The sequence below is a fragment of the Salmo salar genome, chromosome 19 (genome assembly GCF_965601325.2).
Source record: "Salmo salar chromosome 19, fSalSal1, whole genome shotgun sequence".
Taxonomy (NCBI): Eukaryota; Metazoa; Chordata; class Actinopteri; order Salmoniformes; family Salmonidae; genus Salmo; species Salmo salar.
The window spans coordinates 46,189,655-46,317,799 of NC_138309.1; the positions used below are offsets into that span (position 1 = coordinate 46,189,655).

At 42.5% G+C, this 128,145-nt stretch overlaps 1 protein-coding gene and 1 pseudogene across 1 annotated transcript; one reads left to right on the forward strand and one right to left on the reverse strand.

The window, feature by feature from the left end:
• Positions 1 to 2,766: 2,766 nt before the first annotated feature.
• LOC106578854 (growth arrest-specific protein 7) lies at positions 2,767 to 114,573 on the reverse strand. The gene is made up of 14 exons (XM_014158079.3): positions 114,155 to 114,573; positions 93,798 to 93,915; positions 59,294 to 59,371; positions 53,729 to 53,817; positions 51,131 to 51,184; positions 43,075 to 43,164; positions 37,304 to 37,419; positions 37,029 to 37,103; positions 27,015 to 27,093; positions 14,002 to 14,130; positions 11,528 to 11,651; positions 5,534 to 5,613; positions 5,224 to 5,322; positions 2,767 to 5,007 (listed from the first exon to the last, which is right to left on the reverse strand). Exons 1-14 carry the CDS (start codon positions 114,332 to 114,334, stop codon positions 4,894 to 4,896), a joined length of 1,425 nt encoding a protein of 474 aa, XP_014013554.1. The 5' UTR covers positions 114,335 to 114,573; the 3' UTR covers positions 2,767 to 4,893.
• Positions 114,574 to 120,528: 5,955 nt separating this feature from the next.
• On the forward strand, positions 120,529 to 121,185 carry LOC123728967 (manganese-dependent ADP-ribose/CDP-alcohol diphosphatase pseudogene; annotated as a pseudogene).
• Positions 121,186 to 128,145: the final 6,960 nt, after the last annotated feature.

Here is a 128,145-nt window from a genome sequence, read left to right on the forward strand (position 1 = left end):
ATATCCTATTGGCGCATTCTAAAATATATCTGCGTATTTCCTTTACGGAATGCCTACTCTGTGAAGTGTGCGTGTGCAATAACTCAATTCGCCTTTGCACTCCTAAACAGCGCAATTTTTTCAAACTTTTGAAAAGATTAAAGTCTACAAAACTTTGTCCACTCTGTTCACAATTTATTCTAGTTTTGGGAACAGTAAACTGTATTAAGATCAAATGTTGAATCAATTAGAAAATGTGCAGGAATGTTGGCCAAAATCCATCTTGTTCCATCTTCTCCCACTGCCCGCCAGTGGGCTTCCTCTCACTACCAGTGAGAGGAAACATCAACCGTACGCTTCACATTTATAAATCCAGTGAGATATCTGTTTCATTGTTCTGTCTGTGATTATAAGGTCGTCACTAGTTACCACAGACACTCAACCAATCAGATGAGGGAGTGTGATGACGCGTATTCCGGCTCAGAAGGCCCACCTACCCGACCAATCAGAAGAGGGAGAGTGATGACGGTATTCCGGTTTGCGGGAAATGCCTCATATTTGAAATGGCATATTTTGAGTTCAAGTTTGACGTCCAAATAACTAATGGTGCTTTCAAGATACCCGTGAGCTCTAGAAAGTTTACGACTTGGAATTCAGAGTTGGATGACTGTTCAAAACGTTTTTCCCCTGTCGGTGCTAGTTTTTTCTCAGAGGTCTCAATTGTCTTGAATGCACTGATGTCTAGAAAAGTGCCATGTAAGTCCAATCAATTATTATTATTATTAAATGCTTTGCCATCTTCCAAAGCTTGAAGACCATGCCTTTGTACAGAGACGGAAACTGGTACAAAATACCAAAAAGGTGGACTGCGAGGCTATGTTAAGTTAAATAAATCAATGACTATAGTAAGTGCCTAGGTGCCTAATAAAATAACAGCGTTGAAGTTTTTATCTTAAATCAGCCAAATTATCTGCCCAATTTCTTTTATATCTGTGAACATTTCTGTGAAGTTGTGTACGGTTTTACTTGTGGATTTTGAAAAAAACTAAATCTGAATTCAAGATGTGGCACTTTATTTATCTACATGCCATTTTAAAAACAACGCAGATATTGGAGTAAACCACTTTTTAAAACATGTAACTATGAGTAAGGGGGGAAAAAATCATGATTAGCTTGCAAGCTGAGTTTGAATAAGACATCCGATTAACACTTTGCATTTAGAACGGTTGAATAAAACACCAGATTAACACTTTGTATTTAGAACGGTTGAATAAGACACCAGATTAACACTTTGTATTTAGAACGGTTGAATAAAACACCAGATTAACACTTTGTATTTAGAACGGTTGAATAAGACACCAGATTAACACTTTGCATTTAGAACGGTTGAATAAGACACCAGATTAACACTTTGTATTTAGAACGGTTGAATAAGACACCAGATTAACACTTTGTATTTAGAACGGTTGAATAAGACACCAGATTAACACTTAGCACATAGAACAGTTGGTTATTGACTAATCAATATATAAAAGAAATGCAAGCCGGTCAGCATACATGTCATCACACTCCCTCATCTGATTGGTCGAGTAGGCGGGCCTTCTGACTTTGTGGCTGTAGTAAATAGTGATGACCCAATTATTTTGCGGAAGAGGAAAAAAACACATGCAGCCTCAGAGACAGGGGCTTGTACTGTAGCCCATACAGTCCATACAGGTGAAAACATGCATGCCGTTTGTTATGTTGGTAAAACATTCTTCTCACCTCAGTGTTCCCCAACTAATGAACACTGTCTGTCTACCATATAGAATCCTCTAGGTCATAATGAACACTGTCTGTCTACCATATAGAATCCTCTAGGTCATAATGAACACTGTCTGTCTACCATATAGAACCCTCTAGGTCATAATGAACACTGTCTGTCTACCATATAGAATCCTCTAGGTCATAATGAACACGTCTGTCTACCATATAGAATCCTCTAGGTCATAATGAACACGTCTGTCTACCATATAGAATCCTCTAGGTCTAAAAAACACTGTCTGTCTACCATATAGAATCCTCTAGGTCTAATGAACACTGTCTGTCTACCAAATAGAATCCTCTAGGTCTTAATGAACACTGTCTGTCTACCATATAGAATCCTCTAGGTCATAATGAACACTGTCTGTCTACCATATAGAACCCTCTAGGTCAAAATGAACACTGTCTGTCTACCATATAGAACCCTCTAGGTCATAATGAACACTGTCTGTCTACCATATAGAATCCTCTAGGTCATAATGAACACTGTCTGTCTACCATATAGAATCCTCTAGGTCTAATGAACACTGTCTGTCTACCATATAGAATCCTCTAGGTCTAATGAACACTGTCTGTCTACCATATAGAATCCTCTAGGTCATAATGAACACTGTCTGTCTACCATATAGAATCCTATAGGTCATAATGAACACTGTCTATCTACCATATAGAATCCTCTAGGTCATAATGAACAGTCTGTCTACCATATAGAATCCTCTAGGTCATAATGAACACTGTCTGTCTACCATATAGAATCCTCTAGGTCATAATGAACACGACTGTCTACCATATAGAATCCTCTAGGTCTAATGAACACTGTCTGTCTACCATATAGAATCCTCTAGGTCTAATGAACACTGTCTGTCTACCATATAGAATCCTCTAGGTCATAATGAACACTGTCTGTCTACCATATAGAATCCTCTAGGTCATAATGAACACTGTCTGTCTACCATATAGAATCCTCTAGGTCATAATGAACACTGTCTGTCTACCATATAGAATCCTCTAGGTCATAATGAACACTGTCTGTCTACCATATAGAATCCTCTAGGTCATAATGAACACTGTCTGTCTACCATATAGAATCCTCTAGGTCATAATGAACACTGTCTGTCTACCATATAGAATCCTCTAGGTCATAATGAACAGTCTGTTTACCATATAGAATCCTCTAGGTCATAATGAACAGACTGTCTACCATATAGAATCCTCTAGGTCTAATGAACACTGTCTGTCTACCATATAGAATCCTCTAGGTCATAATGAATACTGTCTGTCTACCATATAGAATCCTCTAGGTCATAATGAACACTGTCTGTCTACCATATAGAATCCTCTAGGTCATAATGAACAGTCTGTCTACCATATAGAATCCTCTAGGTCATAATGAACACTGTCTGTCTACCAAATAGAATCCTCTAGGTCATAATGAACACTGTCTGTCTACCATATAGAATCCTCTAGGTCATAATGAACACAGTCTGTCTACCATATAGAATCCTCTAGGTCATAATGAACACTGTCTGTCTACCAAGTAGAATCCTCTAGGTCATAATGAACACTGTCTGTCTACCATATAGAATCCTCTAGGTCATAATGAACACTGTCTGTCTACCATATAGAATCCTCTAGGTCATAATGAACACTGTCTGTCTACCATATAGAACCCTCTAGGTCATAATGAACACTGTCTGTCAACCATATAGAATCCTCTAGGTCATAATGAACACTGTCTGTCTACCATATAGAATCCTCTAGGTCATAATGAACACTGTCTGTCTACCATATAGAATCCTCTAGGTCATAATGAACACTGTCTGTCTACCATATAGAACCCTCTAGGTCATAATGAACACTGTCTGTCTACCATATAGAATCCTCTAGGTCTAATGAACACTGTCTGTCTACCATATAGAATCCTCTAGGTCATAATGAACACTGTCTGTCTACCATATAGAATCCTCTAGGTCTAATGAACACTGTCTGTCTACCATATAGAATCCTCTAGGTCATAATGAACACTGTCTGTCTACCATACAGAATCCTCTAGGTCATAATGAACACTGTCTGTCTACCAAATAGAATCCTCTAGGTCATAATGAACACTGTCTGTCTACCAAATAGAATCCTCTAGGTCATAATGAACACTGTCTGTCTACCATATAGAATCCTCTAGGTCATAATGAACACAGTCTGTCTACCATATAGAATCCTCTAGGTCATAATGAACACTGTCTGTCTACCAAGTAGAATCCTCTAGGTCATAATGAACACTGTCTGTCTACCATATAGAATCCTCTAGGTCATAATGAACACTGTCTGTCTACCATATAGAATCCTCTAGGTCATAATGAACACTGTCTGTCTACCATATAGAACCCTCTAGGTCATAATGAACACTGTCTGTCAACCATATAGAATCCTCTAGGTCATAATGAACACTGTCTGTCTACCATATAGAATCCTCTAGGTCATAATGAACACTGTCTGTCTACCATATAGAATCCTCTAGGTCATAATGAACACTGTCTGTCTACCATATAGAACCCTCTAGGTCATAATGAACACTGTCTGTCTACCATATAGAATCCTCTAGGTCTAATGAACACTGTCTGTCTACCATATAGAATCCTCTAGGTCATAATGAACACTGTCTGTCTACCATATAGAATCCTCTAGGTCTAATGAACACTGTCTGTCTACCAAATAGAATCCTCTAGGTCATAATGAACACTGTCTGTCTACCATACAGAATCCTCTAGGTCATAATGAACACTGTCTGTCTACCAAATAGAATCCTCTAGGTCATAATGAACACTGTCTGTCTACCATATAGAATCCTCTAGGTCATAATGAACACTGTCTGTCTACCATATAGAATCCTCTAGGTCATAATGAACACTGTCTGTCTACCATATAGAATCCTCTAGGTCATAATGAACACTGTCTGGTGGTGGTGCTCGCTCTCTCAAGAGCAGACAGGTGTCTGTGGAGCGAGTCATCCCGATTTCTCAGGATGTCCATAATATCTCAAAGTTGGCATTGAAGCCCCCGTAAAGATCCAGGCTTGTGGATCCACATGTCTGTGACCCCTGGGAAGCAGGTGTGTTATATCTCAATGTCCACAGGCCTGATGTCTCCTGTCTTCTGCTCCTGGACCCAGAGCTCTCTGTCTCTAGCTGGGTCCACACTCTGTAACAGCTGGTCCACTGGCTCCATCGTCTGCAAGGACACGTGGAAAAACAGTCAATACCCTGTGTGTGTGCGCGCGTGTGTGTGTGTGTGTGTGTGGTGTGTGTGTGTGTGTGTGTGTGTGTGTGTGTGTGTGTGTGTGCGTGCGTGCACGTGCGTGTGTGTGTAAGTGCAGATCTGAAAATGTACAGAAAAACAAGGCATTGAGTGCTCTCTACTGGTAATACAAGGTGGTGCTTGACTTACACTCTGGTTAAACATGTCCGTCTCGTGCCGTAAGGTGGTGTACTGACACAGATGCTGTCGTATCATCTCCACCCTCTCTACCTCCAGCCTCTCCAGCTCCTGAAGGACAGAAAGGATTGAAGGGATTATGGTTTTTGGATTACGTGATTCAGACGAATCCTTTCTGTAGTTTGCCAGACTCACCGATAGCCAGCCTCACTGTTCCTGAAGATGGCTGAAGTAGAAACAGACTAGCACCCAGGCTACCAAAGCAATACGCTACATACAGATTCACCATCAGTGAAAAGGAGGAAATACAAAGGAGTCTTACCAGGCTTGTGGTCACCATCTCCTCAAACCATTTGGACTGCGACTGGTTGTAAAGGTCGACACAGCGCATCAGGTCGTCTCCTGGTAGACAGAAAATACTGTTTTTGCCAAGCTTATCTCTGCTTAGGACACTGGCTGCACCTTTCTTTCCTCCGGGTTTATGAAGCTTGAAATGGTTGTTATATAACTTCTCCAGCAGGGGGAGTCAAAGTCCAAATATTAATTTACAAAAGCAACAACATTTGACATTTTACCAGTACATTTAAAGTCAATTAGCAGACGCTGATATTCAGAGCAACTTACAATTATTGCATTCATCTTAAGATATCTAGGTGAGATACATCACAATCGTATCAAGTACATTTACCAAAAACAAAGTACACTACAGGACTAAAAGTATGTGGACATCTGCTCGTCGAACATCTCATTCCAAAATCATGGACATTATTATGGAGTTGGTCCCCTCTTTGCTGCTATAACTGCCTCCACTCTTCTGGGAAGGCTTTCCACTAGATGTTGGAACATTGCTGCGGGGACTTGCTTACATTCAGCAACAACAGCATTAGTGAGGTCAGGCACTGATATTGGGCGATTCGGCTTGGCTCACAGTCAGTGTTCCAATTCATCCCAAAGGTGTTTGATGGGGTTGAGGCCAGGGCTCTGTGTAGGCCTGTCAAGTTCTTCCACACCGATCTCGACAAACCATTTCTGTATGGGCCTTGCTTTATGCACGGGGGCATTGTCATGCTGAAACAGGAAAGGGCCTTCCACAAACTGTTGCCACAAAGTTGGAAGCACAGAATGGTCTAGAATGTTATTGTATGCTGTAGTGTTAAGATTTCCCTTCAATGGAACTAAGGGACCTAGCCCGAACCATGAAAAACAGCCCCAGACCATTATTCCTCTACCAGATTTTACAGGGCACTTTGCATTCGGGCAGGTATTGTTCTCTTGGCATCTGCCAAACCCAGATTAGTCTGTCAGCCTGCCAGATGGTGAAGTGTGATTCATCACTCCAGAGAATGCATTTCCAGTGGTCCAGAGACCAATGGTGGCGATCTTTACACCACTCCAGCTAACGCTTGGCATTGCATATGGTGATCTTAGGCTTGTGAGTGGCTGCTCGGCCATGGCTCGGCCACGGCCATTGTGTGTGGCTGCTCGGCAAATTGTGCTGACGTTGCTTCCAGAGGCAGTTTGGAAGTGGGTAGTCAGTGTTGCAACCGAGGACAGATGATTTTTATGCGCTACGCGCCTCAGCACTCGGCGCTCCCATTCTGTGAGCTTGTGTGGCATACCACTTTGCGGCTAAGCCGTTGTTGCTCATAAACGTTTCCACCTCACAATAACAGCACTTACAGTTGACCGGGACAGCTCTAGCAGGGCAGACATTTTATAAATAACTAAATGGATAACTAAGTGGATAACTAAGTGGATGACTAAGTGGATAACTAAGTGGATAACTAAGTGGATAACTAAGTGGATAACTAAATGGATAACTAAGTGGATAACTAAATAGATAACTAAATAGATAACTAAATGGATAACTAAGTGGATAACTAAATGGATAACTAAATGGATAACTAAGTGGATAACTAAATAGATAACTAAGTGGATAACTAAGTGGATAACTAAATAGATAACTAAGTGGATAACTAAGTGGATAACTAAATGGATAACTAAGTGGATAACTAAATGGATAACTAAGCGGATAACTAAGTGGATAACTAAATGTATAACTAAATGGATAACTAAATGGATAACTAAGTGGATAACTAAGTGGATAACTAAATAGATAACTAAGTGGATAACTAAATGGATAACTAAGTGGATAACTAAATAGATAACTAAATAGATAACTAAATGGATAACTAAGTGGATAACTAAATTGATAACTAAGTGGATAACTAAATAGATAACTAAGTGGATAACTAAGTGGATAACTAAATAGATAACTAAGTGGATAACTAAGTGGATAACTAAATAGATAACTAAATGGATAACTAAGTGGATAACTAAGGCTCACACAACAACTTACTATAAGTTGCTCTATATCTGATTTAAGTAGGATGTTTTAGTCTTATAGATGATCAGATATCAGAAGTCTTAATCAGATAGTTAAATATTGATAATCTAATACACATTTCAGTCTGATACATTCCAATTAGCTTACATGGTAATACATACTGACAAAAACATGTTTGTAGTCTAACCTATCCTACTCATACAATAACATCAGATAGATACTTCTAAAATGACACAGATATGACACTAAAATGCCCAACTCCTCTGTTTCATAATGTTTTGCCTGAGACACAGACGGCGTAAGCAAGAAGAAGGTGTGAGTGTGTGCGTTTGTGTGTGTATGAGTGTGAGTGTGTGCGTGTGTGTACATGTATGTGTGCGAGTGTGTGCGTGCACTGTTAGCTGTTTTTGTCATTTTATCACTAACTTCCTCTATTAATCAACAGTATGCTACTGTATACACTGAATACAGTGGATTACTGTAGAATGCACAGTAAAATACTGTAAATACTGTAAATTAATTATGGTGCATTGTGGGAACATGTTTGAGGATGGGGAAAGAGTCTCTAGCTCATGAACATATTTTAAGGCATGCATTTTAAGAGGCAATATTTGTCGCACCCGTGAGTGAGAATACTGTACCCCAGCAGAATATGGTAATATACTGTATTTCAGGAATTTGACAAATGTCAGGCTGTGGGTAACTGGTGCATGGAATCAGGCGCAGGAGAGCAGAGATGAGTGGACAAGGTAATTTATTCGACGAACAGCACCAGTATAAAACAAATACTAAAGGTGCGTGAAATTACCGGTCACTCGTAAATAACTGGCGTAATAACGAACCCGGCAAACAATACCAGCCAACAAGTAACGACCTGAACATTATAAACAAACACACACACAAACATGGGGGAAACAGAGGGTTAAATAAAGAACATGTAATTGGGGAATAGAAACCAGGTGGGTAGAAAACAAAGACAAAACAAATGGAAAATGAAAAATGGATCGGCGATGGCTAGAAAGCCAGTGACGTCGACCGCCAAACGCCGCCCGAACAAGGAGAGGGACCGACTTCGGCGGAAGTCATGACAACAAAACTTACTGGCCAATTGCTGTAATTCAGAATACAGTACCATGCATTTTTGGAGCGCAAAAAAAATGTGAACACTTGTGGGTGCATGGTATTGTTGTTTCTCACTCATTAACATATTTGAGGCGTGCCTTGTAAGTGGCTATATTTCTATCACCCATTAGTGAGAGCTCTGTACTAATTTAAGTGATATATGGTAGTGGTTCCCTAACAATTACATTTATTTAGGGAACAGATCAGAGTGGATGCAAGTTTCAAACCTTTAATGGTTGAGTGTTTAGCCATGTCCTTTTGATCTGTTCTGCCCAGTAGTCATTGTCAGTCACTGTCAGGCTTTGTTAAGGCCTAAAGTGCAAGTGATATGAAGCACCTAATATCAGTTGGTATAGTTAATATACAGTATAATACTATTAGCAATTGCTGATGTTATTTTCAATACAGTTCAACAATAAAGTACTGTATTGCTGTTTGCTATATATTCACTGCAGCATACTGTAAATTCTGGTGCATTGTGGATAAAAATTGTGGGAGGAGAAAGAATCGGTGGCTCAATAACATATTTTATTGCATGCCTTGTAAATGGCTATACAGTGCACCTGTTAGTAATATTCCGGTACCAATTTAAGGGATATATGGTAGTAGTTCCCTAACAATTAAATGTATATAGGGAACAGATCAGAGTCGTAGCGGGTCTTAGACCGGTGGGAGTGAGATTTTTGGAAAGAGTGGATTCCTGCTTTTTTGCAGACCCATATGTTGTGTCAGGCTGGGTAAAGGACAAACTGGGAATGGTTACATCTGAGAAAGTTTTGAGAAGTGGAATCATTTAGATTTTTTGTGCATCCTCCACCCAGAGGAAGTGGGCGCTTCGCATCACACAGCTTGGAGCTCAACATGTGGCATGCTTTCCTCTCTGAAACAGGGCGCCGCTTAAATCCTGTGATCTGTGAGGAAGCGTTGAGTATAGAGATGGATCAAATGAAAAATAATATTCCTGGTGTTTGCGATAGAGAAAGCACTGTGTGTCAACTGTGGGGGGTGGCCATGCAACGTGGGATCTGAAGTGCCCTATGAGAGAGAGACAGGTTGAGATTGCCACAGTTCGAGTTGGGGCAGAAGGTTTCCTATGCTGAGGCAGTGAAGAGAGTAGAGGATAGCCCAAGGGTGAGTTATTTGACTGGGAGACCCCCCAAAGAGTAGGCCTGAAGAGAGAGAGCTCCAGAGAGGATGAGCTTTAGTAAGGTTGTATTTCTTGCGTTTTATAGCCATGGTGATCAACTGCACTGCACTGATGGAGCGGAATTCACAGAAGATAGATGTGGTAGTTGCAGCAGCAGAGAAATATTCTGGGGAGATTTTAGTACAGAATATCTACAGGAAGTATTGAGAGAAAAAGGGTTCCATCCTCCCAGGCCGACGGCCTGGTGTAGGATCTTTTAGGGCCAAAGTAGTGGGATGGGGTGGCTGGATTTTGGGGCATAGTGTATAGGTGCAGGGTTAGATAGTGGTGCAATTCTCCCATTCCCCTTTACCCAGTTTTTTTGTTTGTGACCAAAATGTGCAATTTACACTCCGACCTGCGAAAGGCAGCAACACAGCGTCTATTCTGCCAGAAAGCTACACGAAGAAGAATAAGTAGTAGTAGTAGTAGTAGTAGTAGTAGTAGTAGTAGTGGTAGTAGTAGTAGTAGTAGTAGTAGTAGTAGTGGTAGTGGTAGTGGTAGTGGTAGTAGTAGTAGTAGTGGTAGTAGTAGTGGTAGTAGTGGTAATAGTAGTGGTAATGGTAGTGGTAGTAGTAGTAGTAGTAGTAGTAGTAGTAGTAGCAGCAGCAGCAGCGGGTCTTAAACCTTTTAATGGTTGAATATTTACCCACGTAAATATTCTGTTCTGCTCTGCACTGCTAGTTTGGAAGGCTTTGTTTTGGCCTCTAGAAGTGCAAGTGATATAAAACACCTAAGTATTGATTAATATGCTGTAATATGTAAATGCCTACAGCCAACCTGCTTGAATTGATCCCATAAAATAATGTAAAATACCAACATGATTACAGTAGCATTTACTTTATTCAGCATTGTACTTTGTCACTGCTCTGCAGTTTACAGTAACTTATAGGAAGCAGATTGCAAGTTACTGTGAATATTACAGGAACGTACTTTGCACTTGCCAGAGATGGAAAAGGTATTTTGTTATAAATACAAGATATTTTGAAGACCAATGTAGCCTTAACTTACAAAAACGTTCCCAGTAACGGTTACATAAACATTTTACTTGCTATGACTGTGATGTGTGTTTTGTTTTTTTAATCAACTTTAGATCAATGCACTGACTGTAAGATGCCTTGTTTGGGGGCATTAGAATAACACCCAGCAGTGTGCTTTGCAAGTCTTTGAGACCACAAAATCTACCAAAATAGCACTGCTAATAGCTCTACATTCAAAATGCTGTGATAAAAATTATAATAAAAGAGATTAAATTATAAAATAAATAAAAATATTTCTACACACTTTCTGCCTGGTTTAAGTCGTTTAAATTCAGAGTATACATTTATTTTTTAAATATATTTATTTATTATTTACTCATACACAGATAGCAAAACCTCCTGCGACCCACCATTTGAGAATCGTTGGTTTAGAGTGTCTGTTTATCATGTCATAAACAACTTTTTGTTTGAAGTTAGCTAGCTATACCCTAGTCTCGCTTGGTCAGATTTGTGCTAGAATAACCTGTAATCTGCACAGATAAAACACTCAAGACTCCCAGATGGGGACGAAACAAGTAACACCAATATCAGTTATAACAAACATGTGAGTCTTTGACCCCACTGGCTAACCCCACAGTGACCTTTGATAACCTTTGGTTTGACCTTTGACCCGGCTCTAACCTGCTTGTGTGGATTTTCGCTGAGCCTTCTTGATGTCTTCCTCGATCTTGTTGCTTAGTTTGATCTCCAACTGCTGGGTTTTCACCTCCAAGTCCTTCTGTCTGTCCGCTAGAGCCTTACGGGCCTACAGAGATACATGCAGATCTTCAAATCAAATCAAATTTTATTGGTCACATACACATGGTTAGCAGATGTTAATGCGAGTGTAGCGAAATGCTTGTGCTTCTAGTTCCGACAGTGCAGTAATATCTAACAAGTAATCTAACAATTCCCCAACAACTACCTAATACACACAAATCTAAAGGGATGGAATAAGAATATGTACATATAAATATATAGATGAGCGATGGCCGAGAGGTAAAGGCAAGATGCAAACGATGGTATAAGATACAGTATATACATAGGAGATGAGTAATGTACAATATGTAAACATTATTAAAGTGGCATTTTTTTAAATGACTAGTTATCCATTTATTAAAGTGGCCAGTGATTTCAGTCTCTATGTAGGCAGCAGCCTCTGCGAGTTAGTGATTGCTGTTTAGCAGTCTGATGGCCTTGAGATAGAAGCTGTTTTTCAGTCTCTCGGTCCCAGCTTTGATGCACCTGTACTGACCTCGCCTTCTAGATGATAGCGGAGTGAACAGGCAGTGGCTCGGGTGGTTTTTGTTCTTGATGATCTTTTGGCCTTCCTGTGACATCGGGTGCTGTAGGTGTCCTGGAGGGCAGGTAGTTTGCCCCCGGTGATGCTTTGTGCAGACCGCACAACCCTCTGGAGAGCCTTGTGGTTGAGGGCGGTGCAGTTGCCGTACCAGGCGGTGATGCAGCCCGACAGGATGCTCTCAATTGTGCATCTGTAAAAGTTTGTCAGGGTTTTAGATGACAAGCCACACTGTCGGTGTGGGTGGACCATTTCAGTTTGTCTGTGATGTGTACGCTGAGGAACTTAAAACTTTCCACCTTCTTCACTACTGTCCTGTCGATGTGGATGGGGGTTGCTCCCTCTGCTGTTTCCTGCAGTCCACAATCATCTCCTTTGTTTTGTTGCCGTTGAGTGAGAGGTTGTTTTCCTGACACCACACTCCGGCTGTCTCGTCGTTGTTGGTAATCAAGCCCACTACTGTTGTGTCGTCTGCAAACTTGATGATTGAGTTGGAGGCGCGCATGGCCACTCAGTCATGGGTGAACAAGGAGTACAGGAGGGGACTGAGCATGCACCCTTGTGGGGCCCCAGTGTTGAGGGTTAGCGAAGTGGAGATTGTTTCCTACCTTCACCACCTCGGGGCGGCCCTTCAGAAAGTCCAGGACCCAATTGCACAGGGCGGGGTTGAGACCCAGGGCCTCCAGCTTGATGATGAGCTTGGAGGGCACTATGGTGTTGAATGCTGAGCTGTAGTTGATGAACAGCATTCTTACATGGTTATTCCTCTTGTCCAGATGGGGTAGGGCAGTGTGCAGGGTGATGGCGACTGCATCGTCTGTGGACCGGTTCGGGCAGTATGCAAACAGAAGTAGGTCTAGGGTGGCAGGTAAGGTGGAGGTGATATGATCCTTGACTAGTCTTTCAAAGCACTTCTTTGGCTGTTATAAGGTGTTATGAAGGCTTATAGCTGCTGAGTCTCCTCCTCCAGGTCCTTCTGTCTGTCTGCTAGAGCCTTACGAGCCTACAGATGTATTCCGATGTTATACAGGCTGGCATAAGGTTGTTATAAGCTGTTATGAATGCTTATAGGAAAGTAAATGGGGACATACTTCAGGGTATTGCACTAGGCTATTACTTTCTATTAGCCACTTGTGTGAATGCGTGATGAATGTCTAGATGACTAACCATAACCCTAGATGACTGACGGTGAGGAGATGACAGGTCTGTGATGAATGTCTAGATGACTAACCATAACCCTAGATGACTGACGGTGAGGGGATGACAGGTCTGTGATGAATGTCTAGATGACTAACCATAACCCTAGATGACTGACGGTGAGGAGATGACAGGTCTGTGATGAATGTCTAGATGACTAACCATAACCCTAGATGACTGACGGTGAGGAGATGACAGGTCTGTGATGAATGTCTAGATGACTAACCATAACCCTAGATGATTGACGGTGAGGAGATGACAGTAGAAGCTGAAGCGATCGGTCCAATCTTTATTTATAGAACAAGGAAGTGGTAGTGTGTGTGGGTGTGTGTGTGTTGATAGGAAACGGTCCTATACTTAGTGGGGAGTTGTGGAATTTTAATAACGTCTGAGAAGATTCCTGAAATTCTACAGCTGCAAAGTAAGTGCAAGAACAGTTAATATTACTTTGAGTTCTGTATGTTTTATGAGTGTGTATTTGTGCCTCTGTGTGCATGTCTCTGTGTGTGTGTGTTTGTGTGTGTGTGCCTGTGTGTTTTTGTGTGTGTGTGTTTTTTTTTTTGTGTGTGTGTGTGTGTGTGTGTGTGTTTGTTGCGTCTCACTGCGTCAGGATGCGTACCTTCTCCACAGCTGAGTGTCGTCCAACCAGCTGTTTCCGTAGTTCTGAGATGTGATGATTGAACCTCTTCATGTCCTTCTTAAAGTTATCTCTGAACGTCAACAGAGGCTTCTCCACCTCACTCTGGAGCTGAAAGAGTTAAATAACAGAAGTTTAAAGGCAGACCTGTTTGGAAGGCCTATCCGTGAAGTTTTTTCCTGGTCAAGTCACATGGTTAGCAAAAACAGCTGGCCTTTCCTACAAATAGATAATACAAATAGATTATCTACAAATAGATAATAAATAATGATACAGTTGTTTTGTTTTTGTCTTGTTTTTTTATGCCTGTATCTCATATCCTCACACAGCAAATGGGTCAGTGTTCCCTACAATGTAAAACCCAATGTGTTGTCATTACTCAAAACTGTCATTACTACTGCACTTAAGATACACCAATGGCCAGTTTATTAGGTACACTCATCTAGTACCGGGTCGGACCCTCCTTTGCCTCCAGAACAGCCTGAACTCCTCGGGGCATTGAAACATTGCTCAATTGGTATCAAGGGACCTAACATATGCCAGGAAAACATTCCCCACACCATTACACCACTGCCACCAGCTTGTACCGTTGACACCAGGCAGGATAGGGCCATGGACTCTTGGCCCCATCCACTACTCAACTGTCCAGTGTTGGTGATCGTGTTGCCACTGGAGCCGCTTCTTCTTGTTTTTAGTTGATAGGAGTGGAACCCAGTCGTCTGCTGCAATAGCCCATCCATGACAAGGACCGACGAGTTGTGCGTTACGAGATGTCGCTCTGCACACCACTGTTGTACAGCGCCATTATTTGCCTGTTTGTGGCCCACCTCTTAGCTTACATGATTCTTGCCATTCTCCTTCGACCTCTCATCAACGAGCTGTTTTCGCTCACAGGACCGCAGCTGACTGGATGTTTTTTGTTTGTCGCACCATTCTTGGTAAACCCTAGACACTGTTGTGCGCTAAAAGCCCAGGAGACTGGCCATTTCTGAGGTACTGGAACCGGTGCGTCTGGCACTGACGATCATACCACGCTCAAAGTTGCTTAGGTCACTTGTTTTCCCCATTCTAACATTCAATGTAACGGTAACTGAATGCCTCGATGCTTGTCTGCCTGCTTTATATAGCAAGCCACGTGACTCACTGTCTGTAGGAGTGGGTGGTGTACCTAATAAACTGAGTACAGTTACTTAAAGTGATTTTGTAGTCATAATTCAAACCAATAGTGTCACTGTGATCCTGTAGGAGGTTCAAATTTGAGTTCCATCAGCTTGATGTTTTTGTATTTGTTAGTGACAAAGACATGGTTGTTAAATTCATTCAATTTCAGTCCTGTGGCCTTCATCAAGTTGAGTTCAACCAGGAGCTTCAGGCCACTTTGTTGAGGTAAAACTAGACCCTCAAAATAAGGCCTTATGATATATGTAATATATTGTCATATATAGCTAGGCACACTGGGAAATATGCAAATTAGGCTTTGTGTTAAAACAACACCCCAAAGGGAGTTACCGTAAAACTACAGGTATAATTTCCTTACACTGAGGTTTAAACGCGTCAGCACTAAGCAAAGGATTAATTTAACACTGAAAAGTGTGGACCCGTATAGACACTGGAACAGTGTTAAATGTAACACTCCATGTTGATTCAATACTGTAGAATTTGCTGTGTAAGGATAGCTATTGCAACAAAAAAATGAAATTCCCATTAGATGTGTATACAAGAGATGTCAATGATTTCCAGTAACAAAGTTGTCTCCTCTCTAAAATATAAAAGTAGGTCAATGTAGAGTTTGATTAGTGAACTTCTTAGATTCAACTGTAGAGTGTCGGCTGAGGACCAGGAGATTATTAACGGGAGGGTGAAAAACAATCTATATGTGTCACAACGTCCACAGAAGGTGGCGCCACTCCCCGGTCGGGCGGCGCCACTCCCCGGTCGGGCGGCGCTCGGCGGTCGTCGTCGCTGGCCTACTAGCTGCCACCGATCCATGTTTCATGTGTCTGTTGGTTGTGTCTGTTCAGTACGCACCTGTTCCTTGTTTGTAATTAGTGGGAGAGTATTTAGTTTGTCTGTTTCTTGTTTGGGATTTGTGCTGGATTGTTCTGTGTTACGTTAAGGTTAAGGGCTGGATGATTTTTCCTATGTGTTTTATTTACACAACATTTTTGATAGGCTATAGGGTTGCCGGGCTGCGCCCGGTGTATTTTTTGAGTTTGGAGCTGTTCTCCCTCTTGGTTGTGGTTTGCACCCTGCCTAGTCGCTGTATTCACTCTGGACATTATTAAATATATATTCTACGGACATTTCGTCTCCTGCGCCTGACTCACCCGTTTCCTGCTTCTTGAGATACGTGACAATATGAATGATATGGGCAAATCAATCAATTAAGACAGTATGAAATGAATTAATGTACATTCTTGCAGTTGCAAGAGGAAATATTACTAAATTACTCCAGAAACCTGATTGAATAGGACACTAGGTATTTTAGGTTAAAAAAAGGTCTATGGAAGGGATAGAGGTCAATGAAGAATGTGTTCAAATCATTTCATCTCACCTAGATATTATCAAATTTCAATCAAATTTATAAAGCCCTTCTTATATCAGCTGATGTCACAAAGTGCTGTACAGAAACCCAGCCTAAATATTAGACTCTTGTGCTGTCACTCATCTCTTCCACACCTCAAAAATTGTACTAAATAAACCACATCTGTGTGTCTGTCTGTCTCCAGAGAATAGAAACACGTTGTTTCCTCCACTCAGTCCATCTGGGTTCCTGGCTGGAACCTCTCTCTTCTTTATGACAGTACATTACATATATCATAAGCAGTGGCAACCTGTCATTCAGGGCAGGTGGGGCAGAGCATGTTATTTTGGCTTTAATACGTGTCACATATCAGTTTGCAAACAATGAAATAAAAAATATAGATATCATTGAGTTAATAAAGCCGCATACAACCAGGCAGCTCCTAAATGCAGGTGTTTCAGCCTAGCTCAGTGCTTTCTGTGGTGGTGGGGCAGGCCAGCAGAAAATAGGAGCATTGCACTGTGATTGGCTCAGCATTCCACCGTGATTGGCTCAGTGTTCTGTCACTCATAGGGCCACTACGTCACCTGCCTTTAGTAAGGGTAGACATCAATAATGTGAGCCCTTTGGGTCCTGCCATAGACTTACATTAGAAGTACCCTTCCAAGAAGGCTCAAGGTCATTGGCCACAGATAAAATGACGTCAAATCACTTTGATTGGACTGATCATATCAACATCTTACTTTGAAAATCTTAGCTAGCAGTCATCATCATAAATCAAGTAGACAATCTACTGGCAAATCCTTTTAATCATTGTCATATGAAGAGAAATAGTGAAGAGAAACTTTAGATAAAACGTATCGGTGCTCATCGGCCATAAACATTACACAACAAGTTGGAAGTCCGTACAAATTTTGAGCAACCGCGGAATTCAAACGAGGCTGCGATGAAAACTAATGGGACTGTAGCGACAGTGTTGGTATCAACATCCAGGGTGTAAGGCACAACAGAACATTGTACTGTCTACACTCAGTTTGTTGTTTATATTAAAACCTTTTCATTTAATCGATTTTAATCCAAACTAAAGTTTTGTTACTCAGGATTCCACAACGTGGTTAGCCTTTACGGCTGGGACTGCAAGTTTGTGTTCCTTTTTTGTGTGGATTCCGCGAGTGCTAGCTGGCTGTACTACAGATACCTATCGTCGTTGTGGGAAAGACTCATTGTTATCTTTTCGTAAAACAACTGGTTGCAGTAAAGAGCCAATCTGGATACTAAGGAGATCCTGATGGAAATCGACGAGTACCAACAGCTTTACGCTATGGAGGAACAACATACACCATCATGGAAAGATCTGACCACCTCACAAAATAACTTTAATCTGACAAAAAAAGAAAAACAAATTAATCTACAGACATGGACGATTTACTTACCATTGAGGTAGAGGCTAGTGCTCTGGCTGGAATCCATGCAACACTGGAAAAGTTGTGTGAGGAGGTAGCAGGGCTAAGGGGGAGTTTGGAGTTCAGCCAGAGTGAAATTCTCATGCTCCAAGGAGAAAACAAGACACTCACAGCCAAGGTAAAAATCCACGATTCCAACATGGATTGTCTACTCAAGGAAAACAGGGTGATGAAGGAGTCGCTATTAGACATACAAAGTCGTAGCATGCGTGAAAATCAATTTTCTTCTGGGATTCCTGAGGACGCATCCAATAATCCAGAGGGCGCGATCAGAGAATTCATGCAATCCGCCTTGAAACAAACGGAGCGACAAGACCAAGGGTCCGCAGCCAATCATCGCAAAATTTGAACACTACCAACAAAAGGAGCTGAACAATAGCAGTGGAAGGGAGCTTAAAGGGACCAAATTCGCTCTCAATGACCAATTTCCAAGGGAGATAAACAAACGTCGTAAGAGACTGTATCCGGTACAAAGACAACAAAGGGAAGATGATAGGCGTGCCTTTATCATTGTGGACAAACTCTTTATAGATGGACAGCTATTCCGAGACATCTCATAACACTGTGGCTGTACTAGATTCTACAGGGACTTCAAGTTACGAAAAAAAAACAAGTTTATATATATGTTTACAACAAGCAAGGGGAAGATATCAGAATAGGGGCATTGGGGAATAATAACATATTGTACGGAATACATTCCGTACTGTAGTGAAGCCGTCTCTAGAGTAATGCCAGGTCTCTTTCATGATCATGTAAAACGTCAATTGCTATGGAAATGCTGGGATGTGTTTTTCAATTATGTTAAAGGTAATTATGATGCAACTATGATGGTGATACAATATGGATTACAATTATCATCATGAATATTAAGGCTATAAGCACTACATGTTACACACATAGACACTCAACCATGCAAATTGGCAGAGTTATTATTTATTTGGACATCACACATTATATTCTTACTCTTGTACAGACATCATACACACTCTCACTATATCACATCCAATATCATACACATCAACCTACTCAGATTTGCGACACACATAATATCTTGTCTCAATTTTCTAACATTTGTGGCATTGGCTCACAGGCAAACAGGAAAGGGAATAAAACAAATATTGCTAGAACCTATTTTATTGAATTCTAAATATCAGATATTTGAAAGCTCTAGTCTTGACCTTCACAATACCTCTGATAGCAGTAACTTTACAAGCACTAATTATGGTCAATTTAGACTGAGAATAGTATCTAGTTATGGTAAGGGGTGAAATAAGTATAGCCAGTTATAATTGTAATGGTTTAGCAGATTATAAAAAAAGAAGCCCAGTCTTTACGTGGCTAAAAGAAAAGGAATATAACATATACTGTTTACAGGAAATTCACTCTACATCCTTAGATGAAGTTGTGTGGAAAAAGGAATGGAGTGGTGAAATAATTTTCTGTCATGGACAAAGGAACTCAAAGGGTGTGATGATATTAATTAACAAAAATGTCAATCTGAATGTCCAAATAGTCAGGAATGATTCGCAAGGAAGGTGGATCCTTTTGAATATGAAAGTGGACGAAAAAGAGATTTGGCTCATTAATCTATATGGTCCAAATCAGGATGATCCACACTTCTTCGAAAACATTTATACCAATTTATTGAATTTACAGGCAACAAATGATCTAATCATTATGGTGTTAAGTACCTCAATGGACCGTAAAGGTAATCACTCTACAAACTATCATCACCGTGCCCTTAAGGAAATCACAAATATTATGGACACATTAGAAATAGTGGATATTTGGAGACTGAAAAACCCTGACCTAGTGAGATATACATGGAGGAGACTTAATCAGGCGAGTTGTCTTGACTACTTTCTTGTCTCTTTCTCTCTTGCATCAAAGGTTAAAAAAGCTTTAATAGGAGACAGAATGCGATCGGATCATCATCTAATTGGCATTCACATAACTCTTATGGATTTTCCACGTGGGCGGGGATATTGGAAATTTAATAAAAGTTTACTGGAGGACAACTTGTTTTTAACTAAGACAAAATAATTTATAACTGAAATTTTCCAGTATAATATAGGTTCAGTAAATCCCCTTACTGTTTGGAATACCTTTAAATGTGCCTTCAGGGGTCATTCAATTCAATATTCATCAATAATAAAAAAGCAGTTTCTGGCTAAAGAGACAAGACTAAGAAGGGAAATCCATGAACTGATAGTACAGGTAGATAGCAATAAAAACAATACTACAGAGATACAAAATAAGTTAGAGGAAAAACAAAATAATTTGAGAAACTTATTCAAGAACGATCTAATGTAATCTATTACAAAAATAAAGCAAACTGGATGGAATATGGAGAAAACTGCACAAAATTCTTCCTGAATCTCCAATACAGGAACGCTAACAAAAAGAATTTGCAGAAACTCGTTACTGAAGACGGAGTCCTCTATGATTCTCCGAATTAAATTTTAAAAGAGGAAGCTAATTATTTTAGGCAGATATTCTCTTTTCCGTCTCATCCTTTCCCACTGAATGAAGATTATGGTAAGGAATTCTTTCCAAATAATATAAAAAATGGAAAATTAACAAATGTACAGAAAGATCAGTGCGAAGGCCAAATTACAGAGGAAGAACTGTTTGAGGCTATTATTTCCTTTCAGTCTGGAAAAACCCCAAGGCTTGATGGCCTACCGGTAGAGGTATATCAAGTATTATTTGATTTACTAAAAGCTCCATTGTTAGATTGTTTCAACTACTCCTATAGAAATGATAGTCTGTCAGGTACTCAGCAGGAAGGTCTGATTTCTCTATTATTAAAACAAGACCAGATGACAAATATAAAGACCCAGTCTATCTAAAAAACTGGAGGCCCCTTATACTTCAATGTTGTGATGCAAAAATACTAGCAAAATGCATAGCACTCAGAATTAAAAGGGTTTTACCAGGTATTGTTCATCCTGATCTACTAGAAATAATAGAACATCATGAAACATATAAGAAGCCAGGAATGGTATTTATAGCAGATTTTGAAAAGGCATTTGATAAAGTAAGACTGGAATTTATTTACAAATGCCTGGATTTTTCAATTACGGTAATTCTCTTATAAAATGGGTAAAAATAATGTATAGCAACCCCAGGTGTAAAATAGTAAATAACGGCTGCTTCTCAGAGAGTTTTGAATTGTCAAGAGGAGTTAAACAAGGGTGTCCGCTGTCACCATATCTATCCATTATGGCCATCGAAATGCTAGCTATTAAAATCAGATCCAATAACAACATTAGAGGATTAGAAATCCAAGGCTTAAAAACAAAGGTGTCCATGTATGCCGATGACTCAAGTTTTATATTAAGTCGGCAAGCTAGATCCCTGCAATGTCTCATTGAAGATCTAGATAACTTTTCTGTACTCTCTGGACTAAAACCTAATTATGATAAGTGTACAATATTACGTATTGGATCCTTAAAAAAATACAACTTTTACATTACCCTGCAGTTTACCTATAAAATGGGCTGATGGTGAAGTAGACATAATTGGTATTCATTTCACAAAATATATAAATAAGCTCTGCACAATGAATTTCAATAGAAAACTAGACAAGATCCTGCAACCACGGAGAGGTAAATACCTGTCTATTTATGGAAAAATTGCCCTGATTAACTCCTTAGTCATATCTCAGTTTACTCACTTACTTATGGTGCTGATTATTAGTTTTTCAAATCATATGAGAAAAAAATATTTCACTTTATCTGGGATGCTAAACCAGACAAAATAAAATGTGCCTATCTATATAATGAATATGAATTGGGTGGGTTGAGATTATTAAATATAAAAGCACTAAACCTCTCTCTAAAAGCTTCACTAATTCAAAAGTTTTATTTGAACCCTAAATGGTTCTCAAGTAGATTACTAAGAATAGCTCATCCATTGTTTAAAAATGGCCTTTTTCCTTTGTGCAGATTGCCATGTCTCATTTTCGATGAATTGAAAATTATACTTTTTTCAAAGTATCTCTCTTTTTCAAACAAGCATTGCAGAGCTGGCTACAATTTCAATTTCATCCCCCTGAAAAGATAGAACAAATATTACAACAAATATTATGGCTGAACTCAAATGTGCTGGTTGATAAAATACCTGTATTTATGGAAAAGATGTTTGAAAAGGGTATTTTGTTCTTAAATGATATTGTAAATTGGAATGGTAGAGTTATGTCCTTCATGGAGTTATCAGAATTGTACGGAAAGGTCTGCTCAATCCAAGAGTATAACCAATTGATTACAGAATTACCACAAAAATGGAGGAGGCGGGTGGCAGCGGGAGGAGGTAGGGAACTGGTCTGTCTGCCCAATATAGAGGATCAAAACTGGTGGAGGAATAAAAATAGAATAAATAGGAAAGTATACCAGTTTCATTTGAGGACAGGATATTGACAACTGTGCCATACAGATTGCAAAATAGTTGGGAAGAGATTTTTTTGTACCAATTCCATGGTACAGGGTGTATGAGTTGATATATAAAACAGTGCAAGACTTCATGCTTTTCAGCAAAAATTATTATATAGAATTCTTGCCACTAACAAAATGTTGAATATTTGGGGCATAAAATCATCGAAGCTCTGCAGATTTTGTTGTGAGGATACAGAATCAATAGACCATTTATTTTGGTATTGTCCTCAGGTAGCGTGTTTCTGGTCTCAGGTTCAGGAATGTCTGAAAATGCATAGCATTGATCTAAAATTGGCCCTAGAAATAGTACTGTTAGGAGATCTGGAGAGACCAGGTCAGTCAATTACTAATATACTAATACTCTTAGTAAAAGTATGTATCTTCAACTCGCAATCTGTGGATTCTATTCGAGTAGTTAGATTGAAATTGTACGTTAAACATCACAGCATAGTTGAAAGATATGTGTTGCGTAGAAACCCAGAGTCGGTGGCCAGCAGAGATAGATGGGATGGCCTGAGGGAAACTGATGGTTGGTATGTGGAATTGGAGACAAGTGGGAGCTGTGTGAGAGATAGAATGATAGAGTTTTTAAAAAATTTAAAAAGTCAAAATAAAACATAATAAAAAGTACATTTGAATGACACTAAGTGGCAGTGTTTTTACAACTAATGCCGGTTTGCCTGAGGCTGATGCCGTGCAGGTGTTTGTACACGCATATACACACACTCTCATTCAAATAAACACATTCAAGAACACACACATACATGTAATAGTGCCAGACATGCACACAAACATAGAGTTGGCATTGCTGTTATTATTTTAGTTGTCCTTGATGTCCTTTGTTTTACATTTATTTTTTACATTTGCATTGTTGTTTGCTGTTTTCTTCTGTCATTTCCTTTTTTCTCTTTAGTTCATTCTCTTGGTTGTTGGTGCATTGGGGGGTTCTTGGGGGGTGGGGAATGGAATTAATTGTATTTTTTTTTTTCTTCCTGGGGGGCTGTGGGAGGGTTCTCGAATGGTTGAGGGACAGCTATTGGGGAACTGTGGGGGGGATCTTGGAGGGTTCGGTTCACGTTTTTTGCCATGGTGGTAGATCGGTCAACATGCCCTTGAGCAGGGCATTGACCCTGGATGCTTCTGTGTGTTGTTCTGAATGGGAATCTGTTGGATGACTGGTATGATGTAGTTGTTGAGCGGCTTCACTGCAAGTATATTGTATGTTTCGAATATTCAATAAATAAATAAAAACACATATTTTTTTAAGTTGGAAATCGCAAATTCAACAATGAGTTGTTTGGAAGGAATCGGTGACAGTTGCTAACCACAAGCATTGGAACTGGGAAGTCAGACTGGGAAAATATGTTTTGAACGGTCATCCAACTCAGAATTGTAAATCTATCTCTTTCTTTGATGACAAAATTTGCCAAAGAAGGACCGCCGCGCACAACAAAGTGAGTCCAAAAATGTCTTATATGCTGCTGCATAAATTATACAATATGCCAGGTAGATATGGTCAGCCATATCAGCTATGTTTTTTAAAAAGGCAGTAAACGAGGCTGAATGAATTATTTCGCTGTCAGACAAGGCTCTGCTGATAGCCAGGTGTAGCAGTGGTAAAGATTCACTACATGGTCCTGAAAGGAAAGCTCTGTTGTTGGGACAGCTTTGTGTAGGCCCTAACTGTTTGTGGGCACAGCTTGTCGTTATTATAGTGCAATTAATGTATTGTTTAGTGTTGTGTTGTGTAGTGGCTTTGCTGGCATGTATAAAAAATGTTTTTGCCCCACCAAGATTTACATGCTAAAATCACCACTGATCATAAGGCTTTTCTTTGCGGGCCTAGTTATACCCTAACGTGATGTTATGTTTGATACTGGCGCTCCAAGGTATGCGCCGAAATCGCCAAGCAGCTAACTTCGAAGCAGTGTGCCGATGCGTGTATCACTCCATCAGATGCACGTCGTTTGATCACGTGCTTTTTCAAACCGTCTGTTGCAAAATGCCCAGATCCCAATGAGTTCGCTGTGGGTGCTTTCTTCGATGAAGCTGCTTTCAAACATCGACCTCTAATGGATACCGTAGATACCGTGGATAGATTTAGTTAGGGTTTTGTAATTACACCTGACCGGTAGCTTAGCAGGTAGAGTAGGAAACTTTGGAACATGAGGGTGTGAGGTTGAATCCTGCTCAAGGTGCACTATTTTGAAAATAGTTTTATGTGAATCCACACTATCTGCACTGTTGTTCAAATGATACATTTTATTTAGTATAGTATAAACGTCTGTCTTAAGCATCCTAAATAATGCCAAAATAGTTAACTTGAAGACAAAAGGGAAAGCATGATGTAAGATGCAAACTTGATATTCCAACTGATTGTACGCTGCTAAAGCCAACAACTTAGCGCTGTGCCACAAATATTTGATTAGGAAGACACATTTCAGTTGAATACATTCAGTTGGACAACTGACTAGGTATCCCCCTTTCCCTTTCCCTTTCCCTAAATCAGTAGAGGAAAAAAAAGAGTATATCTGATAATTACACATTGCTATCTATTACTGACCAGCAGATGTCACTAATGTATATTGTGAACGAATAAAGAAGCTCAGAGTAATTAACCTATTTTCAAGACAATTGATTGGAAAGCCTCAATGCTTCCGGAAGCTTAGTTTCCCCATCACTACCGGTTTACAGGCCATGTCAGGCCTGCAAATCACATTATGCTGGCTTGCAACGTGATGTGTAATTCCTATTGGAATCCAGCCGGAGTTAGGATATCCAACAAGTGGAATTGTTGATCACCTGCAACATGCATTCAGAATGAGTGCCAGGGCAGGGAAGACTGAATACTGAGACAACCTCAATCATCTAAACTGGAACAATCATCTCAGTAACGGGTGCAATACATCCAATAACTAACAGATTGGATTAGTTTATTAAGAAAACTGAATGTTATTTATCTTGTTTAGCATCAAATGTATCAACCAATCAATGTACATGCAAAAACACAGATACTGTATTACAGTAAAAGCACTGGTGGAAAAAGTACCCAATTGTCATACTTGAGTAAAAGAAAAGATACCTTAATAGAAAATGACTCAAGTAAAAGTGAAAGTCACCCAGTAAAATACAACTTGAGTAAAAGTCTAAAAGCATGTGGTTTTAAATATACTTAAGTATCAAAAGTAAATGTAATTGCTAAAATGTACTTAAGTACTGAAAATAAAAGTGAAAGTATAAATAATTTCAAATTCCATATATTAAACATCATTTTTTTTGTTTTTTTATTTACGGATAACCAGGGGCACACTCCAACACAGACAAAATGTACAAACAAAGCATGTGTGTTTAGTGAGTCTGCCAGATCAGAGGCAGTAGGGATGACCAGGGATGTTTGTATGATACGTGCGTGAATTGGACCATTTTCCTGGAATGCTAGCCATTCAAAATGTAACAAATATTTTTGAGTGTCAGGGAAGATGTATGGATTAAAAAGTACAAAAGTGTATTTAGGAATGTAGTGAAGTAAAAGTTGTCAAAAATATAAATAGTCAAATTAAGTACAGATACCCCCAAAAACAACTTATATAGTACTTTCAAGTATTTTTACTTAAGTACTTTACACCACTTGTCACGTTCGTGATGAGAGACGGACCAAGGCGCAGCGTGATTAGAGTTCCACATCTTTTAATAAACAGTGAAACTTCTACAAAACAATAAACCAACAACGAAACGTGAAAGTAGTGGTGCTACATGCACATACACAAAACAATATCCCACAAAGTAGGTGGGAACAGGGACTCCTTAATTATGATCCCCAATTAGAGACAACGAACATCAGCTGCCTCTAATTGGGAACCATACCAAGGGCACCAACATAGAGATGAAAAGACTAGAACACCCCCTAACAAGCTCCCTCACGACGCCAGGACAGCGGAGTCAATCACCACCTTCCGGAGACACCTGAAACCCCACCTCTTCAAGGAATACCTGGGATAGGATAAAGTAATCCTTCTAACCCCCCCCTTAAAAGATTTAGATGCACTATTGGAAAGTGGTTGTTCCACTGGATATTATAAGGTGAATGCACCAATTTGTAAGTCGCTCTGGATAAGAGCGTCTGCTAAATGACTTAAATGTAAATGTAAATGTCATGCCCTGACCTACAACACCATAGAGAACCAAGGGCTCTCTATGGTCAGGGCGTGACACCACTGAATAAAATAAACAATTCGGAAAATCTCCCTGCAATAGAGCATGCCGGGAAATATTATATGTGGTTCTATGTAGAACTCTTCCTGCCTTCCAAAGAATCCTTGTTGCCTTCCAAAGAATCATCAAAGAACCCTTTCTTCTTAAAACGATTCTTAGAATGTTAAAGGTTCTAGGTAGAACCCTTTGCCTTACAAACTGATCAAAACAGTTCTTGGTAGAACCCAATCCCTCTGCAAATAACCATTAACCAGATTAAATGGAATATAATTGCATTCTGAAGTGTAAAGTGTTTTCCTTTGAGAAAGAATACAGTCCAGTGTGTTACATTTGAGTAAAGTGTAACATAATGTGTTCTACCTTAGAGGAGAACTTGAGGTGAACCTCGGCCTCGTCAGCCAGACTCTTCTTTAGCTGAGCCCAGGCCTCCCCAAGAGTACTGAGGAGAGAGATAAGAAACGACAATATCACTATATGACACCACAGAGTACTGAGGACAGAGACAACACACCACATTAGACCAGAGAGACAACACACCACGTTAGACCAGAGAGACAACACACCACGTTAGACCAGAGAGACAACACACCACGTTAGACCAGAGACAACACACCATGTTAGACCAGAGACAACACACCATGTTAGACCAGAGACAACACACCATGTTAGACCAGAGAGACAACACACCATCTTAGACCAGAGAGACAACACACCATGTTAGACCAGAGACAACACACCATGTTAGACCAGAGAGACAACACACCATGTTAGACCAGAGACAACACACCATGTTAGACCAGAGACAACACACCATGTTAGACAAAAGATACAACACACCATGTTAGACCAGAGAGACAACACACCATGTTAGATCAGAGAGACAACACACCACGTTAGACCAGAGACAACACACCATGTTAGACCAGAGACAACACACCATGTTAGACCAGAGACAACACACCACGTTAGACCAGAGACAACACACCATGTTAGACCAGAGACAACACACCATGTTAGACCAGAGACAACACACCATGTTAGACCAGAGACATCACACCATGTTAGACCAGAGACAACACACCGTGTTAGACCAGAGACAACACACCATGTTAGACCAGAGACAACACACCGTGTTAGACCAGAAACAACACACCATATTAGACCAGAGACAACACACCATGTTAGACCAGAGACAACACACCATGTTAGACCAGAGAGACAACACACAATGTTAGACCAGAGAGACAACACACCATGTTAGACCAGAGACAACACACCGTGTTAGACCAGAGACAACACACCATGTTAGACCAGAGAGACAACACACCATGTTAGACCAGAGACAACACACAATGTTAGACCAGAGAGACAACACACCATCTTAGACCAGAGAGACAACACACCATGTTAGACCAGAGACAACACACCATGTTAGACCAGAGAGACAACACACCATGTTAGACCAGAGACAACACACCATGTTAGACCAGAGACAACACACCATGTTAGACCAGAGAGACAACACACCATGTTAGATCAGAGAGACAACACACCACGTTAGACCAGAGACAACACACCATGTTAGACCAGAGACAACACACCATGTTAGACCAGAGACAACACACCACGTTAGACCAGAGACAACACACCATGTTAGACCAGAGACAACACACCATGTTAGACCAGAGACAACACACCATGTTAGACCAGAGACATCACACCATGTTAGACCAGAGACAACACACCGTGTTAGACCAGAGACAACACACCATGTTAGACCAGAGACAACACACCGTGTTAGATCAGAGACAACACACCATTGTAGACCAGAGACAACACACCATGTTACATCAGAGACAACACACCATGTTAGACCAGAGAGACAACACACCGTGTTAGACCAGAAACAACACACCATATTAGACCAGAGACAACACACCATGTTACATCAGAGACAACACACCATGTTAGACCAGAGACAACACACCATGTTAGACCAGAGAGACAACACACAATGTTAGAACAGAGAGACAACACCATGTTAGATCAGAGACAACACACCATTTTAGACCAGAGACAACACACCATGTTACATCAGAGACAACACACAATGTTAGACCAGAGAGACAACACACCATGTTAGACCAGAGATAACACACCATGTTAGACCAGAGACAACACACCATGTTAGACCAGAGACAACACACCACGTTAGACCAGAGAGACAACACACCACGTTAGACCAGAGATAACACACCATGTTAGATCAGAGATAACACACCATGTTAGACCAGAGACAACACACCACGTTAGACCAGAGAGACAACACACCATGTTAGACCAGAGATAACACACCATGTTAGACCAGAGACAACACACCATGTTAGACCAGAGACAACACACCACGTTAGACAAGTCAGGGTGGATCCTGCCAAACAGAGAGAAAGAGATGAGGTTCTGCTTTACAGAGTGATTGACATTTAAAGGCAATGTTCCCACTTTAGCGGAGATTGCATTCACGGTAAACGGTGCATATGTCGGCTCAATGGGAAATGACCTTTACATTTCTATGGCGGAATCTGTAACGCTTCAGCTTTACAGACTAAATAGAGCCTTAAAAGTTCATAGACAGTTTATAACCCAGAAGGCAGCCCATCTCACAGCGGTGCCTGGTCCTCGGCAAGTTCACTGGCTGGTTAGGAGGATGTAGACATTGAGGATATGAGATAAAGCCGAACCGTTTAATGGTTTCCCATTACTTTAGAAAATTCTGCAAGTCAACTGTTTTCATAGCCAAGTTCTGTGACATAATGCAGTGTTGGAAAATGATATCTTTAATTAACTTTTACAAATGAATGTTGTGACAACTTATATCCAATCAATCATATCTACAGAATATAATGACTAAGGTGAGTGGACACCAACATTAACAATGATCATAGCAGAAGGTAAAAATACATTGTTAAAAACTCTATATCCTAGCAGAAATTAAAAGCAAATTGGAAGCCATGGTACGCCAGTGAATGAGACGCCAGGCTAGCCTTGACTACTAGGTAACCTCTTCTCCTCTACTCAGGCAAAAATAAAGTTTAGCTTAAAAAACATATTGTATCACAGCGCCTCTCCTCTTTCGAAATATCTAATTTAACTGTATATAAGAATATAAATATGTACAGTATCTATGAATAGTGTGTAAATAGTATTTTTGTTGTCTCTTGGTGTCTTTCCTATATACAGTATAACTCTTTTATTGTATTTTAATGTTTAATTTAATGTAATATCTTATGTTGTTCTTGTTTATAACTGTTCTATACTTTGTCATGTATTTGTATGTTTCATGTGGACCCCAGGAAAAGTAAAGGGAAAGGGGGATAAGCTGCTGCATGTGCAGTAGCTAATGGGGATCCTAATAAACTAAACTCCTCTGAACACACATCTTAAGTCCTTCATTCCAAACATGAGCAGAATATTTATCCAAGGGCCATGAAAGTAGGCAGCAGCAGACCCATACAGCCATGAGGCACTACAGGCTGTGGGTCTGGAACTGAGGAGAGGGGCTGAGGGTCTTTAACCAGTTCACATCAAAGCACCACTCTGAATGGAAGATGTGTGCACATTCCTACAGCATCAGGGTGCTGCTCTCTGCTCGGCCCCCTGCCACTTTGAGAGGCATCGGAGAAGAGACAGAAGATATATCAAGAAGAGATAAAAGATGGATCAGGAAGAGATAGAAGATCAAGAAGAAATAGTGGATCAAAAAGCGATAGAAGATGGATCAAGAGGAGATAGAAGATGGATCATGAAGAGATATTCAGGGTAGCGGGCAGGGCAGCCAGCAGGGCAGCAAGCAGGGCAGCAGGCAGGGCAGCAGGCAGGGCAGCAAGCAGGGCAGCAAGCAGGGCAGCAGGCAGGGTAGCAGGCAGGGCAGCTGGTAGGGTGGCAGGTAGAGTAGAGAACAGGGTGGCAGGCAGGGCAGCAGGCAGGGCAGCAGGCAGGGTAGGAGGCAGGGTAGCATGCAGGGCAGTAGGCAGAATAGAAACAGGGTAGAAGACAGGATAGCAGGCAGGGTAGGAGGCAGGGTAGAAGAAAGGGCAGCAGGCAGGGCAGCAGGTAGGGTAGAAAGCAGGGTAAAAAGCAGGGTAGCGGGCAGGGCAGACAGCAGGGTAGCAGGCAGGGCAGCAGGCAGGGCAGCAGGCAGGATAGCAGGCAGGGCAGAATGCAGGGCAGTAGGCAGGGTAGTAGGCGGGGTAGCAGGAAGGGTAGTAGGTAGAGTAGAGAGCAGGGTAGAAGAGGGAAAGCAGGTAGGGCCGCAGTTAGAGTAGAAAGCAGGTTAGCAGGCAAGGTAGCAGGTAGGGTTGCAGGTAGGGCAGCAGGCAGGCAGCAGGCAGGGCAGTAGGCAGGATAGTAGGCGGTGTAGAAGGAAGGGTAGAAGGTAGAGTAGAGAGCAGGGTAGCAGGTAGGGTAGCAGGTAGGGCCGCAGGTAGAGTAGAAAGCAGGTTTGCAGGCAAGGTAGCAGGTAGGGTAGAAGACGGATTACCAGGACATGAACTCAGAGCATGCGCTAACCAACTGGCAAGTGTCTTCAATGACATTTTCAACCTGTCCCTGACTGTGTCTGTAATACCAACATGTTTCAAGCAGACCACCATAGTGCCTGTGCCCAAGAACACTAAGGTAACTTGCCTACGGACCCGTAGCACTCACTCACCATTATCCCAGAAACCCTAAACCCATTTCAATTTGCATTCTGCCCCAACAGATCCACAAATGAAGCAATCTCTATTGCACTCCACACTGCCCTCTCACACCTGGACAAAAGGAACACCTATGTTGGAATGCTATTCATTGACTACAGCTCAGCGTTCAACACCACTAAGCTAAGGACCCTGGGACTGAAAACCTCCCTCTACAACTGGATCCTGGACTTCCTGCCGGGCTGCCCCCAGGTGGTAAGGGTAGGTAACATCACAGCCGCCACACTAATCCTCAACACGGGGCCCCTCAGGGGTGCGTGCTCAGTCCCCTCCTGTACTCCCTGTTCACTCATGACTGCATGGTCAGGCACGACTCCAAGACCATCATTAAATTTGCTGATGACACAACAGTGGTAGGCCTGATCACCGACAACGATGAGAGCCTATAGGGAGGAGGTCAGAGACCTGGCCGTGTGGTGCCAGAACAACAACCTCTCCCTCAACGTGATCAAGACAGAGGAGATGATTGTGGGCGACAGGAAAAAGAGGATCGAGCACGCCCCCATTATCATCGACGGGGCTGTAGTGGAGCAGGTTGAGAGCTTCAAGTTCCTTGGTGTCCACATCACCAACAAACTAACATGGTCCAAGCACACCAAGACAGTCGTGAAGAGGGCACGACTATGCCTATTCCCCCTCAGAAAAGATTTGGCATGGGTTCTCAGATCCTCAAAAAGTTCTACAGCTGCACCATCGAGGGCATCCTGACTGGTTGCATCACTGCCTGGTACGGCAACTGCTCAGCTTCCGACCGCAAGGCACTACAGAGGGTAGTGTGTACGGCCCAGTACATCACTGGGGCCAAGCTTCCTGCCATCCAGGACCTCTATACCAGGCGGTGTCAGAGGAAGGCCCTAAAAATTGTCAAGGACTCCAGCTGCCCTAGTCATAGACTGTTCTCTCTGCTAATGCAAGGCAAGACTTCTTAACAGCTTCTACCTCCAGGCCATAAGACTTCTGGACAGCTAATCAAATGGCTACCCAGGCTATTTGCATTGCCCCCCCCCCCCTCTTTTACGTTGCTGCTACTCTCTGTTTATTATCTATGCATAGTCACTTTACTCTACCTACATGTACATATTACCTCGAAATACCGGTGCCCTCGCACATTGACACTGTGCTGGTACCCCCTGTATATAGCCTCGCTACTGTTATTTTACTGCTGCTCTTTAATTATTTGTTACTTTTATTTGTTATTTTTACCTATCTACTTTTTACTTAACACTTATTTTTTCTTAAAACTGCATTGTTGGTTAAGGGCTTGTAAGTAAGCATTTCACTGTAAGGTCTACACCTGTTGTATTCGGCGCATGTGACAAATACAATTTGATCTGATTTGGTTTGATAATAACATTATCGTGCTGTGTTGCTCTCTCTATATGAAACAATTCCACCCCACTCTGCCATTCTATCACAACAAAACTGGTGTAGTAGTGCAGTAGATGAGAGAGGTCAGATGATACAGATTGTTATAAAACTCAGAGAAGGGGTTTTACTAGTCCAGCATCATATTGCAGGAGAGTGCTGTACCGTCTTTGTTTCAGTGTTAACTGTAGGGCAGTATCATATCTCTAATGCAGGACAGTGCTGTACCGTCTTTGTTTCAGTGTTAACTGTAGGGCAGTATCATATCTCTAATGCAGGACAGTGCTGTACTGTCTTTGTTTCAGTGTTAACTGTAGGGCAGTATCATATCTCTAATACAGGACAGTGCTGTACTGTCTTTGTTTCAGTGTTAACTGTAGGGCAGTATCATATCTCTAATGCAGGACAGTGCTGTACTGTCTTTGTTTCAGTGTTAACTGTAGGGCAGTATCATATCTCTAATGCAGGACAGTGCTGTACTGTCTTTGTTTCAGTGTTAACTGTAGGGCAGTATCATATCTCTAATGCAGGACAGTGCTGTACTGTCTTTGTTTCAGTGTTAACTGTAGGGCAGTATCATATCTCTAATGCAGGACAGTGCTGTACTGTCTTTGTTTCAGTGTTAACTGTAGGGCAGTATCATATCTCTAATGCAGGACAGTGCTGTACTGTCTTTGTTTCAGTGTTAACTGTAGGGCAGTATCATATCTCTAATGCAGGACAGTGCTGTACTGTCTTTGTTTCAGTGTTAACTGTAGGGCAGTATCATATCTCTAATGCAGGACAGTGCTGTACTGTCTTTGTTTCAGTGTTAACTGTAGGGCAGTATCATATTACAGTATTCCTCTCTCTTCTCTCTTCTCTCTTCTCCATTCTCACCCCCTTAGAAACCTACACTGAAGAAAAATATGAAGGGAACATGCAACAATTTCATATAAAGTTAATGTAAAGAAATCAGTCAATTGAAATAAATTCATTATACCCTAATCTATGGATTTCACATGACTGGGAAAACAGAGATGCATCTGTTGGTCACAGATACCTGTTGGGGCTCGGGGGCAGTATTGAGACATTTTGAAAAAAATATGTGCCCATTTTTAACTGCCTCCTACACCAACTCAGAAGCTAGGATATGCATATTATTAACACATTCGGATAGAAAACACTCTGAATTTTCTAAAACAGTTTGAATGGTGTCTGTAAGTATAACAAAACTCATATTGCAGGCAAAAACCTGTGAAAAATAGATCCAAAAAAATGTGAATTTTGTGACTGTACTATTTAGTGTCATTGTTTTATAGATACCATAGTGAGAAAGGATTCATTTCGCAACACCTACGGCTTCCACTAGATGTCAACGATCTTTATAAAGTTGTTTGAAGCGTCTATGATAAACAGAGAGCAAATTAGAATCCAAGGAAGTTGACATGTCATCACTTCATTTTTTTGCGCCTGCGCATAAATCTGAGAAAGGTGAGTTTGTCATCATTTTTTATCTAGACATAGGATAGGTTGTGTGAAAATATTACTGATGTTTAACGTTAAAAATGGACCAAAAAGATTAATGCTAAACAACATTTGACATGTTTGAACGAACATAAATAGATTATTTACTAGGTTTTTTTAGCTTTTCGGCGTGATTTTACCAGCCCCCCACCACGTTTTGTGGGAGCATAATGAACGCTAAGTACTTGGTGTTATTTGGACATAAATTATGAACTTTGTCAAAAGAAACCACATTTGTTCCGGACCTGGAATGCCTTCCGGACCTGGTATCCTGCCTTCTGATGGAGATAATCAAAGGTAAGGGGGTATTTACAATGTTATTATCGATTTTAGATGATGCTAACTGTATAGCATAGCCTGTTGTTCTTAGCATAGCACCCCGTTTATTGCAAAATGTGATTTCCCAGTAAAGTTATTTTGAGATCTGGCCATTCGGTAGCAATTACGAGATGATAATATATTATTCTTTGAATGACAATATTATAATTTACCAATGTTTTCGAATAGTAAATTTGTTATGTTCACCGGAAGCATTTCAGAGAAGAAAAAAATCTGAATTTCACGCTACTGTAAAATGCTGTTTTTGGATATAAATATGAACTTGATGGAACAAAAAATGCATGTATTGTATAACATAATGTCCTAGGAGTGTCATCTGATGGAGATTGACAAAAGTTAGTGCATAATTCAAGCTGGTTTCTGCTTTTGGTGACGCCTGACCTTGAATTGAAAATGGATGTTTGTACTTTTGTGGCTATGTACTGTCCTAACATAATCTAACTTTATGCTTTTGCCGTAAAGCCTCTTTGAAAATCGAACAATGTGGTTAGATTAAGGAGATGTTTATCATTTAAATTGTGTAAAATAGTTGATTGTTTGAGAAATTTAAATTATTAGATTTTTGATGTTTTGAATTTCCAGCCTTGTTAGCAATCCCGGCTCGGGGTTCATTTCTAACCTGTAGCCCCAACAGGTTAAAGAAAAGCAGTCAGTATCTGGTGTGACCACCTGTTGCCTCATGCATCACCCTCTCATACAGTTGATCAGGCTGTTGATTGTGGGCTGTGGAATGTTGTTCCACTCCTCTTCAATGGCTATTCAAAGTTGCTGGATATAGGCAGGAGAGCACACTTCTCCAGCGTGTCGTTGGCCATCGAAGGTGAGTATTTGCCCACTGAAGTCAGTTACCACGCCGAACTGCAGTCAAGATCCTTTTGAGGACGCCGAGCACACAGATGAGCTTCCCTGAGACGGTTTCTGACAGTTTGTGCAGAAATTCTTTGGTTGTGCAAACCCACGGTTTCATCAGCTGTCCAGGTGGCTGGTGTCAGACGATCCCGCAGGTGAAGAAGCCGGATGTGGAGGTCCTGGGCTGGCATGGTTACACATGGTCTGTGGTTGGACGTACTGCCAAATTCCCTAAAACAATGTTGGAGGTGGCTTATGGTAGAGAAATTATCATTCAATTCTCTGGCAACAGCTTTGGTGGACATTTCTGAAGTCTGCATGGCAATTGCATGCTCCCTCAACACTTGAGACATCTGTGGCATTGTGTTGTGTGACAAAACTGCACATTTTAGAGTTGCCTTTTATTGTCCCCAACACAAGGTGCAGCTGTGTAACGATCATACTGTTTAATAAGCTTCTTGATATGCCACACCTGTCAGGTGGGTGGATCATCTTGGCAAAGGAGAAATGCTCACCAACAGGGATGAAAAACAAATGTGTGCACAAAATTTGAGAGAAATAAGCTTTTTGTGCATATGGAAGTTTTCTCATGTACTTTAGGTCAGTCTGGTACAGTGACTCATTATGACTGTGTAGTAAATGTGGAATGCAGACATCTTATTACAGCCATCCTTCCCTCTCAGCCTGTCCCCTAGCAGCCTCACCATACAGCCTGCCTGTCCCCCAGCAGCCTCACCACACAGCCTGCCTGTCCCCCAGCAGCCTCACCACACAGCCTGCCTGTCTCCTAGCAGCCTCACCATACAGCCAGCCTGTCCCGTAGAAACCCCTCCATACAGCCTGCCTGTCCCCTAGCAACCTCATCATACAGCCTGCCTGTCCGCCACAGGATCCAATTTACCAGACAAAGAGCTGCTCACAGCGTGTGATTCCCTATAATGCCGGAATGAAGAGGGGTCCCCCCCTTCTCTCTCGCTTTCTTTTTCCCAGTGAGTCTGGGCTGATATGATGCCATAACATCCTTATAGTACCCTTCTGTCCAGCCCAGCAATCCACATAGTGCCCATACTTCTAGACATGATTTGTTCTATCAGCATGGTATGTCTATACCGTACACCCACCAACTCCTTTCAGATCTACAAGAATTGCCTAGGAGTTGGCTAGGAATAAGCTTGGAGTTGGCTAGGAATCAACTAGGAGTTGGCTAGGAATAAGATAGGAGTTGGCTAGGAATAAGCTAGGAGTTGGCTAGGAATAAACTAGGAGTTGGCTAGGAATAAGCTAGGAGTTGGCTAGGAATAAGCTAGGAGTTGGCTAGGAATCAACTAGGAGTTGGCTAGGAATCAACTAGGAGTTGGCTAGGAATAAGCTAGGAGTTGGCTAGGAATCAACTAGGAGTTGGCTAGGAATCAACTAGGAGTTGGCTAGGAATAAGCTAGGAGTTGGCTAGGAATTGGCATAATCTGTGCAATGACTTTTGACATGGAATCTTTGAGTTGACGCGGAGAGGTTACTTTTTTTTAAGGCACCACGGCAGGAATTGATGTCACTACCCACTCACCCTTCTTCCTGTCCCGCGAGGGGAATCTGTGACAGCTTGGCGAGGTTCTTGGCATATTCCTCTTCAATCTTTATCCTGAAAGAGGGAAGGAGAAAGGGAAGTTATTTACCATCAAATTTCAACACTTAGCGAGTCATTTTTCCTGTTTTGAACAAAAAAAGAAAAGGAAATTGACACATGAAATTGCTCAAGATAAAAAAGGAGTTGTGAAACATTGGTCTGACCAGGATTGTTGACAGATTGGCTCAGATAATGAAAGGGGATTTAGAAGTTACCTTTCTCCTATAAATTCAGCCATCTCTTTCTGCATTTGCTTCCCCTTCAGCTGTTTCTGCAGTAAGACCTCAAACCCTGAGATACTGCTTGTCCCCTGAGGGTCCTTCTTATCCATCTACACAACAACAATAATAACACAGAAATATACACTACAACAATATTTAGTGTACATAAATCATAAAAACAAATAATACGACCAGATAACATTCAGTGTTGTGATGTGATACTGCATTCTATGTACTTAATGGTATGCATTCAATCATACAGTTACTGTATGTATTGTATTGTGGGGAAATACCAGGCCATCATTACTGCACCACCATACTCCATTCTACAGCACCACAGCCAATGATATAGAAAATCAACATTTCACACAGTAGGGTGCATGAAATACTTGTCAACCTGTTTAAATCTGATCCTCAATGAAAACTGTAAGTCTAAGTGTACGGTATCCACTGTTTCTTTAAGAACGTCTCCCGGTGTCGTCACCTCAGAGAGAGTGTAACGTTAGCCCGGTATCCACTGTTTCTTTAGGAACGTCTCCCGGTGTCGTCACCTCAGAGAGAGTGTAACGTTAGCCCGGTATCCACTGTTTCTTTAGGAACGTCTCCCGGTGTTGTCACCTCAGAGAGAGTGTAGCGTTAGCCCGGTATCCACTGTTTCTTTAGGAACGTCTCCCGGTGTTGTCACCTCAGAGAGTGTGTAACGTTAGCCCGGTATCTACTGTTTCTTCAGGAACGTCTCCCGGTGTTGTCACCTCAGAGAGTGTGTAGCGTTAGCCCGGTATCTACTGTTTCTTCAGGAACGTCTCCCGGTGTTGTCACCTCAGAGAGAGTGTAGCGTTAGCCCGGTATCCACTGTTTCTTTAGGAACGTCTCCCGGTGTTGTCACCTCAGAGACTGTGTAACGTTAGCCCGGTATCCACTGTTTCTTTAGGAACGTCTCCCGGTGTCGTCACCTCAGAGAGAGTGTAACGTTAGCCCGGTATCCACTGTTTCTTTAAGAACGTCTCCCGGTGTCGTCACCTCAGAGAGAGTGTAACGTTAGCCCGGTATCTACTGTTTCTTCAGGAACGTCTCCCGGTGTTGTCACCTCAGAGAGAGTGTAACGTTAGCCCTGTATCCACTGTTTCTTTAGGAACGTCTCCCGGTGTCGTCACCTCAGAGAGAGTGTAACGTTAGCCCGGTATCCACTGTTTCTTTAGGAACGTCTCCCGGTGTTGTCACCTCAGAGAGAGTGTAACGTTATCCCGGTATCCACTGTTTCTTTAGGAACGTCTCCCGGTGTCGTCGCCTCAGAGAGTGTGTAACGTTAGCCCGGTATCTACTGTTTCTTCAGGAACGTCTCCCGGTGTTGTCACCTCAGAGAGAGTGTAACGTTAGCCCGGTATCTACTGTTTCTTCAGGAACGTCTCCCAGTGTCGTCACCTCAGAGAGAGTGTAACGTTAGCCCTGTATCCACTGTTTCTTTAGGAACGTCTCCCGGTGTCATCACCTCAGAGAGAGTGTAACGTTAGCCCGGTATCCACTGTTTCTTTAGGAACGTCTCCCGGTGTTGTCACCTCAGAGAGAGTGTAGCGCGGTCTGACAGTAACGTGAGCCGAGTGTTAAAACCTCAGCGCACACCTTGTGGTGATTAAGTTTCAGCCGTGGGAGGAATGAAAACAGAACCAAACAGATGTTTGGAGCAAGGTCTCTCTCACTACATCATGTGCTATTCTACTACAGCTCTACAGCCTTAGTGTCATGTAGTGTCGTGTAGAGAAGTGTAGAGAAGTGTAGTGTAGTGTCATGTAGAGAAGTGGAGTGTTGTGTAGAGTAGAGTAGAGTTGTGTAGAGTAGAATAGAGGAGTGTAGTGTAGTGTAGTGTAGAGTAGTGCAGAGTAGAGTAGCGTAGAATAGAGTAGTGTAGCGTAGTGGAGTAGTATAGAGTAGAGTAGTGTAGTGTAGTGTAGAGTAGTGTAGAGTAGAGTAGTGTAGAATAGAGTAGTGTAGAGTAGAGTAGAGTAGAGTAGTGTAGTGTAGAGTAGAGTACTGTAGTGTAGTGTAGAGTAGAATAGAGAAGCATAGTGTAGTGTTGAGTAGTGTAGAGTAGAGTAGTGTAGAGCAGTGTAGAGTAGTGTACTGTAGAGTAGCGTAGTGTAGAGTAGTGAAGTGTAGAGTAGTGTAGAGTAATGTAGAGTAGTGTACAGTAATGTAGAGTAGTGTAGTGTAGTGTAGCATAGTGTAGAGAAGTGTAGTGTAGTGTAGAGAAGTATAGTGTAGAGTAGAGTACAGTAGAGAAGTGTAGTGTAGAGTCGTGTAGAGTAGAGTAGTGTAGAGTAGTGTAGCGTAGAGTTGAGTAGAGTAGAGTACAGTAGTGTAGAGTAGTGTAGAGAAGTGTAGTGTAGAGCAGTGTAAAGTAGAGTAGTGTAGAGTAGAGTAGGGTAGCTGATGTAGAGTACAGTAGGGTAGTGTACAGTAATGTAGTGTAGAGAAGAGTAGAGTAGTGTAGAGAAGTGTAGAGTAGAGTACAGTAGTGTAGAGTAGTGTAGTGTAGAGTAGTGTAGAGTAGTGTTGTGTTGTGTAGTGTAGTGTAGTGTAGAGTAGGGTAGTTAGTGTAGTGTAGTGAAGAGTAGTGTAGAGTAGTGTAGAGTAGTGTAGAGTAGTTAGTGTAGAGTAGAGTAGATTAGAGAAGCGCAGTGTAGAGTAGTGTACAGAAGTGTAGTGCAGAGTAGTGTAGAGAAGTGTAGTGTATAAAAGTGTAGAGTAGGGCTAGAGTAGAGTAGTGTAGAGTAGAGTAGTGTAGAGTACAGTAGTGTAGAGTAGAGTAGAGTAGAGTAGTGTAGATTAGAGTAGTGTAGAGTAGTGTAGTGTAGAGTAGAGTACAGTAGTGTAGAGTAGAGTAGAGTAGAGTCGAGTAGAGTAGTGTAGTGTAGAGTAGAGTAGGGTAGTGTAGAGAAGTGTAGTGTAGGGCAGAGTAGAGTGGTGTAACATAGTGTGTAGTGTAGTGTAGGGTAGGGTATTGTAGAGTAGTGTAGTGTAGAGTAGTGTAGAGCGGTGTAACGTAGTGTGTAGTGTAGGGTTCTGTAGTGTAGTGTAGTTTAGTGTAGTGCAGCGTAGTGTAGTGTAGATTAGAGTCGAGTAGTGTAGTATACTGTAGTGTAGGGTAGAGTAGTGTAGGGTAGAGTAGTGTAGAGTAGTGTAGAGTAGAGTAGTGTAGAGTAGAGTAGAGTAGTGTAGTGTAGAGTAGAGTAGAGTAGTGTAGAGTAGTGTAGTGTATTGTAGAGTAGTGTAGTGTAGAGTAGTGTAGAGCGGTGTAACGTAGTGTGTAGTGTAGTGTAGGGTTCTGTAGTGTAGTGTAGTTTAGTGTAGTGCAGCGTAGTGTAGTGTAGATTAGAGTCGAGTAGTGTAGTATACTCTAGTGTAGGGTAGAGTAGTGTAGGGTAGAGTAGTGTAGAGTAGTGTAGAGTAGTGTAGTGTAGAGTAGAGAAGTGTAATGTAGTTTAGTGTAGAGTAGTGTAGAGTAGGCTAGCGAAAGATTAGGGTAGTGTAGAGTAGAGTAGAGTAGAGTAGAGTAGAGTAGAGTAGAGTAGAGTGGTGTAGGGTAGAGTAGAGTAGATTAGTGTAGTGTAGTGTAGAGTAGTGTAGTGTAGAGTAGAGTAGGGTAGCTGGTGTAGAGTACAGTAGGGTAGTGTACAGTAGTGTAGTGTAGAGTAGAGTAGTGTAGAGAAGTGTAGAGTAGAGTACAGTAGTGTAGAGTAGTGTAGTGTAGAGTAGTGTAGAGTAGTGTTGTGTAGTGTAGTGTAGTGTAGTGTAGAGTAGGGTAGTTAGTGTAGAGTAGTGTAGTGTAGTGAAGAGTAGTGTAGAGTAGTGTAGAGTAGTGTAGAGTAGTTAGTGTAGAGTAGAGTAGATTAGAGAAGCGTAGTGTAGAGTAGTGTACAGAAGTGTAGTGCAGTGTAGAGTAGAGCAGAGTACAGTAGTGTAGAGTAGTGTAGAGAAGTGTAGTGTAGAGTAGTGTAGAGAAGTGTAGTGTATAAAAGTGTAGAGTAGGGTAGAGTAGAGTAGAGTAGTGTAGAGTAGAGTAGTGTAGAGTACAGTAGTGTAGAGTAGAGTAGTGTAGATTAGAGTAGTGTAGAGTAGTGTAGTGTAGAGTAGAGTACAGTAGTGTAGAGTAGAGTAGAGTAGAGTAGAGTAGTGTAGTGTAGAGAAGTGTAGTGTAGGGTAGAGTAGAGTGGTGTAACATAGTGTGTAGTGTAGTGTAGTGTAGTGTAGTGTAGGGTAGGGTATTGTAGAGTAGTGTAGTGTAGAGTAGTGTAGAGCGGTGTAACGTAGTGTGTAGTGTAGTGTAGGGTTCTGTAGTGTAGTGTAGTTTAGTGTAGTGCAGCGTAGTGTAGTGTAGATTAGAGTCGAGTAGTGTAGTATACTGTAGTGTAGGGTAGAGTAGTGTAGGGTAGAGTAGTGTAGACTAGAGTAGTGTAGAGTAGTGTAGTGTAGAGTAGAGAAGTGTAATGTAGTTTAGTGTAGAGTAGTGTAGAGTAGGCTAGCGAAAGATTAGGGTAGTGTAGAGTAGAGTAGAGTAGAGTAGAGTGGTGTAGGGTAGAGTAGAGTAGTGTAGTGTAGAGTAGAGTAGAGTAGTTTAGAGTAGTGTAGTGTATTGTAGAGTAGTGTAGTGTAGAGTAGTGTAGAGCGGTGTAACGTAGTGTGTAGTGTAGTGTAGGGTTCTGTAGTGTAGTGTAGTTTAGTGTAGTGCAGCGTAGTGTAGTGTAGATTAGAGTCGAGTAGTGTAGTATACTGTAGTGTAGGGTAGAGTAGTGTAGGGTAGAGTAGTGTAGAGTAGTGTAGAGTAGAGTAGTGTAGAGTAGTGTAGTGTAGAGTAGAGAAGTGTAATGTAGTTTAGTGTAGAGTAGTGTAGAGTAGGCTAGAGAAAGATTAGGGTAGTGTAGAGTAGAGTAGAGTAGAGTAGAGTAGAGTAGAGTGGTGTAGGGTAGAGTAGAGTAGATTAGTGTAGTGTAGTGTAGAGTAGTGTACAGTAGGGTAGAGTAGAGTAGAGTAGTGTAGTGTAGAGTAGAGTAGAGTAGTGTAGAGTAGAGTAGTGTAGTGTAGTGTAGAGTAGAGCAGAGCATTGTAGAGTAGGGTAGAGTAGTGTAGTGTAGAGTAGTGTAGTGTAGTGTAGAGTAGAGCAGAGCATTGTAGAGTAGTGTAGTGTAGTGTAGTGTAGTGTAGAGTAGAGTAGTGTAGAGTAGAGTAGGGTAGAGTAGAGTAGAGTAGTGTAGTGTAGAGTAGAGTAGAGTAGTGTAGTGTAGAGTAGTGTAGTGTAGTGTAGAGTAGAGCAGAGCATTGTAGAGTAGAGTAGAGTATAGTAGTGTAGTGTAGAGTAGTGTAGTGTAGTGTAGAGTAGAGCATTGTAGAGTAGGGTAGAGTAGAGTAGAGTAGAGTAGAGTAGAGTAGAGTAGAGTAGAGTACAGTAGAGTACAGTAGTGTAGTGTAGAGTAGAGTACAGTTGTGTAGTGTAGTGTAGTGTAGGGTAGGGTAGAGTAGTGTAGTGTAGGGTAGGGTAGGGTAGAGTAGTGTAGTGTAGGGTAGTGTAGGGTAGGGTAGAGTAGAGTAGTGTAGAGTAGTGTAGAGTAGTGTAGAGTAGGCTAGCGAAAGATTAGGGTAGTGTAGAGTAGAGTAGTGTAGAGTAGTGTAGAGTAGAGTAGAGTAGAGTAGTGTAGTGTATAGAGTAGAGTAGAGTAGAGTAGTGTGTAGTGTAATATGACTCTGTGGTGTGACCAGTCTTCATATCTTACCCAGAAGTAATCACAGTAGCTCCACTCATCTGGCTTCAACAGCTGCTGTTCAGGTGTACTCATAGGGAGGGGGAACGTTACACAGTTAATCTGAGAGAGCGAGAGAGAGAGAGAGAGAGAGAGAGAGCGAAAGAGCGAAAGAGAAAGAGAGAGAGAGAGAGAGAGAGAGAAAGAGATACTAGGATACACTTTTCAATGGTTCTAATTCTGCCAGAAGCATCGCAGGTGATGGCAGTGAACGTTTGATCTTCCCAATCACCTCGGTTTATTAAACTTAAACATAGGATGAAAAAATAGGTAAAGTGAGACCTAAATGCCACCAGGGAGAGCTTGAATGAGGCAGGGGAAAGATTGGCCCGGTGTGAGGAGAGAGATCCTGCTGTATGAGACAGTTAAACAACAGGGAAGAAAATTGAAAGGTATGTCCATCAAAACTGAATATCTGGAAAATAAATCAAGACAAAATAACATTTATTTAACTAGGCAAGTCAGTTAAGAACAAATTCTTATTTTCAATGACGGCCTAGGAACAGTGGGTTAACTTCCTTGTTCAGGGGCAGAACGACAGATTTTTACCTTGTCAGCTCTGGGATTCGATCTTGCAACCTTCCGGTTACTAGTCCAACGCTCTAGTGAAAGAGGGGGCGGGAAAAGACGACATGGGCAAATTTGTGGAAGAACTGTTAGCGGATAAAGTTGGACTACAACGAGTTCAACTGCAGATAATCCGTGCGGACCACCCACACAAGGTAAATATCTGTCATTCTGCCCATGAGCAAGGCAGTTAACCCGCTGTTCACGGGCGCCGATGACGTGGATGTCAATTAAGGCAGACCCACGCACCAACCCTGCCAGGCAGGCACAGATTCGTGAGGGTGCAGTGCTGCCTTAGCTGGTCTCTGACCGCGTTTATCTTCCTATCTTGGTTACATAGGCCTATTTTTCAGCATCAAACGAGTGAGGGTGTATCTTTAATGTGGGGGCACTCAGGTGACTGTCTAGGGTGGGTAGGGTTAGGCACCGTTCCATCATGATAGGGCAAAGTGATATTTTCAACGTTTTAACGCTTTAGTTTTGTACAAATAAATGTCCATCTCTGCGAAAGAGAGGCTCTCTCTCTATGGCATGTCCTCGCAGACACATTCACACACACTTTCCTTCGATACTGTCACCTCCTCAGACTCATTCAAACACATGGACACCTCCATCTTTATAATTTCTATAGCGTTCTTATGTGGAGATGGGAGAACCTTCCAGAAGAACAACCATCTCTGCAGCACTCCACCAATCAGGCCTTTATGGTAGAGTGGCCAGACAGAAGCCACTCCTCAGTAAAAGGCATATGACAGCCCGGTTGGAGTTTGCCAAAAGGCACCAAAAGGACTCGGACCATGAGAAACAAGATCCTCTGGTCTGATGAAACCAATATTGAACTTTGGCCTGAATGCCAAGGGTCAAGTTTGGAGGAAACCTGACACCATCCCTATGGTGATGCATGGTGGTGGCAGCATCATGCTGTAGGGATATTTTTCAGGGGCAAGAACTGGGAGACTAGTCAGATTGAGGGAAAGATGAACAGAGAGATCCTTGATGAAAACCTGCTCCAGACCGCTCAGGACCTCAGACTGGGGCGAAGGTTCAACTTGCAACAGGACAATGAACCTCAGCACACAGCCAAGACAAACGCAGGAGTGGCTTCGGGACAAGTCTCTGAATGTCCTTGAGTGGCCAAGCCAGAGCCCGGACTTGAACCCGATCAAACATCTCTGGAGAGACTTGAAAATAGCTGTGCAGCAACACTCTCCATCCAACCTAACAGAGCTTGAGAGGAGATCCTCTCAAGAGAAGAATGGGAGAAACTCCCCAAATACAGGTGTGCCAAGCTTGTAGCATCATACCCAAGAAGACTCGAGACTATAATCGCTGCCACAGGTGCTTCAACAAAGTACTGAGGTCTGAATACTTATGTAAATGTGATATTTAGGTTGTCTTATTATTTTAAAAACCTGCTTTTGCATTTATGGGGTATTGTGTTTAGATTGATGAGGGGAAAAAAAATTATTTAATCAATTTTGAATAAGGCTGTAACAGAACCAAATGTGTAAAAAGTCAAGGGGTCTGAATACTAACAAGGTAAATGCCAAGAATGTGCTGCGGAACCAGAATTATTCAAGAAGAAACAAAATATGAGAATATTATAGCGGTAACTAACTGGGAAGACGAGCTGCACATAGAAATAACCTAAGAGGACTGGGAGGACACATCTAGAAACACGTCCAAGAAAACCACCTCTCTACTCTGGAGGGATACTTTAGGTAAATTTAGTCACGATTGTTCATAACTCTTATAATACAACCAAAGTAGAATGGTGACATCACACCAAGTTGCTGGGTAAGAGTGGGGAGAGCGGGGCTAACCACACCCACATACTATAGTCCTGCCCGGTCCTAAATCATTTCTGGACTGAAATATACAAAGTATTGGATGATATGCTTGAATGCTCGCTTTCTCTAAATCCAGAACACATACTCCTAGGGAGAACCCCCCACGCATTGGTCCTCCAATCTGAATTCTGAGAACAGCCCTTAAACAAATAACTAGAAACTGGCTTATACCGCTGACACCACAGATAAGCAATTGGAAAGAAAGAATTAATTAAATCTTTAGTATGGAAATGATAACTCATAGAATAAGAAACAAAATTACTATTTGAGATACAGTACATCCTGTACATCCTGAAAAAAAACTGACACGATATTAAATATTTATTGGCCATAACAGGAGATAAAATGTACATGTATTAAACAGATGGGTGTGGGTGGACACGTGTGTGTGCGTGACAGTCTGTGTGTGTGTGTGTGTGTGTGTTTGTGTGTGTGTGTGTGTGTGTGATTTATAAGATTTAACAAAGCAATACATGAACATAGCATAATAACATGTCAGTGTAACAAGTCGCCAACAGAGAGGGCTGCCGTGCTTCTAGCTCTTAGGAAACTTTGCAGTATTTTTTTTTCATGTATTATTTCTTACATTATTAGCCCAGAAATGTTTTGGTTTTATTACATACAGCCAGGAAGAACTATTGGATGTCAGAGCAGTGGTAACTCACCAGCACTGCCAGCATTACGACCAGGAATACGACTTTCCCGAATCGGATCGTTTGTTCGCACCCCACAGGGCAATTGAACTGATTCCAGAGGCTGACCCAAAACACAGCCGGCAGAAGAGAGGTACTCAGAGCGGTCTTCTAGTCCGACTTAGGAGGCGTGCACACCACCCACCGCTTACGAGTATATTACTCGCTAATTTTCAGTCTCTGGATAATAAAGTTGATGAGCTCAGGGGGAGGATTTCTTTCCAGGGAGACATCAGGGATTGTAACATACTCTGTTTCATGGAAACATGGCTCTTTCGGGATATACTGTCTGAGTCGGTCCAGCCAGTTGGGTTCTCAGTTCATCGCACAGACAGGAATAAATATCTCTCCAGGAAGAAGAAGGGCAGGGGTGTATGATGCATGATCAACAACTCATGGTGTGATTGTGATAACATACAGGAACTCAAGACCTTTTGTTCACCCGACCTAGAATACCTCACAATCAAATGCAGACCGTATTATCTCGCAAGACAATTCTCTTCAGTTATAGTCACAGCCGTGTATATCCACCCTCGAGTCGATACACGACGGCCCTCAACGATCTTCACTGGACTTTATGCAAACTGGAAACCCCAAATCCTGAGGCCGCATTTATTGTAGCTGAGAAGTTTAACAAAGCAAATTTGAGAAAAAGGCTGCCGAAGTTCTATCAACATATTGACTGTAGTACTCGCGCTGCTAAAACACTCGACCACTGCTACTCCAACTTGCCTACAAGGCCCTCCCCCGCACGCCTTTCGGCAAATCTGACCACGACTCCATTTTGCTCCTCCTTTCCTAAAGGCAGAAACTCAAACAGGAAGTACCAATGCTAAGGACTATTCAACGCTGGTCTGACCAATCGGAATCCACGCTTCAAGATTGTTTTGACCACATGGACTGGGATATGTTCCGGGTAGCTTCCGAGAATAACATTGACAAATATACTGATATGGTGACTGAATTTATCAGAAAGTGTATAGGAGATGTTGTACCCAATGTGATTATTAAAACCTAGCCTAACCAGAAACCGTGGATAGATGGCAGCATTCGCGCAAAACTGAAAGCGCAAACCACTGCATTTAACCATGGCAAAGTGACTGGGAATATGGCAGATTACGGTGTAGTTATTCCCTCCGCAAGGCAATCAAATAGGCAAAATGCCAGTATAGAGACAAAGTGGAGTCGCAATTCAACTGCTCAGACACGAGACATATGTGACAGGGTCTACAGACAATCACGGACTACAAAAGGAAAAACAGCCACGTCGCGGACACCGACTAACAAGCTAAACACCTTCTTCACCCGCTTTGAGGATAACACAGTGCCACCGACACGCCCGCTACCAAGGACAGTAGGCTCTCCTTCTCTGTGGCCAACGTGAGTAAGACATTTAAGCGTGTTAACCCTCGCAAGGCTGCCGGCCCAGAAGGCATCCCTAGGCGCATCCTCAAAGCCTGCGCAGACCAGCTGGCTGGAGTGTTTACGGACATATTCAATCTCTCCCCATCCCAGTCTGCTGTCCCCACATGCTTTAAGATGGCCACCAGCATTCCTGTACCCAAGAAAGCTAAGGTAACTGAACTAAATGACTATCGCCACGTACCACTCACTTCTGTCATCATCAAGTGCTTTGAGAGACTAGGAACATATCATCTCTACATTACCTGTCACCCTAGACCCACTTCAATTTGCTTACCGCCCCAATAGATCCACAGACGATGCAATCACCATTGCACTGCACACTGCCCTATCCTATCTGTACAAGAGGAATACCTATGTAAGAATGCTGATTATTGACTATAGCTCAGCATTCAACACCATAGTACCCTCGAAGCTCATCATTAAGCTTGAGGCACTTGGTCTGAACAACTTGCCTTGTGCAACTGGGTCCTGTACTTCCTGACGAGCCACCCCCAGGTGATGAAGGTAGGAAACAACACCTCCGCTTCGCTGATCCTCAACACTGGGGCCCCACAAGTGTGCATGCTCAGCCCCCTATTGTACTCCTTGTTCACCCATGACTGCGAGGCCACGCACACCTCCAACTCAATCATCAAGATTGCAGACGGCACAACAGTAGTAGGCATGATTACCAACAATGATGAGACAGCCTACAGGGAGGAGATGAGTGCTCTGGGAGAGTGGTGCCAGGAAAATAACTTCTCACTCAACATTAACAAAACAAAGGAGATGATTGTGGACTTCAGGAAACAGCAGAGGGAGCACCCCCCTATCCACATCGATGGGACCGCAGTGGAGACGGTGGAAAGATTCAAGGTCCTCGGCGTACACATCACTGACAAACTGAAATGGTCCACCCACATCGACTATGTGGAGAAGAAGGCGCAACAGCGCCTCTTCAACCTCAGGAGACTGAAACATTTTTGCTTGTCACCTAAAACCCTGACAAACTTTTACAGATGCACAATTGATAGCATTCTGTCGGGCTGTATCACCGCCTGGTATGGCAACTGCATCGCCCGCAACCGCAGTGCTCTCCAGAGGGTGGTGCGGTCTGCCCAGCACATGCACCTACTGCACCCGATGTCACAGGAAGGCCAAAAAGATCATCAAGGACAACAACCACCCAAGCCACTGCCTGTTCACCCCGCTATCATCCAGAAGGCGAAGTCAGTACAGGTGCCTCAAAGCTGGAACCGAGAGACTGAAAAACAGATTCTATCTCAAGGCCATCAGACTGTTAAATAGCCCTCACTAGCACATTAGAGGCTGCTGCCTACATATATAGATTTGAAATCACTGGCCACTTTAATAAATGTAACACTAGTCACTTTAACAATGTTAACATATTTTGCATTACTCCTCTCATATGTATATACTGTATTCTATACTATTCTACTGTATCTTAGTCTATGCCACTCTGACATTGCTCGTCCATATATTTATATATTCTTCATTCCTTTCCTTTACTTAGATTTGTGTGTATTGGGTATATGTTGTGAAATTGTTAGATATTACTGCACTGTCGAAGCTAGAAACACAAGCATTTCACTACACCCACAATAACATTTGATTTGATTTGGACACATGTCCAGAAAGGATACCTTACTTTTACCTTTTTTAACATATATTTTTTGGTAATTAATATTATTATTTTATTATTATTATTTATTAGGGTCAACAATGTCTTGTACCATAGTACCAATGATATTGTTTTATGAAATGCTGATTGTTGACTGTTTAGGTTAATTGTTTTATACTCTATAGTTATTTTAAACCATTAAATAAAGAGTATATAAGAAAAAAAAATGTATGTTTTGCATTGTATTTTATTTCAATAAATGAGTCTTGGTATGGGCCTGAGGAGTTTAAGTTATGAAGGGCCACACTGAGATTAGCAATACGAAGTGCAAGATGTGGAGCTGCACACACACACACACACACACACACACACACACACACACACACACACACACACACACACACACACACACACACACACACACACACACACACACACACACACACACACACACTGTGTAAACATTGACTGTCCACCTCTGCTGATCTATTCAAGGTGCTCTGCCACTGTTGCTCTGGCAACACTTCTCTTCAGTTCCAAGAATAAAAGACTAAGTAACATCCTGACAGCACAGCGCTCCTTGAATCTGTCAACTCTTTTCTATTTCCAGACTTTATGATTAATGCCACTCAATACACAGTAACAACAACTGTCAAACCCCAGCATTTATCCTTCATCAGTCCTGACAGTCTGTTGTAATTCTCTCTCTCCAGTAGATGTTCAATATGTTGGCTGAGCGATTATCTCCCTGCTCGGCCCATCTCTATCTATTCTCTATCTGCTGCACAGGGCCTGAGGGTTGGGTATCTCTCTCTCCTCTCCCTCACTGTGTGGCTGTCAGTTGTAACTGTTAGCACCCAGGCAAGACTGAGAAAGGGCTGACAATAGGACTGTTATTATTTCCCAAATTCATTCTCATTACCTCCAGCAGCAAAACAATTCTGGCCGAGGAGGGTGGACCTACTGCTGAGGCTACCTCCTCACAGGGCAGTTTACTGCTGTTAAATTGCAAGTGGAAAGGTATGATAATGAAGATAAAGATGGCAATCCCTTTTCCACTCTTCCTGCCTCCAGATTAAATACCAACATCTGGCTTCCATCACTTTTTAATGAGCCTTTAAGTGACCTTAGCTGACCTCCACCAATGACCCCCTTAATCCCTGACATTGGTAATTAGCTGAGGGTTAACTAAGGACTGGATCAGTCAACTTTACTCTCTCTCTCTCTCTCTCTCTCTCTCTCTCTCTCTCTCTCTCTCTCTCTCTCTCTCTCTCTCTCTCTCTCTCTCTCTCTCTCTCTCTCTCTCTCTCTCTCTCTCTCTCTCTCTCCTCTCTCTCTCTCTCTCTCTCTCTCTCTCTCTCCTCTCTCTCTCTCTCTTCCCAATTTTTCTAAACACCTGATTATCAATAGCATTGCCCTGGTTGCTGTCGTTTCTTCCCCTGCACCCCATGTGCACTCCCTCACCTCTGCCCAGGTCGTGTATGGATAAAAACACTTTCTGACAGAAAAACTGAATTTCTGCAACTTCAGAACTCAGCTATTTGTTACACATTCTAATTGTCAACATTCAAATCTGTTCAGCACTGACATCCCACATTTAGAATAAACTCAATGTTTATTATCAAAGCAATTCCAGGCTATAAATCATGTACTCATCACAGATTGGATTTTGCAACATTGTATTGTCCATGCATGTTGGGGTTAGGATTTGTGTTAGGGTTACAGAGGCTAGATTAGGGTTAGGATCTGTGTTTGGGTTAGGGTCTGGGTAAGGGTTAGGGTCTGGTTTAGGGTTAAGGTATGGGTTAGGGCCTGGGTAAGGGTTAGGGTCTGGGTTAGGGTTAAGGTATGGGGAAGTTAGGAGTGGTACTTACTGTGATGGTAGTCTCTTTGCTCTGCCACTTGGTGGGTGATGGAGGACATGGACTCTGATGAGAGAGACAGGATGCTCCGTCAAAACCTTCCTCCGTGACTGACGTCTCTGACTGACACACACACAATGGAACTGTTCTACTGGAACTGTTCTACTGGAGCTGTTCTACTGGAACTGTTCTACTTGAGCTGTTCTAGAACTGTTCTACTGGAGCTGTTCTACTGGAACTGTTCTACTGGAACTGTTCTACTGGAGCTGTTCTACTGGAACTGTTCTAGAACTGTTCTACTGGAGCTGTTCTACTGGAACTGTTCTACTGGAACTGTTCTACTGGAGCTGTTCTACTGGAACTGTTCTACTGGAGCTGTTCTACTGGAACTGTTCTACTGGAGCTGTTCTACTGGAGCTGTTCTACTGGAACTGTTCTACTGGAACTGTTCTACTGGAGCTGTTCTACTGGAACTGTTCTACTGGAGCTGTTCTACTGGAGCTGTTCTACTGGAACTGTTCTACTGGAGCTGTTCTACTGGAGCTGTTCTACTGGAGCTGTTCTACTGGAACTGTTCTACTTGAGCTGTTCTACTGGAACTGTTCTACTGGAGCTGTTCTACTGGAACTGTTCTACTGGAACTGTTCTACTGGAGCTGTTCTACTGGAACTGTTCTACTGGAGCTGTTCTACTGGAGCTGTTCTACTGGAACTGTTCTACTGGAGCTGTTCTACTGGAGCTGTTCTACTGGAGCTGTTCTACTGGAACTGTTCTACTGGAACTGTTCTACTGGAGCTGTTCTACTGGAACTGTTCTACTGGAGCTGTTCTACTGGAGCTGTTCTACTGGAGCTGTTCTACTGGAACTGTTCTACTGGAACTGTTCTACTGGAACTGTTCTACTGGAGCTGTTCTACTGGAACTGTTCTAGAACTGTTCTACTGGAGCTGTTCTACTGGAACTGTTCTAGAACTGTTGTACTGGGGCTGTTCTACTGGAACTGTTCTAGAACTGTTGTACTGGAACTGTTCTACTGGAGCTGTTCTAGAACTGTTCTACTGGAGCTGTTCTACTGGAACTGTTCTACTGGAACTGTTCTACTGGAGCTGTTCTACTGGAACTGTTCTACTGGAGCTGTTCTACTGGAACTGTTCTAGAACTGTTGTACTGGGGCTGTTCTACTGGAGCTGTTCTAGAACTGTTGTACTGGGGCTGTTCTACTGGAACTGTTCTAGAACTGTTGTACTGGGGCTGTTCTACTGGAACTGTTCTAGAACTGTTGTACTGGAACTGTTCTACTGGAACTGTTCTAGAACTGTTGTACTGGGGCTGTTCTACTGGAACTGTTCTAGAACTGTTGTACTGGGGCTGTTCTACTGGAACTGTTCTAGAACTGTTGTACTGGGGCTGTTCTACTGGAACTGTTCTAGAACTGTTGTACTGGGGCTGTTCTACTGGAACTGTTCTAGAACTGTTGTACTGGGGCTGTTCTACTGGAACTGTTCTAGAACTGTTGTACTGGAACTGTTCTACTGGAGCTGTTCTAGAACTGTTCTACTGGAGCTGTTCTACTGGAACTGTTCTACTGGAACTGTTCTACTGGAGCTGTTCTACTGGAACTGTTCCACTGGAACTGTTCTACTGGAGCTGTTCCACTGGAACTGTTCTAGAACTGTTCTACTGGAGCTCTCTGGGAGCGACTGTCTGTACACACACTTCTGCCCAGACAATGTCCTCACATCAGCAATCTGTGTATGGGTTTGTGTGTGTTTCTCTCTGTGTGTGTGTGCTGTGTGTGTGTGTTTCTCTCTCTCTCTCTGTGTGTGTGTGTGTGTGTGTGTGTGTGTGTGTGTGTGTGTGTGTGTGTGTGTGTGTGTGTGTGTGTGTGTGTGTGTGTGTGTGTGTGTGTGTGGTGTGTGTGTGTGTGTGTGTGTGTGTGTGTGTGTGTTGGCGTCTTAGGAAAAATCTGCAACTCAGTATCTATTAACTGGATGCATTGGCATAGTTTCTGTATAATACTGTCTGATTAAAGGACAAAAGTAAAACAATTTGTCAGCAAAATGTTTCTTCAACTGTGCATTCACTGCAAAATTGTGCTTTCGTTGCCTGTCTTCCGCTGTAGCACGGTGGCTGGTGTAAAGTAATATGAAAATTAGATAAGGAGGAGGAGGACAAGCAGGAGGGGAGGAGGAGAAGGAGGAGGAAGAGGAGCAATGAGAGGAGGAAGAGGAAGAGGAGGAGGAGAAGGAGAGGAGGAGGAGGACAAGCAGGAGGGGAGGAGGAGAAGGAGGAGGAAGAGGAGCAATGAGAGGAGGAAGAGGAAGAGGAGGACAAGGAGAGGAGGAGGAGGATGAGCAGCAGGAGGGGAGGAGGAGAAGGAGGAGGAAGAGGAGCAACGTTAGAAGGAAGAGGAGGAGGAGAAGGAGAGGAGGTAGACGAGAAGGAAGAGAGGAAGAAGAGGAGAAGGAGGAGGAGGAAGAGGAGAATGAGGAGGAGGAGCAGAAGGAGGAAGAGGAGCAGTAAGAGGAGGAGGAGGAGAGGAGGAAGAGAGGAAGCCGAGGAGGAGGAGGAGGGAGAAGTGGATGGAGGAGGAGGAGGGAGCATGTCTTACCTGTGGTTCTAAACTAGGCTTTTTGACCAGACTGATATGGGAATGTTCATTCTGATGCAACAGACTGCCACTGGAGCGAAACCCATTCACTGTGGAGGAGAGAGAGAGAGAAAGAGAGAGAAAGAGAGAAATAGAGAGAGATTCATAGAGACAGAGAGAGAGAGATCATTTAATTTGTAACAGAGCCTGTAGAAGAGGAATAGTGTGTTTGAATCTCCTCTGTATAACTGAGCCGGGGGTAAATTATATTTGTGACTCAAACCAAGCTATCAGAGAATGGCCACTTTGTCCTTTTGTTTGTTAAATGTTTTTAGCAGGGCGGTTCCTGGAAACCAGAGACCTAGCACCTCACCAAACACAGCACCGAGCCCAGACAGCCTGGAGTGTCCTCTGGTACACAAGCCAGGAAATTAGCTATTATTTGGCAGAGTTGTGCCTGTGTATTTGCATGCTCGTGTATGTGTTTCTGTGTGTGTGTGTTTGTGTGTGTTTGCTTGTGTGTGTGTTTTTGAGTGTGTGTGTGTGTGTGTGTGTGTGTGTGTGTGTGTGTGTGTGTGTGTGTGGTGTGTGTGTGTGTGTGTGTGTGTGTCTGTGTGTGTGTGTGTGTGTGTGTGTGTGTGTTTTTGAGTGTGTTTGTGTGTGTGTGTGTTCGTGTATGTGTTTACATGTGTGCATATATTTTGTGTATGAATAGTTTTTTTATTTATTTTTTATTTTATGTTATTTAAATATAAAAAAATTATTAGGGGTGGATCAGTTTTAATATTGCGGCTATATTGTTGCTTCCATCAATGTAATTGTCTGCATCATTTCCTATCCCCCATATATTTTTGCATAGATATATATCCATATACACTACCGTTCAAAAGTTTGGGGTCACAAGAAAAGCCATTTTTTGGTCCATTAAAATAACATCAAATTGATCAAAAATACAGTGTAGACATTGTTAATGTTGTAAATAAACTTGGATTAGCTAGCACACCGTGCCATTGGGACACAGGAGTGATGGTTGCTGATAATGGTCCTCTGTACGCATATGTAGATATTCCTTAAAAGACCTGCCATTTCCAGCTACATTAGTCATTTACAACATTAACAATGTCTACACTGTATTTCTGATCATTTTGATGTTATTTTAATGGACAAAAATTCTGCTTTTCTTTCAAAAACTAGGACATTTCTAAGTGACCCCAAACTTTTGAACGGTAGTGTACCTTATACTGACAGATATTCCTTATACTGACAGATATATCTCATTCTGACAGATATACCTTATACTGACAGATATACCTCATACTGTCAGATACTGTATACCTCATACTGACAGATATACCTCATACTAACAGATATACCTCATACTGACAGATATACCTTATACTGACAGATATACCTTATACTGACATAAACCTTATACTGACAGATATACCTCATACTGACAGATACTGTATACCTCATACTGACAGATATACCTTATACTGACATAAACCTTATACTGACAGATATACCTTATATTGACAGATATACCTCATATTGACAGATACTGTATAACTCATACTGACAGATATACCTCATATTGTCAGATACTGTATACCTCATACTGACAGATATACCTCATACTGTCAGATACTGTATACCTCATACTGTCAGATATACCTTATACTGACAGATACTGTATACCTCATACTGTCAGATATACCTCATACTGACAGATATACCTCATACTGGCAGATACTGTATACCTCATACTGACAGATATACCTCATACTGACAGATATACCTTACACTGACAGATATACCTTATACTGACAGATTTACCTTATATTGACAGATATACCTCATACTGACAGATACTGTATACCTAATACTGACAGATATACCTCATATTGTCAGATACTGTATACCTCATACTGACAGATATACCTCATACTGTCAGATACTGTATACCGCATACTGTCAGATATACCTTATACTGACAGATACTGTATACCTCATACTGTCAGATATACCTCATACTGACAGATATACCTCATACTGTCAGATACTGTATACCTCATACTGACAGACATACCTTATACTGACAGATATATCTCATACTGACAGATATACCTCATACTGACAGATATACCTCATACTGTCAGATACTGTATACCTCATACTGACAGATATACCTTATCCTGACAGAGCAGAACAGGTTAACAGTTAACGCAATTGAATTCCATTACTCTCTTTCTTTCTATCTTGTATCAGTATTCACTAAGTTGTTCCCCAGAGATTATCAATCTCTTTTTCAAGAGAAACCTGTCCGAGCAGTCAGCTTGCTCTTATGTTGTTGTTTTTATTGTATTTTTAAGAGCAGAGCACTGTACACCCAGACGACTCCAGATCGCAGATAAAATTAGCCACAGGAAGTGTGTGTGGTCAGAGGCCTCTGTGGAATTCTATGCATGCTGCCACACAGCGGTAGGCCTATACACAACCCTCAGGACACTGGCAAAAGGAGAAAGAGTTAGAGAAAGAGGGGGACAGAGAGGGAGAGAGAGGAGAGAGAGAGAGAAGAAAAAAAGTGGAGAGGAAGAGGAGAGAGGAGAGGGAGGAGAGAGAGAGAGTGGAGAGAGAGAGAGAAATGGAGAGAGAGAAATAAAATAATACCACCAAAATAATACCAGAATACACGCTTGCTTTATCGAATTCCAAAAAGCATTTGATTCTATTCGGCATACAGGACTGTTCTACAAAGTTATTGAAAGTGGTGTAGGGGGTAAAACATATGACATAATTAAATCAATGTATACTGGAAATACTTGCAGCTTTAAAATTGGCAAGAAAATAACAGAATTCTTTAACCAGGGGCAGGGCCTTCGCCAGGGTAGCAATCTGAGCCATGCACTCTTCAATATTTACATCAACGAATTGGCCACTATTCTAGAAAAATCCTCAGCCCCTGGTCTCCACAATTCAGAGGTTAAATGCCTACTCTTCGCAGATGACCTATGCCTGCTGTCACCCACATCACATGGCCTACAGCAAAGCCTGGACCTGCTAGGGCAGTACTGCCAGACCTGGGCCCTGGCAGTAAACCCCAAAAATACTAAAATAATTATTTTCCAAAGAAGATCCAGATCTCAGGGAATTAGACCAAAGTTCTCAATTGGTATAAAATATATAGAGTACTGCACACACTACAATTACTTAGGTTTAAAAATAAGCTCAACTGGACACCTTAACCTGTCTGGGCTAGGGGGCAGTATTTTCACGGCTGGATGAAAAACGTACTCAATTTAAACAGGTTACTACTCTGGCCCAGAAACTAGAATATGCATATTATTAGTAGAATTGGATAGAAAACACGCTGAAGTTTCTAAAACTGTTTGAATGGTGTCTGTGAGTATAACAGAACTCACATGGCAGGCAAAAACCTGAGAAAATTCCAAGCAGGAAGTGGAAAGTCTGAGAATTGTAGTTCTTCTTTTGATTCTCTATCGAAGCTACAGTGTCTGTGGGGGACGTTGCACTTCCTAAGGCTTCCATTGGCTGTCTAAAGCCTTCGGAAAGTGGTTTGAGCATTTTCCTGTCACTGGGCAGATAATAGGAGCTCAGTTACTGAGTGGTCTGCCTGGCAACAAAGGGATTGGATATGCGCGGTCACACGAGGACGCCGTTCCTTCTTTTTCTTCTTGAATGAATATGCTCTTTTCCGGTTGGAATATTATCGCAATTTTACGTTAAAAATACCATAAAGATTGATTTTAAACAGCGTTTGACATGCTTCTAAGTACGGTAATGGAACATTTTGACTTTTTGTCTCTCGTTCCGCGCTCGCGCGTTATGCCTTTGGATAAGTGATCTGTACGCATGAACAAAACGGAGGTATTTGTACATAAATATGGATTATTTCGAACAAAAACAACATTTCTTGTGGAAGTAGCAGTCCTGGGAGTGCATTCTGACAAAGATCAGCTAAGGTAAGAGAATATTTCTTATACTAATTCTGAGTTTAGGTTGCCCCAAACTTGGCTTGTGTCTGAATAGCTCATCGTGATGGCTGAGCTATGTACTCAGAATATTGAAAATTGTGCTTTCTCCGTAAAGCTATTTTAAAATCTGACACAGCGGTTGCATCCAGGGGTAGTCTATCTATAAATCTTAAAATAATTGTTATATATTTTGTCAACGTTTATGATGAGTATTTTTGTAAATTGATGTGCACATTCACCGGCCGTTTTGGTGGGAATACATTTTCTGAACATCACGCGCCAATGTAAAATGCTGTTTTTGGATATAAATATGAACTTTATCGAACAAGACATACATGTATTGTGTAACATAATGTCCTAGGAGTGTCATCTGATGAAGATCGTCAAAGGTTAGTGCTTCATTTAGCTGTGTTTTGGGTTTTATTGACACATGTCCTTGCTTGGAAAATGGCTGTGTGATTATTTTTGTCTATGTACTCTCCTAACATAATCTAATGTTTTGCTTTCGCTGTAAAGCCTTTTTGAAATCGGACAATGTGGTTAGATTAACGAGAAGTTTATCTTTAAAATGGTGTAAAATAGTTGTATGTTTGAGAAAGTTGAATTATGACATTTTGTTGTTTTTGAATTTGCCGCCCTGATATTTCACTGGCTGTGTCCCGCAGGTGGGATGCTAGCGTCCCACCTAGCCCATAGAAGTTAATGAGGCAGTGAATGAACTGAGATAGAAAGCACGCAGGGCATTCCACACCATTAAAAAACAAATTCAAATTGAAATACCTATTAAAATTTGGCTAAAACTAATTGAATGTGTCATTGAACCAATTGCACTTTATGGCAGCGAGGTGTGGGGTCCACTTGCAAAACAAGATTTCACCAAATGGGACAAACACACCATTGAAACCCTGCATGCAGAGTTCTGTAAGATTCTCCTACATGTCCAGAGGAAAACTACAAACAATGCATGCAGGGCAGAATTAGGCCAATATAATAATAAAAACTCAAAAAAGAGCAATTAAGTGTTTGGAAACATCTAAAATGCAGTGACCCCCTCTCATATCATTATCAAGCCCTGCAATGCCAAGAGCTGAGCAAATAAAAGAGTCCCCTCATCCAGCTGGTCCTGGGGCTGAGTTCACAGACCTGTTCTATTAACACACTGAAGTCTCAGGACCCTCATCCAGTTGGTCCTGGGGCTGAGTTCACAAACCTGTTCTATTAACACACTGAAGCCTCAGGACCAGAACATCCAATCAACCAGAATAAAACAAATTACAACACAATCAAAACAAAACTACATTGCTTATTGGGAAACAAGCAAAAGCACAAAGCAAAATGCAGTGCTATCTGGCACTAAATCGACAGTACACCGTGGCTAACTAGAGAGAGAGAGAGAGAGAGAGAGAGAGAAGAGAGAGAGAGACACACACAGAGAGAGAGAGAGACAGAGAGAGAGAGAGAGACAGAGAGAGAGAGACACAGAGAGACACACAGAGAGAGAGAGAGAGAGAGAGAGAGAGAGAGAGAGAGAGAGGAGAGAGAGAGAGAGAGAGAGAGAGAGAGAGAGAGAGAGAGGAGGCAGCTTTAGTACCTGTAGGTAGTGAGTTCTTGTGTTTCAGAGGGGTGTTGGGTGTCCCAGGTACCCTGCAAGGTCTCTCCCATGTTGTCTCTGGAACCAGACAGGAACATGAAAGCCAATTGAACTTGTGTGGTCAGAAATACATGGACAATGACAGAAATACAGTGCCTTTGGAAGTATTCAGCCACCTCGACTTCTTTCACATTTTGTTACACTACAGCCTTATTCTAAAATGAATTAAATAAAACAATTTCCTCAGCAATCCACACACAATACCCAATAATGTCAAAGCAAAAACAGGTTTTTATAAATTTTTTGCAAATATTTATAAACCCTTATGATGATTTACCCAATAAATTACTGGGAGTTTATATATGGAGTGTGTGACTGTCTTTATTTTTATGGTTTATAGTTTATTCGCCATTAGTTAACACCTCCACACAAAATAATTTTTCTGGGTGTGCGCCAGCTCGTGTTTTTTATTCTGCAAATATATATTTAAAAAAAATACAGAAATACCTTATTTACATAAGTATGCTATGAGACTTGAAATTGAGCTCAGGTGCGTCCTGCTCCATTGATCATCCTTGAGATGTTTCTACAACTTGATTGGAGTCCACCTGTGGTCAATTAAATTGATTGGACATGATTTGGAATAGCACACACCTGTCTATATAAGGTCCCACAGTTAACAGTGCATGTCAGAGCAGAAACCAAGCCATGAGGTCGAAGGAATTGTCCATAAAGCTCCGAGACAGGATTGTGTCGAGGCACAGATCTGGTGAAGGGTACCAAAAACGTTCTGCAGCATTGAAGGTCCCCAGAACACAGTGGCCTCCATCAATCTTAAATGGAAGAAGTTTGGAACCACCAAGACTCTTCCTAGAGCTGGCCGCCCGGCCAAACTGAGCAATAGGGGGAGAAGGGCTTTGGTCAGGGAGGTGACCAAGAACCCGATGGTCACTCTGACAGAGCTCCAGAGTTCCTCTGTGAAGATGGTAGAACCTTCCAGAAGGACAACCATCTCTGCAGCACTCCACCAATTAGGCCTTTATGGTAGAGTGGCCAGACTGAAGCCATTACTCAAGAAAAGGCACATGACAGCCCACTTGGAGTTTGGCAAAAGGCACCTAAAGACTCTCAGACCATGAGAAACAAGATTCTCTGTTCTGATGAAACCAAGATTGAACTCCTTGGCCTGAATGCCAAGCGTCACATCTGGAGGAAATCTGGTACCATCCCACAGTGAAGACTGGTGGTGGCAGCATTATGCTGTGGGGATGTTTTTCCACGGCAGGGACTGGGAAACTAGTCAAGATTGAGGCAAAGATGAACGGAGCAAAGTACAGAGAGATCCTTGATGAAAACCTGCTCCAGAGCGCTCAGGAACTCAGACTGGGGCGAAGGCTCACCTTCCAACAGGACAATGACCCTAAGCACACAGCCAAGACAATGCAGGAGTGGCTTCGGGACAAGTCTCTGAATGTACTTGAGTGGCACAGCCAGAGCCCGGACATCTCTGAAGAGACCTGAAAATAGCCCGAACATCACTGGAGAGACCTGAAAATAGCTGTGCAGCAACACTCCCAATCCAACCTGACAAGCTTGTAGCGTCATACCATACCCAAGAAGACTCAAGGCAATAATCGCTGCCAAAGGTGCTTCAACAAAGTACTGAGTAAAGGGTCTGATTTATGTAAATGTTATTTATGTAAATGTGATATTTCTAAAGACACATTTTTGCTTTGTCATTATGGGGTATTGTGTATAGATTGATGAGGGAAAAAACTAATTGTAATGCATTTTTGAATAAGGCTGATAACCAAACAAAATGTGTTTAAAGTCAAGGGGTCCGAATACTTTCCGAAGGCACATACTGTATATCACCACCCTGGATTTGATTTCAGGTCCCAATTAAATTTTTTATTTAAATTTTTTTACCTTTATTTAACCAGGTAGGCCAGTTGAGAACAAGTTCTCATTTACAACTGCGACCTGGCCAAGATAAAGCAAAGCAGTGCAACAAAAACAACAACACAGAGTTACACATGGGATATACAAACGTACAGTCAATAACACAATAGAAAAATCGAACCAAGAGGGTTACATGAAACAAACACTTGTCCATATTAAGATCCATGTTAAGATGAATATGTTGACCGTTTCTGTCCAACCCAACCAAGAAATAACACTGCCTTTGTTACTGTATCAACTTCTTAGACAGAGATAAGAATATGAGCCAGATTAACTCAGTGTGAGAACCTGCTGTTTTCCAAAGGAAGAATCAAAGACAAGAAAGCAACAACAAAAAATGCATGTCTTTATTTACTCTTACGGTGACACCCTGTTCATGGTCTTCACCTCTATGTCCACGTTTGTTTTTCCGCTTTCTCATCAACTCCATGTGTTAAAAACACCAGGTGCACACATTGAGAAAATCCAATTATGTCTAGCTGTTTAACTTCACCAATAGACTCTGCCTCACTCTTTCAATTCATGTATCCCCATTTCGCTCTTGCCGGAGGAAGCAAAAACAAGAGGAGAGAGAAAGAAAGAAAAGAGGATGAGAAGCACGACTGACACAGACCCTGACAGAGAGAGAGAAAATCTCAGATTCACTTAACTCCAATATCCATATACACAATACACCATTTATCTCAATTACCCTTTAGTGTCACAAGAGCCTTTGAGACATAACAGCTTTCATTTCATTTGTGTCTTTGGCTCACACTGAGCTGTCTGCCTGAACTAAGCAGAGAGGGAAACGGAGCCAAAACCATCAGCTCAGATGACATGCATGGAGAGAGAGAGGGAGAGAGAGAGAGAGAGAGAGAGAGAGAGAGAGAGAGAGAGGGGAGAGAAAGAGATACATTTGACAGACAGACTACAAGGAGAGAGTCTGTCCCTTCAAATCTGATGTATCACACAATCACAAATGGTTTATTAAAAGGTGAGTTCTGCCCCTATTTCCCTCTGCTAGCTTGTGAAAGAAAATCATTCCGATAACAGGGATCAGGTATTAATGGAGAGACATACAGTATAACCAGGTTAGCTCTGTCAATGTATTCTTCTCTTAGGAGCTACAGCAGTCCCAATGTCATTCTGAGAAGTCTCCCCCAGTCTCATTACGCTATAATAATGATACACCAAGACAGCATTCAATCAAATCTCGACTACAATCTCTATAACTGTCATTGTGCTATTAAAAAACATCAACAGAATGATTCAATCAAATCTCTACTGCAATCTAAACAATCTCAGGTGTTCTAGAAGTGTTGTGATCCCCCTAGAGCCGTTTGTTTGAGCTAGAGACTTCTGGGTTCTTGCATTGGACGCCTCTCAATCCCCTGAATCCACTGAATCCACTGAATCAACTGAATCCGCTGAAAGCCGCCATATGTGGTAGATAGGGGCTGCCTTATACTGGTGGATAGGGGCTGCCCTAGAGTGGTAGATAGGGGCTGCCCTAGAGTGGTGGATGGGGGCTGCCCTAGAGTGGTGGATAGGGGCTGCCCTAGAGTGGTGGATAGGGGCTGCTCTAGAGTGGTGGATAGGGGCTGCCCTAGAGTGGATGGGGGCTGCCCTAGAGTGGTGGATAGGGGATACCCTAGAGTGGATGGGGCTGCCCTAGAGTGGTGGATGAGGTTGGCCCTAGAGTGGTGGATGGGGGCTGCCCTAGAGTGGTGGATGGGGGCTGCCCTAGAGTGGTGGATAGTGGTGGATAGGAGCTGCCCTAGAGTGGTGGATGGGGGCTGCCCTAGAGTGGTGGATGGGGGCTGCCCTAGAGTGGTAGATAGGTGCTGCCCTAGAGTGGTGGATGGGGGCTGCCCTAGAGTGGTGGATGAGGGCTGCCCTTGAGTGGTGGATGGGGGCTGCCCTAGAGTGGTGGATGGAGGCTGCCCTAGAGTGGTGGATCGGGGCTGCCCTAGAGTGGGAGATCGGGGCTAACCTAGAGTGGATCGGGGCTGCCCTAGAGTGATGTTTATGAGATGAGGATTTTCCGAGTGGTTTTTCTCACTAAAACATCTGTAAAGTTCAAACTATTATGACCCCATTTTGAAAAACTCTCACGAACAGGCACGTGTCGACGTGTCGTTTTGCCTTCGAAGGACTCATTAGAAGGTAAGGTTGGCAACGTCCCAACTATGCAAAAAAAAACTGGGCAGTAAAATGAATGCAGGTGAACGTTTTTTTTCTTCTACATACAGTAGAATATTATACACAATAATTGCATTGTGATTGTCCCTGGTGACGATGTACAGTATATCTCTCAGATACATTTCAGATACTTCAAACCATACATCCTGTCGATATAATTTTGTCATGTATTTGTGAGATATTCTAAGGCCAAATTCAATGTTTCATCAAATCATTTGTAAAACCTGTTTTTATACCTACAGGGGTCCTAAATACAAAATCAAATAGCTTGATGGTCTATGTTATTACTATCTTAAAATATTTCCATATGTTTGGTTAGTAGATAGCCTATCATACAAAAACTGCTAAGACAAATTAGCATGAGTAAAGTGCGTCAATGAGCAAAGTTAAATATGGGTTTACATTCTATTTTGATAGCAGGTCTCTGTGACCTTAGAGTTTCAATTACGTTGAAAAGTAGTACATTTCATGTGCAGACCTAGGTCCATGCCTCCTTTAATTAGAAAATGAACAGGAAAGTAATGTTTCAATCTTTTAATTATGTTGAAAATGAGTTAATATTATGTGCAGGCCTAAGGGCATTACATCTTTAATCAGACAATAAAAAGGAAATTAATTTAATTACAGTGGATAATGTTCTGAAAAGTGTAAAGAAACTGTATTTACTATCAGAATTACAACAGAACTGTAATTTTTACATCAAAAGGGTTGGTTACTAAGCAACTGGTACCTGGAAATGCAGAGAAGTGGGCTTTGGCTCTACACACATCCTCCAATGGGTTAACAGTTTAGGCTTAATTCCAGGATAGCTGAGACAATGGTTAAATACATAAGACGACACTTGTATAAACTTACAGTACCAGCTGTTCCATTGCTGTATAATGTCAGGGAGTCAGGCCTATGTAATAGTGTGACTGTTAATTCCATGGTTCAATATATGGGTTCTATATACAGTTGAAGTCGGAAGGTTACATACACCTTAGCCAAATACATTTAAACTCAGTTTTTCACAATTCCTGACATTTAATCCTAGTAAAAATGTCCTGTCTTAGGTCAGTTAGGATCACCACTTTATTTTAAGAATGTGAAATGTCAGAATAATAGTAGAGAGAATTATTTATTTCAGCTTTTATATCTTTCATCGCATTCCCAGTGGGTCAGAAGTTTACATACACTCAATTAGTATTTGGTAGCGTTGCCTTTAAATTGTTTAACTTGGGTCAAACGTTCCAGGTAGCCTTCCACAAGCTTCCCACAATAAGTTGGGTGAATTTTGGCCCATTCCTCCTGACAGAGCTGGTGTCACTGAGTCAGGTTTTCAGGCCTCCTTGCTTGCACACGCTTTTTCAGTTCTGCCCACAAATGTCCTATGGGATTGAGGTCAGGGCTTTGTGATGGCCACTCCGATACCTTGACTTTGTTGTTTGTAAGCCATTTTGCCACAACATTGGGGTCATTGTCCATTTGCAAGACCCATTTGCGACCAACCGTTAACTTCCTGACTGATGTCTTGAGATGTTGCTTCAATATATCCACATTCATTTTCCTACCTCACGATGCCATATATTTTGTGAAGTGCACCAGTCCCTCCTGCAGCAAAGCAACCCCCACAACATGATGCTGCCACCCCCGTGCTTCATGTTTGGGATGGTGTTCTTTGGCTTGCAAGCATCCCCATTTTTCCTCCAAACATAATGATGGTCATTACGGCCAAACAGTTATATTTTTGTTTCATCAGACCAGAGGACATTTCTCCAGAAAGTACGATCTTTGTCAACATGTGCAGTTGCAAACCGTAGTCTGGCTTTTTTAGGCCTTTCAGGTTATATTGATATAGGACTCGTTTTACTGTGGATATAGATACTTTTGTACCTGTTTCCTCCAGCATCTTCACAAGGTCCTTTGCTGTTGTTCTGGGATTGATATGCACTTTTCGCACCAAAGTACGTTCATCTCTAGAAGACAGAACGCGTCTCCTTCCTGATCGGTATGACGGCTGCGTGGTCCCATGATGTTTATAATTGCGTACTATTGTTTGTACAGATGAACGTGGTACCTTCAGGTATTTGGAAATTGCTCCCAAGGATGAACCAGACTTGTGGAGGTCTACAATTTCTTTCGGAGGTCTTGGCTGATTTCTTTTGATTTTTCCATGATGTCAAGCAAAGAGGAACTGCGTTTGAAGGTAGGCCTTGAAATACATCCACAGGTACACCTCCAATTGACTCAAATGATGTCAATTAGCCTATCAGAAGCTTCTAAAGCCATGACATCATTTTCTGGAATTTTCCAAGCTGTTTAAAGGCACAGTCAACTTAGTGTATGTAAACTTCTGACCCACTGGAATTGCGATACAGTGAATTATAAGTGAAATAATCTGTCTGTAAACAATTGTTAGAAAAATTACTTGTGTCATGCACAAAGTAGATGTCCTAAACGACTTGCCAAAACTATAGTTTCTTAACAAGAAATTTGTGGAGTGGTTGAAAAAATGAGTTTTAATGACTCCAACCTAAGTGTATGTAAACTTCCGACTTCAACTGTATGTGGTTCTTTCCACCTCCTTCACTTTGATCCAGTCAAGAACAGCCTGTGGGAGATATTGTAGTCTACTAAATTTGAGATCCAACCAGGACTCAGGGGTAGATGTAACATAATACAATATGTTTTGTTTAGTATGGTATGTATTAATTTGTGGATTGTCCATCATCCATTTCGTATGATATGTTACGAATTACAATTGTTGTGGCTATGTTCAACTCTACTAATCGGCCAGAGTGTCCGGTGTGCGCTCTGAAGGTGAAATGCTCTGAATTTTCTAACGGACAATCTGACAGCCCAGTTGCAGTCACTAAAGCTCTGGATAACATAACAGGCTAACCAGCTCTGCTAGGGCGAGTAATGTTCAGTGAGCTGTTCTCTCTCTCTCTCTCTCTTAGATGTCTGGAAGTAGCTGGCAAGTTAGTACAGAACGTACGGATCAACCCATAAAGAGACGGGTGGGGCTAAGGCTTAAGAGGATGTGAACAATGCTGAATGGGTGTAGACAAAGGGCTCTCCAATAGTAGGACCAAAACATTTAAAGGCCATTTTCTCAAAAGTGAGTTTACAAGTTTATCAACTTTCAAAGCAAAATTACTTTCCAATTGTTCCTCAACTGTAGTGTATGATATACCATTTTGTAGCTCTGAGTCTCTACTTTTATCCAATGTAAAAATGCAATTGAACATTTAGCTACATAAGACCTATTTGAGCTGGTCGGTCACATTTATCTGGTTAAACACACAACAACAAAAAAAAATCTAAATCGTACAAGATAGGGGTTCTTTGGCTTGTAACCATAGCGGAAACCTTTTTGGTGCTATATAGAACCCTTTTTTTAAGGTTCTATAAAGTACCATGCTTACAAAGTTGATTGAACCTGTATGGTTGAACCCGTTCCTAAGGTTCTATAAAGAATCATTAATAAAAGGTTCTATATAGCACCAAAAAGCGGTTCAGCTATGGCTACAACACTTTTTTATGGTTCTTTAGGAACCTTTATGGACAATGAGAACCACTGACTGATTTAGTCAAATGTTCATAAATTGACAGAAGGCCTATGTGAGTCTTTCACAAGACACAGTCACTGGCCATAGTCATACTGTATATAACATGTCACCTTCCTCTTCTTCATGTGGTGTTCCTGCAGACTAGATGCATTGTTGCGCATTGCTGCCTTTCCCAGTTTGGAAAGTGCACTAGATTTGTTAAAAGGATAAGAAAAATTGCACCACCATCTACTGTAGGTAAACGTTCATGAAAATAGTTTGTTCCTACAGACAGAGAGTAATGTGGTTGTGGCTTGTTATATAAGCAGGCAGGCAGGCAGGCAGGCAGGCAGGCAGACAGGCATCGAGGCATTCAGTTACTGTTCGATGGACGTTAGAATGGTCAAAACAAGAGACCTAAGCGACTTTGAGCGTGGTATGATCGTCGGTGCCAGGCTCGCCATATCCAGTATCTCAGAAACGGTCACCCTCCTGGGTTTTTTCACGCACGACAGTGTCCATGGTTTACCGAGAATGGTGGGACAAACAAAAAACATCCAATCAGCAGCAGTCATGTGGGTTAAAAAAGCTTGTTGAGGAGAGAGGTCGAAGGAGATGACAAGATTCGTGCAAGCTAAAAGGTGGGCCACAAACAGACAAATAACGGCACAGTACAACAGTGGTGTGCAGAACGGCATCTCGGAATGCATAACTCGTCGATCCTTGTCACGGATTGGCTACTGCAGCAGATGACCACACCATGTTCTACTCCTATCAGCTAAAAACAAGAAGAAGCTGCTCCAGTGGGCACAAGATCACCAACACTGGACAATTGAGGAGAGGAAAAACATTGCCTGGTCTGGCGAATCCCGGCTCCTGTTGCGTCATGCTGCCTGGTGTCAATGGTACAGGCTGGTGGCAGTGGTCTAAATGTGGGGCGAATGTTTTCCTGGCACACATTAGGTCCCTTGATACCAACTGAGCTGCAAACTTTTCTGACAACTGTAGAATCCACGCCCCGAAGAATTCAGGCTGTTCTGGAGGCAAAATATGGGTGTACCTAATAAACTATAGCACTATTCCTAACACACCTCATCACCCCTTCCCAAAAAGGAAAAGGCATCTAACCCTACAGTATATACAGTATAATATTCAAATGAGCCTCCTCCCCTACTATCCCCATCCCACTACTTTGGCTCCAACAGATCCTACACCAGGCCATTGGGCTGGGAGGCTGGAACCCCTTCTCTCAAAACCCCCTGTAGTTCTTCTGCACTAAAATCTCTGATACCCAAAAAACGTATCTGCGGCTCCTCCTACTAATTCAATCTTCTGGGATTTCCTTTTGATCTGTGCGGTACAAACGCCTAGAAGCCAACCTTACTAAAGCACAAACTGTTCAGGTCACTCTGTACTGACCTACTACTCACAGGGATCCTCTCAGGCTCCTTCACCCTTAGTCCACCATCCTCTACTTTCCACACTCAGCATGACACTTCCTGGACTGCTCTCACCATGGAAACTTCCACCTGTCTCACTGTCTCAGCATGACACTTCCTGCACTGCTCTCACCATGGAAACTTCCACCTGTCTCACTGTCTCAGCATGACACTTCCTGGACTGCTCTCACCATGGAAACTTCCACCTGTCTCACTGTCTCAGCATGACACTTCCTGCACTGCTCTCACCATGGAAACGTCAACCTGTCTTACTCGCACAGGACAGTTTTGATCCAACATGGCCACCACCACAATTGAAACACTCCACTTTTTCCCCTGAAACTACACAATATTTTGTCCCATGCCCTCCTGCACACTTCTCACACCGAGGAATCTCCCTCCTATATACTGCTGCAACATGACAAATAAACTTGGCACTTGAAACACCATAGTGGGTTCGGAAACAAAAGCTCTCACGGGATAACTTATATACCCTAGCATATCCCACAAACACTCTACATCAAAACTCAGAAGGACAGACACGGTCTCCTCAGACTCACACCCGCCACTGGGTCTGCGTTGCACCAATCGGCGTGTATCACAGACACCCGGGATCCACAACTTCAGTTGATCCACCTTAACCTGACCCCAGTTACCACTCCTTCCAGCGGCTCTCTGCCCCAGAGAGCAAAGCAGGAGACCACTTTTGTCCAGAGACTCGAAAACGCGCAGCGCTCTCTCCCTCTGACCAGGGAGAGGGCACTCCACCTCTGGATACGCTAAATGAATTGAAAGAACCCTATTCTTTTACCCAGCCTAATACTACAAATGGATTGGCCAAAAGGCATGGATCTTTCTCCAGGAATCATACTCCCACTGGGTCAGAATCATCTCGGGCATATTCCTGACCATTGGGGTGGTGCTCGGAAGCTTTCACCTCACCTGATGACACAGCTTCTTTCTCCTCACTTTTGCCAGGATCAATTTCAAGTTCACTACCTGCCTTCAGGTGCGTAACATGCATTACGGCTTGAATAACGCAGTCGGTTCGGGTTTGCACCTTGCTTCGTCTCGCCATCCTCCCTCTTCCTCAACCTGTCCTCCGACATGATGAATTTCATCTCTCAGTATCGAGCTGCCTTCTGTTGCCATTCTCCGTCCTTTGCTCTTTCATCCACACATTGTTCCGGAACATCTTTTACAATTTTTCACAAGAGTTTTGTTTCTCAGCCAAGTTTTCAACTACAAAATGTAGACTGCTGATGAGGCTGATAAAGCTGCTCATAATAATGTCTGGAACATAATAATGTCTGGAACTCCACTCCACTCCACTCCACTCCACCCTTTACCACAAGCCCACCCTCACCAATTAAGGTTCCATCAACCTCCTGTGATGTAATATCATAATACAACACATTAGATAAACTGGAAGGACACTCTCACTCACGGTTGCACAAAAAGAGCTGTGTAAACCACACCCCAAAATATTCAATTGAGCCTCCACCCCTACATTTTGTATTATCACTAAAAGGGCAGAGAACCCTTGAAGAGCTCCAAGGGTTCTTTGAATCATTATGGTTCCACATAGAACCATCACCCTTCCCAAAGAACCCTTGAGGAACCCTTATTTTGCTGTGTAGCCTGGAGGCTCTGGTAACTCAATGCTCAAAACAGCTCACAAGAAGGAAGGACAAAGGATCTGTCAGATACTACCCACATTGATCTATGCACAAAGCATTGTCACTGTAACCTATGCAGAGTATACATAGACATTTATAGACATGTATAAACAGTCTAACAGACATTTTGAAAGAACCCACACAAACAGTTAGTGTAAATAGGTATGTAGTGACCTGTAGTGAGACGGCAGGCTGTGGTTTTGTGGTTGAGGATGTTTATCAAGCTACCCCCTGGACAGAGAGAGGGCGATGCCCATTGAGAATATGAGGAAACCACAGTGAACCACAACTTGGTCCCCATACTGTTCTGTACAGAAATACAGGAAGGAAACCTCTAAGAAACGAGCCATAACCATAACAGTGCTCGCTCACCCACGCATGATGGTCCTCTGGTTACTATGGCAACGCACATTTATAACACACACGGCCGTAGATGCATGCACGCAATGTGCACACACAAACACACCCAAACACACACACACACACACACACACACACACACACACACACACACACACACACACACACACACACGCAGCAGTATCTAATCTAACTGAACTTTAACATAGAGAGAGGGAGGTTGAAATAGCTGAGATCCTATAAATAACAGATTGTTTCAGTAAAATGTTATCAGATAGGTGGAGACTGTTAGGAAAAGAGCCAGTTACATTTGCTCTGCTGATGAACTGTGTGTGTGTGTGTGTGTGTGTGTGTGTGTTTATGGAATGTGCATTTATTTTGCTTCATTTTTCCAATTACATGAGGAAAGAACAGGAAACAAGGCCTGGTGATTGTCTATGCCTGTAACGCCCTGGCCATAGAGAGGGTTTTTTGTTCTTTATTTTGGTTAGGCCAGTGTGTTACATTGGGTGGGCGTTCTATGTTCTTTTTCTATGTTTTTGTATTTCTTTGTTTTGGGCCGTGTGTGGCTCCCAATCAGGCACAGCTGAAGTTCGTTGTGGTTGATTGGGAGTCACACATAAGTGCATGTTTTTCCGTTGGGGTTTTGTGGGTAATTGTTTCTGTTAGTGTTTGCACCTGACAGGACTGTTGGCTGTCGGTTTTCTCTTTTCTTGTTTTTGTATAGTGTTCACGTTGTTCAATTAAATATTAAATGATGAACACTAACTCCACTGCGTTTTGGTCCACTCTCTCTTCAGACAGCCCTTACAGAATTACCCACCAAACAAGGACCAAGCAGCGTAGGAGGGAGCAGCGCCAGGAGGAGCAAGGATCCTGGACCAGGGAGAGAAAGGACTGGACATGGGAGGACATCCTGGACGGCAAGGGATCCAACACTTGGGAAGAGATCCTGGTCGGAAGGGATCGCTTCCCATGGGAACAGGTAGAGGCACTCAGAAGAGTGAAGGCAGCAGGAAAGAAGGACCAACGGCAACGGTATGAGGGAACACGGCTGGGAAGGAAGCCCGAGAGGCAGCCCCCCCAAAAAAAAATTGGGGGGCACCCGGGGAGTGTGGCAGAGTCAGGTTGGAGACCTGAGCCAGCTCCCCGTGCTTACAGGAGGCAACGTAGTACTGGTCAGGCACCGTGTTATGCATTAAAGCGCACGGTGTCCCCAGTACGCGTGGAGAGCCCGGTGCGTTACATCCCAGCTCCTAACATCTGCCGGGGGAGATTGGGCATCGAGCCAGGACGGGTTGTGCAGGCCGTGCACTCTAGACCTCCAGTGCGTCTTCAGGACCCGGTCTATCCTGTGCCTGCGCCCAGAACCAGGCCTCCTGCATGTCTCCCCATCCTGGTCAGTCCTGTGCCTGCTCCACGGACCAGGCCTCCAGTGGGTCTCCCCATCCTGGTCAGTCCTGTGCCTCCTCCTAGGACCAGGCCACCAGTGGGTCTCCCCATCCTGGTCCGTCCTGTGCCATCTCCCAGGACTAGGCCTCCAGTGGGTCTCGCCAGTCTGGTGCCGCCAGAGCCGGCCGCCAGTCAGAAGTTGCCAGAGCTGCCCGCCAGTCAGGAGCTGCCAGAGGCACCCGCCAGTCAGGAGCTGCCAGAGCCGTCCGCCAGTCAGGAGCTGCATGTTTTTCCATTGGGGTTTTGTGGGTAATTGTTTCTGTTAGTGTTTGCACCTGACAGGACTGTTGGCTGTCGGTTTTCTCTTTTCTTGTTTTTGTATAGTGTTCACGTTGTTCAATTACATATTAAAAGATGAACACTAACTCCACTGCGTTTTGGTCCACTCTCTCTTCAGACAGCCCTTACAATGCCCCTCAGAGGCTGGTTTCACATGACCACAACTACAATAATAATTAACTTTTTTCAGCTGGAAGACCGTGAATGCTGTGTCTATTTCTGTGCAACGTTATGAAAAATGAAGCATTTCCCTCCAACGAAATTTGAAAGAAAATAAACCTCTCATCGCTGTCATCTCTCTGTAATATCACCCTCCTATCATCACTCTATAATATCACCCTCCTGTCATCTCTCTATAATATCACCCTCCTGTCTAGAGGTCGACCGATTATGATTTTTCATCGCTGATACCGATTATTGGAGGGCCCAAAAAGGCCGATGCCGATTTTTTTTTTTTTTTTTTTTTTTTTTTTTTTTTTGTAATAATGACAATTACAACAATACTGAATGAACACTTATTTTAACTTAATATAATAGATAAATACTATCAATTTAGCCTCAAATAAATAATGAAACATGTTCAATTTGGTTTAAATAATGCAAAAACAAAGTGTTGGAGAAGAAAGTAAAAGTGCAATATGTGCCATGTAAAAAAGCTAACGTTTAAGTTCCTTGCTCAGAACATGAGAACATATGAAAGCTGGTGGTTCCTTTTAACATGAGTCTTTTATATTCCCAGGTAAGAAGTTTTAGGTTGTATTTATTATAGGAATTATAGGACTATATCTCTCTATACGATTTGCATTTCATATACCTTTGACTATTGGATGTTCTTATAGGCACTTTAGTATTGCCAGTGTAACAGTATAGCTTCCGTCCCTCTCCTCGCTCCTACCTGGGCTCGAACCAGGAACACATCGACAACAGCCACCCTCAAAGCAGCATTACCCATGTAGAGCAAGGGGAACAACCACTCCCAAGTCTCAGAGCGAGTGACGTTTGAAACGCTATTAGCGCGCACCCCGCTAACTAGCTAGCCATTTCACATCGGTTACACCAGCCTAATCTCGGGGGTTGATAGGCTTGAAGTCATAAACAGCGCAAACCATCGCTCAGTCAGACTGCTCTATCAAATCATAGAGTTAATTATAACATAATAACACACAGAAATACGAGCCTTTGGTCATTAATATGGTCGAATCCAGAAACTATAATTTCGAAAACAAAAAGTATATTCTTTCAGTGAAATACGGAACCGTTCCGTATTTTATCTAACGGGTGGCATCCCTAAGTCTAAATATTGCTGTTACATTGCACAACCTTCAATGTTATGTCATAATTATGTACAATTCTGGCAAATTAATTACGGCCTTTGTTAGGAATAAATGGACTTCACACAGTTCGCAATGAGCCAGGCGGCCCAAACTGCTGTATATACCCTGACTGCTTGCACGGTATGCAAGAGAAGTGACACAACTTCCCTAGTTATAAGAAATTCATGTTAGCAGGCAATATTAACTAAATATGCAGGTTTAAAAATATATACTTGTGTATTGATTTTAAAGAAAGGCATTGATGTTTATGGTTAGGTACATTGGTGCAACGACAGTGCTTTTTTCGCAAATGCGCTTGGTAATCATCACCCGTTTGTCGAAGTAGGCTGTGATTTGATGACAAATTAACAGGCATCGCATCGATTATATGCAACGCAGGACACGTTAGATAAACTAGTAATATCATCAACCATGTGTAGTGATTATGTTAAGATTGATAGTTTCTTATAAGATAAGTTTAATGCTAGCTAGCAACTTACCTTGGCTTCTTGCTGCCCTCACGTAACAGGTAGTCAGCCTGCCACGCAGGCTCCTCATGGAGTGCAATGTAAGGCAGGTGGTTAGAGCGTTGGACTAGTAACCGGAAGGTTGCAAAAACGAATCCCCGAGGTGACAAGGTAAAAATCTGTTGCTCTGCCCCTGAACAAGGCAGTTAACCCCTGTTCCTAGGCCGTCATTGAAAATAAGAATGTGTTCTTAATCTGACTTGCCTAGTTAAATAAAGGTTAAATAAATCGGCAAATCGGTGTCCAAAAATACCGATTACCGATTGTTATAAAAACGTTATATTGGCCCTAATTAATCGGCCATTCCAATTAATCGGTCGACCTCTACTCCTCTCATCTCTCTATATTATCACCCTCCTCTCATCTCTCTATAATATCACCCTCCTCTCATCTCTCTATAATATCACCTTCCTCTCATCTCTCTATAATATCACCCTCCTGTCATCTCTCTATAATATCACCCTCCTCTCATCTCTCTATAATATCGCCCTCCTGTCATCTCTCTATAATATCATCCTCCTCTCATCTGTCATGTCCTGACCAGCAGAGGGAGTAATTGTATTAGATTTTGGTCAGGACGTGGCAGTAGGGTTGTGTTGTATGGTTTTTCTAGTATGTCTGTTTCTTTGTTAGTCTGTGTGGCTCCCGATCAGGAACAGCTGGTTATCGTTGTTCCTGATTGGGAGTCATATATTAGGAGTGTGTTTTTCACCTGGGGTTTGTGGGTTGTTGTTTTAGCACTGCTTTATGTTAGCCTGCTAAACTGTTCCTGTTGGTCTATTGTTTTCTTGTTGTTTCGTGGTGTTCACATTTGAATAAATAATAATGATGAGCACGCAACCCGCTGCGTATTGGTCCACTTTTTCCGACAGCGATTTTGAGATATCTTCAGATGAAGGTGAAGAATGTGACATCATCTCTCTTTAATATCACCCTCCTGTCATCTCTCTATAATATCACCCTCATCTCATCTCTCTATAATATCACCCTCATCTCTCTATAATATCACCCTCCTCTCATCTCTCTGTAATATCACCCTCCACTCATCTCTCTATAATATCACCCTCATCTCTCTATAATATCACCCTCATCTCATCTCTCTATAATATCACCCTCATCTCTCTATAATATCACCCTCATCTCTCTAAAAAATCACCCTCATCTCTGTAATATCACACTCATCTCTCTGTAATATCACCCTCATCTCTCTATTATATCACCCTCATCTCTCTATAATATCACCCTACTCTCATCTCCTTATAATATCACCTGGATGACCGTTAATGCTGTGTCTATTTCTGTGCAAAGTTATGAAAAATGAAGCATTACCCTCCAATGAAATTTGACAGAAAATAAACCTCTCATCGCTGTCAAAGGTCATCTCTCTGTAATATCACCCTCCTGTCATCTCTCTATAATATCACCCTCCTCCCATCTCTCTATAATATCACCCTGCTGTCATCTCTTTATAATATCACCCTCCTGTCATCTCTCTATAATATCACCCTCATGTTGCTGGGAAGTCAGGCGCAGGAGAGAAAAGATGGGTGATAACAGGAGAACTTTAATATACACCCTGGCCCAAAGACACAGGCGAGGCAGCACAAAGCACAACCACGGTAACATGAACCGGATTAAACAAAACAAACAAACCTAGGTATGAAACAAACCTAGCGCAAGCCAGCCTGTAGTGTAACACCCTACACAAAGAACACTTCCACACACAGACATGGGGGAAACAGAGGGTAATATACATTTAGTCTGATGAGGGAATGTGAACCAGGTGTGCGGGAAAACAAGACAAAACAAATGGAAATGCAAGGTGGAGCGGCGATGGCTAGAAGACAGGTGACGTCGACTGCCGAATGCCGCCCGAACAAGGAAAGGGACCGACTTCGGCGGAAGTCGTGACACTATAATATCACCCTGCTGTCATCTCTCTATAATATCACCCTCATCTCATCTCTCTATAATATCACCTTCATCTCTCTATAATATCACCCTTCTCTCATCTCTCTATAATATCAACTTGCTGTCATCTCTCTATAATATCACCCTGCTGTCATCTCTCTATAATATCACCCTCCTCTCATCTCTCTATAATATCACCCTCCTGTCATCTCTCTATAATATCACACTGCTGTCATCTCTCTATAATATCACCCTCATTTCATCTCTCTATAATATCACCCTCCTGTCATCTCTCTATAATATCACACTGCTGTCATCTCTCTATAATATCACCCTCATCTCATCGCTCTATAATATCACCCTCATCTCTCCATAATATCACCCTCCTCTCGTCTCTCTATAATATCAACCTCTCATCTCTCTATAAAATAACCCTCATCTCTCTGTAATATCACCCTCATCTTTCTGTAATATCACCCTCATCTCTCTATAATATCACCCTCATCTCTCTATAATATCACCCTAATCTCTCTATAATATTAACCTCTTCTCATCTCTCTATAATATTAGCCTCTTGTCATCTCTCTATAATATCACCCTCATCTCTCTATATCACCCTCATCTCTCTATAATATCACCCTCCTGTCATCTCTCTATAATATCACCCTCCTATCATCTCGCTATAATATCACCCTCCTATCATCTCGCTATAATATCACCCTCATCTCTCTATATCACCCTCATCTCTCTGTAGTATCACCCTCATCTCTCTATAATATCCCCCTCCTGTCATCTCTCTATAATATCACCCACATCTCTCTGTAATATCCCCCTCCTTTCATCTATTTAACCCTTATTTTCAACAGGTAAGTTGACTGAGAACAAATTCTCATTTACCGCAACAACCTGGGGAATAGTTGCATGGGAGAGGAGGGGGCTGAATGAACCAATTGTAAGCTGGGGATGATTAGGTTGTAACGGGCGTCGTATAGAGGGGACCAAGGCGCAGCGTGTTGAGTGCTCATATTGTATTTTAATGAAATCGAACACTTAAACAAATAAACAAAACGACAGCCAACAGTTCTGTCAGGTTACACAAACGAAACAGAAAACAACTACCCACGAAAACCAAGTGGGAAAAGGCTGCCTAAATATGGCTTCCAATCAGAGACAACGATAGACAGCTGCCTCTGATTGGAAACCATACCCGGCCAAAACATAGAAACACAAACATAGAATGCCCACCCCCTATCACACCCTGACCTAACTAAACAGAGAAAAAACAGCTCTCTTAGGTCAGGGCGTGACAGTACCCCCCCCCCCCCCCCCCCCAAAGGTGCGGACTCCTGGCCGCAAACCTGAAGCGATAGGGGAGGGTCCGGGTGGGCATCTGTACTTGGCGGCGGCTCTGGTTCAGGGCGTAGCACCTCCACCGCCCGCTGATCCCCCCGCTTCTGTGTGTCCGGAGGAACCAGACCTTGGATCATCTCCGGGGGCTTTGAAACGCCAACCGCCGCTGAAGACTCTGGGCTGAAGGCCGCCACTGAAGACTCTGGACTGCAGACCGCCGCTGAAGACTCTGGGCTGCAGACCGCCGCTGAAGACTCTGGGCTGCAGACCGCCGCTGAAGACTCTGGGCTGCAGACCGCAGTTGAAGACTCTGGGCTGCAGACCGCCGCTGAAGATTCTAGGCTGCAGACCGCCGCTGAAGACTCTGGGCTGCAGACCGCCGCTGAAGACTCTGGGCTGCAGACCGCAGTTGAAGACTCTGGACTGCAGACCGTCGCTGAAGACTCTGGACTGCAGACCGTCGCTGAAGACTCTGGACTGCAGACCGTCGCTGAAGACTCGGGGCTGCGGACCGTCGCTGGAGGCTCCGGACTGGGGAGCGTCGTTGGAGGCTCCGGACAGAGGAGCGTCGCCTGAGGCTCTGGACTGGGGAGCGTCGCCGGAGGCCCCGGGCTGGGGAGCGTCGCTGGAGGCTCCGGACTGAGGAGCATTGCTGGAGGCTCCGGACTGGAGAGCGTCGTTGTAGGTTCCGGACTAGGGACCGTTGCTGCAGGCTCCATGCCATGGATCATCAATACAGGTTCCGCGCCATGGATCATCACAGGAGGCTTCTTGTCATGAATTATCCCTACAGGCTCCGGACAATGGATAATCCCTACAGGCTTCTTGCCATGGATTATCCCAACAGGCTCCGGGCCATGGATTATCTCTGGAGGCTTCGTGCCATGGAACATCCCTACAGGCTCCGGGCCATGGATCATCACCAGAGGCTTCGTGCCAGGGATCATCTCTACAGGCTTCAGATCATAGAGAATCATTGGAGGCTTTTCTCGTGGAGCTAGAACAGGTCTCACCGGACTGGAGAGACGCACTGAGGACCGGGTGCGCAGAACTGGCATGGGGTATACTGGACCGTGGAGGCGCACTGTAGGGAGAGTGCGAGGAGCAGGCACCGGACGTACTGGGCTATGGAGGCGCACTGGACGGAGAGTGCGAGGAGCAGGCACCGGACATACTGGGCTATGGAGGCGCACTGGAGGGAGAGTGCGAGGAACAGACACATGCTCCCCACAATAAGCACGGGGAGTTGGCTCAGGTCTCACCCCTGGCCCAGCCAAACTACCCGTGTGCCCCCCCCCCAAAAAAATTTGGGGGCTGCCTCTCGTTCTTCCCCGGTAGGCTACGATACATTTTACATTTTACATTTACGTCATTTAGCAGACGCTCTTATCCAGAGCAACTTAAAAATTGGTGCATTCACCTTATGATATCCAGTGGAACAACCAATTTACAATAGTACATCTATATCTTTTTTTGACAGGGGGGGGGGGTTAGAAGGATTACTGTATCCTATCCCAGGTATTCCTTAAAGAGGTGGGGTTTCAGGTGTCTACGGAAGGTGGTGATTGACTCCGCTGTCCTGGCGTCGTGAGGGAGCTTGTTCCACCATTGGGGTGCCAGAGCAGCGAACAGTTTTGACTGGGGTGAGCGGGAACTGTGCTTCCGCAGCGGTAGGGGGGCCAGCAGGCCAGAGGTGGATGAACGCAGTGCCCTCGTTTGGGTGTAGGGCCTGATCAGAGCCTGAAGGTACGGAGGTGCCGTTCCCCTCACAGCTCCATAGGCAAGCACCATGGTCTTGTAGCAGATGCGAGCTTCAACTGGAAGCCAGTGGAGTGTGCGGAGGAGCGGGGTGACGTGAGAGAACTTGGGAAGGTTGAACACCAGACGGGCTGCGGAATTCTGGATGAGTTGTAGGGGTTTAATGGCACTGGCAGGGAGCCCCGCCAACAGGGAGTTGCAGTAATCCAGACGGGAGATGACAAGTGCCTGGATTAGGACCTGCGCCGCTTCCTGTGAAAGGCAGGGTCGTACTCTGCGAATGTTGAATAGCATGAACCTACAGGATCGGGTCACCGCCTTGATGTTAGCGGAGAACGACAGGGTGTTGTCCAGGGTCACGCCGAGGCTCTTAGCACTCTAGCACTTCGTGGGATACCTGTCCAAAACCTGGCCCCAAGTCCAGTTTCTCCTTTCAATCCACTCCTCCATCAACCAGGTATCCATCTCTGCCCGGGCACGCTGCTTGATCCAATCGTGGTGGGTAGTTCTGTAACGGGCGTCGTATAGAGGGGACCAAGGCGCAGCGTGTTGAGTGCTCATATTGTATTTTACTGAAATCGAACAATTAGACAAATAAACAAAACGACAGCCAACAGTTCTGTCAGGTTACACAAACGAAACAGAAAACAACTACCCACGAAAACCAAGTGGGAAAAGGCTGCCTAAGTATGGCTTCCAATCAGAGACAACGATAGACAGCTGCCTCTGATTGGAAACCATACCCGGCCAAAACATAGAAACACAAACATAGAATGCCCACCCCCTATCACACCCTGACCTAACTAAACAGAGAAAAAACAGCTCTCTTAGGTCAGGGCGTGACATACAGTGGGGGAAAAAAGTATTTGATACCCTGCTGATTTTGTACGTTTGCCCACTTACTAATAAATGATCAGTCTATAATTTTAATGGTAGGTTTATTTGAACAGTGAGAGACAGAATAACAACAAAAAAATCCAGAAAAACGCATGTCAAAAATGATTTTCATATTAATGAGGGAAATAAGTATTTGACCCCTCTGCAAAACATGACTTAGTACTTGGTGGCAAAACCCTTGTTGGCAATCACAGCGGTCAGATGTTTCTTGTAGTTGGCCACCAGGTTTGCACACATCACAGGAGGGATTTTGTCCCACTCCAATTTGCAGATCTTCTCCAAGTCATTAATGTGTCGAGGCTGACGTTTGGCAACTCGAACCTTCAGCTCCCTCCACAGATTTTGTATGGGATTAAGGTCTGGAGGCTGGCTAGGCCACTCCAGGACCTTAATGTGCTTCTTCTTGAGCCACTCCTTTGTTGCCTTGGCCGTGTGTTTTGGGTCATTGTCATGCTGGAATACCCATCCACGACCCATTTTCAATGCCCTGGCTGAGGGAAGGAGGTTCCACCCAAGATTGGACGGTACATGGCCCCGTCCATCGTCCCTTTGATGCGGTGAAGTTGTCCTGTCCCCTTAGCAGAAAAACACCCCCAAAACATAATGTTTCCACCTCCATGTTTGACGGTGCAGATTGTGTTCTTGGGGTCATAGGCAGCATTCCTCCTCCTCCAAACACGGCGAGTTGAGTTGATGCCAAAGAGCTCCATTTTTGTCTCATCTGACCACAACACTTTCACCAGTTGTCCTCTGAATCATTCAGATGTTCATTGGCAAACTTCTGACGGACATGTATATGTATTTTTGAGCAGGGGGACCTTGCGGGCGCTGCAGGATTTCAGTCCTTCACGGCGTAGTGTGTTACCAATTGTTTTCTTGGTGACTATGGTTCCAGCTGCCTTGAGATCATCGACAAGATCTTCCCGTGTAGTTCTGGGCTGATTCCTCACCGTTCTCATGATCATTGCAACTCCACAAGGTGAGATCTGGCATGGAGCCCCAAGCCGAGAGATATTGACAGTTCTTTTGTGTTTCTTCCATTTGCGAATAATCGCACCAAATGTTGTCACCTACTCACCAAGCTGCTTGGCGATGGTCTTGTAGCTCATTCCAGCCTTGTGTAGGTCTACAATCTTGTCCCTGACATCCTTGGAGAGCTCTTTGGTCTTGGCCATGGTGGAGAGTTTGGAATCTGATTGATTGCTTCTGTGGACAGGTGTCTTTTATACAGGTAACAAGCTGCGGTTAGGAACACTCCCTTTAAGAGTGTGCTCCTAATCTCAGCTCGTTACCTGTATAAAAGACACCTGGGAGCCAGAAATCTTTCTGATTGAGAGGGGGTCAAATACTTATTTCCTTCATTAAAATGCAAATCAATTTATAACATTTTTGACGTGTTTTTCTGGATATTTTTGTTGTTATTCTGTCTCTCACTGTTCAAATAAACCTACCATTAAAATTATAGACTGATCATTTCCTTGTCAGTGGGCAAACGTACAAAATCAGCAGGGGATCAAATACTTTTTCCCCCACTGTAGGTGACCATGATGGTATGAGGGCCAGATTGGGAATTTAGCCAGGACACCGGGGTTAACACCCCTACTCTTACGATAAGGTCAAGACACCCATTTAACGTCCCATTCGAAAGACAGATATGGTTATTCTCCAGACCTGACAAACACACAAGACATTAGGGGAATCACCTCAGCGATTAAATTATTCTATAAGGGAATTAACAATTGAAAGTGCCATGCTTTTGTCTGTCTGACAGACACTCCTTCAGAAAAGGATGTAGCCAAACATGACTGCCCTGGAGTGGTTTGTCTTTTCCCATTAACACGTTAATCAAAGAGGCCTTCATCTAAACGGAGACAGAAGAAGGAGATAAAGGAGCTACTTGTTTTTCTGCTCGTGTTTCTGGGTTTTCATTTGAGATGTTTTCTCATGGCCAAGTGCAGACCACTGTGACCATCTGCCCCAAAAGCCACACACACACACACACACACGCACGGGCGCACGTACACACGCACGCACACACACACCATGTTCCTGCTCCACACAGTAATATAGAGAAACCATGATTCGAGACATGCATGCTGGGAATGTCATTGATCTGTCTTAGTATAGCTACTATCATTCACAACACATTCACTTGCTAAGGCACTGAATGAACAGCTTAACTCATATAGACTGAGTAGGTGGTGTCATGATAAAACTATACATTCATAAACACACTACATAATCCCATTCTAAATAGTCTACATCCTCCCATTATAAATAGTCTACATCCTCCCATTCTAAATAGTCTGAATCCTCCCATTATAAATAGTCTACCCCATCCATTCTAAACAGTCTACATCCTCCCATTCTAAATAGTCCACATCCTCCGATTCTAAATAGTCCATATCCTCCCAATCTAAATAGTCTACATCCTACCAAACTAAATAGTCTACAACCTCCAATTCTAAATAGTCCACAACCTCACATTCTAAATAGTGTACATCCTCCCAATCTAAATAGTCTACAACCTCCCATTCTAAATAGTCCACAACCTCACATTCTAAATAGTCTAGATCCTCCCATTCTAAATAGTCTACATCCTCCCATTCTAAATAGTCCACATCCTCCCATTCTAAATAGTCTACATACTCCCATGCTAAAAAGTCCACATCCTCCAATTCTAAATAGTCTACATCCTCCCATTCTAAATAGTCCACATTCTCCCATTCTAAATAGTCCACATCCTCCCATTCTAAATTGTCAACATCCTCCCATGCTAAATAGTCTAAATCCTCCCATTCTAAATATTATACATCCTCCTATTCTAAATAGTCCACATCCTCCCATTATAAATAGTCCACATCCTCCCATGCTAAATAGTCTATTTTCCATTCTAAATAGTCTGCATCCTCCCATTCTAAATAGTCCACATCCTCCCATGCTAAATAGTCTACATTCCCCCATGCTAAAAAGTCTACATCCTCCCATTGTAAATAGTCCACATTCTCCCATTCTAAATAGTCCACAACCTCCCATTCTAAATAGTCCACATCCTCCCATTCTAAATAGTCTACATCCTCAAATTATAAATAGTCCACATTCGCCCATTCTAAATAGTCCACATCCTTCCATGCTAAATAGTCCACATACTCCCATTATAAATAGCCCACATCCTCCCATGCTAAATAGTCTATATCCTCCCAATCTAAATAGTCAACATAATCCCAATGTAAATAGTCTACAACCTCCCATTCTAAATAGTCCACAACCTCACATTCTAAATAGTCTGTATCCTCCCATTCTAAAAAGTCCACAGTCTCCCATTCTAAATAGTCTACACATTCCCATGCTAAAGAGTCTACATCCTCCCATTCTAAATAGTCTACATTCTCGCATTCTAAACAGTCTACATCATCCCATTCTAAATAGTCCACATCCTCCGATTCTAAATAGTCCACATCCTCCCAATCTAAATAGTCTACATCCTCCCAATCTAAATAGTCTATATCCTCCCAATCTAAATAGTCTACAACCTCCCATTCTAAATAGCCCACAACCTCCCATTCTAAATTGTCCACATTGTCCCATTCTAAATAGTCTGTATCCTCCAATTCTAAATAGTCCACAACCTCCCATTCTAAATAGTACACATCCTCCCATTCTAAATAGTCTACATCCTGCCATTCTAAATAGTCTACATCCTCCCATGCTAAATAGTCTATATCCTCCCAATCTAAATAGTCAACATAATCCCAATGTAAATAGTCTACAACCTCCCATTCTAAATAGTCCACAACCTCACATTCTAAATAGTCTGTATCCTCCCATTCTAAAAAGTCCACAGTCTCCCATTCTAAATAGTCTACACATTCCCATGCTAAATAGTCTACATCCTCCCATTCTAAATAGTCTACATTCTCGCATTCTAAACAGTCTACATCATCCCATTCTAAATAGTCCACATCCTCCGATTCTAAATAGTCCACATCCTCCCAATCTAAATAGTCTACATCCTCCCAATCTAAATAGTCTATATCCTCCCAATCTAAATAGTCTACAACCTCCCATTCTAAATAGCCCACAACCTCCCATTCTAAATTGTCCACATTGTCCCATTCTAAATAGTCTGTATCCTCCAATTCTAAATAGTCCACAACCTCCCATTCTAAATAGTACACATCCTCCCATTCTAAATAGTCTACATCCTGCCATTCTAAATAGTCTACATCCTCCCATGCTAAATAGTCCACATCCTCCCATTCTAAATAGTCTACATCCTCCCTGGCTAAAAAGTCTACATCCTCCCATTCTAAATAGTCTACATACTCCCATTCTAAATAGTCCACATTCTCCCATTCTAAATAGTCCACATCCTCCCATTCTAAATAGTCCACCTCCTCCCATTCTAAATAGTCTATATCCTCGCATTCTAAATAGTCCACATTCTCCCATTCTAAATAGTCCACATCCTCCCATGCTAAATAGTCCACATACTCCCATTATAAATAGCCCACATCCTCACATGCTAAATAGTCTACATCCTCCCATTCTAAATAGTCTACATCCTCCCAATCAAAATAGTCTACATCCTCCCATTCTAAATAGTCCACATCCTCCCATTCTAAATAGTCTACATACTCCCATGCTAAAAAGTCTACATCCTCCCATTCTAAATAGTCTACATCCTCCCATTCTAAATAGTCCACATTCTCCCATTCTAAATAGTCCACATTCTCCCATTCTAAATTGTCCACATCCTCCCATGCTAAATAGTCTACATCCTCCCATTCTAAATAGTCTACATCCTCCCATGCTAAATAGTCTTTATCCTCCCATTCTAAATAGTCTACATCATCCCATTCTAAATATTCTACATCCTCCCATTCTAAATAGTCTACATCCTCCCATTCTAAATATTCTACATCCTCCCATTCTAAATAGTCTACAACCTCCCATACTAAATAGTCCTACATCCTCCCATTCTAAACAGTCTACATCCATCCCATTCATAAATAGTCCACGTCCACCGATTCTAAATAGTCCACATCCTCCCAATCTAAATAGTCTACACACTCCCAACAAAATAGTCTACAACCTCCCATTCTAAATAGTCCACAACCTCCCATTCAAAATAGTCTACATTGTCCCATTATAAATAGTCTGTATACTCCAATTCTAAATAGTCCACAACCTCCCATTCTAAATAGTACACATCCTCCCATTCTAAATAGTCTACATCCTCCCATTCTAAATAGTCTACTTCCTCCCATTCTAAATAGTCCATATCCTCCCATTCTAAATAGTCTACATCCTCCAATTCTAAATAGTCTACATCCTCCCATTATAAATAGTCCATATCCTCCCATGCTAAATTGTCTACATCCTCCCATTCTAAATAGTCTACATCCTCCCAATCAAAATAGTCCACAGCCTTCAATTCTAAATAGTCTACATCCTCCCATTCTAAATTGTCCACATCCTCCCATTCTAAATAGTCCACATCCTCCCAATCTAAATAGTCTACATCCTCCCAATCTAAATAGTGTACAACCTCCCATTCTAAATAGTCCACAACCTCCCATTCTAAATAGTCTACATTGTCCAATTCTAAATAGTCTGTATCCTCCAATTCTAAATAGTCCACAACCTCCCATTCTAAATAGTACACATCCTCCCATTCTAAATAGTCTACATCCTCCCATTCTAAATAGTCCACAGCCTTCAATTCTAAATAGTCTACATCCTCCCATTCTAAATAGTCCATATCCTCCCATGCTAAATAGTCTACATCCTCCCATTCTAAATAGTCCACATCCTCCCAATCTAAATAGTCTACATCCTCCTATGCTGAAAAGTCTACATCCTCCAATTCTAAATAGTCTACATCCTCCCATTCTAAATAGTCCACATCCTCCCATTCTAAATTGTCAACATCCTCCCATGCTAAATAGTCTAAATCCTCCCATTCTAAATATTATACATCCTCCCATTCTAAATAGTACACATCCTCCCGATTCTAAATAGTCTACATCCTCCCAACCAAAATAGTCCACAGCCTTCCATTCTAAATAGTCTGTATCCTCCCATTCTAAATAGTCCACATCCTCCCATGCTAAATAGTCTACATTCTCCCATGCTAAAAAGTCTACATCCTCCCATTCTAAATAGTCTACATCCTCCCATTATAAATAGTCCACATTCTCCCATTCTAAATAGTCCACATCCTCCCATTCTAAATAGTCCACAACCTCCCATTCTAAATAGTCTACATCCTCATATTCTAAATAGTCCACATTCGCCCATTCTAAATAGTCCAGAACCTTCCATGCTAAATAGTCCACATCCTCCCATTATAAATAGCCCACATCCTCCCATGCTAAATAGTCTGTATCCTCCCAATCTAAATAGTCAACATAATTCGAATGTAAATAGTCTGTATCCTCCCATTCTAAAAAGTCCACAACCTCCCATTCTAAATAGTCTATACATTCCCATGCTAAATAGTCTACATCCTCAAATTCTAAATAGTCTACATTCTCCCATTCTAAACAGTCTACATCATCCCATTCTAAATAGTCCACATCCTCCGATTCTAAATAGTCCACATCCTCCCAATCTAAATAGTCCACATCCTCCCAATCTAAATAGTCTACATCCTCCCATTCTAAATAGTCCACAACCTCCCATTCTAAATTGTCCACATTGTCCCATTCTAAATAGTCTGTATCCTCCAATTCTAAATAGTCCACAACCTCCCATTCTAAATAGTACACATCCTCCCATTCTAAATAGTCTACATACTGCCATTCTAAATAGTCTACATCCTCCCATGCTAAATAGTCCACATCCTCCCATTCTAAATAGTCTACATCCTCCCATGCTAAAAAGTCTACATCCTCCAATTCTAAATAGTCTACATATTCCCATTCTAAATAGTCCACATTCTCCCATTCTAAATAGTCCACATCCTCCCATTCTAAATAGTCCACATCCTCCCATTCTAAATAGTCTAGATCCTCGCATTCTAAATAGTCCACATTCTCCCATTCTAAATAGTCCACGTCATCCCATGCTAAATAGTCCACATACTCCCATTATAAATAGCCCACATCCTCCCATGCTAAATAGTCTACATCCTCCCATTCTAAATAGTCTACATCTCCCCAATCAAAATAGTCTACATCCTCCCATTCTAAATAGTCCATATCCTCGCATTCTAAATAGTCTACATCCTCCCATGCTAAAAAGTCTACATCCTCCCATTCTAAATAGTCTACATCCTCCCATTCTAAATAGTCCACATTCTCCCATTCTAAATAGTCCACATCCTCCCATTCTAAATTGTCCACATCCTCACATGCTAAATAGTCTACATCCTCCCATTCTAAATAGTCTACATCCTCCCATGCTAAATAGTCTACATCCTCCCATTCTAAATAGTCTACGTCCTCCCATTCTAAATATTCTACATCCTCCCATTCTAAATAGTCTACATCCTCCCATTCTAAATATTCTACATCCTCCCATTCTAAAACGTCTACATCCATGCATTCTAAATAGTCCACATTCTCCCATTCTAAATAGTCCACATTCTCCCATGCTAAATAGTCCACATCCTCCCATTATAAATAGTCCACATCCTCCATGCTAAATAGTCTATCCTCCCATTCTAAATAGTCTACATCCTCCCAATCAAAATAGTTCACGGCCTTCCATTCTAAATAGTCTGTATCATCCCATTCTAAATAGTCCACATCCTCCCATACTAAATAGTCTACACCCTCCCATTCTAAATAGTCTACATCATCCCATTCTAAATAGTCCACGTCCTCCGATTCTAAATAGTCCACATCCTCCCAATCTAAATAGTCTACACACTCCCAACAAAATAGTCTACAACCTCCCATTCTAAATAGTCCACAACCTCCCATTCCAAATAGTCTACATAATCTCATTCTAAATAGTCTACACCCTCCCATTATAAATAGTCCATATCCTCCCATGCTAAATCGTCTACATCCTCCCATTCTAAACAGTCTACATCCTCCCAATCAAAATAGTCCACAGCCTTCTATTCTAAATAGTCTACATCCTCCCATTCTAAATAGTCCACATCCTCCCATTCTAAATATTCTACATCCTCCCATTCTAAATAGTCTACATCCTCCCATTCTAAATATTCTACATCCTCCCATTCTAAAAAGTCTACATCCATGCATTCTAAATAGTCCACATTCTCCCATTCTAAATAGTCCACATTCTCCCATGCTAAATAGTCTACAACCTCCCATTCTAAATAGTCCACAACCTCCCATTCCAAATAGTATACATAATCTCATTCTAAATAGTCTACACCCTCCCATTCTAAATAGTCCACATCGTCCCATTATAAATAGTCCATATCCTCCCATGCTAAATCGTCTACATCCTCCCATTCTAAACAGTCTACATCCTCCCAATCAAAATAGTCCACAGCCTTCTATTCTAAATAGTCTACATCCTCCCATTCTAAATAGTCCACATCCTCCGAATCTAAATAGTCCCACATCCTCCCAATCTAAATAGTCTACATCCTCCCAATCTAAATAGTGTACAACCTCCCATTCTAAATAGTCCACAACCTCCCATTCAAAATAGTCTACATTGTCCAATTCTAAATAGTCTGTATCCTCCAATTCTAAATAGTCCACAACCTCCCATTCTAAATAGTACACATCCTCCCATTCTAAATAGTCTACATCCTCCCATTCTAAATAGTCCACAGCCTTCAATTCTAAATAGTCTAAATCCTCCCATTCTAAATAGTCCATATCCTCCCATGCTAAATAGTCTACATCCTCCCATTCTAAATAGTCCACATCCTCCCAATCTAAATAGTCTATATCCTCCCATTCTAAGTAGTGCACATCCTGCCATTCTAAATAGTCTACATCCTCCCATTCTAAATAGTCCACATCCTCCCATGCTAAATAGTCTACATCCTCCCATTCTAAATAGTCTACATCCTCCCTTTCTAAAAAGTCTAAATCATCCCATTCTAAATAGTCCACATCCTCCAAATCTAAATAGTCCACATCCTCCCAATCTAAATAGTCTACAACCTCCCATTCTAAATTATCCACAACCTCACATTCGAAATAGTCTACATCCTCCGATTTTAAATAGTCCACAACCTCCCATTCTAAATAGTCCACAACCTCACATTCTAAATAGTCTACATCCTCCCAATCTAAATAGTCTAAAACCTCCCATTCCAAATAGTCCACAACCTCCCATTCTAAATAGTCTACATCCTCCCATTCTAAATAGTCTACATCCTCGCATTATAAATAGTCCACATTCTCCCATTCTAAATAGTCTACATCCTCCCAATCTAAATAGTCTAAAACCTCCCATTCCAAATAGTTCACAACCTCCCATTCTAAATAGTCTACATCCTCCCATTCTAAATAGTCTACATCCTCCCAATCTAAATAGTCCACAGCCTTCAATTCTAAATAGTCAACAATCTCCCATTCTAAATAGTCTATATCCTCCATTCTAAATAGTCTACATCCTCGCATTATAAATAGTCCACATTCTCCCATTCTAAATAGTCTACATCCTCCCAATCTAAATAGGATACATCCTCCCAATCTAAATAGTCTACAACCTCCCATTCTAAATAGTCCACAACTTCACATTCTAAATAGTCCACATTCTCCCATTCTAAATAGTCTACATCCTCCCATTCTAAACAGTCTACATCCTCCCATTCTAAATAGTCCACATCCACCCATTCTAAATAGTCCACAACCTCCCAATCTAAATAGTCTACATCCTCCCAATCTAAATAGTCTACATCCTCCCCTTCTAAATAGTCTACATCCTCCCATCTAAATAGTCCACATTCTCCCATTCTAAATAGTCCACATTCTCCCATTCTAAATAGTCTACATCCTCCCATTCTAAATAGTCAACAATCTCCCATTCTAAATAGTCTATATCCTCCATTCTAAATAGTCTACATCCTCGCATTATAAATAGTCCACATTCTCCCATTCTAAATAGTCTACATCCTCCCAATCTAAATAGGATACATCCTCCCAATCTAAATAGTCTACAACCTCCCATTCTAAATAGTCCACAACTTCACATTCTAAATAGTCTATATCCTCCCATTCTAAGTAGTGCACATCCTGCCATTCTAAATAGTCTACATCCTCCCTTTCTAAAAAGTCTAAATCATCCCATTCTAAATAGTCCACATCCTCCAAATCTAAATAGTCCACATCCTCCCAATCTAAATAGTCTACAACCTCCCATTCTAAATTATCCACAACCTCACATTCTAAATAGTCTACATCCTCCGATTTTAAATAGTCCACAACCTCCCATTCTAAATAGTCCACAACCTCACATTCTAAATAGTCTACATCCTCCCAATCTAAATAGTCTAAAACCTCCCATTCCAAATAGTCCACAACCTCCCATTCTAAATAGTCTACATCCTCCCATTCTAAATAGTCTACATCCTCGCATTATAAATAGTCCACATTCTCCCATTCTAAATAGTCTACATCCTCCCAATCTAAATAGTCTAAAACCTCCCATTCCAAATAGTTCACAACCTCCCATTCTAAATAGTCTACATCCTCCCATTCTAAATAGTCTACATCCTCCCAATCTAAATAGTCCACAGCCTTCAATTCTAAATAGTCAACAATCTCCCATTCTAAATAGTCTATATCCTCCATTCTAAATAGTCTACATCCTCGCATTATAAATAGTCCACATTCTCCCATTCTAAATAGTCTACATCCTCCCAATCTAAATAGGATACATCGTCCCAATCTAAATAGTCTACAACCTCCCATTCTAAATAGTCCACAACTTCACATTCTAAATAGTCCACATTCTCCCATTCTAAATAGTCTACATCCTCCCATTCTAAACAGTCTACATCCTCCCATTCTAAATAGTCCACATTCACCCATTCTAAATAGTCCACAACCTCCCAATCTAAATAGTCTACATCCTCCCAATCTAAATAGTCTACATCCTCCCCTTCTAAATAGTCTACATCCTCCCATCTAAATAGTCCACATTCTCCCATTCTAAATAGTCCACATTCTCCCATTCTAAATAGTCTACATCCTCCCATTCTAAATCGTCAACAATCTCCCATTCTAAATAGTCTATATCCTCCATTCTAAATAGTCTACATCCTCGCATTATAAATAGTCCATATTCTCCCATTCTAAATAGTCTACATCCTCCCAATCTAAATAGGATACATCCTCCCAATCTAAATAGTCTACAACCTCCCATTCTAAATAGTCCACAACTTCACATTCTAAATAGTCTATATCCTCCCATTCTAAGTAGTGCACATCCTGCCATTCTAAATAGTCTACATCCTCCCTTTCTAAAAAGTCTAAATCATCCCATTCTAAATAGTCCACATCCTCCAAATCTAAATAGTCCACATCCTCCCAATCTAAATAGTCTACAACCTCCCATTCTAAATTATCCACAACCTCACATTCTAAATAGTCTACATCCTCCGATTTTAAATAGTCCACAACCTCCCATTCTAAATAGTCCACAACCTCACATTCTAAATAGTCTACATCCTCCCAATCTAAATAGTCTAAAACCTCCCATTCCAAATAGTCCCCTCCCAATCTAAATAGTCTACATCCTCCCAATCTAAATAGTCTACATCCTCCCCTTCTAAATAGTCTACATCCTCCCATCTAAATAGTCCACATTCTCCCATTCTAAATAGTCCACATTCTCCCATTCTAAATAGTCTACACCTCCCATTCTAAATAGTCTACATCCTCCCATTCTAAATAGTCTACATTCTCCCATGATGCCTATTTACTTCTCCTCAAAATATAACCAGAATCTGTAAACTCAGAACCTGAACTTCATTAATTTATTCTCTCTCCCTCTCTCCCTCTCTGAGAGCTGCCAGCCGAGCAGGAAAATAACATCCCCCAGGAGGTCTCCCATTTCTTTTCACACCATCATATAATTACTTCACGTTTCCCCCTGAGTTCATTTAAGGTCAGTAAATCAATACTTCCCCTGTCCCTGTCTTGTTCTTAACAGAGGAAAGCACTGTGTTGGTTTCTCAGTCTCTGTGTTTCTCTGTCCCTGTGTGTGTGTGTTTGAGTGGTGGTGCTGGGAAAAGAGACAGACAGCTAATTGTGTTGACAGAGACAATGGTGTGAAGAGGAGAGAAGAAGAGATATCTTCCCCAAGTCTATGATGTGCCTCAACACCCAGCAGTACGTCAGATGCCTCAGCAGTCAGCTAGAGCTCATTGACATTTTTATGTAAATCAAATCAAGTTTGATTTGTCACATGCGCCAAATATAACAGGTGTAGACCTTACCATGAAATGGTTACTTAAAAACCCTTAACCAACATTGCACTTTTAAGAAAATATTTACTAAATAAACTAAAGTAACAGTGTACAGTGAGATGTCTCATTGACATTGTTATGTAACAGTAGTACATTGAACATCTCATTGACATTGTTATGTAACAGCACTACATTGAACATCTCATTGACATTGTTATGTAACAGTAGGTCATTGAACATCTCATTGACATTGTTATGTGCAGTAGGGCATTGAACATCTCATTGACATTGTTATGTAACAGCGCTACATTGAACATCTCATTGACATTGTTATGTAACAGTAGGGCATTGAACATTTCATTGTCATTGAGTTTCACTCAAACCAACTGTCAAAATCTCTGGATTAATATGAATCAACCTACCTTATGCAATACATGGACAGTGCCTTCAGAAAGTATTCTTGTAAGCCCATGTGGGCTGGGCACCGGTAGGTGTATAACACTATAAATCAATAATTCGTGCCCTTTGACTTATTACACATTTTGTTGTGTTATAGCCTGAAATCAAAACGGATAAAAATATAAAAAATATCACTCATCTACACACAATACCCCATAATGACAAAGTGAAAAGATGTTTTTAGACATTTTTGCAAATGTATTGACAATTAAATACAGACATATCTAATTTCAATAAGTATTCACACCCCTGAGTCAATACTTTGTTGAAGCCCCTTTGGCAGAAATTACAGCTGTGAGTGTTTCTGGGTAAGTCCCTATGAGCTTTTCACACCTGGATTGTGCAACATTTACCCATTATTCTTAAAAAAAAAAAAATCATGCTCTGTCAAATTGGTTGTTAATCGTTGCTAGACAACCATTTTCAGAGCTTGACATAATTTGTTAAGTAGATTTTAGTCAAAACTGTAACTCGGTCACTCAAGAACATTCACTGTCTTCTTGGTAAGCAACTGCAGTGGAGATTTGGCCTTGTGTTTTAGGTTATTGTCTTGCTGAAAAGTGAATTCATCTCCCAGCGTCTGGTGGAAAGCAGACCGAACCAGGTTTTCCTCTACGATTTTGCCTGTGCTTAGCTCCATTCCATTTCTTTTGTATCCTGAAAAACTCCCCAGTCCTTAACTATTAAAATGATTTTAATTCAGTACAGGCTTCCTTCTTTTCACAGAGATGAGGTGGTCATTCAAAAATCATGTTAAACATTATTATTGCACACAGTGAGTCCATGCAACTTATTATGTGACTTGTGAAGCAAATGTTTACTCCCAAACTTATTTAGGCTTTCCATAACAAAGGGGTTGAATGCTTATTGACTCAAGACATTTCAGCTTTTCATTTTTATTTATTTGACATTATGGGGTATTGTGTGTAGGTCAGAGACAAACAATCTCAATTTAATCAATTTTAAATTCAGGCTGTAACACCACAAAATGTGTAAAAAGTCAAGAGGTGTGAATACTTTCTGAAGGCACTGTATATCAGTCTCCTTACCATTGCTGGAGGTGTTGACATAGTAACGCCGGCCTTGTGGTGACATGTAGCACTTCCAGTGTTGAGGGAGAGGCTCTCCGACGTCCTCAACCGGCAGTGAGGTCATAGACGCAGTTTTCTGTCAAAACAGATAAAGACGTAAAAATATGAATAAAATGGACATAAGGTCTTTCAGCTTTCACACAAGTCTTTTATTTCTAGCTCATTTCACAATGACATCATTGGCGGAAATACTGTGGTATATTTAAGCAATAAGGCCCGAGGAGGTGTGATATATGGCCAATATACCACGGATAAGGGCTGTGTCCAGGATCTCCAAGTTGCGTCATGCGTAATAACAGCCCTTAGTCATTGTATTTTGGCCATATACCACAAACCCCCGAGGTGCCTTATTGCTATTATGAACTGGTGTAAATAGAGCAGTAAAAATAAATGTTTTGTTATACCTGTGGTATACGGTCTGATATACCACGGCTGTCAGCCAATCGGCATTCAGGGCTCAAACCATCAAGTTTATAATGCAATACTAAGAACAACAAACAACTACAGCCAGTCTGCTATTGGCCAGGTATGATAGAACTGATTGGAGGTGCATGCACACACATATGTCCGCATACATTTTAAATCATTTATTTGAATCCTCCAATCAAATTTAAAAAAAAAAGATCCAAACATTTCAATGGTCCCTGTATGCATGGCACTCAAGGGTACAGAAAGCACCTCCTTCTCCAAACAGCAAGGCTGCCCGCGAAAGCTGAAACAGAGCAGTACCTAGCCAATTTCTTTGCTGGCGGTGTTCTGCTGCAGTAGTTTATGTGTCGGGGGGCTAGGGTCAGTCTGTTACATCTGGAGTATTTCTCTTGTCTTATCCGGTGTCCTGTGTGAATTTAAATATGCTCTCTCTAATTCTCTCTTTCTCTCTTTCTCTCTTTCTGTCTTTCTCTCGGAGGACCTGAGCCCTAGGACCATGCCTCAGGACTACCTGGTATGATGACTCCTTGCTGTCCCCAGTCCACCTGGCCGTGCTGCTGCTCCAGTTTCAACTGTTCTGCCTGTGGCTATGGAACCCTGACCTGTTCACCGGACGTGCTTGTTGCACCCTCGACAACTACTATGATTATTATTATTTGACCATGCTGGTCATTTATGAACATTTTAACATTTTAACATCTTGACCATGTTCTGTTATAATATCCACCCTGCACAGCCAGAAGAGGACTGGCCACCCCTCATAGCCTGGTTCCTCTCTAGGTTTCTTCCTAGGTTTTTGGCCTTTCTAGGGAGTTTTTCCTAGGGAGTTTTTCCTAGCCACCGTGCTTCTTTCACATGCTTTGCTTGCTGTTTGGGGTTTTAGGCTGGGTTTCTGTACAGCACTTTGAGATATCAGCTGATGTACGAAGGGCTATATAAAATAAATTTGATTTGATGATTTGATTTGATTTGCCCTAGTTTTTGTCAGAGCCACCAGCTTGCACCGCCACCTGAGGCTGTCCAAGCGTGAAACAGGGGCTGGTATTTAAGCAGCTTCTCTGAAAAGGTCTTCTACACGTAGCCGTCCAATGAGCAGCCCACTTCCAAAAATGAGCACCTCCCCCTGGCCTCCCCCCACAACAATGATATCTGGGGTATTTGGCACACAGGAAAACACATCAATATCAACATCAAACCAGCTTCCCCTTACACAAGAATGTTTATGCATGTGTGGTGTGGGTGAGACTACTTGCCTCACCTTGCTGGCTATTAGGTCAACAAGGCGGTCATGTCTAGCACTGTACAAATCCTTGTATGAACAGCAGCCATTTACAACAGCGGCAATGGATTACATTTGACTCACGTAGAATACAAAATGGGTCACGCCCCCCACACACACACACACACACACACACACACACACACACACACACACACACACACACACACACACACACACACACACACACACACACACACACACACACACACACACACACACACACACACACACACACACACAAGTCACTGTATAGCCAACTCTGGCCAGATGCTACTGATTAAAACACCATGGCTCAGCATAAGGTCAAAACCATTGTAACATGTTATTGTGCTTGGGAAAACTGGCTGAAATTCCTTAACAATTACTCTCTGTTATTGGAGCGGATGCCAAGTTGCTCAAGCGACTTTAAGAGATAGGTTTTAGTGGGTGTAAGGAAACTTAACCGGAGTGATTCAGGAGAGTTCTATGTACACGTTAAGGTCTTTAACCATTACGTCACTGCATGTCTACAGAGGGATAAAGGGACAGCTATGCTTGAGACATCTTATTAGTTCATGGGAACCCTGGATGACGTCCAGGTGAGGTATTCCAACATCATATATGCTCATTCACAGACCTACTACTGTAATTCTTCACTTTTACATACATCTATGTAATCATCCCCAAAGCCATCCCCAAAGCCAACACCTCCTTTGGCTGCCTTTCCTTCCAGTTCTCTGCTGCCTATGACTGGAACGAATTGCAAAAATCACTGAAGCTGGAGACTTATATCTCCCTCACTAACTTTAAGAGTCAGCTGTCAGAGCAGCTTACTGATCGCTGCAGCTGCACACAGCCCATTTGTAAATAGCCCATCCAACCAACTACCTACCTCATCCCCATATTTTTTTGTGTTTTTCTGCTCTTTTGCACACCAGTATTTCTAATTGCACATCCTCATCTGCACATATATCACTCCAGTGTAAATTGCTAAATTGTAATTACTTCGCCACTATTGGCCTATTTATTGCCTTACCTCCTTACTTCATTTGCACACACTGTATACAGATTTTTCTATTGTGTTATTGACTGTACGTTTGTTTATCCCATGTGTAACTCTGTGTTGTTGTTTTTGTCACACTGCTTTGCTTAATCTTGGCCAGGTCGCACTTGGAAATGAGAACTTGTTCTCACCTGGCCTACCTGGTTAAATAAAAAATCTAATCCCTCTCAAGATTATGCTTAGCTAAACATGATGTGTTGGTTGGTATGTTGGTGATTTACATTTTAGTCATTTAGCAGACGCTCTTATCCAGAGCGACTTACAGTAGTGAATGCATACATTTCATTTCACACATTTTTTTTGTTGTACTAGCCCCCCGTGAGAATCGAACCCACAACCCTGGCGTTGCACACACCATGCTGGCGTTGCAAACACCATGCTCTACCAACTGAGCCACAGGGAAGCTTGGTGATGGGTGGTTGGTTGGTGATGGTTAGTTGGTTGGTTGGCTGAAGTAAAAGCCTGCACACCCCTCCCACCCTCCAGGTTCAAGGCTGATGACCACTGAATGAAACAAGTAACAGGGAATGCATGCAACTTGAGTCCTAAATATTTGACCAGTCATAATTCCATCAAGTTGGAGTGCAAGAAATGTGTTATGAAACATGTTATCAGCTCTAGCATGCATCATCACCACCATTATGCAGAAGCCAACAAAACCTATTGTTTCTGATTTAATAGACAGCTTGCTCTTCATTTTTCAGTTTTGAAAGGGATGAGTCAGCATTCTTCAATGTTAAAATGAGTTGGGAGGAACAGAGTCTAACATGAATGAATCACAGAAAATGTCCCTAAGAGAAAAATCTAACATCAACACAGACATATCACCACAATCCCTCACTAGTGCTACTAGGGCTACTTAGTCATCAACGATGACATCAACAATGTGCAGGATTAACTTCTATCATTGAAGACAGAAACTGTCGCTCAAGAGAGATTCTTCTTTATCTGTACCTCTCAAAATGAAATCATGCCATTCAATGCTTTCCTGGAAAAGAGAAGCTGAGAAGAGAAGAAGAGAGGAGGAGAGGACAGGTGAATAGAGGAGAGGAGAGGAGAGGAGAAGAAGAGAGGAGGAGAAGACAGGAGAATAGAGGAGAGGACAGGAGAATAGAGGAGAGGACAGGAGGAGAGGACAGGAGAGGAGAGGAGTAATGGAAAATATGATTAAAGGTTTGACTAAATGATTTCACTCTGAAACCATATAACTTTGTGAAAGGGGTTAAAAAACTATAATCCAATGCTGTGTGTGAGTAGACTTTTTAAGACTAGGACACTGTTACTACTTCAAAATGAGCAGGGCAGATTTGATAAGACGACCTTGGGAAAGGAACAGGAGAAGAGGCCTCCCTAAGTTAGGGAGAGAAACAACGGCCTGAGAACGGTTTAGCTGGCAGGAGATTAGAAGACAGGTTGCAATGTTTGATAATGAATGTATGTGTACTGTGGAAAAATACAGCCGCCTAAAGCGGGGTGGAGTTCTCTACTGATGCGAGTTCATGTGGGTGTGTGGTAATATTGTGCATTGTATGGATTTTAGAGCTCTCGTAAATAAACGTTCTGACCATTGTTAGCTGGGCCTCAGTCTGTTTCTTTCAACCGGAACCTTACACCTTCTGGTATACAAACTGAGTAGTTAAATTGAAGTTCGGTTTAAGAACATTGATAACTTAATTCCCATAACAAGAGGAAAGGAGAGGGTTCATCTATAGTTCTGGGAAGACAACTCCTTTCTGAGTGGCCTAAGTATATTTTGTGTTTCTATAAGTTGTTGTTGTTGTTGATATAGTCTGGCTAGAGCAACTCTAGTTAAGCGATGTCCCTTTACCTAGTGGCCTACTTAATCAGTGCTGTTTAAACTGCTGAATGCTCAGTACTTGTGGCTGTGAAGTGTTGAAACATTGACTTGGACTGGTTTCAGCAGGTCAATTTGTGTAGCAGCTTTCTGATAATTGGTGGGTGTGTCTGTTGGAGGGGTATGTGTACTTACCTGTCCTCTCTGAGTATTTAGAGAGCCCTCCTAGACCCCCAGTCTCAGTGCTCATCTACAGTTCTGGCTAGTTACGTGTTGTCCCTCTACCTAGTGCTGTTAGCATTAGTACTTCAGTCTCCCTTCGCTTTTTTCAGCGACAGCTGTAAGCGGCGGTCTTGTCAAACGGTGGTGTTGCCACCAAAACAAAGACAGTCCTGCCGAGTTGTTCCTGACGGGTTATTCAAGGAAGGGATGATAGCAAGCCATCACTCTCTCACTTTAGTATCTTACCTAGTTATTTTCAGATGATCTCATTATATTCCTTTGTAGCTTTGTGTTTTCTATCTCTGTTCACTCCTCTCCCTGTAGGATTTTAAGACACTCCCCCACCCCCTTTGGCTGCAACCCTTCTAATGTAGCGTACCTTGTGCGTACAACCCATGTGGAATTCCTGGTCTCCGGCAGCGTTTAGAACTGCCAATCTATGGACACCAAGGCCAAGTTAATCTCAGCCTATGCTACCATTCAGTCGCTAGACTTTTAGACCCTGACGGAGACATGGATTAACCCAGACATGGATTAACCCAGACATGTTATTATACAGAACAGCAGCACAGCACTGTACCTCATTTGAGGGCATCAGTGGTCATTGTGTTATATATGGATTAAATTAAATAACCTTGAAGGTTCCTCTGTTTATTAATAAATGGAGGTGTAGACCTCCCGAGTGGTCTAAGGCACATTGCAGTGCTTGAGGTGTCACTACAGATCCGGGTTCGATCCCAGGCTGTGTCACAACTGACCATGACCGGGTGTCCCATAGGGTGGTGCACAATTGGCCCAGTGTCATCCAGGTTAGGGGAGGGTTTGACCAGATTTTCTTTTATTTGGCTCATCTCGCTCCAGCGACTCCTTGTGGCGGGCAAGGGCCTCAGTCGTCAGTTGAACAGTGTTTCCTGCGACACATTGGTGCAGCTGGCTTCCGGGATAAGAGGGCGGGTGTTAAGGATCGCGATTTGGCGGGTCATGTTTCAAGGACGCAAGACTCGACCTTCGCCTCTCCCAAGCCTGTTGGTGAGTTTCAGCGATGAGACAAGATCGTAATTGAATATGACAAAATTGGGGAGAAACAAAAATGATAATAATAATAAAACAATTGGAGGTGTATAATGTTTCACAACAGAAAGAATAAAAAATGGGATGTGTGGCTGTAAGTGAGCTTTCCTGAGGGGGGGTAGTAGTCAGCATTACATCATAAAAGAGCCACCAAAGGAAAAAGGATATTGTCGCTTCTTTGATTTCCAAAGTCATGTCTTGGTCTTCTCAGTAAGGTGATACCAGGCGCTTTAACACAGAGGAAGACATATGGCAGTGGGCTGTACTCAGTCAGGACGCTGATTCCTTGGTTCAACCTGTCACTGAGTGAATTTGTCTTTGAACTATACCAGTCAGTAAATCAACGTTCAATGAGGGTGAGGGCTCTGTGACCCGAGCTCAACCATTTAATAATGACTTATGTGTTGGACCAATTAGGTCTGAGCTATTTCAACGTGAAGTATCCAACAAGGCCGTACAACATAGGAGAATTCCTAAATTCGTAACACCCTGATCTGTTTCACCTGTCCTTGTGCTTGTCTCCACCCCTCTCCAGGTGTCGCCCATCTTCCCTATTATCCCCTGTGTATTTATACCTGTGTTTTCTGTCTGTCTGTTGCCAGTTCATCTTGTTTGTTCAAGCCTACCAGCGTTTTGTCTCGGCTCCTGATTTTTCCCTAGTTTCTTTTTCTCGTCCTCCTGGTTTTTAACCTTTGCCTGTCCTGACCCTGTACCTTTGCTCCACCTCTTGATTACCGTTCCTCTGCCTGACCTGACCCTGAGCCTGCCTGCCGTCCTGTACCTTGGCCTCTGCTCTGGATTATCTACCCCTGCCTGCCTTAACCTGTCGTTTGCCTGTCCCTGTGGTTACAATAAATATTGTTACTTCACACAGTCTGCACTTGGGTCTTACCTTGATTTCTGATAACCTTGACTTAACAGTGCATTTACATTCGTATGAATCATGCAGTGATAGGTTCCAGGCCACAACACAGCACACAGGGATGCAGTGAGTGAGTACAACACGCCTATGTGTGGTGGGAACCGGAAACTATGACAGAACATGGAGCCAGCTTGTCCCAGCATATGCACTATTACATATTATAAACTGGGTGGTTGGAGTCCTGAATGCTGATTGGCTGACAGCAGTGGTATATCAGACCGTATACCACGGGTACGACAAAACATTTATTTTTACTTCTCTAATTACATTGGTAATCAGTTTATAATAGCATTAAGGCACCTCAGGGTTTGTGGTATATGGTCAACATATATAGCTTGTCCCAGCGTATGCACTGTTAAATAATGCACCATGCCAGATGGTTGACCTCAACAGCCCAGACTGCCTGTGGCTCTGCATTCACAGGATGCCAGAACAGCCCCTGGCTGAGAACATATGTCTTTAGCAATGGCTGTCTGGAAAGCCAATGGCTGGCTGTGTTCGGGAGAGCCACAAAAATCATGGCTGTCTGGATAGCCAATGGCTGTCTGTGTTCGTGAGAGCCACAAAAATCATGGCAGTCACTGTCAATGGCTGGCTGTTTTCTGTAGAGCCATAGAGGCTCTACAGAGCCATAGTAGAGCCATAGTGGCCAAAAGGCCGTTTTAGCATGTGCAGCGCCATCAAGGGCTTCCACCATGCTGCCACCATTTTAAAGTAGTCAAAGTAGTCAACTGGGTGGGGATTCCTATGGGTTGTAGCCTCAATGGCGCTGCCCATGCTGTCAGTCCTCTATCTATCTCTATGGTAGAGCCCCAGCAATCATGGCCGCCATCATGTTTTGAATACAGTAACTATTCCATTCAAATTTTCTTTGACACTTTGCTTATTCCATAAACCTGGAACCTAGTAGAAAGTCCCCTGAGTCATTCAAGTCATAAAGAGAGTTGCCGTAAACTCAAGCATTTCAAAACAAGCCATTGTCATTGTTGCTAAAAAAAGAAAGTCACCCCACCTTCGATAAGGAGGACTAGTCCCTGTAGACCTACCAGTCAAAACAAACATGTTCACTATAAGAGCAGAGAGGTCCATGCTATGTGTGGCATGACAGACACATCCCTGTGATGGTTTACAGCCGTGTTTTCTCACACCCAAAAACACAAGCAGCTTCTCTTCATTGCCACTGGCTCCTTGCCTGGAAAACCAGCAATAATTTGTATGATGAGTACGAAGAGGCATTTAAACCATTTACGAACCGACTGGCTCAAATCATTCTTATGTAGCAAAATTTGAAATTGTGTTTTTTACATTGGATAAAAGTAGAGAGTCAGAGCTACAAAATGGTATATCATACACTACAGTTGAGGAACAATGGGAAAGTAATTTTGCTTTGAAAGTTGATCAACTTGTAAACTCACTTTTGAGAAAATGGCCTTTGAATATTTTGGTACTACTACTGGAGAGCCCTTTATCTACACCCATTCAGCATCGTTTCCTTTTCACCTGTGTTTTAATAGGCTAAGACTTCAGGAAGAGAGAGAAAGTGGTTTTCAAACCAAACGTTAAAGGGCTAGTTCGCTCAACTTTCAAAAGTTTATCAGAAGTTTAAAGTTTGTTAAAAGTGGTTAAGGTTCAAACAGTGAATGGGAACTCTTGGCACCATCTAATTAAATTATCCATTTAGGAGACATTTGATATACAGCTTTTAAAGTTTTATATCAATAAATATCTTGACTGGACCTCTGCATCAAAAATATCTCTACTTCTTACCAGTGATGTTATTAATTACGTGGCTTCCTGAGTGGCGCGGCGGTCTGCATCTCAGTAGAAGAGTCGTCACTACAGACCCTGGTTCAGCGGTCTAAGGCACTGCATCTCAGTGCTAGAAGTGTCACTATAGACACCCTGGTTCAAATCCAGGCTGCATCACAACCGGCCGTGATTGGGAGTGCCAATTGGTAGGGCTGCGCACAATTAGTCCGGGTTTGGCCGGTGTAGGCCGTCATTGTAAAGAAGAATTTGTTCTTAACTGACTTGCCTAGTTAAATAAAGGTTCATATATTTTTTTTTTCAAGGAAAATCTAGAAGAGACAGAATATTGGATTATGGAAATGCTAAATATAATCCCCCCAGCCTCAGCAGAAATAGCTGAAAGAGATTGGGTTTCAGATCACCCAAGAACAATATATTTTTTATTTCATATCAATTTCCTCAAGACAAATGAAGATAATTTAAAGTTGTAAAAGATTATACCATTGAAGTTGAAGAAGCAATTCATTTTAGCAAGTCATTTACAATATCTAATTTAGCTAGAACAAGATCAAAAAATTAGGACCTCTGTCTTCTTAGAATTAGATTTTCTATGAGTTTCTCTTCAACTTCCATCTGGGTTTTTGACATCAGTTTATTCATGTTTGACAACATAAGTAGGTTAGCAGATTATGAAAATGGCGGTCACCCACTCGAGGACAAAGAGGAGAAATGTGCAGCCTCAGTAGTGGTGGTCCTTCAGAGTTTCAGCAGAGTCTAAAGCTCCTCTTACTCATTCCCTCATGACTAACATCAACTGGGTGGTTCGAACCCTGAATGCTGATTGGCTGACAGCCGTGGTATATCATACCGTATACCACGGGTATGACAAAACATTTATTTTTACGATCTAATTATTCTGGTAACCAATAAGGCACCTTGGGGCTTGTGGTACATGGCCAATATACCCCGACTAAGGGCTGTGTCCAGGCACACCGAGTTGCTTTGTGCATTAGAACAGCCCTTAGCCATGGTATATTGGCCATATACCACACCTCCTCTGGCATTATTGCTTAAATAAACTCCTGACCTGCGGCACTGTGAGCTCAGTGTGTGTGTGTGTGTGTGCATTCCTATGTGTAAAAGGGCCTGCCTGCGTGCCTACGTGTGGGTGGGTTCAGCCTGTCCTCCAGTGACCTCTAGTCAAACATCTGGACGTGGGAAGACGGCGGGTGTCAGGGTCAGTATGTGAGACTAGCTGTCCTGTTGTAGAAGGGTCAGGGATTGTAGAGTGTCCTGTACACAAGCAGGCAGGGGACAACACGACAGAACAGAGGTGGAACAGTGTCATTAACCAGGGGACATGGCATGCCAGAACATAGGTGGAACAGTGTCGTGAACCAAGGGCAACGAGCCATAACAGAGAATAGAGAAAGCAGTATCCTTGGGCTGTGCAGAGACGTGATGTGATCACAAACCATGAGCTCAGAGTGCATATGTTTACATGCCAGCAGATAGCCACAAACAAGGGCTAGCATACACACACACAGCTAACTTCATACAATTCTACACATTTATCCATGGGACAAAGGGAAAATCTGCAGTTTCATAGCTAATCTCATGCTATTCTACACATTTTGCCATGAGGCTGAGAGAACATGTTGCAGTTTTACAGCTCATTTCTAGTAATTGTAAACATTCTTGCCATGGCTTATGACGTTTTTGGGGGGTTGCAGGAGTGTGTGGTACGCCAGTGAGCAGAGGTTACTTCCTAGTCATGAGGGACTATAGTAGTAAGGTACACACAATCTCTTTACCTCTCTCTCTCTCCCTGGCCCCTTTCTCCCTTTCTCCCTCCACCCCTCGTCTCCTCTCTCTCCCTCCCTGTCCCCCCTTCTCCCTCCCTCCACCCCTCGTCTCCTCTCTCTCCCTCCCTGCCCCCCCTTCTCCCTCCCTCCACCCCCACTATCTCTCCCTCCCTGTCCCCCATTCTCCCTCCATCCACCACCTTGTCTTCCCCTCTCTCTCTCTCCTCTCTCTCTCTCTCCCTCCCTCCCTGTCTCTCACCCTCTTCCACTGTGATCTCTCTCTCTATCTCTCCCATGTTCTCTCTCCCACCCTGTCCTGTCCAGTCAACAGATGCAGTGCCAGAGTAACAGAGGTGTGAATGACTGATGGTGAAAGTGTCTGTTTCCTATTGTTCACTCATAAATACCTCTACTGTACTGTTGAGCTCTCAGCAGCACCATCATATTTATACACCCAGAGTCACTTTACTACCAACGATTACCGTGAGAAGGACTGGTGAATGGTGATGTGTACTTTCAGACCACGCAACAGTCAATATGAAATATGGATGCTGTTAGGGTACATGTCCATCTCCAAATGTGATAAAAGGCTGTAGTACACACACGGACGTGACTCAGCAATTATGAGCTCATGACAAGCTATCACCACCTTGACAAGCTATCATCACCCTTTTATGGCTCCCAATGGAGAGTGGAGCATCCAGCCTAACCGCTTGTTGCCCAAAACTTCTGAGGCTGAGGAGAACCCAGGCCTCTCAGGGTGTGAGAAATACAGCCAGGAGAAACATCTCACATACACACTGCCACACACGCTCACATATAATTACTATACCGTAAGACTCGGTCTAGCAGATGAGAGAGCGAGAGAGAGAGGGTTCTGCTTTGGGATGTAGAGTATGCAGCAGACATCTTTATTTGGAAGAAGTTGTTTTGGTTTCAGGCAGATGTGGGATCCTGAAGCCACATTCCCAGATGACACACACGGAAACTAGACACAGCCAGTCACTGTATGAGAGAAACACAGAGACATAAGGAAGCAGACAATAACAGACAACCCAGCTGTCATCTAGACTAGACCTGTGGCCTCCATGCCCAGTGCCCATGCCAGCTGTCATCTAGACTAGACCTGTGGCCTCCATGCCCAGTGCCCATGCCAGCTGTCATCTAGACTAGACCTGTGGCCTCCATGCCCAGTGCCCATGCCGGCAGTCATCTAGACTAGACCTGTGGCCTCCATGCCCAGTGCCCATGCCAGCAGTCATCTAGACTAGACCTGTGGCCTCCATGCCCAGTGCCCTTGCCAGCAGTCATCTAGACTAGACCTGTAGCCTCCATGCCCAGTGCACATGCCAGCTGTCATCTAGACTAGACCTGTGGCCTCCATGCCCAGTGCCCATGCCAGCAGTCATCTAGACTAGACCTGTGGCCTCCATACCCAGTGCCCATGCCAGCAGTCATCTAGACTAGACCTGTGGCCTCCATGCCCAGTGCCAGCTCAGTACAGGATATTGTAAGCCTCTTTACCTCACCATGCCAGCTCCCTCAGTCACACCAGTGCTGATAATCACAGTAGAAGGTCTTTGTGTTGGAGATGAGGGTGTGTGTGTGACAGTGGGTTACTAAAGTGAGCTACACCAAGACTATTAGGCAAAGGAAAATTACATTACACAAAAGTGCCAAGGGAGATTAGTTTAGTATTGAGACTAATTAGTATTTGGGTAATTGTCGGTCATTGCCAACTCACCAACGTGCTAATCAGCTGTACATGTAGCTAACCATGATCCACAAAACATTCAATGACTCTTTCACTTGTTCATCGAAACCAATCAAATGATTTGTCCCTCAGACAGCCATTTCTATTGGGTGATATCAGAGAAGGCTGGTGGGAGGAGCTATAGGAGGACGGGCTCACTGTAATGGCTGGAATGGAATTATTGGAACGGAGTCAAACACATCAAACATACATAAATCATGTTAGACTCCGTTCCAATGAGCCCGTCCTCCTATAGCTCCTCCCACCAGCGTCCTCTGGGTGACATCTGTGAGTCAACAATAGTGCGTCTGATTGGTCCATTCATCTAGATTATACAGCTTTCACTTTCTAGGGCATTCTCAATTGGTTTTGCTCGACTCCTCGCGTCTGTCACGACTTCCACCGAAGGTGGCTCTTCTCCCTGTTCGGGCGGTGCTCGACGGTCGTCGTCGCCGGCCTACTAGCTGCCACCGATCCTATTTTCCTTTTCGTTTGTGTCTGTCTGTTTTTTCACACCTGTGTTCAGTTTAGTTGATTTCGGTGGGTTTATATACACCCCGCTGCAGGCTAGGCTTTGTGCGGGATTATTTGTTGTGTATTTTGTTTGTAAGGGGTGTGTGCCTGCACCACGGGGTTTCGTTTATTATTCGGTATATGTTTACCGTGTGCTTACGCGCTTTTGTTTGTGGAGTCGAGGTTTCTCCTCCGTGTGCGCAATTTATTCCCTGTGGGTGGCGACTACGTTTGTGCGGTTTTTCCCATGTGTTTGTATTGTGCCTTCGGGACCGCCTGTTTAAAAGTTGTGTGCCACTGGAACTTCTCTGTTCTTCTGCTCCTGATTCCTACACACCCCCTCCTACTAGGAGGCCTTGTTACAGCGTCCTCTCCTCCATCCTGTCCTCTACTACATTTGAAAAAGGTCAAAGACAATCAAAGAGAGGAAGAGAAGAAACGTGGAAACCAATGCGCTTGTATGAAATGAGACTCTCCTACTCCACTTGTGCGTAATCAGGCAGATTACATATTTACAGATGAGGAATCTCAAAATACATGTGTAAAGTGGAAAAAATAGATGTAGCTAGTTGTGCGAGACATTGTATAGATAAAACAATAAGTAAAGTATCGTTTTTTAAATGTGTGCTCTTCTCCGCTGAGAAAACAACATCTGATTCAAAGGGGGTGTGGCAGATTTTAAAACACTTCCGCATTAGCTTCCGGGAGGATACAATTGTGCTTCCTCGGCGAGAGGAGGCTATCACAGGACAGTTTTCTCTTCTCCTAATAACAAACTGACACTCTCCTAGGCTACATATGGTGACAACTTTCGGGTTTACGGGTCACGTAGGAAAGGAGTACGGAGGAGTCGAGGAGAGGACAGACTTTTGCCCAATTATCAATTGAGAATCTCTCCCTCTCTCCTTTTGAACTAATCCCTTCCTCCATCTCATTTAGTTTGGCACTAGTCAGCAATCACTTGACTTGATGACTCAATGTTATGATCCAGGACTCACTGTGCCCTGGACCACTGCTGTTTGTCAGTTAGGTTGTCATGACCACCAGAGTTATACTGGTATATAAAGACCATATGGACAACAGGTAGCACTTTACTGACAGAGAAGTTAGGAGTGGTTATCTTCAACCACACTGTCCTAAACATCTCATATCATACAGTTGAAGTCGGAAGTTTACATACAGTCGTGGCCAAAAGTTTTGAGAATGACACAAATATACATTTTCACAAAGTCTGCTGCCTCAGTTTGTATGATGGCAATTTGCATATACTCCAGAATATTATGAAGAGTGATCAGATGAAATGCAATTAATTGCAAAGTCCCTCCTTGCCATGCAAATGAACTGAATCCCCCAAAAAACATGTCCACTGCATTTCAGCCCTGCCACATAAGGACCAGCTGACATCATGTCAGTGATTCTCTCGTTAACACAGGTGTGAGTGTTGACGAGGACAAGGCTGGAGAGCCCTCTGTCATGCTGAATGAGTTTGAATAACAGACTGGAAGCTTCAAAAGGAGGGTGGCACTGGAATCATTGTTCTTCCTCTGTCAATCATGGTTACCTGCAAGGAAACACGTGCTGTCATCATTGCTTTGCACAAAAAGGGCTTCACAGGCAAGGATATTGCTGCCAGTAAGATTGCACCTAAATCAACCATTTATCGGATCATCAAGAACTTCAAGGAGAGCGGTTCAATTGTTGTGAAGAAGGCTTCAGGGCACCCAAGAAAGTCCAGCAAGTGCCAGGACCGTCTCCTAAAGTTGATTCAGCTTCGGGATCGGGGCACCACCAGTACAGAGCTTGCTTAGGAATGGCAGCAGGCAGGTGTGAGTGCATCTGCACGCACAGTAAGGCGAAGACTTTTGGAGGATGGCCTGGTGTCAAGAAGGACAGCAAAGAAGCCACTTCTCTCCAGGAAAAACATCAGGGACAGACTGATATTCTGCAAAAGGTACAGGGATTGGACTGCTAAGGACTGGGGTAAAGTCATTTTCTCTGATGAATCCCCTTTCAGATTGTTTGGGGCATCCGGAAAAAAGCTGGTCCGGAGAAGACAAGATGAACGCTACCATCAGTCCTGTGTCATGCCAACAGTAAAGCATCCTGAGACCAATCATGTGTGGGGTTGCTTCTCAGCCAAGGGAGTGGACTCACTCACAATTTTGCCTAAGAACACAGCCATGAATAAAGAATGGTACCAACACATCCTCCGAGGGCAACTTCTCCCAACCATCCAGGAACAGTTTGGTGACGAACAATGCCTTTTCAAGCATGATGGAGCACCTTGCCATAATGCAAAAGGGATACCTAAGTGGCTCGGGGAACAAAACATCGATATTTTGGGTCCATGGCCAGGAAACTCCCCAGACCTTAACCTGATTGGGCTAGGGGGCAGTATTGAGAATTTTGGAAAAAATATGTGCCCATTTTTAACTGCCTCCTACACCAACTCAGAAGCTAGAATATGCATATTATTGTTCAGGTTTGGATAGAAAACACCCTAAAGTTTCTAAAACTGTTTGAATGGTGTCTGTGAGTATAACAGAACTCCTATGGCAGGCAAAAACCTGACAAGGTTTCATGCAGGAAGTGGCCTGTCTGACAAGGAGTCGTGCGTCTTGCATCTGTTTATTGAAGAGTAAGGATCTTAGCTGTAACGTGACAATTCCCAGGGCTCCAATAGGCTCTCAGAACCAGGGAAAAACCAGAACGATGACGATGCAGCCTCTGGCTGAAACAGATTATCGCCTTATCCAAGTGGCCGATCAGAGGACCATTGAATGAGGCGCGTGCACGATTCGCCCCCGTGGAGAAATTTCATTCGGCTGTTTAGCTTATTGCAGATTCCCGGTCGGAATATTATCGCTTTTCTACGAGATAAATGGCATAAAAATTGGTTTTAAACAGCGGTTGACATGCTTCGAAGTACGGTAATGGAATATTTAGACGTTTTTTTGTCACGCCATGCGTGCGACCGTTATTTACCATTCGTATAGTGTCTAGAACGCACGAACAAAACAGAGGATATTTGGATATAACGATGGATTATTTGGGACCAAACCTACATTTGTTATTGAAGTAGAAGTCCTGGGAGTGCATTCTGACGAAGAACAGGAAAGGTAAGAACATTTTTCTTATAGGAAATAGGATTTTGGTGAAGGCTAATCTTGCCGGGTGTCTAAATAGCTAGCCGTGATGGCTGGGCTATGTACTTAGAATATTGCAAAATGTGCTTCATCCGAAAAGCTATTTTAAAATCGGACATATCGAGTGCATAGAGGAGTAATGTATCTATAATTCTTAAAATAATTGTTATGCTTTTTGTGAACGTTTATCGTGAGTAATTTAGCAAACTGTTAGTAAATTCCCCGGAAGTTTGCGGGGGGTATGCTTTTTCTGAACGTCACATGCTAATGTAAAAAGCTGTTTTTTGATATAAATATGAACTTGATTGAACAGACATGCATGTATTGTATAACATAATGTCCTAGGTGTGTCATCTGATGAAGATCATAAAAGGTTAGTGCTGCATTTAGCTGTGGTTTGGGTTTTTGTGACATTATATGCTAGCTTGAAAAATGGGTGTCTGATTATTTCTGGCTGGGCACTCTCCTGACATAATCTAATGTTTTGCTTTCGTTGTAAAGCCTTTTTGAAATCGGACAGTGGGGTTAGATTAAGGAGAGTCTTTAAATAGCTGTAAAATAGTCATATGTTTGAGAAATTGAAGTAATAGTATTTCAAACGATTCAAAAATCGCGCCACTGAATTCAGGTGGCTGTTACGTAGGTGGGACGAATTCGTCCCGCCTTGCCCATAGAGGTTAATCCCATTGAGAACTTGTGGTCAATCCTCAAGAGGCGGGTGGACAAACAAAACCCCACAAATTCTGACAAACTCCAAGCATTGATTATACAAGAATGGGCTGCCATCACTCAGGATGTGGCCCAGAAGTTAATTGACAGCATGCCAGGGTGGATTGCAGAGGTCTTGAAAAAGAAGGGTCAACACCGCAAATATTGACTCTTTGCATCAACTTCATGTAATTGTCAATAAAAGCCTTTGACACTTATGAAATGCTTGTAATTATACTTCAGTATTCCATAGTAACATCTGACAAAAATATCTAAAGACACTGAAGCAGCAAACTTTGTGGAAATTAATATTTGTGTCACTCTCAAAACTTTTGGCCATGACTGTACACTTAGGTTGGAGTCATTAAAACTTGTTTTTCAAACACTCCACAAATTTCTTGTTAACAAACTATAGTTTTGACAAGTCGGTTAGGACATCTACTTTGTGCATGACACAAGTAATTTTTCCAACAATTGTTTACAGACAGATTATTTCACTTATAATTCACTGTATCACAATTCCAGTGGGACAGAAGTCTACATACACTAAGTTGACTGTGCCTTTAAACAGCTTGGAAAATTCCATAAAATTATGTCATGGCTTTAGAAGCTTCTGTTAGGCTAATTGACATCATTTGAGTCAATTGGAGGTGTACCTGTGGATGTATTTCAAGGCATATCTTCAAACTCAGTGCCTCTTTGCTTGACATCATGGGAAAATCAAAAGAAATCAGCCAAGACCTCAGAAAAAATGTGTAGACCTCAACAAGTCTGGTTCATCCTTGGGAGAAATTTCCAAATGACTGAAGGTACCACGTTCATCTGTACAAACACTAGTATGCAAGTATAAACACCATGGGACCACGCAGCCGCCATACTGCTCAGGAAGGAGACGCGTTCTGTCTCCTAGAGATGAACATACTTTGGTGCGAAAAGTGCAAATCAATCCCAGAATAACAGCAAAGGACCTTGTGAAGATGCTGGAGGAACAGGTACAAAAGTATCTATATCCACAGTAAAACGAGTCCTATATCGACATAACCTGAAAGGCCGCTCAGCAGGGAAGAAGCCACGGCTCCAAAACCGGCATAAAAAAGCCAGACTACGGTTTGCAACTGCACATGAGGAGAAAGATCATACTTTTTGGAGAAATGTCCTCTCCAAAAATGATGAAAGAAATAAAAGCTGAAATAAATCATTCTCTCTACTATTATTCTGACATTTCACATTATTAAAATAAAGTGGTGATGCTAACTGACCGAAGACAGGGATTTTTTACAATGATGAAATGTCAGGAATTGTGAAAAACTGAGTTTAAATGTATTTGGCTAAGGTGTATGTAAACTTCCGACTTCAACTGTTCATCGGAACTAGAAGCACAAGCATTTCGCTACACTTGCAATAACATCTGCTAACCATGTGTATGCGACCAATAAAATTTGATTTGATTTGATTTAAATGACAACCACATTTCCTCTCTCTCTCAGCCAATCAGTGAACTGGGAAATGAAAGTAAAAAGGAAGCAAACAGTTCCTCAATCAAACACAGCTGTCATCCCTCACTCAGTGATCACTGCCATAGTAACAGGAAACGTATAGCTTATTATCACCATCATCCCCTTCCATGTACTCTCTATCTGAAAGGAGCCTCCAGGGTCCAATTATACTACACCTTCTCCAGCTTCCATAACAACAGCACAAGGTTAAAATCTGAAAGTTAAAGTTGTTATGAACATCTCATCATAAAATATGATTAGTTTGATAAAAATGAAGGCAGTATCTATCTACACAAGGAGGTTCCTGGGGACGGTGTGGATCTGAGGGTCTGATCTGAGGATCTGAGCAGGCCTGATGACGAGTTTTCTGTTGAATGATTCATCAAAGTGTGAAGAAGAATAGCATGTTTGGAGAACAAAGCCTCATCTGCTGAAGATGACAATGGAAAGTGTCTCAGATGTAGATGAAAGCACAGCACTGTAAACTATGCCAGGGCTGACAACACACATTCCCCTGACTCTGTCATTAAATACACCTTGGTCTGAATATAGGATGTATATGACTGTATGGTAACGATTTACTTTGACTAACTATATATAACGCTTTTATTACAGGTCTATAAGCATTTCATGAACGTGTTAACAGGTCCTAACCACATTATTGAAGGTTAATGAAATGGATCCATAGCATCTCTAATGGTATCTTAATAGATGCATTATTACAATGACAGCGTAGTGTCATTAATATGCCTGCTCTCTATAGTGTGCATCTGCCATACCAGTGTTAGTGACTATGTCTAAAGGCCAAATCACATTTTGAAAAGGCTGCTGATATATAGCCTGTAGCAGCCCCATTTCCCCCACCAGACGGTCTTCTCACTGAGGTCAATGGTGCATGAAGCTTTCCACAGGGTTGAATCTTCAGGGTAAATTTGATGGATTAAATCGTGTAGCTGAGGGTCATATCATAAGGTGAATGCACCAATTTGTAAGTCGCTCTGGATAAGAGCGTCTGCTAAATGACTTAAATGTAAATGTATATCGTACACTACATGACCAAAAGTATGTGGACACCTGCTTGTCAAACATCTCATTCCAAAATCATGGGCATTAATATGGAGTTGGTCCTCCCTTTGCTGCTATAACAGCCTCCAATCTTCTGGGAATGCTTTCCACTAGATGTTGGAACAGTGCTATGGGGACTTGCTTCCATTCAGCCACAAGAGCATTAGTGAGGTCGGGCACTGATGTTGGGCGATAGGCTTGTCTCACAGTCAGTGTTCCAATTCATCCCAAAGCTGTTCAATGGGGTTGAGGTCAGGGCTCTGTGCAGGCCAGTAAAATTCTTCCACACCGATCTCAACAAACCATTTCTGTATGGTCCTCGCTTTGTGCAAGGGGGAATTGGCATGCTTAAACAGGAAAGGGCCTTCCCCAAACTGTTCCCACAAAGTTGGAAGCATAGAATCGTCTAGAATGTCATTGTATACTGTAGCATTAAGATTTCCCTTCACTAGAACTAAGGGGCCTAGCCCGAACCATAAAAAACAGCCCAATACCATTATTCCTCCTCCACCAAACTTTATAGTTGGCACTATGCATTCGGGCAGGTATTGTTCTCCTGGCATCAGCCAAACCCAGATTTGTCCGTTGGACTGCCAGATGATGAAGCGTGATTCATCACTCCAGAGAACGCATTTCCACTGCTCCAGAGTCCAATGGCGGCGAGCTTTACACCACTCCAGCCGACGCTTGGCATTGCGCATGGTGATCTTATATGCTGACCACACCACTCGCGTCGCATGCCGAGCATTGCAAAATACATTTACACATACATGTTATTCAATCATTGCACCCACACTGCTCGCGTGCATGCAGACGCTAAAATAAAACTTGGTTTTATTTGTGAAGCGTGAGGTGCTATAAATCCCGCCTCTCCCATCTCCTCATTGGTTTTTATGAGCATATACATATGTGTGTGATTGAACATGAAATATGTTGCTCTTGGCTAAAAACCTGATTCAAGACACTGTCCTTTGCCAATGATTCTCGTGCTCTCCTGTGAACCCTGTGTTTATATATATATCTTTTTTTATTTATTTAACTAGGCAAGTCAGTTATTAAGATCAAATTCTTATTTACAATGACCACCTACAGTGTTCACCTGCATACCACACCAGTGTGCGCCTGACCCTGCTGTGACAGAGTAGCGTGTTTCCTCAGTGATCTGCCATGCGTACTCATACAGACAGACACAGGCACACAGGCAGGGGATCTGAGTTTCCAGTGGAATGTGTCAGGAATGAGCAGTCATGCAGTCCTCAGTGCCTTACGTGCACGTTCGGGAATCCAGCCCTGCTGAGAGTGGACATTTAGACTTACCTCTAAGACTTGAACATAACTCGACGGGAACCATCCCCTGACTCCATCCAGCTCTCCTTCCCACCAGCCGCCAGGCAACGGATGAACTATCCTTATGATTTCTCCCACTTCGAAAGTCAAACCCTGCTGATGTTGGTCCCCGCTGAAGGAGTATAAACTTTTGCAATACGAGCCAGACATCGTTATCTTCTCTGGGAAAACGTCGGGTCCGCTCCTAAATTCACACAGACTGACCCCCCTCCTCGAGAATCACTTAGTTCTTTCAGAGTATAATTTATTGTATAACTTGTAATGTTGATTAGTTAGCGCATCAATGGCAACAATCCAACATTAGGCAATAGAATCCTTAACTCTGCGCAGATGTTCTCTGAGTGTGTGTACCTACGGGAGATTCTCTACTTGTGTGAACTCCCTTTCGCGAAATCCAGACAAGTCTGCGCTCCTTCAATTCCAATTGCGCTTTTATAAGACATAACCCGGTACTCGCGCTAGTGTTTTTGCACGTGAGTTATCAAAGATGGTGGATAAATAAAGATGTCTTACCGAGGCCCTTGACCATTGAAAAACATGGTGACGGTTCCGATCTGCTTAAATGGGTGGGTCTCCTATAGACATCAATGCAAGAGCAGCTGGGTCTGGTCTGCGTTGTTCATTGACTGTATTTGAACCAGAAAAAACTTGCGAGTGGGATGTCTCGCTTCCTTTTCTGTCAATTCTATTCAAGGCGCTTTATTGGCATGGGAAACATATGTTAACATTGCCAAAGCAAGTGAAGTAGATAATATACAAAAGTTAAAAAAAAAAACAAAAAAAATGAACAGTAAACACTCACAGAAATTCCAAAATAATAAAGACATTTCAAATGTCATATTATGTATATATACAGTGTTGTAACGATGTGCAAATGGTTAAAGTACAAAAGGAACAATAAAGATAAATATGGGTTGTTTTTACAATGGTGTTTTTTCTTCACTGGTTGCCCCTTTCTTGTGGCAACAGGTCACAAATCTTGCTGCTGTGATGGCACACTGTGGTATTTCACCCTTTTTACTCCATACATTTTCCCTAACACCCAGAAGTACGGTCCAATTCACAGTTATCAAGAGAACATCCCTGGTCATCCCTACTGCCCCCTCACTAAACACAAATGCTTTGTTTGTAAATTAATTCTGAGTGTTAGAGTGTGACCCTAGCTATCCGTAAATATAAAAATAAAATAAAATTGTACCGTCTGGTTTGCTTAATATAAGGAATTTTTAATTATTCACACTTTTACTTTTGATACTTAAGTATATTTAAAACCAAATACTTTTATTCAAGTAGTATTTTACTGGGTGTAATGCGTGCGTACTGGCGGCAGAGAAGTCAGGCGCAGGAGAGCAAAGACTGTTACAACGGTGCAGTTTAATAATAAAAATCACCGTGAACAAAAACAATAAATAAATACAATGGGACGAAACCCTTCGCACGCCAGACATAACGTGCATAAGGTCAGCATTCAGCTTCTTCTTTGTGCTCATCAGGTTGATATTCTGAAACACAAGTTATTCAACTTGAGGAAATTCAGGAAAAACTTATTCTCAACTGTAATTGACATAAGTATATGTTCATACAGGTATTGGGTCAAGAATCAGCCTGAAACAACACTAACCTGGGAGTGCTGCAGCACCACTCTCTCACAGGCGTCCACTCCACCTCTACAATGGCCTTGTCACGCCTGCTCTCGCTCTCCCTCTCTGGCGCTCGAGGGCGCCAGTCTGCCTTTCATTACGCACACATGTCACCATCATTACGCTCATCAGCGCTCATTGGACTCACCTGGAATCCTTCACGTTTTGATTGCCTTCCCTATATCTGTCTGTTTCATCCCAGTGTCAGCATTATTGCCATTTCTGTTTCCTCTGTCCAGACGCTGTCCGTAATTCTGTTCCTGTCCTTGGTTATTAAATGTTCACTCCCTGTACCTGCTTCTCGTTTCCACCATCGATCCTTGCAGTTCTTGGACACGTGGCGCTGCAGCTCTGCCTTGGCCTCCTGCTCCTCCTCAAACTGTTCACTCAGCAGGTCACAGTCATGACGGGACGGTTGGAGGGCGTGATCGGTGCTATTCGCAACGCATGAAAAAAGAAAGACATTGATTGCAATGGATTGGGATCATACTATTATTTTTTTTTAAAGCTCATCTTTAATGAAACAGATGGTAAAATCTCTAGTCTTATGAGTTAATGTCAAGTCGTCTCAAGGTCAAGTAGTCTTAACAAAGCACTGCTAAACAGGGTAGTTCAGTCCATTATCCGACTCTTAGACACACTATTATCTGATGGACAACAATAAACAAACACTGGTATGAATTCTTAGAGTGTAACCCCTGAATTGTTGCCTATGCTGTTAATTCAACATGAACCAACCTCTTGGCTTCGAAAACACTGTATATGTCATAGTAAATACAAAGTAGAATCATATTCTGTTTATTGTCAGAAAATATTGATCCATATTGTTGTTGTTTTTATAGCAACAGGAGCCCTCCTTGCCGACATTGTTCAATAGCCAGTGAGGTCTAGTATGACTATTCACTACCCTCTAGTGTCAATACCGTGAAAAAACAGGCCTACTTTATACTTCACATTCTTTTGATGAGTCAATAGAGCCACCTCCTAGATTTATCTAGATGGCTCTGGTGTTCAGTACTTCACAACACTCCCGTGCATTTGGTGGTGTTAGAATGCTACTCATCTGTAACCTGCCATGCGACCACAACACCCTATTTGATATGCCTACTGCGCTGTCACAGCGTAAATAGGATGTGAAAGTTTTTACTGAGTGCAGCTCAGGAGGGACATTTCTCTTTGTATACCAACCATGATCTTATTCTGATTATAAACTGGGTGGTTCGAGCACCGAATGCTGATTGGCTGACAGCCATGGTATATCAGACTGTATTCCAAGGGTATGAAAAAACATGTATTTTTACTGCTCTAATTACATTGGTAACCAGTTTATAATAGCAATAAGGCATATCAGGGGTTGTATATGGCTAATATACCACGGCTAAAGGCCGTGCCTAAGAACAGCCCTTGGCCATATACGTATATTGGCCATATACCCACCTCCTCTAATTTATTGCTTAATTATGAGATGGAGTTACTTCAGCATGACACTGGGCCACTAGCAAAAGCCAGGAGAAGAGGGACAGGGATATATGGGACAGGGATATGGGACGGTGGATATGGGACGGTGGATATTAGAGGGACAGGGATATGGGACAGGGATATGGAAAGGTGGATATTAGAGGGAGTAATGGAGGAGGAAAATTAGGATTAAGAAGAGGTTGAAGAGAGTGAGGGCGGCAGAGGTTGAGCCTGTTGAAGATGGCGGAAGAGAGGTAGATGGTGTGTCGAAGAAGACTGGGGTCAAGTGCAAACAGAGTGAGCTGTGCACCAGACCGAGTTCTGGAGGTGAAATGGAATTGAATGATGGAGATTTAAGTGGTGGAAGGTGTGGTGAGCAGCTCAGAGCCTGACCCTTACATTGAAGGACATGGTTATGATAAAGATGAGTTTGGCCCAGTGGGAGTGAGATTTTTGAAGAAAGTGGATGCAGGCCTTTTGGCTGATATGTGGTTTGAGGTTGGGTGGAAAAGATGGTGGGTGCTGTTGAGTAAGTGAAGGTAACCCAAAGTGGACTTGTGATGTTTGTTTGTGTTTCTTCAGATCAGAGGGAGCGGGCACTCCATGCGACGTAACTTGGGCCATGATCTGTGTCATGCTTTTGTCGTGTCTTTGGGGTACCATTAAACTGAAGACATGTTTATCAATTAACTCCCTGTAATTATTATCACGCGATTAAACTGATTAATCGTTTAATTGTAATTAACTAGGAGATCGGGGCACCAAGGAGAATATTCAGATTACAAAGTTATAACTTTCCTAATATAACTTTCCTATATTATAATATAGGCCGATTATCTTCTGGTTTAAATGGTGTATTTTACCTCGAGTCCAGTCTCATTCCAAACGTCGTAAATTGTTGTATCTGCACGAACCCAGTCTTTACTAAAATCATCCATACATCAATTGTCTTAAAATCATTTATTTACTACACTAAGTAATTAACAGAAAACATACAAACAGTAATTATCGTCACAAAGGATTGGTATAGTAATGTGCCCTAATGGCTAACAGGCATGACTGGTCTGTTAGACAATGGGTCATAAACGGTCAGCTGAGAAGGTACACAGAGTTCATTAATATTAACAATTGACAATTGAAGGCTCGCTCATTCGGGAACAATTGCAATCAATATATATTTACGCTCATGTGTCGTCGGGATCCTTGTTCGAGCGTCGTTCTGATGAAGAGTTCTCTCTCTCTCTCTCTCTCTCTCTCTCTCGGTTAGAATGGATCTTTCAAAGCGACATTCATTAATGTCGTTATAGAATGGATGTTTCGTTGGTCTTCGCGTTCGATGATATAATTTACTTAGCTGCAGACTAATAATTAATATCAAAGACTTGTTCTTATTCTGTCGGTCTCGATAGTCTAAAAGTTAACCATGTGGTGTAGTTCACTTTCAGTAGAGGAATTGGATGGTAAAACCTATTGGCCATGGAGTGGAGGCCTGGTCTGGAGAAATGTAGCTCAGGGTATAGTTTTATAGTGACCCTTGAACAGGCGTGTCAAATGACGCCTGGTCCTGTCTGTGTCCCTTGGGGGCGTGCCGATGGCTGAGTGAAGCTTGGTACAGAAATCCAATTCTATCACATTAACATCAGTACATAGCATCTCAATGTATTACAAATAGCTTTATCCTTATTAATACATTTTATACAACCATTATGATGCAAGTCTCAAGCTGAGGCTATTATATAAACAGTTTTATGGTAATATGGCTATATTGTCTCTTCTGAGTATCACAAAATTGTACCAAGCGGACCTGTTCGTAGCTGGATTCTTCACCAATCTTCCATACCTTCTCCAGAACACACCTGTCGCTCGGTTCTCCAATTCTATGAGTTGGAAGAATTTCCTTTGTCTCTCTATGAAACATGTGGTAGGAGACGCTCCTCTTAGAGTTTTTACAACCCTTTCACACAGGACCTGGGTTGGGGGGGAAGGTAGGTTGGGGGATGGTACAAAGGGGAGGGGGTCAACTGTCCTCTCTGTACCAAAAGAGGCCAACGTCATGACACGTTGCTCTTAGAAATCGGGCGCCATTGAAGGGAGTGATTTCTGGGGTAGCATTAAGTGTGGAGGCGGAGCGATTAAAGTTGAAAATTCTTTGTGTTTGTGACGCCCGCCGATTGGTACGACGCAGACCCGGTGGGGAGCGTGGTGAAACAGAGGCAACACAGTCTGTTCTTTTGAGTTTTGAATCAGAGTCTTTACCCGACAAAGTCATGTTAGGATATACGAGTTATCCTGTTACAGCTTTTGTGCCGAACCCACTGCGTTTCAGGTGCCACGTTTATGGCCATGACGCAGCAGTGTGTAGGAGGGAGATTCCAAGATGTGGGAAGTGTGCAGGAGGGCATGGGACGGAGGGATCTGTAGTTTTGGTGGAAGAAGTTGTGTGTGTCAACTGTAGGGGTGCACATGTTGCTGGGGATCGGCGGTATCCATTGAAGAATAGGCAGGTTGAGGTGGCCAGGGTCAGAGAAGTGCCAAAGGTGTTGTATGATGAGGCAGTGAAAAAGGTAGAGGAGGATGGGTCAAGGATGAACTATCCTGAGATGATCCCAGTTAGTAGTAAGGACAGGCCAAAGTGATATACTGTATTCTTCAGTATTCTTCAGTAAGGTTGGCTTCTGAGCGTTCATAGCAATGGTTATCAACTGTACCGCAGAGGTGGAACGTAAGTCACAGAAAATAGATGTTGTGGTGGCAGCTGCAGAGAAGTACTTGGGGGTATGAGATTTGAGTTCAGAAGAGTTACAGGGTGTGTTGAGTGGTAGTGTCTCGTCCTCTCAGGTCGTTTGCCTGGAGTAGGATCAGATGGAGTTAAAGTAGTGGAATGTGGTTGTGGGTTTTAATGAGTGTAGGGTTGGCATCTAATATATGGCGGTAACATATAATTGCCAACCACCATTAAACCTCATCGAAGAACAAGAAGAAGACAAACAAGAAGAAGAAAAACAAGAAGATAGGATGTTCGTGAAAATTCAGTAGGACATGTAATAACTCTACAGGCGTTTTAGAAACATTGTATCCGTCTCAGTGGACATTGAAACAATGTACAGTAGGCCTAGTACAATAAGAAATCCTGGCAAACTTCACTCTACTTTACACAAGTAGGTAGAATAAGCAAGAGTTCTGGCAGCAGTCCAAAATGTTACAAGGTTAGCTGGCTTTCTCAAGTGGAGTTTGATCAATGAAATCATGAAACCAGGAATGAGGAACTGCATCAAACCACTGTTTACGTTTGGAATAGTCGCTGACATTCAAGACGCAGACAGACTATGGCTTAAATTTTAAACATACAAGGAAATGATACTACAGTAACAGTCTTCACCTATTGCGCAATGCACAGGAGAGGTGGGACGCGGAAAATGTTAACCCCACTTCATCCTTCAGCTCAGGGACATTATCAATGGCTTCAACAAGATGCATGATGCGGCGGAGCGGGCTCCGGAAACGGTGATGAAAGAGTTTGACTCCTCTCTGGTTGAAGTCCACCACGTTTAGGGAAACCATGAGTTTTATTACTTAGCAGACACCCTACTGCGGTTGGTTCTCAACTGCGGTTGGTTCTTATCAGCTCTACTGATTCTGAATCAGCAAGGGGGACATCCCAGCACTGGTGATATCTATGTATATCATTTCAGTCCAACCATCCAAATACCGATTTGTCGTTTTGGATGCCTATGATGTCACCGTACTAGGGAGGGAGGAGTCCAGTGTTCACTATTGGTCTTTTAAAGACGCACAATGACAACGATCTGAATCACCCACCAGGTAGGTCCGCTGTTAGTCAGGAGGTCTGGTCCTTTATAGCACAGGTACTGCACTTTCCCTGCAGGGTTGTTGGTTTAAACACTGTTCCGGTAAGATGAGGGCAGCAGAAGGTAGTTCCCTAAATAGCAGGTAATTCAAGAAAGAAAACTTCAGTGAACTATTTACAGATAATATACACTGTATATACAAAACTACATCAGTAGCAGACCAGCCTATAATATATATCATATATACACCAGGAGGCACAACTGCAATGCATTTTGACTAGTTCTTAAGCTGAATACCACCTGCAACTATTCTATACTGCACAATTCCCTGTAACTTGACTATGGAGAACCTATAGCTCTGGATAAGAGGTGTCCCACATAATTTGAAGTATTTGACACCTGTTTAATTATGTTATTATGAAATTATTATGTTTTAGCACCTACAGGGCTGGAGCAGAGGTATGTGTTCAATGGAGGATTCAGTCAAGATCAGCCGCACTGGCTGGAAGGAGTTCTGTTGTTGGTGCACGACAAACTGGAGATGGTCACCATTATCAATGAATCAAGTAATGAGGCCTACATCAATGTTATAACAGTCATCAAGAAATTGGATATCACTAATGTGACTCAATAGACTCATTGACAAAATCATTGACTAAATCTAACTAATTGAAAAAGAATCTCCCTATCCACCCCAGCTCTACAGATCCCATCTCCCTAGTCTGAAAATACGATGGGCTACTCTCCACCCTCCAGGCCCGTAAGAGTGTGGTCTGCTTCATGGCAGGACAAGACTATGATGGTGAGTACCACAGAGATGACTCCGGAGTGCACTAACTCACACTGGGGGGGTGATAGAGAGACACAAACCCCCACACCGGACAGTGGTACAGTCTCTGTGTATGAGGACAGGATGTTTCTAAAGGGATATGGAAGAATGTCTCACAGAATACTGAACTTTCCATGATTATACATGCGGTAAAGAGGTCAATCGAACTCAAAACAATGAAATTGCCATGGAAACACGAGTCTCCTCATTTGACCGCCAGCAAAACTAGCCTACATTTAGACAATTTCTTTGTATTTCACACTATGTTGAGGTAAAAATCAGAGTATAATGCTTGTGTGGATGTCAATCCCAACACATGTCATTGTTACCAATCAACTGCATTACATTTCAAAATGACTGACTACCACCACTGATTTCTGTATGCTAGCTATCTCAAAGGAAAGCTCTGACCTACTACAGTAGCTATGTTGGTCTATTGTACTTCAAACAATGTGTATTCAGGTTGCTTAGGAAGCAAACCTTCTCAGACCGCCTAATTCATACTCTATATTTAACTAGACAAGTCAGTTAAGAACAAATTCTCATTTTACAATGACGGCCTACCGTTCTGCCAAACCCTCCCCTAACCCAGACAACGCTGGGCCAATTGTGCGCCGCCCTATGGGACTCCCGATCACAACTGTTGTGATACAGCCAGGGATCGAACCAGGGTGTGTAGTGACGCCTCTAGCACTGAGATGCAGTGCCTTAGACAGCTGTGCCACTCGGGAGCCCAAGAGGAGGTTACGTGACCTCTTAGAGGAGGTGCTCCCACAATAGTGTGATTTGTACCGCATACAAGGTCATGTATTTTATTCTTCCCAGCCACACTTAGACATTACCCCATTCCATTACCTTTCCAAGCTTTTGTTTTTATTATATGAAAGCAAGCTTTGCTTTTATACTTACGACCCCATCAGGTTTGACTGAGTGAGCTGTTTTGTCTTGTAGTAATGTGGTGCCTGCCTATATTTCCGTAACCCTTTATTTTAACAATACATTCAATGAAAAATAAATATATTTTATAAGATATTTTTTGGGGGTATGTAGGTACCCAACATAACAACAGGTGGTGGTGGGTTCGACACAGTCACTCATATAAAGATCTATAGAGCCTGTCTGCATTCCTGATTTCTGGAACCTTTCGCTTACCTGTGTAATATTGACAAACTCAGAACCACTTGTTTTTCAAACATGATCCTGTTTATCAATTGCTGTGCTGAACAATTGACAGTTCATTAACTCTGTCAAATGAATATATAGCTTAAAGTTGTGTGTATTTGTATTTATTTTTGCAATAAAGATGGTGACGCTACAATAGTACACATTCACAATAGGCCCACTGTATATCTAAAGATACATACAGCCTAATTATATATACATATTATTTTAATAGCAGGGCAATGAAGTCATTATCCTTCTGAAGAGTATGAATTAGGCTGTTTGAGAAAGCTTGAATTCTAACCAGCCTGCATACACATTGTTGCAATACAATAGACCAACATAGCTACTGTAGTAGGTCAACACGGTATTCGGAGTGGACTTCTAGTTCGACTCAGTTGGTGTGCACACCATCCACCGCTTCTGAGTATATTACTCGTTAATGTTCAGTCCCTGGACAATAAAGTAGACGAGCTCAGGGCGAGGATCTCCTTCCAGAGAGACGTCAGGGACAGTAACATACTGTTTCACAGAATCATGGCTCTTTCCAGATATACTGTCCCCGTCCATACAGCCAGCTGGGTTCTAAGAACATCTCGCAGACAGGAAGAAAGAACTCTGGGAAGAAAAAAGGCGGGTGTATGTTTGATGATTAACTACTCATGGTGTGATAATGTACAGTGTTACGTACGCCTCTAGGAAGAGGGAACGCAACACCCTGCTACAACTCAACTCCCCGTGGAGTGAAAGAGGTATGGGATTGTAGGTGCGAGTAAGGATGACAAAAGGCAAAGAATTTACCATTTTCTGGGAATTTATTCCGTCACTGTAAATTTGGGGAAAAGGGGCTGAATGGAACCAAAGCAAAGAAAGTAAATGTCAAAGCCCCCTCTCCTACCTTACCTGCCTACCCACTACTTACCACCACCTGGTGTGCTAACCAAAATACAGGGGGTGGTCCGCCCAGGTCTTACCTAACGTGCATAGACAGTGAATACTACGGGTTATGTATACCCGTGGGCCTCTTGCCTAAGCACTCCCTAGGTGCCTTCCCCTTCCTTCCGTGAACAAAAACAGAATAATTACTAATCACAAACACAGTCCTTTTGGCATAGACAACTTTGCAGGACCGGCTACAAAATACTGTACACAAACTATTTCAGCAACAACCAACACAAGATATCAAAGAAGCTCTCTCTGAGCAACACCCAATACAGGATATAATAATAATAAGCTCTTTCTAAGAAACAACCAACACAGGACCCTTATCACCCTCAGCTCTCTTAACAACAACCAACACAGGACACACTAATCAGCTCTCACTCAGCAACAACCAACATAGAACATACCAATCAGCTCTAGTCTCTCAGCAACAACCAACACAGGACATACTAATAATCTCTCTCTAACAAAGGAACACTGGCTTTTTCTAGCTGGAGAAGGAGTCTGAAATGGGATACAGCTGTATCCTCTGACGAGAGGGCGGGGTCAGCTCCAATTAGCAACGGGGCCGACCAATCAGCTGCTTGGGGGAATTTCAGGAATCCAGCCTGAAACATACACATACAAACAAAACCACAACACAGAAACTGGGGAACGTAACATATAGGAACTCAAGTCCTTTTGTTCACCCAACCCAGAATACCCCACAATCAAATGCCGACCGTATTATCTCACAAGAATTATCTTCGGTTCTAGTCTCAGCCATGTATATTCCCGCTCAAGCTGATACCACGACAGCCCCAAGGAACTACACTGGACTTTGCGTAACCTGGAAACCACATATCCTGAGGCCGCATTTATTGTAGCTACATATTTTAACAAAGCAAATTTGAGGAAAACGCTACCGAAGTTCTATCACATTGCCTGTAGCACTCGCGCATCAAAAACTCAACCATTGTTACTCCCCCTTCCAGGATGGCCACAAGGCCACCCTCCCTTAGGCAAATCAGATCACGACTCCATCCTGTTTCGCCCTTCCTATAGGCAGAAACTCAAACAGGAAGTACCCGTGCTAAAGTCTATTCAATGCTGGTCTGACCAATCGGAATCCATGCTTCAAGATTGTTTTCATCACACGGACTGGAATATGTTCCGGGTTGCCTCTGAGAATAACATTGAGGTAAACATGGACACGATGACTGAGTTCATCAGGAAGTGTATAGGGGATGTTGTTCCCAGTGTGACTATTAAAACCTACCCAAACCAAAAAATGTCGACAAATGGCAGCATTCTCGCAAAACTGAAAGCACGAACCACTGCATTTAACCACGACAAGGTGACAAACAGTGTAGTTATTCCCTCCGTAAGGCAATCAAACAGGCAAAACATCAGTACAGAGACAGAGTCGTAATTCAACGGCTCAGACACGAGACATTCGTGGCAGGGTTTACAGACAATCACAGATTACAAAAGAAAAACCAGCCCCGTCGTGGACACCAACGTATTGCTCCCAGACAAGCTAAACACCTTCTTCGCTTAACACAGTGCCACCGACGTGGCCCGCTCCCAAGGACTGTGGCATCGTGTTCTCCGTGGCCGACGTGACCTTTAAGCATGTTAACCCTCGCAAGGCTGCCGGCCCAGACGACATCCCTAGCCGGGTCCTCAGAGAATGCGCAGAACAGCTGGCTGGAGTGTTTACAGACATATTCACTCTCTCTCTATCCCAATCTGATGTCCCCACTTGATTCAAGATGTCCACCACTGTTCCTGTACCCAAGAAAGCAAAGCTAACTGAACTAAATTAATATCGCCCCATAGGACTCACTTCTGTCATCATGAAGTGCTTTGAGAGGCTATTTAAGGGTAATTATCAACTACACCTTACCTGACACACTAGACCCACTCCAATTTGCATACCGCCCCAACAGATCCACAGATGATGCAATCTCTATTGCACACCACACTGCCCTTTCACACCTGGACAAAAGGAACACCTACGTGAGAATGTTATTCATTGACTACAGCTCAGTGTTCAACACCATAGTGCCCTCGAAGCTCATCACTAAGCTAAGGACCCCGGGACTTAACACCTCCCTCTGCATCTGGATCCTGGACTTCCTGACGGGCCGCCCCCAGGTGGTAAGGGTAGGCAACAACACATCTGCCACTCTGATCCTCAACACGAGGGCCCCTCAGGGGTGCATGCTCAGTCCACTCCTGTACTCCCTGTTCACTCATGACTGCATGACCAGGCACGACTCCAACACCATCATTAAGTTTGCTGATGACACAACAGTGGTAGGCCTGATCACCGACAACAGTGAGACAGCCTATAGGGAGGAGGTCAGAGACCTGACCATGTGGTGCAAGAACAACAACCTCTCCCTCAATGTGATCAAGACAAAGGAGATGATTGTGGACTACAGAAAAAGGAGAATTGAGCATGCCCCATTCCCATCGACGGGTCTGTAGTGGAGCAGAATGAGAGCTTCAAGTTCCTTGGCATCCACATCACCAACAAACTAACATAGTCCAAGCACACCAAGACAGTCATGAAGAGGGCATGACAAGACTTGGCATGGGTCCTCAGATCCTCAAAATGTTCTACAGCTGCAACATCGAGAGCATCCTGACCGGTTGCATCACTGCCTGGTACGGCAATTGCTTGGCCTCCGACCGCAACGCACTTCAGAGGGTAGTGCGTACAGCCCAGTACATCACTGGGGCAAAGCTGCCTGCCATCCAGGACCTCTACACCAGGCGGTGTCAGACGAAGGCCCTGAAAATTGTCAAAGACCCCAGCCACCCCAGTCATAGACTGTTCTCTCTACTACCGCATGGCAAGCGGTACCGGAATGCCAAGTCTAGGACAAAAAGGCTTCTCAACAGTTTTTACCCCCAAGCCATAAGACTCCTGAACAGGCAACCAAATGGTTACCCGGACTATTTGCATTGTGTGCCCTCCCCCTGCCCCCCCCCCCCCCCCCCCCCCCCCCCCCCCCCCACTACTCTCTGTTTATCTTATATGCATAGTCATTCACTTTAACTATACATTCATGTACATACTACCTCAAATGGACCGACCAACCAGTGCTCCCGCACATTGTCTAACCGGGCTATCTGCATTGTGTCCCACCACCCGCCAACCCCTCTTTTTACGCTACTGCTACTCTCTGTTCATCATATATGCCTAGTCACTTTAACCATATCTACATGTACATACTACCTCAATCAGCCTGACTAACCGGTGTCTGTATATAGCCTTGCTACTCTTATTTTCAAATGTCTTTTTACTGTTGTTTTATTTCTTTACTTACCTACACACACATACCTTTTTTTTCACACTATTGGTTAGAGCCTGTAAGTAAGTATTTCACTGTAAGGTCTACACCTGTTGTATTCGGCGCACGTGACAAATAAACTTTGATTTGATTTGAGTTGGTAAACCAGGCGAGGCAATCATTTGAGAAAGCAAGGCTGTTGATTCTGCCAATAAGAATGTGGTGATTGACAGAGTCGAAAGCCTTGTCCAGGTCGATGAATACGGCTGCACAGTAATGTCTCTTATCGATGGCGGTTATGATGTCGTTTAGGACCTTGAGCGTGGCTGAGGTGCACCCATGACCATCTATGAAACCAGATTGCATAGCGGAGAAGGTACGGTGGGATTCGAAATGGTCGGTAATCTGTTTGTTAACTTGGCTTTCGAAGACCATAGAAAGGCAGGGTAGGATAGATATAGGTTTATTATTTCGCCTCTATGGTCTATTTATTGCCTTACCTCCCTACTCTGTTACATTTGCACACACTGTACATGTGTTATTGACTGTACGTTTGTTTATGTGTAACTCTGTGTTGTTGTTTTTGTCGCATTGCTTTGCTTTATCTTGGCCAGGTCGCAGTTGTAAATGAGAATTTGTTCTCAACTGGCCTACCTGGTCAAATAAAGGTGAAATATAAAATAATAATAATAATAAAAATAAAATAAAAATATGTTGTGAAACTGTTAGATATCACTTGTTAGATATTACTGCACTGTGGGAGCTAGAAGCACAAGCATTTCACTACACCTGCATTAACATCAGCTAAACATGTGTATGTGACCAATACATTTGATTT

Excerpts from the sequence above, each read along its gene's own strand:
- LOC106578854 (XM_014158079.3), bottom strand. The coding sequence starts at position 114,334 with ATGTCTGGCTCGTATTGCAAAAGTTTATACTCCTTCAGCGGGGACCAA. Across the intron at positions 59,372-93,797 it reads TGTCAACACCTCCAGCAATG|AGACAACATGGGAGAGACCT; the intron begins GTAAGGAGACTG and ends GTCTGGTTCCAG. Across the intron at positions 37,104-37,303 it reads GCTGAATTTATAGGAGAAAG|GATAAAGATTGAAGAGGAAT; the intron begins GTAACTTCTAAA and ends TCCCTCTTTCAG.